Here is a 144,179-nt window from a genome sequence, read left to right as displayed (position 1 = left end):
ACATTCATCTTGTAAGCTTTTGGACTAAACTTTTTTGGCTGTTGAATCATGGGTTCAGCTAGTGGCCACCTGTGACTCTTGAGATCACTGTGATTATTAGCTTAGGCAAATGCACTTGCCTTCCATTCCTCCTTCCTGTCTCCATTTATCCTACCAGGGTATTCACCTGTTGTGTACTGTCTAAATCCTTGATTAGGAGGTCTCCGGGTCAGGGCTTGTCTTTGTGTCCTTTGTTAGATCTCTTCAGTATTAATCCCTTTCACATTGGCAGTATATGAAAGGTGGATTCCTCACAAATTCTTATTAAGTACCCAATTAATAAGAGCAAGAGCGTGTTAAGAGCACAGAAGAGAGACAATGCTCCATTCAGATGCTGCATGAAATCTTGATGCTGATACTCTTATTCATGTGAAGTCTGTCTAGGGCTGGGGAAGAATCTCATGATAGCACTAGGAAAGGATTATTAACAGAACTGATCATTATTTATTTATTTATTTATTTGTAATTCAGTGTATATATAATGGAATAAAAATTACAACTGTTTCACTTGTTTTTCACTATGCACCATTTATATGGATTTTATTTTAGAAATTCAGACACAATTTGATCCTGAGAAAACAAGAAAAATTGGTTTAAACATTAGCCCCTGGACCTGACCATAATCTGAGGCTTCATTCTGCTTTACACCTTCTCTCAAATTATGCCACAACACAGAGACTTTTACGGTCATTTGGAGGAACAGGCATCCTCTCCTGGGATATCTCTGTGTTTCTAAGGGATTCAGCAGTTCCCATGTGCTGAAGGATTAGCAAAGTCCAGGCATTAGACCCAAAACTCGAGTAGGGCAGAATACCTAAGAGCATGTAGGCATACTTGTACCTAAGTGATCTAGTGAATTGCATCAACCTAGTAAATGGCATCCCTGCCCATGGCAGCAGGGTGGGAACTAGATGATCTTTAGGGTGCCTTCCAGTTCAAATCATTCCATGATTCTATGACCATGGAACCTTGTGGCAGACAGGCACTGAATAAAAGTGGGTTGTATTAGTCTGAGAGATGGTCTGGGAGCAAGATGACTCTTTGGGATCAGTGACAACAGGGAATTGGCAAGGGCCAGCTGACCATGAGGGCAAGTAAGATGAAGGAAAAGGTTCTGGCACTACTGGTTGAGAGAAACTCCTGGATTTTACCTGAAATGCCAAATTGAATAAGATGCCAAGCTACAATATTTGCTTTCAGAATAGATGGCTACAAATTTCTGGAGGAAGGGTCATATCTGAGGTGGTTCCATACCAAGATGTGCCAAGCTGTGAAACCTGGCTCTGCTTCCAGGCTGCTTCCCCTTGCAGGGCTCCAGGCTTCCTTCTTCCCTCACTCCACGTCTCCACACACACACAGGCATCAGAAAGCACATGCAGTGCCTTGAGCTTCTGCCTTGAGCAGTGCCTTCAAAAAATATTCCCACGGTGCACCTCCGGCTGTGGATGTGAGGTGATGAAGGCAGGCCTCTGTGTGCTCCCAAAAGAGCTCCCAAAGATACTGGGTGCTCGTTTTGCCATTCATTGCCCTATAGAGCAGCCTTTAGGCTGCTCTGAATGGTAACAGGTGCTTTCTGGCCCCATTGTGCCGTCCCAGCTGTCAGGGATTTCTGGGGACCAGTGAGTGAGATTGTGTAGGAGTTGCTTTAGTGGCTCTTTGCCATTCAGGAATTCTTTTGCGCCAAGGGAATCCTCCAACAGCTGTTTGGGCTGGCTTGGTGACAGCTTTGTGCTGCCGGAGCTGGGCAAAGCAGCCCCAGCTGGGCCAAGTATCTGGCTCCTTGCGTGTAACTTGCTTATTTAGGCCTGTCGCCCTGTTTTGTAGGTAATCTCTGCTACTGTTGGTGAATGCAGCAAGCTGCTGAAGTCAGTGGCCTTTGCCAAAGAGCAAAATACCAACTGATGTAATTGGAATGTGAGATCTGCAACGCTTGAAAATTCTGCCAGAAACTGGCTAAATGGAGATGGCATCTCATTAAAGGGAAGAATGGGGTCTCTGTGCATGTGTTCTGTCCTTAGACAGGGCAATGGATCTCCAGCAAGTTTCCTCTGCAAAAGACAAGCATTTGAAAGAAAAGGATGAGGAAGAGCTGGATCTGTAGGTGCAGTGCACAGATTCAGACCTACTATGTCCCAGGATTTGACATCCAGGTGCAGCAAATGAAGACCTGGCTGAAGGCTCCACATCCCTTATGAACAAAGATATGCTTTGGCCACGCCACACTTTTGGTTGTGCATGTGACCTGAATGTCTGTCCTCATCCCTTTGTGCTATTGCCTATTCAGTGGCCACGAGGAACAAATCATAAGGCCAGCTAGAGACAGTGTCACCATATCTACTGAGTCACGATTGGCAGTGCACGCCTCGAGCATCAGCTGTTTGATTATCCAGAGAGCATGTGGCTTCACTCAGCTGCTCCAAGCAAAAAAAGCCAAGAAGGACAACTGACTGATTGTCAAGAAGTGTGGACAATGAGGCAGGAGCGGGAATCCATGTGACTGGTTTCTGAGTACGGCCCTTCAGTACCCAGTCAAAACAGAATGGGTCTGAGCTAGCTGATGACCTGCATATGTAAAAATATTTGTCCCTATTCAAAAGAGAGTGGGACAACATACACTGTGAATGGAACAATGCATGCAAGCATTTGGAAATCCAAGATGTGCCTTGTAGCTAAATCATATGAAATGACATTATGACATTATCTCCCCCAGTGCGTTGTTGATGGGCAATCAGGTCCCAACAAAGCTGTGAGGAAAATGAAAATAGCACAAAACAAACTCCTTGCTAATGAGCAAGCCCATTATTTGTCTGCCGCTAAATATGTAAATACTGAAGCAGATAAAGTAAGAAGCTTAAAAATAGGTATTTTTCTGTTCATTTATCCGTATTTTGTAGCCTAATGGATTAAAGTGCAAAGCTGACAGGCTGCTTTAAAGAGATGTTCCTTGTGGGACATTAAAAAGTCTTCATGCATGGCACTAGACAAAACAACCACATCACTGTCTTTGCTTCAAGTGAAAAATCAGCTTTTTTGTCTGCTTTTTGTATTCGGCACTATTAAAGGATATGTTCTATTTTGCTAAGTAGACAAAGGAAGGATATGTAATAGAGTTAGACATCACCTAGAAATTACAGTATTTGCCATTAATTGAAATACATCTCCCTCAGGACCATTCACTTCCCTCACCTCTGTTACAAATACAGTTACAGAATTATTTGGCCTAGATTCATCCACAAAAATAATGCCTTGAAGGGACCTTCCCGAGGGAGGAGCAGTGATGCCAGGCTGCCCAACTATTTCCTTCTGGACCTTAGTGAAGACACTGCCTGCAGATGGTGCACCTGCCAGGCTGGATGGGCCAAGGCAGGGCCACCAAGCAGGTTTGTCCCAGGACAGCCTTCCAAAGCTTATCAAGAAAAGACCGGAGCCCCACCACCTCTCCAGGCTGGGGAGCAGGGGGAGGCATGTGGTGCCCGGCCCTTGTGGACGGGCCTGAATTTCCATGGATCCCCTAGGATTTGTAATATCCCTGGAAAGCCCTTGGTTGTGAATGGCCCACGTGTCTTCTTTCAGTTGAGAGACTTCACCACATCAGTTCCATGATGGATGGGAGGGCCCTGGGCTTGGATGATGGGCATGCTCCAGATGCTCCCTCTCCCAGGGCCTTTGGCATTCCCTTTTCCCGCTGCAGGGGAAGCCAGTGCCCGCATCCGGGGAGCCAAGCTGGGGGGCAGTTTCCCACAGGAGGGGAGAGAGGCTGGGTTTGGAGCCAGGGCTTGCAGCCCAGAGCCAGCATGTGGAGGGGTTGGAGGGAGGGATGGACTCTCCCTGAGGTGATACCCTCCCTGCGAGGGACTCTCCAGGGTTTTTAAGCGTAGGCTGCAGAAATCTTTTTGATTAGTAGATACATGTTGCTCTTCTTTGAAAGACAATTGCCTTTTTTTTTTTCCCCTCTCTCTCCCTGGACTACTTTAAAATCTTCTTCTCCCATGAAGATTTCATCCGAAGATAAAAGATTCCTCATTTTATTAAAAAGAGCCCTTCTGGGTATGATCCAATGCACCAAATTCAAAATAAACCTGGAAAATATTGACAAAAATAATAATAATAAAAAAGAGCCTATATGGTGTGAGCAAATTAAAATAGATCAATCCCACTGCCCCCACATGAGGAAATATGACAGCCCTATATGTGAAGGTTGGTGTGGATTTACCCTGCTCCAAAGTCAGAGCACAGCACAGATTAGAAAGAACAGCTCCACACTCCTCTGAGAGTCTGTGTCATCACAACCTGCTACCCCAGGAAGAGGGACAGCTATTTATTATCTTTTTGTGCGGTGCTTTTTGTCAGCTTGAATGTGAGTAATGTCAGCTCACTGATATTTTTCATGCTTTAATAAAATGCAACCAACACTTCAGGAACAGCATGCATCTACAGTTTTTTCCCTCAGTCTCAAGCACCTTAAAAATCAGCAGTACCAAATGTTAGGCAGTTACCACGACTGACTTACAGTCACTGGTGATGATGGACCAGACAGGAGAGAGAGAGAATACTGTTTTCTCAACACCACTTTTATCTCATACTTTAAAACCCTCATCAAAGAATTTCATACATATTTCTCTACATATTGCAACTTGTTGGAGGGGCTGGACTTGGATTGTCTTTTTAGTTAATTGCTACTTTATATTTTATTTAAAATACAGCAGTTCTAAGAAGTTCTACTAGGAGGTCATTCTCTCAGGTACTGCATAAATGTCAGCTACATTTGCATTTACTCCTTTATTTCCTTTTTTTTTTGTTAGGATTTTCCTCCAGGCCATTCCCCCTTTAGGTTCAGAGTTCTTGAACCTGTGTTTCAGCTTCTCTACTTTCCAGCTCGGCATCCTGCTATCATTAATGATGTAGTTCCAAAATCTACACATTCCTTGCAGCTGAGATAAGAATCATTTGGGTTTTCTATGAGTAGTTGTTCTACCTTTATCTTCATATGAAAACATTGCCCTTCATGGGAAATAAATTTGCACCACTTTGATTCACAAATTCATCTCCCCTGTCCTTGTGGACTTAATTCTGTAACTGAATCCAGACACGGAAGCTACGTGTACCCTGGTAAATTAAACATGGCCAGCAGTATTCCCGGGCACTGCGGCCAGTTGGCATGGAAAAGGCATTGTCTGTGCTAGGAAACTGCCTAGTTAAAACTGCTCACATGGTAACCACTTACTGGAAATAGTCCCTGGACTGGCCTAAGTTCTGTGCCTGAGAAGAGAGTTAGAATGGGCAAATGCCCAGAGAAGTCGTGGATGCCCCATCCCTGGAAGTGTTCGAGGCCAGGCTGGATGGGGCTTTGAGCAACCTGATCTAGTGAAAGGTGTCCCTCCCACAGCAAAGGGATGGAAACTAGATGACCCTTATGGGCCCTTCCAACCCAAACCATTCTATGATTCTACAAAATTCATATCGGGGTGCTCTAACAGTACAGGCACAGCTCAGCACCTGGGGATGCTACTGCCACACCTGAATTTCCTGGCATAGCCATCGCTGCCTGAGCCTCTTGCTACAGAGCCAGTGCTGTGGGAGCAGGATGCAGGGACCAGCTCACTACTTTATCTGGGTGAGCTGTAGTACCACAGTGCAAAACACATCTGCTGTGCATGACAGCATGCCTCTGGTGGCTCAATTGCATGTGAAAGTGGATTTGTCTTTTATTACTGCAAGATACACCGTGAAGCTTAAGCCACTGCAAAATGACACATATTATTTGGATGCATAGGTGGGTAAGATAGGTAGGTAGGTAGATAAATAGGTGGATAGATAGATAGATGGATAGATAGATAGATCAGGATTCTTCATCCTTTGGCTCTCCTCCAATGTCTAATTAGAGGAAATGAGGTGGAAGGGACCTCAAAGGGATGTCAGTCCTCACTGCAGAGCACAGACATAAAAATCCTTACACAAGGCCACCCATGAGTCCAGGTGCCCCAGGACCCTCTCTCTGGCAGTGACCTGCAGCAGGTTTGTAGAGAGTCCAAAGCAGGGCACGATGCAATAATCCTCCTGTGGGCATAGCCTTCTCACAGCTTTTGGCAATCAACAATTTCCTCAATTTAGTAGACTCTAAAGGAATTTTTCATCATGAATGTTTCTGTTCCTTTCCTGAAACTAGTTATATTCTTGGCCTTCATAATACCCTGGCAAGGAGTTCCACCAACCCATTAGATGTGGTATGAAGCGGTATTTCTTCTTGTTTGACTTTGCTGCTTGATCATTTCTTTGCATGTGTCTCAGTTCTTCTACTGTAAGAACAGCTGTCTTTATTTACCTTTTCTGTGCCATTTGGGATGTAAAACATTTTTTTCTCAGATGTTGCCTTTCATCATCACTTTTTTCCCTCATAAGGTAGATTCCATTCTACTTGTTCAGTCTTTCCATAGAAGTTATTCCTCCATAAATATCACACCATATTCTGTCACAGTTACAGATCTACTGTAGTTCTGCTATGTGCTTTTGAGATGGGGTGACCAGACCATTTGAATGTACTTGGATTGAAGTAATGGTTTAATAATGTTATCTTTTTTTTTCCCTGTATTGTCTTTCCAATAATTACTAACATCCCATTTGCCTTTTTGATCGCTACTGAGCACTCACTGGTGGTGTGATAGTTTCATAGTACTGTCCCTAGTGACCCCAGTTTTCCTTTCCTGATTGGTAATTGGTATATTAGAAGCCCTCATTACCTATGTAATATTCAGACTGTTTGTCTCCGAAGTGCATTACTTTGCACTTTTCAACACTGAATTCTATTTTCTGCTTTATCATCCAGTCACTCAGTAATGCCAACATCTTCTGCAATTCTTTGCTGCCAGCTGTAGTTTTGACAGGTAGGAAAACATCCAAAGCTGACTCTTTATGGCACCTTTGATTCCTCTCTTTAAAAAAAACCAGTCAATTCCCAGAGGAGCCCACCCATCTCTTTGCAGATTTTCTTCAACCTACACACTATCGCTGCTGTCCAAACAGCAAAGTCTTGTCATAGACCTGCCATTCTGCTCCAATTGAGGTTGAACTAATGAGTTAAATCTCTTATGCAAGTTGTTGGGAATAGACCTGGGCTTCTCCTACTCTACAAGCAACACACTGTGCTCCACTGGCCCCCTGCAGCAGTTTTCATCTCCACACATCAAAGTACTTGCAAAGATGGGGGAGTATCAATGTCTCCAGGTGACAGCCAGGGAAACTGATACCCCTTTTAGCAGTAACAGTATGCACTGTTCTAGAGTGGCCTGAATGCTATTTGTTGAATAAATTAGTTAATGAGTAACAGCAATAGTTGCTAATTAACATACCCAATGAATATTTATGCTGGCATCTCGCCAGTTGTACATCTTATACAATGTGTCTTTCACTCTCACTTTCCCCTATTTATTTCATACCATGAGCTCCCATCGGAAATGACCTATCCTGGCTCTGCCTCCCCAGCATCTGTCACAAGGAAAACTGACTTCTTCTTCCCACCCTGCAATGGCCAATCATAATCAAACGTAAACCTCAAAAACCATCCCCAGCCTCACTGTGTCCCTACTTCCCAACGTAGCAGTCAAACAATAGCTCCTCCAAGCACCCTTACGATTTACAGAGTCAAACTGTATGGGGGAAATAAGACCCCAGCTTATGGGATGAGGAGAATCAACAAGTAACCTGTGGGATTCAAGGTCACACCTCCACATTTTTTGCCACTGCAAAAGACCAGCTTCAGAAGAGTTATGACCTCAAAATGTAACTGTCCTGGGATATTTAAAGCTTCGTAAAGAAAATCAATAGTTTAATTTCAACCTGGAATCCAATCTGCAGCCTGCCTAGCTCCAGGCTCATTGCTGTACCCCACAGCCTGAATTAACTCCAGTGCCTGGAATAGCCCCGAAGCGTGTGCATTACACTCAGCTCACTAATCAGGCATCTCAACTCCGTAGTACGATGAGGCAAGAATTGGTGTTTGTAATTTAAGAAATGAGGGAGTCTGTTGGTGTCATCTCTCCTTTTGAGACGTCCAACACACCTTTGTTCCAGCAAAGAGCATCGTACAGGCACAAAACCTAAAGCTCGATGGCTTGTATCCAATACTACTCTCAGGGGTGAGACTCTAAGCATTAGCCCTGTTTTGATCTTGCCCAGTTGCTAAAAAGTTAAGGCTGACTTAAAACAATGGAACAACTAGTGCTGGTTGTGAAGAGTCACAGGAAATCCCACTCTACCAGTGACTGCAATTTCACATTAGCAAATGATGAAATAGAAAATAAAAATTTCATGATAACAAATGCAAACTCATGCTCACAGAGAAAAATGCTCACCCTAACAATGTCTACACAGTAATGGACATTACATTAGTTATTTCCACTCAGAAAAGACATCCTGCAATCAGTGTGGATAGTGCTGGTAAGTACATAACTCATGGTCCAGCAGCACTCAGAAAGAAAAATGAACATCAGCATTAGGAAAGAAACAGAGAAAAGAAAAAGACACCTGTTCTCATCCCTGTGTTGCTGTGTACATTGATGGTGTGTGCTCCTGCAGGCAGGACTGCTAGCTATGCCTCAGAAAAACAGAGCAGGACCAGAAAGGTTCACAGAAGATCGACAGGGATGACCAAAGCTACAGAAAGCCTCCAAAATAAAGAAGCATCATGTGGGCTGGGACTGCTCAGCTGAAAAAGAGACCACTGGGACAGCAGAGAGAGAGGTATGTGAAATCAGGAATGGCCTGGAGAATGTGATAAAAATGTGTCTCTCATAGTGTGAGGACTGGGGAGACTTTATGTGATTAAGTGTCAGGTTTAAAGCAAACACACCCAATGCATAAGCATTGTGACACCCGCAGGATGTCGTGGAGGCCAAAAGTATAAATGAGTTCAAAAAGCAATTAGAAAATTCTTGAAAGAAAAGTCCATCAAAGGCTCCTAGATTGCAGAGATGAAGATACTGCCCTGGCTCAGGAAGTCCCTAAACTCCAGATTGCCAGAAGCTGGAAGGATGAAGTGGAGGAAATATTGTTGTACTTGCCCTGCTCCTGTCCTCCTGTTGCTGAGCATCCGCTATGGGCTGGTCAGAGACAGGATATGGTCTAGGTGACCCCTCAGCCTGACTCAGCACTGCTGTTCCTGCAGCCTGGCTCCTCTCCAGCTGGGCTAATTCACATGATGGCTGCTCAGAGGCTGTATTTCTTCATGCCCTACTGGCCTGTGTTATTCGGGTTATCCAGAAGATGGAATTGTCTCTGCCAGCGGGGACAGACCCTCACTGGGATCAGAGCAACGGGGCATAAATTTTTGGACACAATGATCAGAGCTGAGAAACTTGGTACTATGAGGTCAAGGGTCCTGGTGGAGCTGAAAAAGAAAAGCAATGACAAGGACAAGAGCTAAAACAGGTCCTGGGCCTGCCATGACCAGACCGGCACTGACTACGTCACTCTGGCAGGACCTCATTGAGGTGTAGGAAACTCATTTCTTTTGAGACAGGCCCAATCTCAAACCAGTGCCATACAGAGTGGTAATATGGACATGTAAGGGATTTTGAGTCCACGCCATGCCCAGCACTTAAACAGTTTCTGACAACTTCATGTTCTACCAGGGCAGAGCAGTTCTGGGTTTTGCGCTGGAGTTCCTCACTAAACAAAAGAGGGGGCAAGTGTTGCTCCAGGCTCCTACCAGGCTCTTCTCCGAGAATCCCCAGCCTTCCCATGGCAGATACACAGAGCTGCAGGAGATTCAGATAAGGCCTCAGTCCAAAATGAAATAAAAAAGAAAGGAAAAAAAAAAAAAAGAAAACCCAGAAAACCAAACCACTTGAGCACCCAGGCAATGAGCAGCACCTGTGCACCTCAAGGCACACAGTGCTTCCCAGCCAAGCCCACAGAGCTGCTCCACGTGCTGGAGATGATGCCTGCACTTCAGCATTTTGCAGTATCAGGGTGTAAAACAGTGCAGAAAAGCTGTCCTTTGCCTCGCTTTGCAAAGCTGCAGCGTTTGTGAACACCGTGCTGCAGATAAGCAGTTTAGCTGCGTTGTAGCAGTGCGGCTCTTTTTGAATTACTAAAAATCTCATCACACAAGCTTTGTCTGTGATAAGCCTAATCTTCCCTTCTCATCATTATCGTGCTAGAAATCATGCTGGAGGCCTCTATAATCTGACTTTATTTTGCATTAACCATAATTGTGAGAACTTGCTTTCTGCATGCGTGTTTGGGCAGAGATTGTTTGCCAGTGACTTTATACAATTATTTTACTCCCAGAAGTATGCCAGAATTAATTTCTTTTCCTTGGTTTGAAAAGTAAAAAATTAATTATCACAGAGAAAAAAGAAAAGGAGAAGAAAAGAAAGTCCCTGTTGTACAGCGTGACTCTGAAGTGTACAGTAATGGCCTTGGTGGCATGAGTTATGAAGTTAGAGATACTGAATAACCAGGCTTCACCAGTCAGCTTGGTCTGCACTGCTTCAGTGCACATTGCTGTGACAGTCCCAACACACCAGCTCTCAGTGGGGGACATATGCAATACTCTCTAATTAATACAGATACAGTGTTGTGTTTGGACATTCTTTTCTTTTTCTTCCACTTCCACCAAAATCCACGCTGCCTGTTCACTCATAACATTTTCCTTTACAGTGTTTCAGGAGTTTTCCTTACCTCTAGGGACTGATCCTTTTAAACCAACATGAGACCTTTGGGGGGGGGGGGGCCCAGGCAGGGGTTGGGGTGGGAGCTGCAGAGGAAGCTCTGCACTGCACAGGGCGTGGAGCCTGAGCACAGGATAACAGCTCTCCAGAGTCAGTCAGGAGCTACAGGGCTCAAAGAGCAGAGCCAATATTTGCAGCTGCAAAGCAGACCTGATGCTGATCCCAACCCATTTAGATCCCAGTCTGATACGAGAAAAGAAATTTTCATAGTCTTCCCATTAAACACCTTATCAGTGATGTTAAGGCACCTGGAGTGACTGAGTGCTAAGGAGGAGACACTCATCATGAGACGTTTATAAAGAGGAACACCTAAGAACATGAAACAAAGATATTATTATGGCTAATGAAACAAAGGCATTTGATTAATTACTGACATTGCAGAAGTACATTTTTAAAAGTGATTACTATAACTAGAGATGTTGAACGTGATAAGATGCACTAAACAACATACAGTAGGGCAGGAGAAGATTTATGGGATTCCCCTGCACCTTGACTGCAACAAAGTTCATCAAATCCCAGGAGTTCACAGGAAGAGACCTGAAGAGCTGTGAGTCTTCTCCAAGCCCCTAGAGAGCCACATTAACTAACCAGGACAGTCAGTGATACAGATAACATGGTGGGAGTCACCCAGGAGGGGGAGAAGGCAGCAAGGCTGCTGGGCTGATAGCCTTTTCCCAGTACAGGGTTACGGGGCTTTGGCCTTGACCAGAATGTCCAAGGAATTGTCTAGAGGGGTTCATGGGGGCAAGAGTGGTGCTCAGGCTCTGATGTGCCACTTTTTTCTGGCAGCCTTCACGGAGCAGTTTGGAAGTGGCAGGACATTGGGCCACCGAGGGGTAAAACTGAGTTTTCCTGAAGGGCTTCACCATGGGAAGAATTCAGCAGACATGAATCAAGCTGTCTGCTGGTGCTTTCCACCATCCTGGCCATGATAGTCCTATGGCCTCCCACTCCTTTTACTTTGCGTTCCAGCAGTTGGCCCTGGACAGTTTCCTTGGGGAATGCAATTATGCAGGAGCCTCGTTCGCTGCAGGGAAGGGAATGTATTCCACCTCCATTTGCTGCTGCAACCACAAGGAAATGGGAACAAACTGGCCTAAGGAGGGGAAGCCCTCTGAAGATGGGCTCTTGTAGCCTCCTGCTTCTAGATCAGGAAGCCTCCAAAAGCTGAGGACTGTTACGTGTAATATAGAAATAAGTGTTGGGAAGTGGGTAATTTTTCATCACCACCTTATACATTACCACTCCTGGGTCAGATTAGTCACTGGTGGTTGGCAGAGCAGGCTGGAGACTATCAGCTATCTGCTGCCCTGCTATTATCCCCTTCCACAGACACCAGTCTCTGGCTGCTGTCAGAGAGCAGCAACATGTAGCCAAAACTCGGGTTACACATTGCATGTTAATTTGTAAGCTAATTTTGCTCTCTTGGCTCTGTTCGTGCTCTGGCTCTGAGTTCCTGCTCACAGTTAGAACTAGCCATGCATATTTAGACAGTGACGGTAAGGAGGGAGAGCTCAGGACAGGCAGGCAGCCGAGTCTTCAACATATCCACCTGCATTCAAGTTGAGGACATTTACCTAGAAACACTGCTCCTCTCTGCATTCTGCATGGAAATATGGCTGTATTGATTACAGGGGTGCAAATAAACCATTTCTGAAATGGCAAACAAATGGTGATCACAGAAAGAAAAACAAGTTACATAAAAATAAAGAATCAGATATAAGAAGGCAAGTTGCAACAGTGAACACTGGGGATTTGTCCAAGGGCCAAGAACGAACCCAGTGTTCGTAGGTGCTCTTGGACAACTGTAGTGTAAAGGTTTGGAGCCAGATTCTCTGTCAGGATAAGTAAGTAGTGCAGTAAATTGCAGTAATCTGATTTACAGCAACAGAGACTCTCTGCCATTAAAAGCATAGGTCCCTCCAGAAGAGCAAGGGGCGTCTTTGATGAGTTGCTGCATGACAGCAACTCCTTACACACTGGAGAAATATCTCAGTGATTTCACTGGCAGACACATGCCCGCAGGGGTGTTTCAAAAGGTGAAAAAAAAATAACAATATCCTTAAGCTACCTATAACAATTGCTAATTTCCAGCTACTTTCTTTTTTAATCATCGAGACTTGCGTATGTTGACACTCCCCTATCATTGCTATTAATCACATTTGGCTATCTCTGTTTAACTACCACCTTCATGTGCCCCGTGGCATTTTTTTGCATTTGTATGACAGCTCCATAACCTTAACTGTGTTGCCCTGCACTGACACCGAGTGTAATGCAACACCTTCAGACAAAGGTGCTAATAAAACCTGCTTGCAGATGCCCCGAACACAGCGGTGTGGGAGGGAGATCACGCGTCCTGCCCTTGCCAGCAGAGGTCACTGCAGAATGGATGTGCGAACACTCACCCGGAAACCATTTTAAGTCAAATATCCAAAAAAGGGTTTCCCTCTTCTCAGATAACTCACAAACGGTAAGTATTAAAAAAAAAAAAATAAAAAAAAAAATTTAGACTTGAGGAGTTCTGAATCCAAACGGAGTCAAAGCCTCCAGGTAGCACAGCAGATCTCCTCAGAGCTCAAGTAACCAGACATGACATTCTTCTAACACTCACCTCTCCCACTAGGCCAGATCGCACTGGTTTTAGATGAGGGCACCCACTATAATCAAAATGATAAATTTTCTGAAAATAGCAATGCATTTTAACATAATTGCTAGCAGATTGGCTACTGTTGATAGCAGATCTATTGTGTGAAAGAAAAAAGGGGCTATTTCTTTTACTTGTTCTTTATCTCAGTTTCAGAGGCACTGATGTTGAATGCTGTAATCTCAGTGAGATTTAATTCTGATTACCTAGTATGGAAACATTTCTCCCATTCATCTCTCTGGGGTATATAAACAGATTGTGAATATGGACTATATGGATTTCCCAGTGCACCAGGGTCACAAAGGTCAGAGTAAGGACTAGAGAGGCTTGGCATGGAAGATCAACTCTGCTGTACATTCAGTTTTGCCATGGGAGCTTTCATGATGGTCATCTGACCTGCTGTGTAACCTTGATATAAAATCCTCTCCCATGAGCTCTTCTCCATCATCAGATGTTGCAGAGATTTCAGGAAGCCATTCACCTTTGATTTGGAGGAGAAACTGAGAATCCAACTTTACTCTAGTAAGTAGTGGTTAATTACCTTCAAATTTTTTTACTTACCTTCTCTTCTGGATGTATCTAGCATCAACAACCAACCACTAGATTTTATTATGGGTTTATTTTCTGCTTGGAACATCTGTTGTATTTTCCCCATGCTCATACTTGTAGACCACAAACAAGTCACCCCTCAGCCTTCCTTCAAATAGACAAATTCCACCGACTTCTCAGTCTCCTACCATAAAGTTTTCCAGATCTCAGACTGCTCATGTACCTTTCCCTGATGCCTTTCCAACCTGTCAACATCTTTTTTTTGAAGTGTGGACTTGAAAACAGGACAGAGCGTTCCTGCGGTTGCCCCGTGCTGTTGTGTATAGAAATAAATCCAGGTCATGGCTCCTCCTGTGCATGTTCAGGACATTCTGCACTGCAGCATCACACGAGGAGATGACATTCATCTGGTTACTTCCCATCACCCCTACATCCTTACAGATACCCTACAGCACATGGAATGGAGTCCTCTTCTTTTCCAAGGGATTTTTGACCCCCCCAGCTCCATACGCTGACGGTAATGAAAGGCCAGCCCCGAGCTCGGGGAAGAAAATGGCTCCCCCCTGATCCTTGGACCATTTGGCTTAGCACCAACCCCAGGTTTAAGTTAGAGCCTCGAGGGAGACTCCCCAGCTGCAGCAGCACAAAAAGGATGGAGCTGGGAGCAAGGGTGGAGCCTGCATTCCTCAAACTAAAAGGAGACTTTTAGTCTATTCCTCACCAGTTCTTTGAAATGTCTCTCAAGAGATGGTTAGAGAACAAAGCGAGGAATGAATAAAACACACATTATCAGTACTTTGCATGAGTCCTGCAGGGAAAGGTGGCAAGCTCCCTCTGTTTCTCCTCCCTTTCTTGTTCCTTCCTTGCCACAGTGACTCTCCCAGCCCCAGCTGGCTTGGCATCCTCCCTGCAATTCTTTGCAGATCTCCCCTTGGAGTCACCGGAGATCCTGACTCCCTTCTCAGATCTCTTTGCTGCTGCTAATTGGCATCCCAGCTAAAAATGCCTTGATTGGAATGACACAAATGGCAGGAGAGGAGGAAAACACACAAGAATGGGGACAAAAGGCTGCACAATGATAAATGAAAAGCCAAAAATGTTGGGGGTGGTGCACACCACTGATTCACTGGGGAGCAAAACAGAGCCCTATCACTCATTGCCACCAGGAAAACCTGGAAGGACTAAAGTTACATCCTAGAACAATGATATTTTTAAAATTAATGTATTCTGTCTTTTCTGTCTCTAGAAGCATACTTTTGAAAACTACATTGTCCAGTGCTGGATCACACACCTTTTTTTTCCCATGGGATTTTAATCGAAATTGCTTCCTTCCCAACCCATAGTGATTTACACACAGTTTCTCCAAGTGTTGCACCATTACTGCCATACAATGGAAAACCAGGCCCTACGGCTTGGACATATTGGTCAGAGTCATTTGTATAGGTCAGAAAATCTTTTGAATACATTCTTTTATTAGCTATTGGGGGGGTTGTGGGTCATCTACCGGCACCACCTGCGTCTCCTAGAACGCTTCCATCAACGCTGTCTCCATACAATCCTAAACATTCACTGGTCAGATTATGTGACCAATACATCTGTTCTAGAACAAGCAGCAGTCACAAGTATTGAGGCCATGTTGCTGAGAACACAGCTGCATTGGGCAGGGCACGTCTCAAGGATGAAGGACCACCGCCTCCCTAAGGTCCTGCTTTATGGTGAACTTGCCACTGGCTGCCGCAAGAGAGGAGCCCCGAAGAGGAGATACAAGGACTCCCTGAAGCAACATCTCAGCCTTGGCCATACTGATCACCATAACTGGTCTACTCTGGCCTCCAATTGGGAGATCTGGAGACACATCATCTATAACGTTGCTGTTTTCTTTGAGAACTCACACAGGATCACTCTTGAGGAGAAAAGACAACGCAGAAAGAATCATGTCTTGCCGAATATACCACCTAAGGAGTCTTTTTGCTGTGCCTTTTGCAACCGGACTTGTCTATCTCATATTGGCCTTTTTAGCCACCAGTATGCCTGTAGCAAATGTGGGTAGAGCCCTTCCGAAATCTTCGTTTGCGAAGCCTAACCATGATGAGGGGGGCTGTGCCTTTTCCAAGAAAGTTATGCAGAAGATGAGCATTTGCCAGTCTGGAATATGTCAGCATAGCTCCATGAATGATGTAAAGCCAAATTTGAATAATGCCATTGGTGTTAATTTGCATCATTGCTTAATATCATCCCAGAAAAGTTGGATAAGGATGGATTGTCGATTGTCTTTTGCTGTACATGAACTGGGTTCAAAACAAGAAGTGGTAGTTTTGCATGTAATAGATAGTAGATCTATGGAATTGTTTGCCAAAGGATATTGTGGATGATACAAGTTTATAAGGGTTCAACCAGTGACTGGACAAGTTCACAGTATAGAAATGCACTGAGGTTACCAAACAGACAAACCACACCTTGCTCAGGGAGTCCCTGACCTGAGAACAGCTGGATGCTGGAAGGGGAATGTACCTTAGAGGTTTGCTTGTTCCTTACTCTTCTCAAGACATCTGCTTATGATTACAGTCCAAAACTAGATGCCAGGCTAGATGGACCTTGATGTGACCTGGTACAGCTGCTGTTCTGGTTTTATGTTTGTGGTACAGATAGTCGGGATAAGGATTCTATGAATCTGTAGAATGGTTTGGGTTGGCAAAGACCTTAAGGATCATCTAGTTCCAGCTCCTCTGCCATGGGCAGGGACACATTCCACTAGAGCAGGTTGCTCAAACCCATTTCCTGAAGTGTTTAGTTAAGAGAAAAATGACCTAGATATTTGTATTTATTTCTGCCATTACAGTATGCTTTGGGTTATGCATGGCTTTCAAGAAGCAGCACTACTTAATGGCATTATTCCTTATATTTTCTGTGGATAAGTTGTGTCTTCTTTATTCACATTCTCACAAGAAAATCAAGACAGTAAAAAAAAAAAAAAAGGAAAATAAAAAAACAAAGAAATCAAGTACACATGTTATTTTGACCTAAAACAAGTCCATGACAGCTTAGTACACACAGACATTTCAACAGGCATGTTGGCTTTATAATCCCTTTTTTGGCGTCAGCATAAGTGATGAAAGGTAGCCATGTGTCCAGATAACTCCAAATGAGTGATTAGAAAACCTGGTCATTTTTCCCATGGCACAAGCCCCTACCTGCCTTTTTAAAGACAGCCTTCATCCCAGATGCCTGGTGAGTGCCAGCTTGTTGCAGTGTCATATACCTGTGAACATGCAGCCCAGCCCTGCAAGAAGCAAGTGCCAGGGAAGAGGATGAAAAGCAGACCCTACAATACTCCAGATGGGCAGGCTGTCCCCAGGGAATAGCTCTCCTCTTGTTTCTATCAGCAAGCAGAGGGAAATATTTAAAAGAAACAGGCCTTGTTTGTATTAATATTTAGAGTGTTTTGCCCCAAATGTAGCTAAATAATAAATCTGAAGGTACTAAACACTGTTGTGTGAAGCTGGAGATCAGACCAAACAGAGGAAGAGAGGTGGCAGGAAGGCATCTTAGGGAAGCAGAGACTCTGCTTGGCCCTGTGTGCCATCAAGGTCTTTCTGGAGGACTCCACAGAGATCAGATTGTGAGACCATGATGAACCTGACAGTGACTTCCAGAGGAAATGGTGGTGCCATATTAATGGCCACTGGAGAACTTCAGTGAAGCAGCTAAGGACTGCAGCTTAGCTGAGAAAATCCAGTGAGGGTTTGTCTATCCAGCAATCCAGAATCACCTTGGTTGAATTAGCCAGTGAAAGCAGGAAAAGCGTCGCTTCCCTGAAGGGATGGAGTCCATTTGGACTTCCCTAATGCCGGTCAACAGGGCAGTGAGGGAGGGACAGGCACCAAATGAACACTTCTATATGGGATGTTCCAACTACAGGTGGAGAACTGAGCTCAAAAACTACTGCCAAGATGCTGCTGGGGGTGGGAAACAGTGAATCTCACTTAGCAGCCATAGATTAGATCTAGATGCAGACACAGATATTGTTGGTTTATTAATGCCCCTGTTCTCGAGCTGGGTGGCAAGTCCCCCGGGGGGCTGGAGTGCACAGGGTTGAATAGTTTATTTCTGCGAGGGAGAAAGCAAGTCTGAAGAAAATCCCCCGCACTGCTTCCCTCTGTGCTCCTGCTGGGATCAACCAGAGTTGCTCCTCCAGGACGCCAAGACCCACAGGCCACATCCGGCATCCACGTGGATCCCCCGCCTCTGCATCGCCTGTCCTTCCCTGGTCAGGGACGTGCCCAACTGCTCTCACCACGGCCTTGGCTTTGGCCTGGCTGTGCTCCCAACCCTGCACCAAACAATCCCTGCTCACTCAAATTAAGATATTTTCCCTGGGGACTGCTGTCTGACTGTCAGTTTTTCCAAGCTGGGTCTATGCCAGCTTTGTATTTCCTTTTTCTTTCCTGATACGCTAACTCCAGCTTTGTCTGTGGGAAGCTTTCTCTCACAAAAGTACTCGGTGAAGATCCTAGTTTTCCTAGGCTTCCAGGCTAGGGCTTGGGCTGGTAGCCATTGCATCTGGTGGAATCACTGGGCTTTTAAACCTACCTCTGCTGCTGCCAGGGGCAGCTGACAGAGGGGTTGCAATATCAGGGTATATGATAGCAATTTATAACAAATGAATAATGTATTAAAACTGACCAAAGACTGAGCTTCCACATCTGATGCACTGCCAAGAAAGCTGGTCCACACTGATCAGCAATTCTGACCTTCTCCATTCACTGCCACCTATTTTATTTCTGTTCGCGCAACTATTTGAGTTCATTCTTCTGCTGCAAGAGGTCAGTCCCGGCTCTTGCTCAGGAGGGTGGTGCTGCCACAGTGATCTGTGCCCAGGGGAGAGGCAGAGAGCTTGTCCTCACCAGCTGGGCACCTCAGCCCTGTATGAGGAGTACAGACATCCATCTGCCTGTGCTGCTTTAGTCATTGGTGTTCAAATTCTCCATCAGTTCCTGGGTGATTTGGGTGCACTGTCAGTGCAGAAAAGGTGTGAGAGTGGGTCAGAAGAAAGTTTTTTGGTATCTAGTGTCTGGGTGCCAGCTGAGGTCCTTTCAGAGCCCAGGGGTCTTCTAATCACAGCCAAATGGTTGGGCAGGAGGTGCCACTGGGATTATCTGATGGGAAACTGAGGCCAGAGGTGGATTTAGTGACCAATGAACAGATCAGTTCACCAGGGACACATTACTGGAAGTGCATGTCATATAATAAGAAAGACCACCCAATGATGGGTGAAAGGGAGGAAGATATTCTGCCTCAGCCTCTCCTGAGGATCACCACAGATTTGACTCATGAGTGTAGGCTGGAAGAAGGCTCTTAATTTTGTGATGAGAAATGCAGAGATTGGATTTAATGCTGGAGAACTCACCACTGGAGAGCTGGTGACTTTCCATAAACAACCCCTGTAGGCAGAGCCTGACGCGGCTTCACAAAGAGCTGAATTTCATTCTAACAGATATATTTGTTTTGGAAAGGTGTCTGTAAAGCTGAATGTGGTGCAAGTATGCTGCTGGCAGTGAATTTTCTGGCAAAGTCCCTCTTGGCATGCAGCAAAGTTACCAGTCCAGCCCCGTCATTCACGCCGGGCCTGAATCACCAGCGTGTTGCTGCAGCTTTGTGCTGGTACCATTCCAGAAAAATGGGTGAGAGGCTCCAGAGAGTTCCTGAGCCATGCCATGTCCTGCCTGTATGGCAAGGTCAGTGACAAAGGTGCCTGCCAGAGGCTGACTCTGTGCAGGAATGTCACTCCAGGCATGTCAGGACACTCGTGGCGTCAGTTGCTGTCTACCTGCCTGGGCCTTGTTTTCTCTCCTGGTCCTACACCAGGCTGAATGGGCAGGGAACAGCCAGTGAAAGGGATAAGTGGCTGCTGTCCCAGCTCTGCTGGGATCTGTGTCCCAGCTCTGCTGCAGTGGCGATGACAGGGAGACTACGGTGGAAATTGAGGAGAGGCACAGAACCCTGATGAGGTTTGCATGGGACCTGTGCTCAAGGTGAGTAGAGCCCTGCCTTACTGGAGGAAAGAGTCAAGTGGCTTAGAGACGTGCCTTGAACATACACAGAAAAAATCATTTTGAAGCTAAGACGCTCAACAAAGGCTTGAAATAATGTGATTTCGTTCTCACCACTGTCACAATCTCGTGTGTCACCAAACAATGTTATTTCTCTGTGTTTCAGTTCCTTCCCTCTGGAATGAGGAAATCTTCCTTCTCCTGTCCTTTGCTGCTTCTGCCTACTAAAACTGCAAGTTGTTTAGGCCAAGTGTAGTTTCCTACAAGGTGTACATACAGCACATATTCCATACATGCAGAAATAAAAATGAAAACTTAGGACTCCTCTAAAACTGACAGGTCCTGATAAGGGACGTGCTCACCCTGCAGGCTGTGTCTACCAAGTGGTTGCATATGTGGTCAGCACTTTGAGAGGCTTTAATCTGATGTCTCCTCGTGCCCTCAGTCTCTTTGACTCCATGTGCTGCCAGACATCCATGGCTACAGCAAGTCTCCCTAATCACTGGCTGGCAAATACACAATCAGTCACCAGCCACTTTTGAAGTGTGCCAGACACATAGTGGAATATGTGCTCTTCTCAACCCATCTGCACAACAGGCTACAGATGCCAGCTGCTTTTCTTGGAGTGACATGGACGAGACAGAAAGAAGGGAAAAGGAGAAAACAGGGTAACTGAAAATCACATCTCCCATGCTTCTTTCAACCCATTTGCCCCTTGCTTACATATTGCTGTCTTGCTGTTGCCCCAGTTTTTCTGTCTTTTTCATTTTTCCACTGACTAATTAGGCTATCATAGGGTTAATGAGGGTTTAATCTCATGACAATAAAATATGAGACGTTCCTAAAGTGTCTCCATACTGGTCTTTCAAAATAGAGGACTTTGAATCAACATGTCTTCTACTTGATGGTTTAGATCACTTGAAAAGACTGACAAGAGCAGCCAGTTCTGAGAACCCCTCAGTGCAACTCACTCATCCTTCTCAGAGAAAATTGACATTGCAGTTTTCTTTGGGAATATCCCCAATTTAAACAAGGTTAAGATAGAAAAGACCACTGGGGATAATAAGCTTAACCTTGTTCTCCCTTATACTTTCCTGCCACTGCTCTGACTTCACTTACCATGGTGAGAGTACTCCTGGTTGACACTGGCCAGCAGCAATTCAGATGGAATTTGGGTAGGCTGGGATGAAATTTAGCTGGTCTACAGCTGGTCCATGTGACAATGCAAATCTGCAAGTCCTGAGGCATGTTGGTATGGCAAACTGTTGGGAACAAGGTAAGTAGCCACTAGGTAAGCAGCTGATCACTATGTTGCAACACTATTCATCAGGTGATCATTTCTCCAGGATTCTTGTGCAGGATCATACATATTTTGTGCCAATATTTTAGGAAGAAAATATACTTAAAACTCTTATCCTGCTAGTGCAAATCTACATGCAAATCCTCTTTCAAAAATAAACTTGGGTATGATTTTGCACATGAAGGCACATGAGCCTGGATGAATCACCTGAATGAATTCCAGTTCAATGGGATTAAACTAGTAATACAAAACAAAGTGCTTTGGAACACTTGGGAAAAAAAGGAAAGAGACTTTCACTGTGTGCAACTTTTCCTTTTTGAAAACAAAATAAATGAAAGCACTCATTCCATGTGCCTTCAGATGAAAGGTGCTTGATGAAGTCCATTCTGGGAGTTTGTGTTGTTTTAGAGCATAACTTTTTGTGAAATTCTCAATTCCATCAGCATCTTCCACATCAAGCTCCCCAGCTTATCTAGGAGCCCTGCAGACCCTTCCCCCATGTGTAATGAGTAAATAAAGATTGTGAACAGCAGAAGCCACGTTTCTTCTGAGTAAAGTCTGTCTGCACAGACACACCATATGAATGAAACCATTTTCAATTCACAACTCTTATTAATTTGGTGACAGAGGGGGAGAACTCAAGACTGGTGAGTACAATGAGCTAATTGGATAAAAGGCATGTGAAAACACCATACCTATAACGTACCTTGTTAGCATATGCAAATTAGATAATTATACAGGCTGATAGCAGGTTAGGCACAGTAATACATAGTCCATGTGAACTGTCCACAAATACTTTTGAGATCAAGAAATGAAAGTAAATTCTTTAAACATCCTAATTGGTTGCCAAAAGGAAATTCATTCCAGCTAGAACTTAATTCAGTGTAAAGTAACATAACTCATTTGATCTCAATGAAGATCAAAAAAACACAACCATATCCAGACAATCTTGGATTAGAATGCATTGTTTGTATATATTTACTACATAAAGTTATTATGCAAAAAAAATCTAAACTAGATGAAAGGTCTGTGAAATCATTCATTACTATTTCTCATGTTATTAGTGAGTTGAACGCTGTCCTGTTCGTGCAAGGAGACAACAGGTCTTCCTAAAATCTGGGTTTGCATGCAGGATTTCTACAAGCCAAATGGATAGTCAGATGTTTCTCATTCCCTCAATTGCACTCAGCAATTTTGCACTTCAAATCCAGGCCAGCCTCTCACCTTTCAAACTATTAAGGTACCTCAGAGACATTTTCTAGGGAATTATTCAGGTAGACAACATTTTTTCTACTTGATTTGCTATGAAATGACAAGCACTGTTAAACCAAAGGTTAATCATTGATTAAGTTTAATGACACTAAAAGAAACAGGTCATGTGAGAAAGCAATTGCACTTTCATTTTTGCTGTCACAGGTCATTTATAGCTTTTGATTCAAATTCCACCCCACGCAAAGAGTTGCTAACAACATCCTACTTCAAATTCTAATGTACTACAACTGCAGAGCAAGCATGTGAGCTGGCAGTAATCAGGTCATTTGTAAAGCATACACAGATTCTTTCATTCATGGTGGCCATTAAACTGTTTGAAAAGATTATTTTATTGTTCCGCATTAAGAGGCAGTGCTTTTGACAACTTGTTTTACAGAGAAGTGCCCCATTTTATTTGTATGCAAGACTTCTGCCATTTTCGTGCACCTTATACTCATTATCACGTGCAGTTTTTCCCAGTTTGGTACGGACTCAAAACAAAAACCACCAACAAAAAAGGAAATGAGCTTGAAAATAGATAATTTTTTTTTCTCTGTGACCAATAGCTCTTGTGCCCAAAAGTATATGAGGAGCTGAAAAGTCAACTGTAAGACTCTACAGTTCTTTCAAGGGTGGCTACATCAGCAAGGAGGTGCTCAGAGCAGTTACAGAGATTGTTTCTGATCTCATCCTCCTTTGTACCCTGTCATATCCATTTGGTCCCACGACATGACTCTTCCTTTACTCCAGCACCAAGCAGATCGGAATCAAATTTTCCACCTGCTGAGGGAGAGTTAATGGGCATTGTTAATCCAATGTGCATCTATGCTTTGACCTACTAGCCAAAATAATTAGCCCTCTAACAAAGAAAGGACCTTTTAAAAACTTAGACATGGGCAGGAAATAAGCAATAGAAGTAGACCATGAGGCTTATAAAGCTATATAAAGCCTCTATAAGCTTTCTTTTCTTCCTTTTCATCCATGTATAATATAAAAAAGAAGGGCCTACTGCTTTAAGCTTTTGGGCACTCACATCAGGACCCACGTATTTTATGCAAAAATGTCAAAGAATTTTCAAAACTGACCTTGCTAAAGAAAAAACAATATAAAGTCAGCGCTATTGGCTTGACCTAAAAAGGCAGAGTTACTGTTACCAAGAGCACTTACAGGCAAAGGAGACCCATGTTTCAAAGAGACTAATGGTGGGGGAAGAGATTGTCTTTATTTGTACGTTTGTACATGAATTCAGGGGTGAGTCTGGCTCTTGGGAACCAGACTGCTGCCAGATGCAAAGCTGCAGAGAACAGTTTGTCTCTGAAGCGTAGCACTGAAGAATCTTCATGCAACGGGCAAACCACTCCAGGTGTGATTTGATGAAAACGGGCTGTTGCTATAGACCAGCTCCAGAGTATCACCAGAGCTCGTATCAAAAATTGGCTTTAAAATGGTAGTAGAACCGATGCAACAAAAGGAATGCCTTGAAGCGTTAAAATATTTCTCTTTTCAAGGAATGCAGCGAGCATTGTTCAAATCTATAAAACATGAGAAGACTGCTCATTCTGCAATATCTACATGATTTTTTTTCACTTTAAATCCAATTCAGGAATGGTCATAAAAAGTCAGCATTAGAAATTCTCATTTTCAGCAGAGTTGGACCATTGCCATCGGAGGCTTCTTGAAGAGTCAGTCGACGTCCACATCTATTTTCACCCTTTCAACCCAATTCTACATTGTTACTGCTGAGTGGTGGAGCTGCCTTTGAAAACACACAAAGCAGGTGATTTTCAATTGTGTAAAGCCGTGTTTGACTTCAGGCATTTGAGTTCATGGGAATAGCCTTTCAAAGTGCCTGGTCCAAGGCATAGTGGAGTCAACGGAAAATCTCCAGGTGACTTCACTGGGCCTTGGATCTGGTCCAAACTGTGGAGCCTCGAAGTCTGGAAGTCTCAGCTGGGCTTGAAGTTAGATTGTTCAAAAACAGAATAAGAATTTTGCAAGGTCAACCTCCACACATGCTGTGCCCTATTTTGCAATGACGTGAGAGTCTCCTCCAGGGCTGCAGGTATTCAGCACCTAGCAAAATGACCTCCCATCTTAGGATAAACCTTCTCACAAAAGGCACTGCAGTAGATATCCAGTGGATTCATTACATTGTCTCAATATGTCTCTGTCAAAATTTGTCCAGCTGTACAATCTAGTCATTGTTAGCCACAAGTTGTGGTTGCAGCTCATCTGCTGAACTTAAAAAGCCACATGGAAATTCACTTCTAGGAGACTATTCCCTCCAGGGGTTGGCTAGGAAAAATAAATAAATAACCCCCCCCCCAAAAAAAAAATATGAAAATTTAAATTAGAAGTGTGATCTGATCTCCAAAACAATTCTTTATCCATAAAGTTCCCACCCAAGGAACCAGTTACATGCATGTTTCAAGGAACTATATTGTTTAAAGAAACTGTAAATGTCACACAGTTAAAAGAGAGAGATGCAGCTAGATTTAGTTAAACAATTGACTAATAACTCAGTCAACATTATTCTTACCCTAGGTAGTAGTTATCAGCTTAGACAGCTGTTACAGTCTTTCACTGCAATACTTAAAAGGCAAACCACCAAATTCAATACCATATTGTTTGCGTAGTAGTGTTTGTTTAAAGGTAAATCACTCATAAAAGTGTAATTTCCTGCTGATACATAATGGCGGATAGCGGCAGGAAGCCGGGCCGAGCAGACAGACCCTGAGATATGCACCGCTAAACCACCAGCAGTAGCTACCCCAGCTCTAAAATGATTGTGTTTTTACACCCAGTAACACCTAAATTAGCACCACCATATTAGTCCTTCTTGCAGACGCCTCTTGTCTCTTTGTGCAACAGCACAAGATAAGAAAAACTGCTACAATCGACACAATGAAGTCATTTTTCTCCAAATAAAGATTCCTTTCCTGCTGGGGAGACCCTGCTGGGCAAAATTCCCTCCCCAGTCTGTTTCTCTTACTGATTTGTTACAGAATCATGCTCATATTTTGGGATTCCTTCTGCCTGCTTTCAGCTGACACACTACCTCATAGGATTTCATCATTTTTGGAACAGCTAATCGGAGCTCCCAAATTCACAGCGTTTTGTTGTCTGGTTTCTGAGTGTCAGTGGCACAGAGAACAACTGCTGTTGGCTTTGGGAGACCTGCTCCAGATTCATGTCATTATAACCAAAACCCCAATTAACTTGCCAGCATGTACTAACCCCTCACCCAATGGCCCCTCAACCTGGCAGCACAGGGGGATGCTCCTGGGGATTAAGCCTTAGGCATGGACAGGGATAAAACCTGCCCCAAGAGGAATCACCTGTTGTTTCCATCTTGGTCTTTGGAGCTGAATGTTTTTTGCCCAGGTTCACCTGCCTAAATGTCAGATTGCTGAGTCCAAGCCACATCACTACACAATTAAACTATAATCAATGAGAAGAGAGGCAGAAGGCAATTCATGCTGTGCACTCCGTGTACCTTTCTTGGGCAGAATGAATCAGCACCCATCTCTCAGATAGTCCCTGCTGCCCAGGGCGGGTGGATATGTATTTTACTTTCCTGCATTCTCTAAAGAGATTTCCTAGGATGCCATCACTATGCCTTGATGGCCTGATGCCAGAGCACTCCCCATGTGCCATAAGAATGCACTGGATAAAATCTCACAGCCTGTAGCTCAAGCCCACGCAGAGTGGAGAGGAAAGGACTCTCACTGCATCTCTCGCCCTTTCTCTGCCAAAGCCTAATTGCTCAGCCAGATTAGGAGAGGAAGAACAACTTGTGTCCTCTGCTCTCTCTTACCCGTCTGTACCTGAAAAGCTGGACCCAGACAGACCTGGATCTCAGCCACAGCGTTCAGAGGAAGTTTTGACAGAGTGAGGATGTTGAGCCTCATTTGGTAGGAAGGGCAGTTGCTGTGGAATTTGAACTGGGACTCTCTCATTCCTTTGGACAGGAGAGACTTTTGATATGTGTATATACAGATATTTTTACAGAATTCCATTTAGCAGTCCATAGAAAGGAAATAGGAGTCCTGCACAGATTACAGAAAAGTGAATTACTATGCTAAATTTAAATTCATAAAACATTAATAGAAGGCTAAATTGGAAATCAGTTCCATCTTCCTCCATCTGCCAAGCTCTACTTTCTCAGCAGCAAAGCATGTAGCTCAGGGAAATTCTCCCATCTCCCTCCATAAGGGTTTGATGTAATCAGCTTTTTCCTGTCACATACAAAAAAATTACCTTTAATTAGCTCAGTTTACATCTATGCTACCCAGACTTGGAAACTTGTTTTGGGATATGAGGAACCAGTTGTCTTCTCAAGTGTCTTATGAATCATCATGAGCAATAAATACATCAAAGTCCTGTAGTTCAGGAGTATTGTCTGGCACAACTGAGGCCAGTGCTTATCCATGGAGATGGAGCTCCATTGCACATGCCATTCCTTTTGCACAGTCCCTCATCCAGTCCAGTTCTGCCATCCCTGCCCCTGGGCTATCTTAGCACTGAGAGGAACAAGAGCAAAAAGCTACCTTGCCTTCCTATGTCAGCAAGTGTATCCCAAATGATGACCTAGATAGAAGAATTGCTTGCCTAAAAATGCTTTATCTTTGGCCTAGTTTTGGTTGGTTTGGAGGTTTGTTTGTTTGGGGTTTTTTGGGTGGGGGTTTTCTTGTTTGGTTTTTTTTCCTTAAACACAAATGCATTTAAGAACAAAAGTTTCCAGTGCCACGTGAGCTGCTCACATTCCCTGAAGTTCAAGTTGTTAGAAATGAAGGGGGATTCATTTCCTAATAAGTTGAATAAAATCCTTTTGCAGGTTGCATAGTTCACAACTAAATATAGTACTTGTCAATGCTTTCCTCACCCGGAGGAAGAGAAGATTGTCTATTGGTTTCCTCTTCATTAAGCAGTTGCTAAAATAAAATGTCTTTGTTTAATTGAATGCCTCTGCAGACCTAGTCAGGTGCAACTCCTATTTCTTCAAACAAAAAGATAACAAAGGAAACATGGAACTGCCATATAACCTTGTCATTTGTTTTGAGGGGAGGAAGAGTTACATGCCAGTCATACACTTCCCTCAGTGCTTCAAGGACAGAAGGAACAGTTGTCAGTCTGGGGGCAGCAGGATGAAGGAGGATCACACACTATATAAAAGCAGAATAGGATTTGGAGAGAAATTGTAATCAGCAGGGGAATGGTTTGGAAAAGGCTATGAGGGGCTCGGTTTTGTCATGGCAATTCTCTCTGCTAGATCATCAGGTTTCTGCTGTGGTAGTTGGTTCCTCACTCAAAAAAATATCTTGAAGCCAAGAGAGATTTTACAATGACCCTGGTGTTTGTGAAGATGCCATAATCTGGCATCACTTGTGCAAAAAGTACCTTTTTGGTATAAGGATTGAGCTACTGACCTGAGTCACGGATTGGGTAAATGTCTGTCCTTTAAAAAATAAATATGGTTCCTTATTATTGCTTGTACTGCAACCAGGAGTGAGAACAAGACCTCTTCATGCTTACAGAGGCAGATGCTGTCCCTTGCATTTGAAATCAGTGAGAGCTATGGTATGCCAAAGATAACAGAAATGGAAAGGAAAGGATTAGATTGTCAGAAATCACGCAAGAGGTTAGTGGCTGTGCCTGAATGCTGATTTTAGGATGCTAATGATAGCAGTAGGAATATGGGGAAATAATTAAGGAAATCTCCCAGATGTTCATTCCATAGTTGATGATGAAATTTAGGGTTTCTGAATAACACTCCTTGTTATTCATAATAACAGGATTCAGAATAACACACTCTGTCAATAACATACACAGAGTCATGTTTCTGCAGTCTGTAGTCCAAAAAAGCATAGGAATCTCAGACTTTTATTTTCTTAATTGATCATGAATTTGGTCTCCTTTCTGTTACAGCAGGGTCAACTTTGTGGGAAACTACTGAGTTATTCCAGACTGGAATGGTCACCTGCCACGCAGTTGCAGCAAGCCTGCCTGCATTGCTTCTGTGAGACACGTTTGCCAGCCTGTAAACTACTTCCACATGAGCCTGAATGTATCCTCTTGTCCCTTTCTCCCCATCTTAAATGGTACAGCACAAGCAAAGCCCCACACGGATTTCTGGCTCTGGCAGCCCATGCACTCACAGCTCCCCAGGCCTAAACACCTTCCCCAGCAATAGAAGCATCAATCTGGACAATGATGGCAGTTCATGGATTTGTCATCACACAGATTTTAAGACCAGAGAGGCTGTCGTGATCTCGTGATCTGATAGTCTGACCTTTGGATTAACCCAAGGTGGAGAAATTCATGAAGAAGCTCCTGCTTAACCCTGTGATGTCAATTTGAGGTTGCTGGTGGTTTAAAAACCATGCCTTGCTCCAGTCTCCTGATGATGGAGAACCACCACATCCCTGGTCAGGTATTGCTGTGGTTTGCTACACTCGGTGAGTGGCTTCCACGTAAATCCTCTTAAACCTCACAGGCCTCCTATACGGATGCAAATCTGGAAACCAAGACATTTTGTAGATTCTGTTCCAGTACAATACAAATAAAAATCTCCTGTTGGGTCTATTAGTCAGCCTAAAGCATCCACTAGAAATCACAATATATGGATCTTCTCTATAAAGTGCCACCTACTTTCTACCTCCATCACAAATTTATAAGTTGGTGTATTAGCCAACACAGACGTTGTTGTTTAAGACACTTTGGTCTTAGAGAGAAGGTCTAACTTTGCCAAGAGGCTCCTAAGGACATGGAAACTGAATTTCTTTTCCTATTTGAAAACATCTCTCACTGAAACACTCTTTGAGGGAAATCACAAATGCAGGAAACAGCAGCTACAGTGCTGCATGTTTGTCTGTATAGAAGGAATGTGATGATATCATTTTGGAATGTGCTTTCTTTCTCAGGTTTTTGTTTTGGTGGTAGGAATGTCACTTTCTTAAAAAGTAAAGCACATTCTTGGCCGTTGTCTCCCTCCCCCTCCTTCCAAATTTTGCCTACAAATCAATATTCCCATCTCCTGCCATGTGTTTTTCCCAACCTGTCAGATACCGTTCTCATGTTACTAGTACAACCATCTGATGTCAGGCATCCCAACAGGCAATTATAAATAGTCATTTACTATTAGCTTAGAAGGTTTATTTCTATAGATATAAGCTTCAAGATGTTCTTTGCTATTTTAACATGAAAGCGTTGTTTATTTGCATTTGGCACAAAGGAACTGACCACTTAAAATATGTCCTTTTCCACCATGCTGTAGTAAAACCACAAGCCAAACCCTAGTCCTCTGAAATGAACTGCAAACACCTCATTCTATCAATTTTCAGAGGAACTCAAGGGCATATGTTGTCCTGTTCTCCACAAGTCCAACTGGGTACCTCTTTTTTATAGCTCTGCCTGAGAGTGCCCATTTCCCAGTGGACATACCCTTAGAGCCAAAGTCAGTGCAGATGAAGCTGGCCAAACATGGAGATCTCCTTTGCTACACTTTTCTGTGGAACTGTCACTTTTTTCCCTGTTTATACCTAATCCATGTGCTGTGCACAACTACTACATCCCCTATTACCTCATGCTTTTACACTTCTACTTCCAGTTGTTGTTAAGAATGACTTAAGGATAAGCAAGATTCTAAACCTCAATGCCCCCAAGGGACTGAGATGCTGGAGAACACACCTGCACTTCCAAGAGGCCAACTCTGCCTCATCATGCCAAGTTGTTGTCTCTGGGAGCACCTTCCATCCCATGGAACAAAGAAAATTCAAAATTATCCAGGAAACAGACCTTCAGACAGAAGAATCTGAGAGCTTAACACTATTTTTGTCTTCTGAATTTGTCTGTTCCTGGGGATCTCAGAGTGCTTTGCAGATGATCAGGAAAGGAATTCTTCCTTCAAAGAACATGGGGGAAACTCTCCATGGTTGGAAGGTTCCCTTGTCCACATGGGCATGATGAGCATAGCTTTCCCAAAAGCCTGGTGCCTCAAGAGTTTGTCCTGCAGCAGTTTGAGACCTCTTCAAATGGCAAGTGGATCTTTGATGGTTGGAAGGACAAAATGAGTTTCTTGTCCACTCCAGCAGGCGACACTGTGTTTGAACTTTGATATTGAGAAGGGCAATGCACATTGAAACAGTGAGTTTCAAGAATCCTACTGATCCTTAAAAACAACATGTTTTCAGCAATGAACATCTGGTAAAGAATACCGTGGAAGAAGAGCAGGGCACGGCCAACATGGGAGGCAATTCAAATGCTAAAATGCTAAACCCTGTATAAATTAAGCTGACTCCTGAAAGATGTGTTGGAATCTCCTTGTCCTAGTATATCTCATGTCCCAGAGATGACACGGTGTGTTTTCTGGGTCTTTATTCTCAGAGAACAGCAGCATTAACATCAGTCAAACTGCAATTTCTGACCAGGATCATAACGTTGATAGAAATGAAACAGCACTAGTGAAACCCAGTTCACTGATCTAATGTTCTGTCTGATCTCCAGGGTCATTTGCAATGAATTCTACTGTGGTTTTTTATCATAGAAGTCCTCTTACTGAAGAATGTTTGACAAAATGCTAAGGGTCTGTAATTGGCCAGAGAATCAAAATTATCTATACAATCAAGGCCACTGCAAGATCAAATATTGACTTTGCATTAGCAAAGCCGTCATTACAAGAGAATTAAGAAGCCTGGCTGGGCAGATGCAATCATGCAAGCATCAGCCAATACATTTTTTTAAGTCTCTATACTGGCTACAAAATGCTTATGCAAAACCAGAGGTTTCCTACTGACTTAAATCAGGATTGTGTGTGGGTGTAAGGGTGTGCCTTCACTGGAGCAGTTTACATGTCAGGGGCCAGAAACCCAACTCAACAAGTCTCTGTATTCTTTAACAATTAGATAAAGCAGTAATAAGTTCATAATTGCAACTCCACAAGGTAATTTCATGTGCTTGGGAGATGACAATATGCATACAATTAAAAGAAGAAAGCTTTTCATCCCTGCAAACTGTATTACTGAATTCTACAGCCTTTTCTATTTGCAGCACTCGGGAGTCACCTTGCTCAGCGTGGAGGTAGCAGGAGGGGAAGAGGGAATCCTCAAGGCTGTAAATGCACTGAGTCAGTTCAACAGACAATATGGAAACACAGATCTCTCCTATGCTACCTCTTCTTAGCAATTTTCAGCTTTTTGGTTGCACGCAAGAGGAAATGTCCTGGGATAAGGTTCTTAGATCTAGTATAACAAAAAGAGTATGAAATATCCCTTTTACTCCGGCCATATTTGAAATAACAAAGCAGCTCAATTTCTGAATTATTATATTTAAGCTGTCTTTAAAATTTCCTTTTTCCCCCGACAGCTTTAAATCTCTCTGTGGGTGGAGGTCTAATGTCAGCACACGCAATTCTATACTTTAATCATTTTTTAACTACAAGATCAAAGCAAGTAGGTTTTTATTACTCCAGCGTCCGATACTTCATAATTTAACTATTGAATGTCGGGCAACAGCTCTTTTCAATGAATGGCATTTAAATGAATCTTTCCAGCTACACTCCCCTGTGTATTACGGAATATGTATTAAAGGAAAAAAAAAAGAATATTTTATTAATCATATGAAAATCAGGAGTAGTACAGATGAAACATAACAAACTTGTTTCTACATTTACTCTGGGGCTGTGCAAGCAGCATGCTGCCTAAGAAGAAACCCTGCAGCGGACAACATTAACGTCTTCATCTTATTTTAATTTCTAACACTTTTCTTCACTTTCTCTGCTCCCGCACAGGAACCCAGAGAAACTGATACCCAGAGAAATTAATACCTGGCCTGTGGCCAGACTGTCTGGGTGAGCAGTCCACTGGGATATTATTCCTCCAGCCATGGCAGCACAGAGCCATCGCACCAGAAGAATGTAGGAATCTTTTATCCCCCAGTGTCATTCTCTCCCTGACTGTGCCTAAATCCTGTCTACAGTCTCTCTCTCCACTGCCCTGTTTATGGGAATTCCTCCCATCCATTTGCTAGTGTCTTCTTCTCAAGGCTGGGTATCATAGGAATAAAGTTTTCCGAACTGGCTGCAGACTTGCTCGTTCTTTTGCTGACATCACCGCCTTTGAGTTTGGGACAATAACTTCAAAAAACACGATCAGTCCTTTATACTTCTGGAGAAAAGGTGTCACTTACAGTTATATATGGCTTATTAACGTTCTTCCTGCTGTTCACAGGGAAGTGACATACTCTCGTTTAGTCCAGAGGAATCTTAACAGCGTCTTACTGTGATTACAGCATAAGCCCTGCACATGAATCTTTCTGCACATGAATCACTTTGGGCACCTGGGCAGTCCCACTGACCCTCACCATTCAGCTGCTCTGCGTGGACACGGATTTACCAGGCAGCATTTCCAACAGAGCCGAGCACACACAATGCTTGCACTTTGCTTTCCTCCCAAATACTTCTCTGTCACAAGCCATTCCAATTAAGAAGGCATGCAATAATACCCCTAATTACATTTTACTTTGATGAGAGATCTAGGCATTTTTTAAAAAATGCCTGTTGTATAGGGTTAGGAGAATCTTCATTTCAATTCTTTGCATATTTTGGCACAAGCTGTGTCTCCGCCCTTCGTCGGGCTCCAGGCCCTGCGGGGCACGTGCATCTCTTCTACTGCAGCTCAGGCCCTGGGTGCCAGACATCAGCAGAGCAACATGGGGCTAGTTTTTGCTGATTAACCCCAGTGCTAAATCTGTGAGCTCTGATAACTCCAACACAAGAAGACAAAAAGACTCTGAGCAGCCCAGGGGTCTGGATGGAGGGAGTCCTGCTGTAAAAATGCTCCCTCGGAGCCGTCAGGTACAAGCAAGCGCCTAGAATGAGATTTATATTTTGTTGATTACAACGGTAATAAGCCACAAACACAAATTCAAAGAGTAAGAGTGAACCAAACCCATGTTCTCTTTGAGTGAGATAGAATCTCTACCTTTTACACGCCTATCTATTGATGTGTTCCTGGATAAAATGTGTGATTTTAATTAACTGAAAGTACCTGCCTTTTACATTGGACTTGGTGCTAAAAACAAAGAAAAACAGACAGCAAAAATGCCATGTTGGCTGACTGCATATTTCTTTTGTGCTGAGAAATTGGGATGTGCACTGCTTCCCTCTCAATCAATACACATTAGTGTGTAATTGGGGACTATAAAAATATCTGCATCACTTCGCTAATTCTCTTGCCAATTAGGCATAAGCATTTATGTGTTAAGCTTCTCTGCTGCAGGTTCCACAGATAAATTTCTTTCTATTAGTGAAGCAGCTAAGGGGAATGTAATTATCCCTAAAATAGGGAAGAAAAGAAAAAATCTAAAAACAAATGTGTTAATACAGAACCAAAGCATAAGGAAATTAAATTCTTCACTGTAATTGTAAAATACTATACTAGTATGAAATATTTGTCTCTGTTATTTAGACTATCATGTCAAAAGCATCTCCATTTAACACACATATTTATAAGTATGGAGGTATACAGATTTGCCTTTTTATAACTCAACAGTGCTGTGTTTTTGTTGGATCTCAGAATTAATTGGTCAGTTCAGATCCCTTGACCATACTAAAGATGAATTTTAGATCAAGAATTTATATTTACAGTGAACCAAATATCTGAGCAAATGGGTATTTCATCAGAGCTAACTTTTAATCTCCGTCCAGGCCCAAATCTCAAACATTCCTCCTGGATATCCTCTCTCTGCCCAAGGGTTTTGCCATCGCACTCTCTCTTTCAACACCACCCTGTTGTTTGGCTAGCAAGACACGTTGTTTCTCTATCTCAACCAAGGATTTTGCCAAGTCCTGTTGCTTCCACTTCTGTAGCATATTTAGAATTCCTCCAGCCCTCTCTATCTTGAAATTCTTGGCCCTGCACAACTGTTTTATTTTGGCTGCTAGAAGCCCACACTAACCTAACCAGATTTGGGCTGGCAACACAGATCTTTTTAACCATGTCTGTTTTTCCCTGGGCACATCCTTGTTTACTGAGTCTGGTGGTGGTGGAACCAATACAGCAATACTCAGCACATAACGACACCAAGGAAAATCCATGCTGAGTCTTTCAAACAAATAGAAGTGCCACAAAACAGAGTCGAGGACGTGGCTTGGCCTAAGACTCAGGTTTTCTTTGTAGGGTTTTTTTTTTTTTTTTGAGGATACCTGTGTCTGTCTACTGAATACAGCTTCTTTTTACTGTTTCCAAAATGCAAGCATATGATGTACAGTTTTAATTTTTCCTGCCCAGTTTGCACACAGGTGAATGCCCACAAGCAACTCTCTCTGGGTAATGGCAAACATGATGTAGAGACTCTGTGATTCTCCCATTAAATCTGACTGAACTGGGCTATTACAGCTAATAATGTCTGTTAATATATTAGTAGACTGCTGGTTAATGTACATGGGTAGATAAATGTAGATGTTGGTATTGGTGATGGCAGTGATAAAAATATAACAGTACAAACAGAGTCTTCTGCTGCAAATCACTTTTTCCTTTATTACCTTCCCCAAGTAAAATTCAGCTTTGATTCTAGTAGCAAGCCTTTAAGGAAGGCTCAGACAACACTTATCCCAAACCTTTTTTACCAGTATTATCTTCCTTCTCTGGTAGGTTAGATAGAGCACTAACTTCAAGAGTTCTCCTATATACAAGGTGTACAAGATTGTTTTTGTTGAAGAGTTGCTTCAGTGGTTTACTAAAAGACAGAGTTCATTTTTTTCTTTTTTCTTTTTTTTTTTTTATTTTTTAGGGCTTTTTATAAAACCCATTTTTACTGCACTTGGAAAATGTGACTATACAATGGGAAAGGGCAGGCCCTCCTTTTTTTTTTTCTTGTCTGAACACAATGGCAGGATAAGGGAGGCACCGCTCATTACAAGGAATACACTTTAATCAAGTTGCCCAGCACCAAGTGTTTGTCTTCCACCACTCTAGATGCCAATGTTTGTTTTCTCTCTGAGAGAAGAAACAGAAAACATTTTTTCATTTTAATAAAAATCTTTCAGAATGAAGCAAACAGATGACCTAATTTGGAGGATCCACTTTACTTGGTAAAGATGATTGGAGGTCTCCCGTACAGCATTGCTGGAGGAGATTTAACACTTTCCTGCTCAGTTTGCTAGCTGGGAACTGTGAGATTGATTGCAATGGTGTTTGATTCGACTCTCCCTGCTTCAGCAACATTGCCATTACTATCACATAAAGCTCGGCTTGAGTGGGAACTACAAAATATGCTGCTGTGACTAAAGCTGCAGTTGGAAAGGTGGAAATCTGGCTTTATTAAACACATGTGGGCGCCTGTTAAAATTACTTCTGCAGCTAAACCCAGGATTCACAGCAGCCTCATTCTCTGGTACGACAGCATCCAACTTTAAAAAAACAAGCTGTTTCCAGATTCAAGGATATCAAAGTAAGTCTTCTGATATGTTTCTTTATCCTACAGGAGTGGGTGTCTAAGTATACAAAGACAAGAAATCATAATCATAAGAAAGACTCATCTTTCACCTAAATAATTCATTTCAAGCCTCCAAGTTTGCACAGAAAAGCCCAAAATCCTTAAAAACTCATAGTGCAGGGAAACTGAAATGCTTATTTATTGTGAAATCTCATTAAATCAAGGCCAATTTCCAGGACTTGGAGCTCGAGTGCTACATTTTTTATGCTGTTGGCTGACAGGAGACACTAACAACCCTCAAGGGCTTCAAACATCTTGTCCTGTCTGGATGTAGCATCTGGTGACAGCAGAGACTGACTGTATTCCCTGTGACCAGGCAGAAAGAACAGCCTGAAGGCTCCTGTTCTGTTCTAGGATTCATCTCCTCCAAAGCCAGATCTCCCATCCTTGTCTCCAAGAAGCACGGAACTCCCAAAATAAAGGGACGTGAGGGTAAAAGGAAGGGTGAAGAGGCAGAAACATGAAACCTAAGTCCTCTTTCCCCTACATCACCTTGAATACCAAGGGAGCAGCCCTGTTATCACTGAGCTGCAGGCACAAAAGGTGCCTGAAGTTTGTCTTCCCGAGACTCCCTGCTGGGAACACAGGAGGGGCACCAGGGAAGAGGAGACAGGAGATAGTGGAGGACTGGAACCAATGTGTTTTCTGCCATGCACTTCTCCCCAGATAAACCCCTACTTGCCTTGCATCACACAGTACATAACAGCTGAGACTTGGTAGAATCTATCAACTTGTCTATGAACTTCCAAAAAATACCAAATTAACTATCAGCCACCATGAGATGGTTTACCTTGGAAGTTGTACTCCAATGGTGAAAGAATTTCTCTTTTAAAGCTGCCTTTCTGTAGCTTCCTACTGCTAACTCTGCCTATTGCAATGCCATATGGCATCTCCCTCCAAGGGTGAATCAAGCAAAAATGAGGGACAAAATGATTTTTTGTGAGAACATTCTGGGACCTGCTCTTCTGCCTGCCTGCACTAGAACATACAGAAGGTATTACTGACAGCCCAGGCTACCTGTGCAACGCAGCTAATGTGCAAAAATAAATGGTTTGTTGTAAGGATCTCATAACAATATCTGGCAAAACATACATTGGACACTGAACACCTTGAGGAGTGCATTGACTGACGACAAGCATGGCATTCAATCTTTGTCTCGGATCCACCTGTGAATGGATCAGTCCTCATTTTCATAAAATCACTGTTTATTGTACTGGCCCACTAATTGCTACTATTAAAGCAAATGGTCTTGCAGAGTATCAACAACCTAGAGCTGTGAGGCACCTACCTAGGTGTGCTGGAAGGTGCTGCATGCAAATATCTACACTCATCAGATGGGCATTTCTTTGATTATTACTGTTTTACCTTTGCCATCTCTTAGGGCAGTTCCCCTCCATGGTATTCGTGGATACCAGCTGCCTACCTGTTTTAGCCAGCAGCTGCTATCAGCTCTGTGCTATTCATTTGGCAGAGCTCTCACTCCTTAGCAGGTTGTTATGGTTATGGGTATTTTCCTGTGTTGGAAGGAACAGGAATGAACATGCTTTCATGTGCTTTTGGCCCACATCACCTCTGTGGCACATGGAATATCCAGCTCCCTGAAACCACATCCCCTGTTCATTGCTGACATTGCAGAATCATCTGGATTCAAGATGATTCAAGATGGGATCTCTTCAAGATTTTTCCTCCTAAACACTGTAAATCACCTTGGGATTTATTTTACCATTTATTTTGCTATGACCAGGAGGATGTTGGATTAATATTTCCTCTACCAAAAGCAGCAACACTGTCAGCAGAGAGTTTGTCCCATAAACTGGATTGGAGCTGGACAAGCAGGACTCCCGGTGACATGAACAATGGATTGTTCTGGAGAATTATCTGCAGAAATCCTGCTATATCTCATCTACAGAGAAGTGTCAGAGATCCCAAACTGGGGCTAAGGAGTAACCACTGGCACCCAGAACAGACTCCTGAAGACTTCACTACACATAAAGCAGGCACCAGGCTTATCCACTCCAACATAAGGGTTTCAGACATGTCAAAACAGCTCAAATCAAACATCTCGCCATTCATTAATCATGTCCTTTGCTCTCTTTTTTTTTTTTCTTGTTGTAAAAAAATGTGCATAAAACAAGGGCAGAAGTATAAATTTATTGTCTATAGACTGGAAATCTTTTTTTTCCGGTCAGCTCTGTTCCTGAGTCAGCTATCGTGTGCACTGCCAAAGGAAGTAATGGAAGTTGTCTATACAAAAGAAAGGGAGCACAAATCAACAGGAGAGAAAATTGGGTTTATCTTGAGCCACTGGCAAAAACAAAGCTGTCAACGATGTGAAATGAGACAGAGCTCACTGCAGACTTGCATATTCTGTATCGACGATATCTAAGTTGCATGACTGCTTTGCAGCTCTTTTTCCTTCAATCCAAATAATATCAGACTTCAGATTTCTTCTCAGCCTATCTGTCTGCTTGTAAGACACTACTGCATTGATTTCCATCTGGTGCACGTTTTAAAAGTTTTCCTCACAACCCCAAGGATTAACTGCCCTTTTTTTTTTACAGAACTTCGGATTCTGAAGCATGCTGAAGAAAACAATCACAGCAAAGAAGCACCAAATCTCTTGCAAACTCTCCCCTCATCACTGGGCATTCAAAGACGCACCAGCAGCTGTTAATGTAACGTTATGGATGATTAGTAGGACTTCCTGTATCTAATGAACATAGCTCTTTCAGAGAGGAGACACAGTGCAATGCTGTCCCAGGAAAATAAAAACGATGTAACGTTCAGTCAGGAATGCATTTACTACATGGCCTGGAACGGTGAATTGATCTCATGCTTCTGTAACAAAGATCTCATCTGTAGTCCCCATGCACTGCCGGCACTGGCACGGCTTCAGAACGAGCCCGACGATCCTGCTCCCAAAAGGAACTGATTAGGAGGGATGTTCCAGGAGCTATTTGATACAGGCAGCACAGTTCAGAATGCCATTTATAGAGTAAAAAAAAAAAACACCCAAAACCCAGCATACAGCAATCTTAAGTATTTTCATGTCTAGGAATATCAACGGCATCCTCTGACAGTAAAAATACAGGCTTTTTAAGCACTCCTATAACCACGGTGTTCCTGGACTTGAAGGAAGTAGAGCTGATGGACAGATGTTTTGGTGTGAGCATGGCACAGAAGAGAAAAAGGTTCTGTTTGCTTTCCACTCCTTTCCTCTTGATTTTAACTGGAATTATAAACGTAGATCCATTTAAAATCCCACTGCTCATATCTCCATGTCTTGTTGCACACAACAAGGGTATCCAGGGATATGTGGAACAAAACGTAGAGTCGTCAGACAACCTATCGGTGATGGGAACAAGGATAATGTAAGTAACACAGGCAACTTGTATGAAAGGCTTTCAGCATCTTTTGCTGAATACCCAACTTATGGCAACAGTGCAAAAGTAAGGGAGTGAAAATGTACTTGGGAGTTCAGCTTCGTCAATACTATAAAATAAACCCAAAATGGGTGTTGCCTAACCCAGTTGTCAAACATCACTGCTGCAACACAAAGACAAATGTTTGTTGGCTTAACTTTGAAACTGCAGTAAATGCTCTTCTATTCAATTAGATAAACAAATACAGGACTGAGTATATAATAGGGTCCTTTCAAGTAAATTATGCTTCCTAACACGTGTAAAAGAAAAATTACTTTAATGTTTATATTTCTGTAAAATAAAAAGCCATCAAGGCTCTCCTTCTGTTATATTTCAAATATAAAAAATAATGAATGTTTAAATGATGTCCATTTTATGACAGTGTCAGCAAAGAAAAGCAAAGAAGTATAGTCAGGCTGACAATCCAGCTTTTCTTCTCACTATTAGGAGAGAGAGGGAGAAAAAAATTTACCATTCTGTTCTCATTTACAGTAGCACAAATCCCCAGGAACTGCACTGACTTCGGTTAGTTATTTTGGATTTATGGCACACTGAAAGAGATTAGAGTTTAGACACACATGAATGAAGAACAGAACATCCACGTTCACTCTAAACGCGTTTCCCTTTCCTATGTACACAGAACAGCAATGCTGTCCTTAGCAGTGACAGATTATGTGCTGTTGGTTTACCTGCTTGCCTGGAGATATTTATACAGGTACCAAGTGGGAAGCTTCAGTGAAGGAAGTGCTTAGTTACCCTCTCCAGCAAATACATCCCAATCTATGTCCAGGGAAAAATTGCCTTCTCTACAGCATCAGGGCGCTAGGCAAGGGCTAACATGCATACACACAGCATTATGCACCCAGTGATGAGAACCACCTGTTTGTGAGTCTGTTCTATTGTCTCTGCCAAAAATTGGCTCTAAGTCAGGACAATCTCTCATGCAGATATGTTAGCTTGCATGGATTTCATATCTTTAAAACACCAAGTAGAAAACTGCAGTCGTGATTATAGAACACTATGGTTAAAACAATATATAATTCCTGACCTTGATGGAGGAGGGCATTTTGTTCATACAGTCTGCTTAGCTATGAGAATCTAGGATTTAGTCTAGGCAGAAAGGCAATGCACTAAGTAGCTCCCTATCGATTTGAAAGCAATGATATGCCCTGCACAGCACAAACCAACTTCATGCACCTAACACCCCATGCCTTGTCCGCCTTGCTCAGCTGGGGTACAACATCCTCACGCAAGAGCAGGTGGCCAAACAAACAGTGTCTTTTCCTTTGGTTTTGATTCCTGTCAACATTAAACACATCCACCTCTTACACTCTGCAGGCTTTCAAATGAAGTGGCTGCAGGCAAGGAAGAGGCATTAAGAGAGGGAGCATTGCAAAAATAAAGTGAGAATAGGCTGCTCCAGGAGATCGACAGAGATTAAGGTTGGATATCCCTGGTCTTGGTTTTACTGTGAGCATACTAATGCCCACATCTGCAATTGAAATGCTCTGGAAACCTTCACTGCAGCCTCCAAGAACACAGTGCAAAATAATAAATCCAGTAAGATGGTTCACAAATAGGAAAGAGGAGGAAGGGTTGATTTTTGTAGTTATTATTTTTTTCTGAACTATAACCAAAGAACCAAAAATGTCTAAATATGCAGAACATTTATTAAAAAAAAATTGTCAAGGTTTCAAAGTCGAGCACTCACAAGTTAGGAAAATGTCAATGGCAACAGTTTTGAGAGTCCAGTATAAAATGCCTAGGATTTTGTTTTTCAGAACTTTGATTTTTATGGAATCCAAATCTCTTGGAGACCCAATCTTTTAAAGACCCAAACACTAACATTCCAGTGAGCTCTCAACAACAGATCAGCTCAACTTCTTGCAGGTTACTTGCTCAATCACCTCAACTCAATCAGTCCAACCCTTATATTGCTTCCTGACTTCAAGTCACTGATAATGAAATCCTCCTGCTCTGTATCTCCAGCCCATATCCCTCACTGCCATAGCCAAATCATTGTCCGTGCTGTCCTTCAATCACATGCTTTTTGATGAAAAGTTACAACCCTCTGAAGTAACTTGTGGAGCACTTACCCTGTCCTTCCTCTGAGCTCTCCTCCAACTCAGTTCTAACGAATCTCACTAAAGCATTTAGGCTGTTTTGTTCTGTGATTTGATACCAATGATGAGCACAATAAAGTTCTGGATTCCTCAGTATTGTTACAACAGAAATAAATATGAAAATAATATAGTATGCCTAATGAAGAGGAGGCAGAAAAATGGCCAGTTGTGTCTCTTTACCTTTCTATCACATAAATCACACATACATATATTTATATTTAAATATATCAAAATAGAAGCCAGATATCTGCTCCCTACATCTGGTGGAATAAAACCCCTCTGATTATACTTTTCCTTTGGAATGTCTCAATTTACCAAACAGAAAGATTTCATCCAGACAAGTATTCAATTAAATTCCTTTGGAAAACAGGCAAGCTTCCACTGGAGCTACGCCAGCCCCAGCTTCTGAGCAGCCCAGCTGGTACTCTCCTGAGGACCAGGGTTTCCAGTTCCCACAGCTTCAACAAAACTGCCTGAAGATTAAGGACACTTGGACTTATAATGCCTACAGTCCAGGGCAGGCTACCAGGCACAGCACAGTGTCGTGGTCACTGGGGAGCTCAGAGATACCAGGGTCATGGCTAGAGCCATGGCCAACGTTCAAGTATCCCACAGCTCGGGCTCCAGTCCCTTTTACAGGCAATTTCAAACTACTGGAACATCAAGGTTCCCTGAGAAATCAAAATACTTTTCTCCTTCCAGCTCTATTGCATACATATGTGGCAAACAAAAGAAGATTCTTCTTGATCTTTTCCTCTCTTCAGCTGTTCCTTATTACTGTATGTTCATCTTGTTTGTTCTTTTGTATGAATTAGTTTGCTGGGTTTTTTTGGTGAAAGACACCATTTTTCTACCTGTATTTGAACAGTTTCCAGCATAATGAGATCCAGATATTAGTTGTACGTGGTTTTGTAATGCAAGCAACTCAGTGTTATCATTTTCTTTTTTCCTTCATTAGAGAGAAGTGAAAAATCAAAGCCTTCCCTCTAATCACTTTCACTCTGCTAGCTGTAGGCAACATTTGTTGGATAGTAATTAAAATAATATAAAAGTATCTAAATTTTGCATGCATATTGTTTCTTATTTTTTTCACAGGCTGTGTGTTTGTTCTTCCCCCAGCTGAAAAGCTAGAAATGAGAATTGACTTCCCAAGTTCTCACCCACCTCCCTCTATTTTATACCATATTGCAACTTGTCATATTACATTGTGAATATCTTAAGGACTATTTGACATATTAGTTGCATATTTATGTTGAAGAGCTTTTTCCCTCCACTATTTTTAGATAGATCAATTTTACATGTCATGATATACATATCTATATTTATACTCAATATGTTTAATTTTTTTTTTCTTACCATATTTAGTTCAAGGCTTTTAATGATGATATGCACTAAAAAAAGAGCTTTTTATCAGACCTTTCTTTCACAAGGCAGATGGATAGATGTCAGTTCTTCTGGGAAATCACACTACTCTACTAGGCACAGGTGAGTTTCCTACTACAGCCAGGAGACAGTACTTAACTTCACAAAGTAAAGACCAAGATGGTTGCTCTCATTAAGAGAGACACACTTTGTGTTTCTCAAAACAAGGAGGAGATAATGAAAACATCTAAGGCAAACAAACTATTTCTTTAACTCACTGTGGTGCACATCAGTGATAGATACCACGCCTGTCTTTCTCCTGCTGTCAGTCCTCACAAACCCAGTTCTGCAAATCCATACATGAATAATTGCTCCAGCTTCTTCAGATTGAGGCAATTCATGGGATTAAAGCAGCTCTGGACCAACTGATGGTGAACAAAATTGCTGCAACATAATGTTATGTACTGCAGCGCAGACCTCTAACTTTATATTTGGTAATTGAAATGTAAATAATTTATTAAAAAAAAAAAAAGACGTCGCTCAGAAAAGTTACTACTAAAATCAAAACAAATTTCTCTAGGGCTCTATTTACAAAGCCAAGAGAATTGCATAAGCACGATTCCTGACTTTCATGAATGTAACCAGGGTGGTTATGCCCCAGAACTGAATAATAATTAAAAGTTAGATATTGGCAGCTTCAGGCTTGCTTTTCCACAGGAGCCTAAGGGGTAAACCTTAGAAGGCAAACTTCACAACAGCCACTTCATTATGGAAAGAACAAGCATCTGATACCAAGAAAGGCACTCAAAACTAACATCTCTGTGGCAATGCAAGGATGACCCACATGAAGAGGATAAGATTTCATGCTGTCAACCATAAGGATTTCCAACATAAGTTTACAAAATATGCTGAATTTTGGACACTTTCACCCACCTTTCTCTCTAAGCATGTACAGTAAAGGTGTCCAACCTTCCTGATACCTTATGTGATCTTAACAAAAACTGCCCATGGGAGCTGACGAGGAAGTTCTGGAAGTAGCTTCCAGGCACAGGAAAATGGCTCTGCTGGCATCCCAAGTCATCTGCAGCTGGATGGGCTGAACTGGGCACACAGCCGGATCCTGGGTCAGCCAGTGCCCCTTGGCTTCAGCAGCCTCTGCTGCCCAGAGCTGGGGATTCAGGTTATCTGTCACCCCAACAACAAAGCCTTTCTACCAAATATGTGGCATCACCTTGGCACAGGACCTGTGCTTAACAGCTCGCAAACAACAGGTTTGTCATTGTTTCATTTCCTGGCCTTTTTTTTTTTTTCTGCAGCCATGAAGGTTAGAAATTGTCTTTTAAAAATGAAAGCTGAAAATTGCAAGTCAGTGTGCCTCTAGTTCCTGAGGCTTCCATATTTGTAGTATCTTAGTAACTACTACCGTAACAACTCACAACTGTCCAAAGGCATAAGAAAGTAATGATACTCTGCAATATCTTGAGGAGTCCTCTGGAGATAAGAAATGCTCAGGACCTGATGATTTCTTGTTCATGAGCCATGGCATGTCAAAGAGCAAAGTGATCCTGGCAGGGACTGATGGAGATTAAAAGCACATGCAGATGCTCAGACACACTCAGAAATCGCTATGGAAAACGGGCTGCCTAACTGTGCATGAATGAACCCAACAGCTCAGGCACCTCACTAAGCTCCAGCAGGAAGAGGGAAGTACTGCAAGGGACATTCCTGGCTGTCCACCCACGGTAAACCTGCATGCAGGTGGAGGTGGGAGGGTGTGCTTGGCTCCCGGAGCCACCGCGAGCAGAAGGGCAGTAGCACCAGGCTCTGGACGGGAACGTTCCCGGTTGTGTCCCAAAGCAAACAGCAATAAAACAAACTGCTAATGAGGATGCAACCTGACCCTCTGCAGAGCGTGTGCCCAAGGACTGTGTGACTGCAAGGGGAAGGGAAGGACTGTGTCGGCAGAAATTTCAAGCTAAAGGGGATTTTTTTTTAAAGAGCAATGCAAAAAAAAAATGTTTGGGTACTTTGCTGGTAATAGAAGTTACTCGCAAAGTAACACAGGGCAAACACTGCCTTGGAGAGAAGTCTGTTAAACAAAGAACCTTACCCTGCAGAAAGAACTCCTTTTTAACACTGATGTTAACATTTCATTTCTTGTAAGAAATCCCTGTGAATCTTCCCTTGAGACTCTTCAGCTCCAGAGAGGACACTTCTCCTTTTTCTCTCTCTGCCTGCTGACGTACTCTGCTGATCTTCCTTTCCAGGAAAGGAACAAAAGTTCTACTCAGCTTTTTGCTTTCTTTATTAGGTTGTTTATCAGACTGTTACACAAACCATTCTCACAGCCTTCAGAGCCTGTGTGGTGAAACATCTAGATTTTAGGATTTTACAACAGGAGACCAGCAGCTTCAGGAAATAAAGAACTCATGAGGAAATCACTCAGGGCAGCATTCACATCCTTACATCTGTTATTTTAAAATGCAAGAAAACAACATACAGTACAGAAGCCACTGTTAAGGGGGAAAAAGGAATGTGTTTAATGTAATGAAATGCAACCTGTCATTCCGACACATTCCTGGTTTCTGTGAGTCAAATTAACAGTATCACTTAACAAGGAAGATGTGATGGCATGAGGCAGTTGGTTTGTGGAAGGATATCAGCGGTAGCTATTTCAATTAGGAGTGCAATGGTAAACCTGGATAGCGCTCTGCAAAGAAGCTGTGACAGCCAAGAGTAACCCAGGCTATAAGAAGTTTGGGAACTGATGATTTAGGGACAGTATCACAGAAATGTAAATGATATCTAATGGAGTGGTGCTAATCAAACCCTAGAGATTTTGCAGGCAGTTAAATGTGAGCTTAAACTTAAGTATCATAATCTTCTCATTGAAGGTAATAGACATGAACAGAGTCATTGGACACTCTGGAATTATAGATGCCTGTTTTCCCAAGTTTCTGGAGGAACACCATCATTAGTAATGCTGCTTTAAAAAGGAGCAGACACACAGGGATGTCAAGTAACACCCAACAGAGAAGCTGGGGCAGCGCTCGGACTGAGCAAACATGCCTGGTCTCTCCATTTCCTTTGGAATCAAGTTACTCCAGAAAAAGTGTGCTTGGTGGGCACATCCCCTGGTGGGACTTTATGTGGAAACAGAGCTCTCCCAACCCCTGAGCTGAGCTGCTGAGCAGCATCTCTGCATTGTATCATCTCATAATTATTGCTGTGAAGCCAGTGCACTTAGAGCTAGGCTGGAATCACTATTCCAGTCAGCAGAGGCAAGCCATGAAAGCAGTGAAAGGGAACAGGAAAGCAGGAGTGCATTTCACCCATCCAGCAGTTTTTCCCCCTTCGCTACTATCCATCTGAATAAGTGGGAATTTAGGGGAATTTCTTTCTTGGGATTGTTCTTGGACTAGCAAATGTAAAGCCACTTGCTACACAGGTTAGCTAGGCCTTAATGAAGAACAGTAATGAAATTCAGGTCCAGGTGGTGAATGGTAGTCCCACTATGCAGGACATATTTTTCCTATTTATTTTCTCACTCAGATTTCACCTGTAAAATGGGAACACTAAAGCAGCTCCTCAGTCTCAGCCTGTTAAACCCTTAGTTCAGCTGGCATACTCACGAAGAAGATTTTCCAACAAAAAAATCGACAAGTCTAAGTTGCAACACCAGAGCACCCCAAAATGTGTTTGCCCGTGACAATGCACTCGACTGTTCCAGGTACATTAACGAGATCAGGTCTGTGACACATCACAATCCCAAAAGCTTCCCACCTAAGGCTAGGAATGGAATAAGCAATCCATCACACAGTATGACACGTTCCTCAAAACACACACACACTCAAAACCTGAAAGTGGTGTCAGAATGTTTATTGAAGAGGGCAATCTGAGCGGCTGAACCGACCTGGGTAGCCGGTAACTTTTAACATAAGCAAACAGAGATACTGTAAACCTGCTGTGCATGGAAACTATGTTTATACTTAAATTGGACTTAGAAGACTGAAATAACTTACTAGAAAAATATAGCTTAAGTTCCCAGGAGCTCTGAATGACCTCAAGATCGTTCTGAAAAAAGCAGAAATATATGGACATATACAGTGATGCAAACAGAGTTATACAAATATTTTCAAAGTCAGCTAATAAAATACATTTCCTTGCCTACTTTTTGTGATAGCTTTGCAAACATACTTTTAAAACCACACTTTTCAGCCCCACCAAACATTTTTTTGCCACTTGCGTTATCAGAACTGATGGTAAGCATTCTGCAATGTAAGTGCTGCCTCATTTACTTCTTAGTGAGTTTTGTAATTGCTCGGTCTGTTCCTTTTAGCCAGACTGCTGGGATTCTTCTTACCACAGGACAAGATAATAAACCTTCTTAGTGATGACGTGGAAGTACATTAGAAAACAAAAAAAGAAACATATGCAAGAAATTTCAGATTAGTCTCAGTGCAGTCGATACATTGACAAAATAATTTGATTTATACAGCAACCAAAATAGCTGTACACAGGAACATCTGCACGGAAAGTGACCACAAATCAGAGAGATAATGACCACTACAAATAGTGAGCTCTGTTGCTCATGAACCCAGAAAATCATTATTAGAAGCATTAAAACAACAGGGATAATCTAACCTGATGTTGCATAACAATGATCAAACTCCTATGAAAATCAGAAAACTGCTAAATCTAATAGTGATTTATTTAAGACAAAAGTGAAGTAAAGGGAGAGAGGGTAATTATTTTGTAACTTGGTTGAAAAAAGACAAAAGAATTTAATTGAGCTGCATTTATTCTTCTGCCATGGGTTGGGTGTGTGGCCACAACTGGAATCTGACGCTGAAAGTTGGAGAAGCACCAAGTGATGCACTGCAGGCTACCAATGAATCTGTATTCACCCCTGCATTTTCCACACCATTCATACAACCCCCATTCTGACACGAAAGCACCACGCAGGCCGGCATCAGTGACTGTCCTTTTAACAGCAAGGTGCTCCTCCTGCAAAGCCTGATGTATAATCAGGATCGGGATAACTTGTGGCAAAAAGGTAGCACATAGGTGGCATCCAGTTCAGTTCAGTGCAGGAACACCCCACCAGTTTTGGTGTAAGGTGTGGACATAACTGACCCCGAGAGCATGTGCCAACCTCCTGAGCAAACAGCATCGCAAATCGGTGTTTCTGCAGAACAATGCAACTACCTGAAGGCAGGTGGTGGCCGGTCCCTTCTGCCGTGCTTGCAGTAAAGGACGAGAGGAAATGGGCTTAGGCTGACACAGGGGACATTCAGATTACATACCAGAAAAAAAATTTTCATTGTTCGGGTGGTCAGGCACTGGAATAGGTTGCCCAGGGAGGTAGTGGGCTCACCACCCATGGAGGTGTTTAAGAGGCGTCTGGACCTGGCGCTGGGCGATGTGGTTTGGTGCTTTAGGGGTTACAGCGGCAGGGCTCGGTTGACGCCTAGGACTTCATCTTAAAGGTGTCTTCCAACCTTGACGATTCTACGGCTCTCTGAATAAAGGCGACGGGGCCCGTGTCCCCGTTTTGGGGGCGAAACGCAGCACTCCCTGATCCCGGCTCTGCCCGAGGGCAGGACAGCGCTGCACCCGCGCCCCGTCAGCGCCCCGGGGCCGCTCCCGGCCCTGCCCGGCCCGGCCGCCGGCGGCTGCGCGCGCCTCCCCCCTTCCTCCCCTTCCTCCTCCTCCTCCTCCCCCTTCTCCCCCTCCTCCCCCGGCAGGGATGGAGGCCATCGAGGAGCTGGCGCTCCAGCCCTGCACCTCCTCTCTGTACCTGCGGCCTTTCCGCCTCTCTTACCGGCAGGTGAGTGGCGCCGCCGGTTCCCCCCGCCCCCTCCCGCCGGTGCCCTTCACCCCCCGCCTGCGCCATTTTGGGGCGGTGGCGGTGTCGCCTCATGGCGCCGCCCGCCCCTCTCCGCCCGCAGCGCCCCTGGGGCGGCTGCGCTGCCCCCGGCACCCCCTCGGCCCGCCCTGAGGTGGGGCTGGAGGTGGGCAGCCCGACAGAGCGCGGGGGCACTGCCGTGCGGTGCCCCCTGTGCCCACTGCCCACCCGGGGCTGGCACTGTCGTCTTCACCCCGTGCTGGTTTTGTGGTTCACCTCACGCCTTGGGCCTTGCCTTGGTGCGGATATTTCACATCCTGATCCCGTTGCTGGCCAGCTCGTTGCTGACATCCACAGATGTTTAAGGGTCTGGAGCATCTCTCATAGGGAGAGACTGGGGGAGCTGGGCCTGTTTGGCCTAGAGAAGACCGAGAGGGGATCTCATTCATTCATATAAATATCTCAAAGGCAGGTGCTGAAATGATGCTGCCAGACTCTTGTTGGTGCTGCCTAGCAACAGGACCAGGAGCAATGGCCATAAACTTAAAAACCAAAACGTTCCATCTCAACATGAGGAAGAACTTTACGTTGAGGGTGACAGAGCAGTGGAACAGCCTGCCCAGGGAGGTCATGGAGTCTCCCTCTCTGGAGACATTCCAAACCCACCTGGATGTGTTCCTGTGTTTCTGCCTTGGACTAGATGGTCTCCGGAGGTCCTTTCCAGTGCTAACAATTCTGTGATTCTGTGAATTACTCCACTGCTCTACCAGCCCAGCCGCAGCACCTGCAGCTGGGAAGCGGGAGAGGAACTCCTGTCCTTTATCATGTTTATATCAGTGTGAGTCACACAGGATCACAGAGAACTGGTACCTCCAACAGCGCCGGAAATGCAAGGTGTGAAAGGAAGGTTGCTTCTCGGAGTGCAAAGCGCTACATGCTCCTTGGACGCTTTCCTTGGACCTGCACAAAACCAGTTGTTTCTCCGGCCGACTGGTCCAGGATGAGCTTTTACCCAGGCAGAGGGGTGGAAGGGGAAATGGATAAAAATTTGGACAGCCCTAGAAATAGATGCTGCAAAACACATCTCTTATTCTTTCTTTGCTTCGCTTCTGGACGCCTCAGTTGGAAAGGCAGAACAGGAATGTATATGGAGGAAGTGTGTTTAAGTCCAACAGTGAGATACAGTACAGAAAAGGAAAAGCAAGGGTTCAAATAGATTGCACCAAAGGAGATGAGCTGGTTTTTTACCTTTTAAAAATACTTTTTGTATATTATTTTAATAAAAAAAGTTCTTCTTAGTTGGAATAACTAAAGTAATTTGTGAACAGCTGAGAGCTTTACACAGAATTAATTATTTCTTTTTAGGTATCAGAAGTAAACCTAAGAACATTTTTCATGTTCTGAATTTTTACTGTCTTAGTTTACAAGTGACAGGCTTTACTGCTTAATTTCATTTTCGTTTCTGAGTCATACTCGATTTACATGAAAAATGGTATTTAATTAAAATGTACTAAACAGAATTACAAAATTACATTTAATTGAATAGATGTACCTTAAACGTGATGAGTATTGTAAAGAAGGAATAAGGATGTGTTCGGTCATGTGCTTTGACAGAGACCAGCATTGCCACCCAATGAAGTAGACTTGCCCTTCTTGCTGCTTCCTCTCCTTGCACAAGTGTTTGTGCAGCAACAGAGTGAGCTGGACCAGGATCAAACCTAATCTGGCCAAAAAAAAGGAAGTTAGTTTTAACCTAAACAAGATCAGTGATTCAGTTCATTATGCTGACAGAGGGGAGGTGGTAATGTAGTGGTTAGGGATGAGTGTTTGGGGCCTGTTGAGGGCAGAGATTGTTTCTTTTGGCCACAGCACTGTCTTAAAATGAACTTGACAATGTAGTTTCTATGGCATCTGTACAGAGTCTGGCTTGTGTCCAGCCTACTGAGAGCATAAGCTCAATGTGAGCACGACTGTCTGCACCTGAGCTGAGAGACAGGCCCTATGTTTATTAAAAAACACATTTTGCATTTAAAAACTGACTTGCTAACCAGAGGAAATACAAAATATTTTCAATTATTTAACTAATTGTTTTAAAAGCATTTAGGTCTGCTGAAAACCTCATTAAACAGTCAAGTGTCTAAAATCTAAGAGAGTTAGATACCTGATCTGCTTTTTTCAAAATTCCACCACTCCTCTAAAACTGACAATTATTTCCAAAATCTAGCCCTTGATCTTAATGGTTTTATGCTGAGTAGGGCTTCTACTTGTCCAACACTTTTTAATTCACTAGCTGGAAAAAGAAAAGAAACTTTCCTTCTTCCCACTTCCTAATTGGTACTTTATCTTATAGTAACATTAGTTTTGCCCTTCCATGAGTTCCCTGAACTTGCTCGCTGAACTTAACCCAAATCTAATAAAAAAAGTCTTTCTAAGTAACTAAATGCGGAAAACATAAATAATTTGTTTATTATTGCAAAACATTTGTTGCACTGTGAAAACTGAACTAGTTTGGACACTTACATTATGCAATCTGGGGCATCATGCTGTAATTGGAAGGCTTGCAGTGGTCTTACAGGTACTTTTTGTGAAGTTGTAGCATGTCCCCCACATCCCTACATGCACTGTACTCCAGGGGAGATTCCTTGATGCATTTTTTTGTGTTCATGTAATATTAATGAAGGATAATCTGGACCTTGAAGACTGAGAATTTGAAATCTATTTTCAAACAGGTATGCTCCTAAAATAAGCATTGTTATTTTAACATAAATCCTATGTCCAAGGATGAACATATAGTAAGAGGGTTTTTTATGCATTTGGTTTTTCATAACTACTGATTTTCTGTACGAATAGGAAATTGAAAGAATTTTTTGACACAACATATGATTAAGTATTCATGAATGCTTAAGTTACAGCATAGATTTATAGGCATTTCATGTCAAAACTATGCTACTTATGTGGAGGTAATTTGGATCCCATTGCTAGAGCTAAGACAGTTAAGTCTTCAGCAGTTAGACATAAATTTAGATAAATTTAGATAGATGATTTATATCACAGTTTATCCTGCTGATCTGATTTTATCAATTCAACCTGCACCCCACTGAGTCGTAAACCACTGTTCTAGCAGGTTTACAAACCACTCGAAATCTGGAAGACGTCAGAAAGGGATTCATTTGGGGGCTGAAATCTAAACAAAATGCTCAGTAAATATTGTAAACCAACACAGGTTACACCTCTGAAGAAGATGGTCACAGAAGAAGGGAGGAGCCACAGACTCCAATGGTCATCTACCTCAGAGGCACTTTACACATTTACAGTTGCAGGCCCCAGGATTGGATTAGTGTTTTGGCCAGCTGAGCGTTTTCCTTGGGCACATGATTGTTCAAACACACACAGGAAGGGGGTTGTATGTACACAGAATCAAGTCAAGCAGTTACTATCACGTTACAGAAAACTCCAGCAGTGTCCTTGTAGGTTTGTGCTTGAGTCCAAAGTTCCCCTGTGTTGTAGCAGATTGTGGCTATATAGCAGTAGTGAGGATTGTTGTAAGTCATGGCAGTTCCTGAAGTTACAGCAATTTATGCCCACAGTGGATCAGCCTGTCCCATAGAGGGTCATGAGATTTTTTCATAGGAGGTCTTTCATCGTCCTCTTCCTCTGCCCACTGGTATTTTAAATGAAAGTGATGAGCTCTGAATTTTTCCTATGGAGCATAGAAGTGGGTGTACACCCTTCTGAAGGAATTCTAGGTTTTGAACCATACAGATGGAGGCACTGTACAGTTTGGTGTTGGGTATCCAAGCTATGGGGAATAGCCTTGTTGGACACATCAGTGCACTAGTCACTTACTGAAATTATTTGTTCTGCTTTTGTAAAGTGTAAAGCTAGAAATGGAAGTGCAGCCAAGGAGCTGTGGAATTCAGCAAACTGTTGTCAGATTTGGTTAGGGCCAATGTAGAGGGCCCTATGTTCTTCAAGCTATGTTCTTCAAAATAGGCATTTGAGAGTACCTCAATAGGGAATTCACTTTCTAGTTGGGATTTTCAGCTGTCAGCCCTGCTCCAGGTGAGGCCCTTGGTCAAATAAGCCATGTTCTTTAAGGTGAGGTAGCCTGGGGTTGAGACATGGATGAGGTACCTCAGCCTGAGGAATATCCCCTGTTCTGTCAGGAGGAACTCTTTGTATGTATTTTTGTTCTGCTTGGTACTGAGAAAAGAGAATTCATTTTTCCTCCATATAGGGCAGCATCTGGCTAGTTTTAATGTGTACTTGCCTCCAAAGTGCAAATTGATTTGTTATCTAAATTGGCTTTTTTTTTTTTTTTTTTTTAAAACATGCATCGCCTTCTGAAGAATTGGCTTTTTTACCAGGAACTCCATGGTAAATCTCTTTTCACTTTTTCCTATTGAAGTTTTTCTGCTTTTCATAAATAATTTATTCAAGAGACCAGAGGGATGGCTAATGAGAGATTAACTCAATGCCCAAGGGCTAGGGCATTTCCCTGGGATGTGGTAGAGTCAGCCTGCAAGATCTCACTTCAATTAATATTGCTTCCCACATCACAGGAGAGTGTGCTCACTGCTGGGAAACACATTTGTGTGTAAATCTTCAGCTCTCTTTTGTGTATGCTGGCCAGGCACTGGCCTATATATTAGGAAAAAAAAAATACCAAGTGTAAGAATTCTGCGGAGACTCCAAGTCATAAAGTAGACACACAGTTAAGGAGAGCTGTTAGGATTTTGGGTGGCATTAAGTATCCAAATGGGAAATTGGATTCAATGTATTCTTCTTAATCTGCACCTGAGCAGGGATTTCAGTGGTTCTGCATATTGTATTTGGACCCTTGCAGGGGGTTTTGACGGAGCTGTGGTGGATCTTCTTGTAGTAATTTAAGAAGTTACTGCATGCAATTTTCCCCCATGCTAGTGGTTCTTACCCCTTGAGAATCAGCAGAGAATAGGTTTGCTCCAGCTCTTACTCTGCTGTTGCAGTTCAAACCCCCCTCCATCAGCCCTCTAAGCCAAACCACTGAGCTTTACACAGAACAAAGTGAATTGCCTTTGCATATTCTTTTTGGTGATCTCTGTGCTAGGGACAGTACCCTTCAAAGGGGAGGCAGAGCATGAGCTGGGAGGAAGCATCTCTCTGGGGGAATAATACCTTGAGCTGCTACAGAACCTTTTGTGCAAAGCTCACATATCAAAGCCTTTGTGGATCTCACCCAGACTCCTATTCCTTTGTTTTTGAGGGTGGTTCTGGCAAGGGAGCTCTTGCCACTGTTTCCTTGCGTTGTATAAACATATATGTGCATTCTGCCCAGGAACTTTTAGAAGTTTGCCACCAGACTAGAATCAATTGTCAGTGATTCTCCCAATGTGTATGTATGTGAGTGAGTTTGTGTTTTGAACCTGTGGAATGGTGGCTGAGCATGTGTTTCAGTGATGTGGGATAACCCTCAAAAACTCCGTTGCATATCGACTGAACCATGCAGTCAGTAGTGGTAAATTGGAACTATTTGCTCTTTTCTGAGCTTCACATTCCTTCCACACTTCAGAGTAGGCCAGTGCCTGAGCATCACCTTACTTCTGTTGATTTAAGGTTTAGAATAATTCATTTTGAAGTTAAACATGAAAAATGTTCCCTTCAAGTTCATACTAATGCATGATGTTTTCATTCACTGTTAAGGGAATTAAATTATTATATCGTTGAGTTTTCTCAGTCATTCTGTAGATTTTAACTTATCATGACCTTTGTAATGGGTGCAAAATTTACTTCATGATCAGGGTTCAAACCATCAGTGAAGAAGGAATTTCCTATTTCAAATCAGAAATTTGCTACTGCTTTCTTTTATGACCATGAGGAACCACTGTTTCTGTGCCTTACAATTCAGCTGTCTTGGAGATGTCATGAAGATGAAAATATGTGTAGAAACGAGTGAGGCCAATATCATTGATGTCATGGAAACTTTGAAGATGAATAAAGCAAAGCAGGGCAGTGCTACAATAATATTAACATCTTATTTTGCATTCAGATTTTTTTATATAAGTTAATAGCAACATGAATGTGCCCAGCTGCCTGAAATATTCTCTGGAACTTCCGTCTGCTTTTTTATAAACATAAAACATTCTTTTCTATTTTGACAGTTAAAAATTATGCTGTTTAGGGAGTAAACAGATTTTTGAGTTACCTGTTCAAACAAGTAAGTCTTCTGTTGAATCTTCAAAAGGTTCCAGTAGTAGGAAATATGTTACCAAGTAATACATTTGTTTGCAGTTCATTTTTTTCAAAGCAGTAGTGCACAGAAAGGAGATGCCATTTTTTGCTGCAAAGTTTGTCTCATTTCCTTCGGCTTGTCAAGTCTGATATGTCATTATATAGTATTAATCTTAAATGGAAACATACTGCTGCTAGCTCAGGGACTCCCTGAGCTGCAAATTGCAGGAATCTGAGAGTGTTTTAACAATATATTCTTCCTTGGGCATCTTGTCAGAGGTAGGATCCTGGATAAGACTAATTTTTGATCTGACTGATCTGATTGCTGCTGTGTTAACTGGGAATTACGGTTGAAGTGCAGTATAATTCTTTTATATGGGTGAAAGGAAAGAAACATGAAGTTTTTGAAAAGACAGCATTAGGGAGTTAAACACAGAGGGAACATAATTTCCTTTGAGAGAAATGGTGTTCTCTGCAATTAGAGCACAGATTTAAGAAAAGGAATTAAGGAATCTAGGCGTATCTGCTTCTGGCTCTGCCATATGCTTTGAATCCAACTCTGGAAAATTGCACAAGTTATTTTTGTATGAGACATCTATGAATTACTAAAGGGGGAAATGAGAAACATTAGTTAATGAGAGTAGTAGTTGAAAAGAACACTGGTACTTGTTTTTGTTTCAGTGAGTATTATGTCGTGTTAGTCTTAATTTCTTTATCCAGCGTGCTTTGACAAGTGGATGTTACCTTCTTTGAAGTAAGTGCATGAAAACTAGTTGGCAGTGACAAAACTTCATATTTTTAGGTCAATCATATTATAATTTAACACACATGACAGCAAATGCCACTAATTGGAAAGAATAAGGCTTTGTTGAGCATCTTTTGTAGCATCCTTGCAGAGGGGTGAAATGTGTCTGCACTTGCATAAACGAACAGTAAGATCTCATTTAGTGCCATCAGTAGCCAGACTACTTGGGTTACTGCACAAGTATGAAATTAAGACCAAGTGTCAGGGGGAGGTCCGTCAGCTGTAGTTAGTTTAAACCAGTACTTCTCGAGTTCTGATGTGTAGCTCACTAGTGAACCATTGGAATACTTGTAGATCATCCATGTGAGCCAACTAAGGAAAGCGGATCAATGATCAGCAGATTTTCACGTGCTACCAAGGTCTGCAGCTTCGCTGTAAGATGTTTCCAGGTCTGCAGATGAAGAGGTTGAAAACCATCAGCTCTGACAATACCTCTCCAGTAGCCTCAACTGCAAGGGCTTGTCTACACAGGACTTTCCTGATTAACTCCGTGTCTCATTCTACAACAAAGAGTCTGGTTCTGTTTACGTTAAACCATTTTCAAAGTACGATTGCACTTTGAATTCGTACCCTACCTTAATCCATGTTAACTTTCCAGTGCGTGCCCTAAGGGAGCAGTAAACTAAACTGGATGACTGTGTCCACACTGGGGTTTAATGGAGTTTAAGTAGCAGAATTGAAGTTCATGAAGGTACTTATTTCAGATTCATTTTCTTGATGTCCTGGTATAGACAAGCCCTAAGAATAAAAGTGGTTTAGTTCTAAGCAAATGAACCATGTTATAAAATCCATCACTGAGGTTTTATTATACTTTTGTGTGCGAAATACAACTACTGTAGGGTATAAAGTGGGCTCTTTTGTCCTGTTTGGTGCCATATTTTTTGCAGTAATTGCAGTTAGATCTAAGAAATAAAATAGTGTTCAGGTTCTTCAACAACTAAGCACTTTATTTGTTTTTCAGTTTGGATCAAAATGCATGTGTTTGCTTAAACAGCAGAAACTTCTTTTTCCTTACAAAAAATCTGTCATCTGAATCACAGTCTCAGCTATGACATTATGTGTATTTGATGTGTTTTAAAGTAGATGAACACTGTAAAATTTTAAGTTTATAGCAAATCTGAATATTATGGAAATTAGACATTTTCTGTAAATGGTGGTATTCTTAAAATGCCTGATTTTCGTGGTCTATATGGGATGAAACTATCCTGTTGTATTCCTGAAAATATAAGTGTGTTCTAAATAGCAGTTTTACCTCAACTACTGCCATATTTAAAATACATTTGTATTTTCATGTGTAACTCATAAAAGGTCAGCTCCCGTGCTTTGAAAACTCTGCACAAGTTTATACTGCATAAATAAGCATGTTTTACACAGCAGGCATGTAATGTTATCTTCCCCTCTGACTTGCACTCAGATTAATTATTCTTCATAATTTTTAACTAAAGCAAGTTAAAGGACTTTGCTTTTTGGTCCTGTCCTTCAGACGTTGATCAAAATCTTCTTAATAGAGTAACACTAAAGTTTGCCGAAGTTTAAACAAAGTGAAGCTCAGTTTTTCTTAGTGGTCGGCTCATGTCACACTAAAGCCCTGATCACTGATCAAAACAGCATTAATTATTTGTTTCACATTGCGGTTGCTGTGTCAAAATCCTTTAAATACCTCTTGGAGCAGAGAGGGAATCTTACGGCCTGTGACAGAGCAGCTGGTCTGGACATGGGCTGATGCCCCAGTTGACAGGTTGTTGGATTAGAAAGAATATCAAAGGCAGTGAGTAAGATTAGGGATAAGTGAACATCTGACAGCAGTTTGCAGCAGGGGAGAACAGATGATAAACAATGGGAGCGGGGTGCGTGGGGGGGGCGAGAGGTGAGAAGGCCATGGGAAAAGTGTGGCGGCAATCACTAAAGCTCCAGGTTGCTGAGCCTCATGAATAGAACAGGAAATGGGATTTGCTGGGACAGATGTGCTGAGCGGTGATGAATACATTATAGGGAAATGAGGCTAAACTCCTGAAGGTGAGAGATGTTCTTTCTCTGCAAGTAGAAAATATGGGAAAATAAAAGTTTACCCCCCCTGGAGAAGTAAGCATTAATAATTGAAAAATAATATAGAAAAAAAATGGTGATTTTAATAAATTATTATTCCACAGTAGCATTCACGATGAACTCTAGGTCATGTGCAGTCTTACAGTGCTATTGCATAGATAGGATTGAAACTATTTATTTTAGTCATGAGATTGCACAAATGCTGGAATAGTTTGAATGATGGAACAACCTGGGATGGAGGCTCTGACTGGATAATGCTTAGACACATATTCTGTATCTGGCATGTATTATATAGCACTCACATAACATATGTTTGATCCTGCCACCCTTAAGAGACTTGTACTGAGTGATCTTGTGAGGTCCTTCCAGCCTTAACATTTTTTCAATTCTGTAAAGTGATTGAATGCTTGCAGAAAATCATGCATAACTCTTCCTGTTCCTTAGGGTATTGTTTCTGTACGTCGTTGACTTCCTTAGTTTATATTCTTGAGGGATCCTTTTGCAGTATTTATGATACATTTACCTCAGAAAGCCAACAGAAACATTTTGTATGTTTACTGATAGGACTGTATGTCAGTTCTCTGACTTAGAATTTCTTCTGTGGTTTGTTTTTTTTTTTTTTTTTTACAATTTTTTAAAAGAAAAACTCCTTAAAAAACTTCTTGCACTACCATTTTAATAGTGTACTACTTTAGCTGAAGGGGGGAGGTGCAGAAAGGATGATTGTTGGTGTTGTTCTGAGAAGGTATCGATAAGGTTTGTTCACAAAACATATAGAAATTTATTCCACAATGTATTCTCCCAGTTTGAGTTACAAACACGAGCTTGCTAAAAGAATGTAAAAACACAAACTGTGAGAGTCACCAACTGGAAAACATAAAGCTCAGCGGTGTAAGGACAAGAGGTGACCATCTGTCCTCCCTGACCCCAAATCCCTCGTATGTGCTGCCTCTGTCCTCCAGATAAGGGGACGTGTAGCTGGCCTCCTTTAGTCCCTCTGTGCTCCTAGCCATGTGTACTGTAACTGTAGCTCTAGTTTTTAAAAGTACAAGGGATTGTAACCAGAATTTGGGATTAATATGTCCTATAGCCCCCTGCTTCATGGAATTAGCTGTTCATGTTCCAGAAATCCTCTGTGCGGTATTTTGACCACAGCGGCATCACTTGAATACAGCAGAGCTCAGGAGTTTCTGGAAGTTCCCCGGAATTATTGATCTACAAATGTTGTCCTTCAACTGGCTGTAATCAAAGAAACAAAATGGGAGTGAGCACAGCAATTCTAGATTAAAAAATATGCTTTACTGATTCTGATCAGCATAAGTACTGCCCTAATAGTTCTGTTTTCCATAAAACTTTGATTTCTGCATTGGCATTAGACTATAACCAAAGAATTTACTATTTGTTACAGCAGTTCCCGTTTTAAAAAAATTGTTAAAAATTATTTGCAGTTGGCTTGAATAGTTCTTTATATCTCAATATTGAAACTGCTGCAGGGTCACCGTCATCATAACATTTCAGAAATACTGCAGTAACATATGGAACTGTATATAAAAAACCTAATCAGTTAATCACCAATTAGTTCAGTTTATTGAATGCCAGTTGTACATGACTTTCAAGTAACAGGTACATTTCTGTGTAGTAGTGCTCTCTTCAGAATGGGTGAGAAGTTAGAAGATGTTCACAAGTTCCCACAAATTACTTGAATCTTTCTGTGTATTATTTTTTTCCCAATGGGAAGATGAGATGACCACCTCTATGGGAATCAGATTTCAGTTGAGTCTATCAAAATTGAGAGGTAAAAGTGAAATTAAGAAAATAACAGAACCTGGAGCTAGTTGCATCTGTCACTTTGAACTGATTTTTGGGGGGGATGGGGAGAAAGGAGAGGATGAAAAGCCCTGAGGATCTTTGTGAGGAGGGTCTGTGAGAAAGTCTTAGGAGAAAAATCTAAAGATTGTTCCTAAGCTTTGGCTTCTGTTAGCCCCCTGCTGCTGTTCTTCATCAAGTTGTTTTAATGGCTTTCAAAGCAAGTGAGTGGAAAATGGTTTCTCTGGAACTTTAAGGAGCATGAACTGAAAACTGTCATTGCTTTATAAGTGAAACACATCAAAGATTGATGGAAGAATTGCTTGTTAAACACATTGTAGATTTAATTAAAAAAAAATAGGATATATCATGAAAGAGACATCATATCATCATAACTACCTAAAGGTGAAAGTTTAATGGCTTGTCATCTGCTCAGGAACCTATGTTAAGTATCTCTTTCATAGCTTTTTTGACCCTCTTTATGTCTGCAAGATTTTTTTTTTTTTCTGAGAGTGTTTTTTTTTCCAAAAGTACAGAGGGAAAAGTACTCAAACGTAAAAATGTACCTAGTTGTTACTGTGCTTTTTAATTTTCTTTCTGTGTTTAGGGATGCCTTCTTCTGGTAGTCTTAATTATCTAGTGCTTCAAATTCTTATCTATTTCTGAAATAGTTGGTTTTCTTTGTGTTGCAGTGCATAATATTTGTTCTGCGTGTTCAGTGTGTGCAAAGTGCATTTGTGTGTCATCTAGTGATTGTGTGTTTCTTCTGGAACTTGGTCCTCTCACTTTCCTGTCCTCTTCCCACTGTCTTTTCCCTCCACAATCCTCCCAGACAGTAAATAGTATGTTCTTAACAGCTATGTAGTAATTATTCAAAAAAAAAAAAAAAAGTGTGCCTAGAAAACAGTGTTTCCACTGAAACTCTGAGCTTCATTCTGTTAAGCTGAATGCTTGTTCTGATGTCATGCTGCATATGATCAAGGTGCACATTTTGGAAGCAAATGCAAACAATTGTTTTAAAAGGCTAGAAGAATTCCTCAGCAAGCTGATAAAACACACTGTGCACAATTCACTGTCCATCTTCACATTTCAAAGATATTAAATGTTTGTCTAGTTTTAATTCGCAAGTTTTTTTCTGGAGCTAAACAGCTGCATCTATGCATGATTCTGACTCTAGATCTGATTCTTAATGTAAAAAAATTGTTTTTCCCAAGAGCATAATACGTGATGACTCCCATTACTAGATTTTGTGCACGTGACAGGCTTAAAAATCGTATTTATCATCAAAAATAATGGCATTATTTGGGTGATTCCATAAGATTTTCGTGATGTATGAGACAATTTAAATAGGAAGTAAGAATATTGACTATGCAATCAACTACATAGGAATTGGTAATTTGGTGTTATTGTTTTAAGGATTCTTTTCAATTATATTTGTCATTTTAGGTGATGTTTTAATTAGCTGTAATGGTTGTTTGTGAATTCAGAATGAAGGTAGCATTTTGATTTGCTGCATAAGAAGATTCAAGACTATAAATGGGCCTGGCCAGACATTAAGATCCTTAGCATGTATTTTTATAACCTCCTGAAACTCCAACCTTGCTGAATAAATTGACAGTTTTGCTCCTTTTGTTGATGAGGCCAGGTTTTCCCTTGCAGTGTTTCTACTCAGTCCTAGTTTAGACAAATTCTAAAGTAATCTAACTTTTTCTTTTTTTTTTTTTTTTTTTTTTTTTAACTTAATAAGGAAGATGATTGGAGTAGCAGCAGTGCAATGCTTTTTGACCAGAAATTATATGTTCTGACAAACTGAGCTGGAAGTCAAGATGTGGAAAAAATAGGGGAAACTAGTGAATTTGTATATTGACTGTAACATAGTAAATAATTAAAGAAAGTATTTAGGATATGAACCTACACAGCTCTTGTATATATTCTTACCCAGAACTGCTGAAATAAACTATTACTGTTGACTTTGTCCAGTTTCATTTTGGCTTTAAGACCTACCTTTGTTATCATTTGGCTACTTAACTTTGTTGAGCTTTTGAAGCAGCAGGCTTAGAAGAAAAATTTACCATCAAATCTTTTGGCAAATCTGTCTTAGAATTTCATGTGTATGTCTGCACTTAGCAGCTTTCAGCATTGCAGTATTTCTGACACTTGAAAATATTTGACTTAGGCAATTTCAATTTCTGGCTTACTTTGTCTGCAAGGCTTGTGTTGCTCTTCAGAGTGACATTTCCATAGCGCTGCAGTTTGCACAGTGTAAAATTTGATTTGTAACTCATCTGACTTGCACTGCTCATGTAAGTTAAAAAATAATGTGAGATAATTTCATGTAGTGATAAGACTACAAGGGAGAATGGCCTTAAACTGGAAGAAGATAGATTTAGATTAGATATTAGGAGGAAACTCTTTACTGTGAGGGTGGCAAGGCATTGGCACAGGGTGCCCAGAGAAGTTGTGGGTGGATGCCCCATCCCTGGAAGTGTTCAAGGCTAGGTTGGATGGTGCTTTGAGCAACCTGGTCTAGTGTAAGGTGTCCCATGGCAGAGGGTTTGAAACTCAATGATCTTGAAGGTCCCTTCCAGCCCAAATCATTCTGTGATTACTGGCCTTCTATTCAGTGGAACCAGTCACTAACCCTTAGTACAGAAATTACTACTGTAATACTTTATGCGATAGTTCTGCCAAATTTGAAACCTCAGTGTCTCCCTGATTGCTTCCGTAAACCATCCTTTTTTCTTGTCAAGGAGAGATGGTTGACCTGTCAGTCTGAAGAACCCTGTTTCTTTTTGTCTCATTACTTTCTCTTTGATCTGTCTAGGAGTTAAAACGTCTCGGCAGAACTCTCACAAGGCTCATGGGAACGTACAAGCCTCCCTAGAGCATTATGGTACACTCCATAGAGAAAGATTAATTTGTAAAAGGAATAATATAAATGTCAAGATTTAAGTGTAAGAATTATGTTGGGAGGTGGGAGAGTAGAGATTTAATCACACCCAGGGGCTGAAAAAAGTTAGTCAGGGAAACTATTTCACTAAACGGAAAAACTGTTGAAATATTTGCTTTTGAAGTGTTTCTCAAAAAAACTAGATGAATGCCAGTTGGCATTGTGTCTTCCCTCCCCTCTGTCTGTACATTCCCCTAGGATAGAGCAGTGTCATGCCTTCCAGTCCTGCATTAAGTGAGATGACAAACCACACCTAACAGTTGTGCCTTGGGGAGATGATGAAAGGGAAAAGAAGCAACTTTTGGCCATTCTATGTTTTGTATACTTTTTTGTCAGAAAAGTGTGTCTTGCTCTTGCGAGGGAAGGTGTGTAATTGTCTGTAACACTTGTGCACGTTAAATTTTCATTCTCAGACCAGCCCTGCTGACCCTGTGGAGTGAACTTGTGACCTTCATTCTTTGTCTAAGATTCTGGTCTCTTCTGTACATGCTGGGTTCGTGCCATTGCATGCTCAGGATAAAGTCTTAAACTGTTGTGGTATTCTGTTGAAGGAGCCAACAGCAATGGCCAATAAATAGTTTAAACATGCTCACAGTATTCAGTACTGCTGAGGAGACGTGCTCAGAATCCTGGGACCTTGTCTATGAACGTCCTTGCAGGAAGCAGTAACCTGGAGTTCCTGTGATCCATGGTGTGTAGGAGGTGTCCTTCCCTGCTCTTCCTTCACCATGGAGACACAGCAGTGCTGCACCTGGCTTTGTTCCCAAGTTGGATGAAACTTGGGGTCTCCCAAGTGCTGCCTACTAACCTTGGTCAGTCTTGTTAATGCTGGTTCTTTGTTGGCATGTACCAGCCTGGTGTGCTGGTTATTGAGCCAGTTACTGAACTCTAGTGTTCCTGCACTGGTTTTAATTCTGCATCAGAAATATTTTGTCCTTTGTAAGTTATATATAAGTGAATAGATTTATTAACTATTTTAAAATCATACTTATGTGACCCACACTACTGCTTTTCGGGTGCATTTGGAAAACCAAGTAACTTTGGAGTTATGCATGATGGATTGCTTTCTGTGGTTTTGGGTTTTTTTAATTAATCCAATTTTAATGATACAACAGTCAATGCACAGGCTTTTTCTTATCAATATTCTGCTTTAGGTGATGTGGTCGGTAGTTTTTGTTTCTGAAATTAGAACAACGTTCATCAACTGCATAGTTTTGGAATGCAGATTTATTATCTCTCTAAAAATGGAGTGGTCCAGTATTGTGGTAGAAGAGGGATAATTTTTTTTCCCTACTGGCTCTTTGTCAGCCAGAGAAGATTTTAATCAGATCCTATATAAGTTGCACTGGATTGTTAGAATGACTAAAGAGCTAATGAGAAATATTAGACAATTGATGGTGGTGATTAGCTTTTGGCTGAAATACCAGTGGCAACTTAAACTGTGGTTTTATGGTGTTGTCAGTGTTGTTTTCCTGAATGGCATAGCAAAATTAGTGATGAAAGGACAGTTTCTTTCCTTCCTCTTTGGGATGAGGGTCATGACCTAGGGTAGCAAAGAAGAAGAAATTATGCTTGTAGGCGTAGTGGTTGCCTTGGGACTGATGATTTTAAGATTCATTTACTTCTCTACTTATTATAGTTGTGTTTGTTTCTCTTCCTGCTGTGCCTGCAGATATGAGGTGAGAGCCCTAAATTCCAGCAAAGTCAGTGGGGTGAAAGTGTCTCGGAGTCAGAGATCCTACATGAGGCAGCAGTCCCAGGTGCCTGGGAGTGCTATACCAGTCAGAGGAATCACAAGTTGTGGGAATGTGATGTGGACCAAAGCAGTGTTTGCCCAGTGTGTAGCATTTGGAGAGTCCTCTTCCTAAGGGGTTGAAAGGTTATTTTGACTAATGAGTGAACAGGATCTGTACAGGAAGGAACTCAAGAATATTGAGTGAGAATTCTCATCAACTGTGAGGTCTCGGACTTGCAGTGGGTACTTTATATTGAATTTCACTCTGTCTTGAGACAGCTACTACAGACAGACATGATTGATTTAGGTATGTTATGATGAGTGCAGAATTATTTTCCTTGCCTGTCATTAAATATCACTAGTCTGAAATTTCAGTCAGGCCCTTTATCTTGGTAACTTTGTGGTCAAAAGAATCAGCAGTTATCTATGTCTCAGCAAAATTTAGCAGTTTGGAAAATGTTGTCTTCAGTAACTTAGGAGTTTAAGTGCTGTTTTCCGAAGGAATTTTCAGGAATCAGTCTCACTGAATTTCACTAAAGCCCCATCAGATAGAAATAGTTCTGTAATCTTAATCAAATATTGCAGTTTATATCCCACCACAGAATATGACATTATTCAATAAAGGTGTTTAGATGCTGTTTGGGGGCTGTGGCGTTTGGTTGAAATTACCGTGGTCCAGGGTAAAATCTAAATGAAATTCTTCCACCTTTCCAGTGAGGGCCTTATAAGTGGAGGTTTTTGAATGCTAAAAAGTGCTTTCTTAAATCTTATCTTTCATGAGTTGTTCATGAATTATTATAAATTGAAGTAGGGATACAAACCCATGTCTGTGTTTTCCAGATTCATTTATTACTAAACTACAAAGGCCATGCTGTTTGTTTGTTTGTTTCTAACATTTCATAAATGAACATGCAACAATTTATACAATTGGGGAAAACTCCAGAAAAAGAAACGAAGCAGGGAACACCCAGGAGCTCTCAGCAGCCTCTGGTTGAGGTAGTTACCTGGCTTTTATTCTCTGAGCTGGAGCCTCCTGGATCTGTGTTTCTCAGCCTCTTATTATAGTTATTGCATATTGTGGGAGATTTTTTCTTTAACCTTATTAGAAAAATATCCGTAAAAGATTAGAGAACTGGCCTTTGCTGTGGAGGTTTTCAGCCAGTATAGATAGAAGTGGCTGTGTGAGATGTGCAATACTTCTGTTTGAAAGTACAGCACTTATTTACAGTAAAGTATTTTACTGTCACATCAGCTGAATGCACAGATTTTGGAAATTATATTATCTCTGTTAAAACATCTTTCGTTACTAGGAATATATTCCTTAACTATGTCCAGTCAAAGCTTCAGGGTTTATATTTTACTGTAATGTTGTGGGAAAAGTAGTGTTAGTAATTTTGTAACTATGGAAAGCGTGTGTTCTTTTTATCCCTGCAAAATAAGCAAGTGTGTCACAGACTTCAAAGGGAAAACAGTTTAGTGAAAATGGGAAAATACACACAGCAGAATTCAATAACATGACATGAATTTAAGTAAAAGAGTAGTTGAATACTAACTTTGAATTTTGTCATTTGTATACAATGACACTGGAGTCTGAAAGCTCCACCCATTAGCAATTGGTTCCTTTGTATAGAATTGAATTTAACTCAGTACTAGGAAGTCCCCATCTGTATCTCAACTTATAACCTTAAATTATATGCTGGCTTGGCAGTAAAATGATGTGAGAAAAGTCATAAATTTGACCTTTGTGCATATCATGTTTCTTAACACACGCACTGTGTCCTTACTCTTTGCAGTATAGATTTCAGTGTGCTACTGCAGATTTGCCTTGGAATACAGTGTCTTTGATCTGTATATGCAATTCTTGTTGATAATGGTGGATATCAAAAACAGAAAAACAAGGTTAGAAAGGAGATTTGACTTAATTTAGTGTACTTATATGTGCTTAATTCTCATGTTTTCTAAATTTCATTCAAAGGTAAGCGATCTCACTGATAGCTGAATGCCAAGCTAAACTGCAACAACTCCATTGTTGAAAAGTACACACAAAAAACAAACTGTGACCTGAAAAGTAAACTTCCAGAGGATTATAGGAGAAAGTTTACTTACACATCAAGTATCTCAGTTGTAATTGTTCTGGCAGTTGATGTACATAAAATGAACAAAGTGGCTTGGCCCAGTACTGCATTAACAGTTGAATAAATTAATGCATTCTCCATTGTTTATCTTACCTCCCAAAGTGTGAAAAAATTGCACCTTTGAACAGTAAACTCTATTGCTATAACCATCTGTTTGCAGTTTCATTACAAACTCCTACCAGAATAATCCTCACTTTGAAGAGAAAATTGATATGGGTTGTAAAAATTACAGTCTATGACCTTAGGTTTTATGTCTCCTGAGGTATCCCTGGTGTGGTCTCCACTGGAATACGTTATGGTTTCTTCAAGAAGTGCCTTTATGTCTTCCAGCTAATTTCAGATAAGAAGCCCATGCATCAAAGAGTTGGCTGTCACACAGAGCTGAGCACTCCTGCCTCTTGTTCAAGGCCTAAAATGAGCATTGTGAGACTGCAGCAACTTTGTCCTGCCCTGCCCAGAACTGCTGTGTCAGCTGGGGCTGGCATGCCCTTCTTTAGTGTGCAGGATGATTTGTCCCCATGAGCTTTGCTAGCTCAGTTTTACCTCTGGAATTGTTATTATTGCCAATTAAAGCCAATTAGCAGAAGTAGTGTCTGTGCTTCAGGTAGAATGTTCACTTTTAATGTTGTTAAAAAGTCATCCGTTTGTGTATTTTTGGGTGCATTAAACCCAGTCCTTTCTCACTGAAATATTTGAATAGGGAAGTTAAAAACTGCAAAATGCCATTATTTGTAATCATGATGCTTTTAAAATAAACACTCTGGATAGTTTAGTAATGAAATCTTGCAAGCTTTGTTTAAAAAGCAAACACTCCCCCCCTTCCTCTTGAGCTTAAACAGTGGCTTGTTTAAAAAAACAGTAAAATTCCATAACACTTAAACTCTTTTGAAGTAGTTTTTCAACATCAGCAAGTAATTCTGCAAATTGCTTTTGAAGATGAGGCTTCATTTACTCCAGCGTGTGCAGTCTGATGGAGTGGATTAGTGGGTGTGGAGTGAAATTGTAATTTAGGCTTTTTTGTGTGCATGTGTCTCTCTGTAGAACACTCCCTATTAGATACATCTCTGTCCTCTTGCAGTAGTTGTGGATAGACCAAGGCTGCTCTGTTTAATAGTCAGTGGTAAAACCTTGCAATATATATATAATGGCATTACTTTCATGCTACTAAATACCATTTTTTAATTCAGGGTTTTTTTGGTTTGGTTTGGTTTGGTTTTTTTAATTAGCTCCTGTGTAGTTACACAAATGTCAGTGATGGGGTAGAGCAGAGATGTGCAGCTGGGGTAGCAAAAGGAGCAGCCTTGATTTCCATTGACTTGCACTGTTTTGGGACTGCACCCCAGGACTGAGTGGGTTCAAGGCCAACACTTTGCATTTGAATTAGTAGTTATGTCATATGATAGCCCAGCATAAGACAGTACTGATGTATACATTCAAAAGGAAAAAAAAAAAGCCACTCAACTAATGCAAATTAAAATGATTTTATTGATTTTATTGTGTTTTTTTTTAACTGTGTTACATGGTTTCATGCCAGCTGAAAGTGCTTCCTTTCATTTTGAAAGATATGTAGTACTTTCTATGAAGTCTGTAATTATATAAAAAGAAGACAGCTTTCTTCCTGCTTGCCACAAATCAAACCTTTAAAGTAGACAAAAGAATTATGATATTTCAAACAGATTTCAGATAAAAAATAGTCTGTTCAGGACAGAGTTTTTCCTTGAGAAGAAAAAGTTGAATATTAATTGTTGTATTTTTGACTGTTCATTTGCACTCTTTTTTTTTTGTGGATGAAGGTCTTTCGGTACAGCATGGCAGTTCTCTGGCTTCTGTAAACAAAAAACCACCCCACTAATTCATTAATCCAAAAAAAAATATTCAACAGGAAGCAATGGAACTTTTAAAGTGTATGGAACAGGTATTTTATTTTATTCTTATCTGGAAAACTTTAAAAGTCCAAACTTGTTTTAGCTATCTGTTTGATTTCTGTTCTTCATACGGGTTTCACAGCATCATGATGACTACTAATGCTTTATTTCTTTAAAAAAATCCCAAACTCTGGATTTTTGGGGGTCGAAGACGATGGTTTATTTATTTATTTATTCACACAGTTTTGGTATATGGCATGTGCTGAAAATACTGTGAAAAATGTTGAGGCAGTGCAAGGTAATTTGGTGAGTAATTGTCTGATAGGGAAGTGAAAAGCTTAAAGTCCTGATTTTGTCCTGGAAGTGCAGCTTCTGTGGGCACTGGAAACATTATGTATTGATTCTGTGTAACAGAGAGTTATGGCATTAATAATTCAACTGGCAAGAAATGGTTTATATTGGGTTGTAAATCCTCATATGTTTCTACTGAAAACCGCTACAGATGTGACATCAGGTTCCATTAAGCTGAAAAAAGAAATGTAACAAGGAAATCTCAACTGATAGCAGCATTTCTGTAGTGAGTGGAGAAAGGAAGGGGAAGGTTCATTTACAGAGGGGTGAGGGCTTGGCTTTTTTGGGTTTATCATAGGGGAAGTCCACTCTGTTTAGCCCATGAACTGTGACTTGAGAAGCAGCAGCTGATACACATCTTTCCCATTGTAGAACCATATATTTTATAAACCAAAAAGTACTGAATTACTGAGTTGCTTTTTTGCACATTTATCTCTTGGCAGCTTTTACTGATCATAAAAAAGGGGGATATGGGTGAAAAGCATTAAGCTAAGACCACTTAAGGAAATAAAGGTGGTAGGAGGCAGCAGGAGCTGGCTGCGTTGGTGCAGATTTTTATCTGTCTCCAAGAGTCAGTTACTTGATTCCCCAGGCACACTGATCATCTGGATTAACCTGATGAAAACCCATCTAATAAAGTGACAAGTTTGGTGTTCTCTCACCATGCAGTTCTGGGCAGCAGGTAAACACCTCAGCAGGAGAACATGTGGGGAGTTTCCAGATAGAGGCGTTGCTGTGCACACTGATACTAAACTGTGCAGATACACTTGTAGAAGATTGGTTGAATGTGAAAATAAGTGCAATAGAAAATCAAGTTTTACACAAGTTTTTCAAGAAAAACATAACCCTCCTGCCTTTAAAATTTTTTTCTGAGAACAGAAAAAAAGCCAAACCTCGTTATTCCTCTGGGGAATTTTACTGCCTTATTCCATGTAAATCATTAAACGAACTGCACACTTGCTTGGCTCTGCTGACTCTGGTTTAAGACCGTTATTTACCAATTAATTCTCTTATCTTTTTTTCTGTACCTATAGTGTAATTATTTTATTACATGAAGAATGCTCATTATCCTTTTGCATTAAGGACATTAACTGCTTTTGTGTCTTAGGACTGTGGAAACAGAGTAAATGGAGTAATAAGGACAGAGTTATTTTTATGTTATAATTGCTTCAACTTCTCAAATTGGATTTTTTCACAAATATGGAACATTTACTTCTTGGGTAACTGCTTTAAACCCAGTCCAACTGGTAGAGACTAGGGGATCATGACTGTTGTTTGCCATTTTAACCCTCATAACTTCTGCATGCAGCTTATCTATACCATAACGTATTTGTCATTTTTCTTAACTGCCTCTGTTTGTTTACACCAACTTTTGTCCGGGCTCTAACTGAATTGTAAGATCATTGAACAGGAACTGTTCCCACTACATATGTTTAGTGCCTTTCACAATGGGTAGCCAAACCTCATGTTGTCTGTCCTGTAATGTAAACAGTCAGGAGTTAATCATTGTCACGGGCAGATTTTTTTCTTTCTCTTTTAGTGGCATATGTGAAGTTAGTTTGCTTCTTTTGGACATATGTCTCCTGCATTTTAAGTGATCTGCCTGCGTGGCCTGTCACCATTCTCCTAAAAAATATGTAATACAAGGTATGAAGCCGTTTTGCTGAGATGGTTTTGGTGTAACTTTACAGTTCCTGGCCACTTATGTCTGTCCAAACAGAAGTTTTCTGTGGATAAACATGGGAGATGACATAAGGCAGTGCCTTTAATTTGGTCACTTTCAAAATTGTTAAGTAGTTCAATAAGACAAATAAGACAGGAGAAGCTTTAGGTAAATTTTGAGTAAAGATTGTTTCTGCTTCAATTATGCATTGTCTGTCCAGAGCTCATTGCAAGAAGTCATTAAATCAGTGCCAATCCAACATAAATTTTGGGTTTTTTGAATGGTCTGAACTCCCAACAGAGTAACAACAGGAAATCTGTGACTGTAAATCTGCATGCGGAGGATTTATTTTATGCACCCTTCTGTAGTGTTGTCAAACTACCATGAGGTAGAGTTAAAGGAAACATTTAAAGAGGTTTTGTGAGTGTTCTTTCACCTGTTACACTAACACATTTCCAGTTTACTCTCCCAGGAGAGCTGTACACCTCAGCCAGACTGAGGGGGGTTGGTTTGTTTGAGCTGGGGGTTTTTTCTGAAGGCTCAGGATGGTATCAGTGTAACGCTGAGTATTGGTACCTGTGCAGACACATCACCCCATGTATGAGCTGGTTCAAGAGCTTCTTGGGTGGCAGACTGTGCATGGGCCCTGCCCTCAGAGAAAAGGAGGAGGAAGGCATTCAAGCTGCCCCAAAATGAAGAGTAGAAATTCGCAGTAACTTGTGTCAGACCATGTCCAGGGTCTGTCACATGCGGAGCACACCCAGTATCAACATACACTCAATGCCAGGGGATGTTACTTCCTACATCATTAGCACAGCATGTCCTTTTTCTCTTCTTTATGGGCCAGCCTGGATTAAATCTTAGATGAGTTTCTCTAGCAAGCAAAAGTTATCCTTTGCAAAGGCATCCTGACAGCAATTTGACCTTGTTGTTCAGACATTATATTGCCTCAGGCGGTGGAGGAAAGCAAAGGACAGTGATATCCCTGGCACAGTGATTCTTAAGGCATTTTAGCCAGAGACAGACAGAGTGTAGGTGGGAAAAAGAATGGTGTTTTGATAGGCTGCAGACAAGTCTGACTTATCCATAACAGACGGTGTGAAGAGGCTCCTGCTTGTAATTATGGCACTGAGCAGATGCAGGAAGAGTCTTAAGAAAATGATTTAGAGGATGGAAGCAGGACAGACAATATGAAGATCAAGTGTGAGTGACATAAACAGCTCTGTGCAGGTAGGAGTCACATCTGCTGAACTTGCATCCACTGTCAACACATGTATAGCAGAGAGCTCTTTGCAGTCCATGGTTGCCCTGGAATCACTTGATCCAAAAGGGGTCGATTCTCCTTGTGCAGATTGTCAAGCTTGAGAGTGTGCTGCTCTAATTCTAAGTTATCAATGCCATTGCCATGTCAGTCTTACAGAACACATGAGCAGGACTTGTGACACAGATGCAAGTAGTATAGAAATGGCCATTTCTGCTCCCTTTTTTGGGGTCAGTGGAGGACTGTTTAATTTGGATGCGTTTTGGAGGACTGTCTTTTGCCAGTGTTCAGCTGCCTTTTGTCAAAGTCTTGGAAGAGTGTTCTGGGGAAGCATTGCTCTATGCTTTCCCTATTCTTAAATTTTAGAGCCAGGATGCCAGGCAGGATGGACATCTCATCTGACCTGATATGGCTTTCTTATGCAATTAGTACTTATGTAAGTGATCTGTCTTCTGTGTAACCGGAAACTAAGTTGTCTCACATGCTGCCTCTCCTGGAATACAGCTTTATTAATTTACACATACTATATGCCCTAGTTCAGCATTGCAACATCACAGAACCTGATCACTGAGCACAGAAGTAGAGTGTGATTACTTTGTGATTAAAGATTTACTAAATCGATTATGTGTTACACAAAGTTGTTGCAGTACCAGAACTGCTATCCTGAACAGATAAAAACAAGTATAAAATAATTTTGATGTATTTGTCTTTATAAAACATCACAGGGCACGTTTCTCATTTGAAGAATAATTTTTAAGATCTTTCTCAAATGTAATTATATACTCCTTTCTCCTTTCTGTCATCAGTGTTTAGATCTCCCAGCAATCAGTTATATTTATTTCTCTCACTGCATTGAAAGACACTGTGATTGTTCCCTTTAGACATTGGAGAATGGACTACTTTGTAATAATGCAATTATATATGTTTATTAAGATGAAGAGCTTTACAAGTTTGAGACAGCTTTTGTCTTTCACAAGGATACTTCTGTTTTTCGGAAGTGATGTTGACCATCAATCCTTTAATCTTCCAGCTGTCTGTAACTGCAATAATAGCAGAGCCTTGTCAAAGGCCAGGATATATGGAATGGAACAGTTTAACAAGTAGTCATAGTTACTTGGCTTTTAAAAGCATGAATCTTGGTCAGTCCAGCAATTAGTACTTTTGTCTTAAAGATAAGATAGAGATACTACACAGAGCTTGACATAGTTGGTTAGAAACTGGCTGGAATTAATGTTCTGTGAAGTATGTAAAGCACCATAAGAACCATTGGTAACTGTTTGCATGCTATTAATAATTAGCAACCTTCCTACTAGTCTGTTAGGAAAGAACCATGCTTTGGGCACAATAGAAACTCAACTCCATACGGTTGGGTTCAAATTACATTTGACTTGGACAATAGGACATGAATGGGGCTCATTTGAGTTTCTGCCACTGTAAACAAAGAGATGTTGGAGTGTTTCATTTGTTTATTGATTTATTTATTTGGACAGGTGCAGGTTGATCATATGAAGTAGTTTTTTTTATTCAGATACAGGCAGAAAATAGCTTTGTGCAGTAAGAGTGTATGATGCTAACCAACGACTTGACTGGACAGACTCAAAATAATTTACCTTGAGGCTGGTTTTGAATTTGGGTCTTAAACTAATCAAATCATGTTCTAGAGAAAGCGCGTTACGTGGGCTTAGAAAACAGAAAATACAGATTTTATTTTCTTACTAGTTTCCTTTTAGGTACTAAGTTCTTTCTTTTACTTTCTGCTAAAAATTATGTGCATGTCTGTGAGGTAGATTCTGTTAATGGTAATGGAGCTCATCCTTGAGAATAGGTCATTCAAATCTGATGGATCCCATCTGGATGAGGATGAATCTCTAGGGTGTAATTTTCCTCAGCTATTTGACTCTCGTAAGTGCTCCAAAGCAATCAGGGTCTATAATTTGCAAAATGATGGCAGGAGCAAAGAGCCAGGAAGATTGTTGCTGGGATCGTATGTTTGAAAGTAGTACCACAGGACTAACAGCCTAAATTAATGTAATGAAGGACTTGATTCAGGCTTTTTTTGTCTTCTCCATCAGCTGGGCACACACATTTCTCCCAAGTGGACACTACAAAGGTAGAATGGATGATGGTAGCACATTTTGGACAGGGTAAGGTTGAAACTGGAGAAGCAATATGAAGTTACATGCAGAAGACATTATTCTTGGTCCACAGTTCTCCAACTCAAGTTAAATGGAAAATTGCCCAGCAATCTGCAAACAAGAGAAAATCCTGCCATACAGTTAGAAATAAACCTACAGAAGGATTGAGCTGACCTTACACATTTAATACCTTAAATTGTCTTACCATACAACACAGCCTATATGCTATTACGTTCAAGTGTTGCAGCTACGTGTTGTGTCATAGTCCTATCAAAGCTGTTCCTCCACCTCTCCCCAGGTGGAATGGATTGGATTAGCACTCAGCTTTAATATTTCAGTTCACACTGAAAATTTGCTGTCTTTATTTCTCTTTCAACATTATATTGCATTTAAACCATGAGAGGGCTTCTCCCGTAATGGAGACGTTTGGTTGCTGTCAGTGCTCACAGAAGGTATGTGCAGGCACCAGTGGAAGCGAAGACTAGAGTTTCTCTTGAGGTGAACAACTGTTTATAATTAGAGTTGTGGGAATGAAGAAAAACCCAGCTAGCAAGCAAACAGTCACTCTTCCAAAAAGCTTGGTAAACTCATAAAGCTCGGGAGCTTAATCTCTGAACCAGAGTGCTTGTTATCTAATCCCCACCAGCTGTTGTGTACTTGGTAGCCATGACATCTGTAATAGAGCTGAAGGACCTGTCTATATTGGTTGGCACCTTTACCACCAACTGAATTTGATTCTTCTTTCACTGCTCAACATTTACCTGCTTTAAATCATTAACCAGTTGCTCAGGGTTTGATCATCCGTTTAACCATACTTTATAATAGAAACCTCGTGCTGCTTTTCACATTAAGCATATTTTGGGTACGTAGGTTTTCAGCAGGTCTAGTTTTTGCGTTGCTAATAAGAAAAAGGTATCAACCACAAGAATTTCCTCTGGTTGCATTCTGATTCCTTATATAAACTTAAAACTGACCTGGGAGTGAAATCTCTTGACTTGTATTTCAGCTGAAATACATCACACTTCTAATAAGCAGGGTGAGGAATTATATACATGTCTCCAGCTGGTGTGTATGAATTGCTATAGGTGACTGTAGAAGCTATAAATGTAAGCAAGTGTATACCTGTTCATTATAACTGTCGAATAATACCTTTTTTCAGGGATGAGTTTCAGCTGTGCTGCAGTGGATATTGTTCTTGTTAAGCCCATCTTGGGAAAATAATCCATTTTATGTCTCCTAGTTCTTGGGTGAGTGCTGTGACTTCAAACCTGCTGTTAGACAGTGCTCTCAGCACCACCAGCAGTGCAGAGGAACAGCTGCTGTGTAGAATGGAGTATGTTAGGTGTGGACAAAACTGCTATTTTAGGCCTTGTAAGGGGTGAGAGCGAAGGATGTCTTGTTCCTGGATCCCAAAAGAGTTTAGTTAGGAGGTAAATGCTGAGCTGTCCACACCAGACCATTTCTGGACATGGAAAAACATAGATCTATGGGTTATTTTACAGTTTAAAACATGGCTGTTTATAGCTTCCTGACACCTTGAATGATTAGCTTAGGCATCTGAAGTTGATGCTGTGGCCAAAATTGGGCCTGAAGACTGCAGTAGTCTTGCATTAGCTGTCATCATGATATTGTGGATCTAAGATTTTGAACTGTCCTAAGACAGTTCTCAGCATCTGTAATACTTACTGTCAAAACACAGAAGGATGGTCTCATAAATAAAACCAGCTATACTAAGTTTTTAAAGAAATGCCTGATAAGTTTTATTAAATTCCATTATAGTAATTTTTTCACTTGGAATTGATTTGACTGATGGATTTTTAATTTTTTTTTTTTCTCCCCAGAATGGTACAAAGAAGTTCTGGGATTTTATGAGAACACATGACAGGTAACGATGGAATCACGTTATTTCCCATTGTCTTTATGTTGTATTTCATGCTGTAGTCTCTTCCATTGATCAACTGTTGATGTTTTTTCCCCTCCAAATTTCTCTTCAGTTCTCACTTCTTTGTTATACTTGCAGGTAGTTCTTCACTGTTTTAGATGGAATTAGCAGAAGTTTTAAAATCTCATGGTTTATTATGTTTTCAGTAAGTTTTGTCTGTGCTTGATTTTTTAAATATTAGAGTTTTAGCACATGATGTACTGTACATTTTAGTGATTACAGAGAAGATACAAATGAAAATTTGGATTGTATGAAATTTTCTTTTTTGAGTGGGAATATATCACCTGAAGGAAGGACTTTCTTCTGTCTTTCTAATTGTATTTCTGCTATTGAGGAAGAAAAGCAACTAACTCCTGACTTCAAAGATCAATTCATACAAGATTATAACAAATAAGGTATATATGAAACAGTCTCAGAGTTATTAAAAACTAAAGTATTTATGTGTCTTTTAGAAAAAGACATATAAATAGTTTAGTTAATCTGCTCATGGAAGATAAAAATAAAAAACATAGGTAACAAATTTTTCCTAGAAAAAGCTTTTCTAAATTTATTACATGTAAAAAGTGGTGCAAAACACTAATGGCAAAAAAACACTTGTCACATAACCAGAACCATGTCAAGAGATGTGTTTTTCTTGTGCATGAAGTAAGTAAAATCAGTTACATTTTTGGACGTTGTGCTCTATTGGAACGTTCTAAATCCTTACGTGAGTCTTTTTGTGTGTAGGTGCCTGTGAGGGACATAAAATGCTAACAACACTTTTTATCAATATAAAGATTATGAAAGTAAAATTTCCAGGAAGACTGGGAAAGCATTAGCTAGGCTAAAAATGCCTGTACTGCTTGAAACTAGGACAGAGTAGGGAGTGATATTTCATTACTGAACTTCACACTTGCTTTTGGAATTTTTCTGGAAGACAGTTCTGTCTTTGCACTTTGTCTGTCCATATGGGCATGTGCCTGAATTTATGATCGCAGATACAAAGGCTGAAATGATAATTGATTGCTGGAAATTTAATATATGCCCATTGTAGCAAATGAATCCAGCCTCAAGTCACAGTGTTGGGAACACGACTTAAGGATGAATTTGTATTACTGTTTTTGTTTAAACTTTAGTTTATCACTGTGTGATAACGTGTGAATATATGCAAGTAACGGAGTGGGGTAAGTATTAAAGGATCAGTTTTCCATGAACTTCTTGGGAACAGTATTTCTGAAGGACTTTTGTGGGCATTTTTAAAATAGTTGAGAACATAACTTTATAAAAAGGCTACGGCCACATGTCATGCCAGTCATCTCTGGTCACATAACATTTGTTAGCTTCAGATGTACAACAGCTGCCACCCAAACTTATTAGTGACTACTGTTGAACTGCAGAATGTCTAACACTCTTTCATGAGGAAATTCATTGCAGCTTCTGACACCAGAGGTAATAATGTGAACTTTCTGTGTAGGAAATCCGTGGTTTCACATAAATTCTACTTGTGACTAGGAAGCCAATTATTATGAGATACATTAGTCAGGTTCAAAATCCCTTATAATGCATCAAAGCCCTACATTTTACTGTATCTTAGTAGGGCAGCTGTGGTGCTTGTTATATGGAAAAGTCACATTAACTAGTTGCTGAGGATTATAGAGGACTTCATACTTAGAGAGCTCTTAAGCGTTCTTTACCCTTGATGAAGAATAAATCTTGAAGAAGAGGAGAGCTTTCCAGGACACATGTCTTGTTGGTCAGGGTTTCCTAGTGCTTATGTCTGCTTGAGGAAGATTGTAGATGTTTTCCATAGATAAAATCCCTTTTTCTTAATATTTTTTCAGAAGTATTCAGAAGTTGTGCTACCTCTGAAAGTGCTGTAATACTGTTAAATGCCCAAAGAAAAACAGCCTTTTTTAATAAAGCTGTTTACCTAAATTGAACATATGCATTGGAATGTCAGATCTGTAAAGTGCACATATGTATATATTATGCATTTGCATATAATTAATATGTATAATGGATTTATTGATGCTGAAGAAAAAAACCTACAACTGTGCTAATAATATAAAACCAGATATTGTGTCTAACTCATGTCTTTGTCTGTCATCCTCTTTCAGCAGCACAAGTAAATGTACTTAAGACTGACTTCCTTGCTGTATGACAGTGTGTTGGGTTCCTTTGGGACTCCAGTGTTCTTTCTCATTTCAAATTAGGTCAAGATAAGCCAATATTCAATAGATTTGTATCAGAAGATAGGCTTGATACAGGAAAATATTTACCACGAGAGATTAAGTTATTGTCGTATAAACGTATCCTTTCCAACTGTTCAGATGAACAGCTGATTAAATTATATAAAGACAAAAACATGAGGACTGCAGTAGTCACTTCATTTGCCTAAAGTGTGAGTCACCTTTTAAAATGTGACTATATATTGCAGTACAGAGAGATCATTTAACCATATGCAGGCTGGAGTACCACAAGCACAAGCTAAAATAGAAGAGTTGTTGTTAGGTATTACAGGGGGAGGCTTTTTTCTTTTTTTTTTTTCTTTTTATTTATTGCAGATCTGGGCATGAGTCTACAGTGTGTGGTTCCAAAGCTTTTGTAAGACCAACACCATTCAGAACTAGAGTATCAGTCCTGGAGTCACCTCTGTAATTTATGTTGAAGAAATAATTGCTTATTCTTAATTCCTCCATGCCGCTTAAAAAAAGGTCTTCTGCAGTTTGTTACTGGTCACACAGCAAACTGTTGCCAAGGCAAACTTTCAAAACCTCTGCTGTCAGAAGTCAACTGAGTCCATAGACAAAAGAAGCAGCATTTCTTACCGTATTTAGGTTTAAATTGTGACAGAAGGAAGACCTGGGACACGAGAACATACCCATGGACAGTAGTTTAGTCCTGGAATGTTTTGCCCAGAGAGACTGAGGAACCCCCATCCTTGGAGAAATTCAAGCCTTGATTGGACAAGGCTCTGAGAAGTCAGACCTAACTTAGAATTTAGCCTGATTTTGAGCAGGAGATTGGATCAGATGGTCTCCAAAAGTCTCTTCCCACCTGAAGGTTTCTACGATTTAAGTAGATTAATTACTTAATGAATGTTACAGTTCCCATCTGACAACTGTCAAAAATTTGCAAACTTGTCAAGAAATCTGTCAACTTCTAAGCCATTTTTCTTTTGGAAAATAAGGAGTTTACTGCTGTCCTGTGGAGTTACATTTTAGTTAATCTTTCTTTGAAACATGCAGATGAACATTACCAGAGCTCATTATAAGGTTTTATTACATCGTTAGAAGCAACAGTGAAGTTTACTAAAAATGAATGAAGAAAAACAAAAATCCTTGATTACCTCTTTTCCAGTGTAATTATTGAACAAGTTTATTGAGGTGGTGCTTGTAAGCATTACATAATTCTGGCCTGTTGTGTTAGGCAGAGACACACAGCAAAAGATGTTTTCTGCAGTTATTTAACGCACTGCTTACTTTTCCAATTAAGTGTAATTTTTCCTTTAATACTCAGCTGATGTGTTTGCTAATTATTAAACATATCCTTATGAAAATCAAGCAGAATGCAAGCAATAAAAATTTAGATGCAAGGTGTATTTCAAGATTCTTTTAAAACCTGGTTCTGTCAGAACTGGTTATCAGTTTGTGGGGGTGTGATTTGCGGGATGAGGAGTTGGTCATTTTTTTAAGGATTCTGCTTTTAAAAATAAAAATCTTGATCAGGAGAACATTTGTGGTGATTTTCTGTTAGAAATAGAAACATACCAAATATTACAGAGTAACCATCGATACCTGTAACAAAAAATTATTCTCTAAAACCAGACTCAGGTTACAGTTATATTCTCCCTCATCCTAATTTTGCTATATTTAGTACAGTAAGAGCCTGAAATGTAATACTTAAGTTTTACATTCATCTACTTTATAAAGCAATAGACCAAGTTCGTTTCAGGTTTCAACAGCTCCTCTTAAACAGATTCAAGGCTTTTAAAAGACACAATTTGGGAACAGATGAAGGTCACTGTACAGTCATGTGCTCCCTTCTGTGCTTTGAGTAATAACTCTTGAAAACAGGGACACAAATGTACCTTTTGCTAGTTGACAACTACAAGGACAGTTTTCCAGTTGCATTGGGAATGGATATAAAGTAAAATTATTGCTACTTCTCCACTTAGAAGTATGAAAAATTCACTGTAAAGTTCATTACATTTACAAGAAACAAGTTCTAGGAGACTGGATTGTGTGCAAGATTATTATGTGAGTTCCTCTCAACTCTGAAAATATCATGTGACAAGGAAAAGGCATTTGGACTAAAAAACTTAAAACTCTGCACGTGCATTGAACCCTATTTATGCTGGACTTTTACCTTCAAAAATGTGTCACAGTGGCTCAGTAATAGTTCCTGACTTAAAAATTCTTAATGGAAAAAACTGAAAGCCTTTTCTTATCTCTCAAAAAAGAGAACGGAAATAACATTCCTGCCTTATAAGATTGGCTTCTTTTAAGTAAAGAAATTAATTAATTTCATATTTTAAGCAAACTAATTCCTAATTTAATTTGTTTGCTCAGAAAAAAAGGCTTAATACTATAGCAGTTGCAAAGACAACTGCAAAGTGTAGTTTTCCATCAGGAGGGAGTTTGCAGGGAGAAGGAAACCAAGGAAATCAGCACCTCTATGTGTTTTGTCCTGCAGGTACCAGCCCTGGGGGGCAAACAGAAAGTGGTTCTCGAGGCAAGTTAAAAATGAACATAACTCAGAACGAGAGGATGAATTTATTCATCCATTCCCTCTGTGCTCTGGAGTTACCTGGCCGAGGTCTGGCTGCTGCTGAGGTCGGAGAGTGTGGCTGTACAGGGGGAGTGTGGAATGTGGCCACCCAACAGCTGCACCAGGAGCCTCCTGCATCCCAGCCCTGGCCACGGGGACGGGTCACCAGAGCTGGGAGAGTGACCTGGAGGAGCCAGGGTTGCTATTCTGGCTCGGTGGCTGTAGCAGGCAGCTATGGAGACAGGATGGAAGTCATGTGCCCTGACCACATTATAGGAGTGGATTAAATTCCTTCTCCTATTTCATATGCCAGATCATTTGGGCTTTATGGAAACTTAATCCTCTATGTATTTTTTTGGTTTATGTCCTAGTGTATTATAAGACACCATGAAATTTAACTCAGATGCTTCCTTTGTGCAAGAATTATCACAGCAGCTTTAAAATGGGTAAAATACAGCTTTTCAACATCTTTATAGGTAAAAAAAAAAAGTCTTTCTTGGGTGGCATGTGCCTTTTACATGCACTGATGTGCTGTTATGCTGTAAACCTTGTCTGTCTTTGTGATGTCTCCTCCAGAGTGTCAAAGATGTGGAATTTTCTTGATTATCTTCAAAGATAGTGCAGAAGATAATGCACTGTTTAAAATCAACTGGATGTAGTTCAACAAGCAAAAAAAAATCATGAAAAGTTTAGGGAAATAATAGCTGGGAGAAGGTAATGAGGGCCGGGCATGTTCGTGCAAAGGATAAAACAACTGAGGAGAGAAATTACTTCTTATCACAAAAATGTAAAGGAATGTTATAGAGCAGGCTGGAATCATTTAATGTCATCAGTGATCAATGACAGAACAAGAAATGTGGATCATGTGGAAAGTATTTCTTAAATTAAACACTAAGAAGATGTTTTTACCAATAAACAATAAGACAATCTGGGAAGGCATGTTTTGTAATCACTGTCCTTGAAAACGCTCAGGTCTAGGCTTGATATCAGTCTATCAAGGATGCTATCAAGATAATGATAATTTTCCTGGTATTAGCAGGAAAAAATGTAGTAGCCTATTAATTTCCTTCAACTCAAGTAATTACACACTATTTGTTTGCATATGATATTTGCAAATAAAATGCACTTAATGCTGTATTTTTTGTTGTTCATTTTTGGGTTTTTTTAAAGCAAAGACTTGACAGATCCTCTGCCTGTGTGCCAGGAATTCTGCAGGCATATTTACTGTCTTTTAAAATGTCTTATTATGTTGTTACCTTAGGATCCAATCTAAATAGAAGCATAGCAATGAGGCAAACATAACTGTATTTGATGCTGTAAAGTTATAAGAGAGAAAAACAAGATTGAAAGCCAAATTTTCAGATTCTCATTTCTCCTTTTAAAGTATTTGATAAAAAAGTATCATATAGCATATAAACTCTTCTCTGCTGTGCCACTGAAACAGGGTAGAAGGACAGTAACATCTCTATTGGGGGCACTGCTTCACTGGGAATTTAAATGTTTGCCTAATTTTAAGGCTGGAATCCATGGAAATTCTTATAACTAGGCAGGTACACAAGAGTTTTGACTGATTAGTCATAAATTTCTAAATACATGTTTCTAGTATCCAGATTACAAGCATCTTGGGTTTTTAGAATTTTAGGGATTTAATCTATTAGTGTTTGCAGTAGTACGCAAAAGAAATGGATGTGTTTATTCTCTTAGAGTCACTGGAATCAAGGAGAGTCTTCCCTCTGCTTTGAGGTGATTTTGAAATAAACCAGTTCTTTCTGAAGAGTGCCAAAAGTTTTTGCATGGCCTAGAGACAGTAGCGTGGTCATGACCTGCATTTGGGATTGGTAAAAATAATCTTAGGAAAGCTAGGAAATGTTCTGTGATTGGAGTACCTGTAGGTTTAGAATGTCAGCTGAAAATATCTCTTGGAAAAGGGGAAACTATTGAAACCATTATTCTAGAAATGGGAAAATGGGGGAAAATGTGAACAACTGCCAGTTTCTCAGTCTGTGTTTCTCACTGATGGTACTGAGACTGTGCAGTTATACCTGGCCAGAGGTTGTGTTAGTCACCTCATATTTGGGTTTTGATACGTGAGAAACGAAGTTGCTGGCTTCCCTTACCTTAGTTAGGGCAGGACACTTGAACTTTTTATTTTGCAAACTGTCCTTGAAACCTGGTATTGTTTTAAAACTTTAATTTTTGCCATTTCAGAATGGAGTCATACTCAGGCCTTTTAGGTGGATTATTTATTGGTCTCACTATGTGATAGCAGTTATAAATGGCGGTTTCACAAATAATTAGGAACTGGAACAAAAGCCCATCAGGCTCTGACATCTGTTGCACATAATGCCCACAAAGCTTTATTTAATCAAATAAGTTAGCATAAAACCTGAATTTATTTATTAAAATATTTTGTTGAAAGAAACCCATTGAGATGCAATGTGTCATTTCCAAGGGTATCCTGGGATACTGGCCAAGATATGACACTTAAGGAATGTTATTGAGAGCAGCGTGCTTTGATGTCTCATTTATTTTGCAGTTGAATTTGCTTTCTCCTTTTTCTTTGTTAAATAAAACAGGGTGCTGGGAGGATTGTTTATTCTAAAGAAGTTGTCCTGATCGTATTCTCTGGTTGAGTACAAATTGCTACTTTAAAAGTAGACCTAAATTATGTTTTAAAAGTGCACATATATGGGTTTGTTACCACTTCTTAATTCATTCTTGTACTGGTCTGATGATCATGTGCTTCCTGCTTTATGGTGTCATGAAAAACTTCCTGCTGCAGTTCAGTTTACTGAAACCAATCTTCCTTCTGATTTTTTCCAATGTAACATTTATTTTCTTAAGCATACCTCGCTCACCACTTTATTCTAGTTTTACTTAGTATTAAATATTTACGTTGTATCCGAGAAAGCATTCAAGCTTCATCAGAATACAGAAGTCTTCTAGATGTCTCTAATTATCTTTTGCCAAATCCACTTTATTTGTGATTAGTATGAAAGGGTGAATGTTTTTGTCAGGAGCTTATAGCTTTGCTTTTGTAATAGGCTGCATTTTAAGCAGCCGATTGGATTGGTGTCGGCCTTTGAAAAATGTAAAACGCTTTGAAGGAAGACTTAAATGAACCAGTAAAGATTGTGCAAGCACACACATTTAATCTCAGAACTATCTACATTATAGTTAAAGCTCTGGGATACTAAAGGAATTGCACTGGAGAGTAATCAAAGGGTACATCTTTATTACATGTCTGTTCTGAAAGTGAAGGGACTGTTTTCTCTGGCTTAAGGTACTGGGTGCTGTGCTGATAAAAGGAAGAAGAGAGTGCTTCAGAGACCACATTAGAAGTTTCCAGGGACATGTCCAGCTGTGAAATGGATGGTTAATTTGAATATAGAAGTGACACGGGGGCTACATTCAATTCTTTCTTGTGGACATCAAAAATAATTTTGAAATAAGATGAAGTAGGCCCTCCTGAAGGATGACTACTCCCAAAGAATTACTTTGGAATGTTGGCTCTCAAACAAGTTTTGGGGCTTTTTTGATTATCGCTTTAAAATTGAAAGCACAGTCATTTTAGATTTGAACAAGAAAAAGACCTGTGTTCACTAAGGTACTTTAATCCTTATCTGGGGTGTTTTTAAAAAGACTAGATGGAATTGTAGTCTTGACGTGGAAAACAGTATGAAAAATCATTTTGTCAACAGTCTATGAACAAAGAAAGCCAAATTCATAGAAGTTGAAGAAGAAAAATTTATACTTTAAAGCTAAAAAACAATTAGGAGACATCTAAATTATTTATTTACTTTCTTGCTTTCATTCTAATATGATTTTTAGGTCTTGACAATTTCTCCTTTATGAGCCATATAGGCAAAAATATTGTATGTATACTCTCCAGCTGAAATGAGTACATCTCTAAATATTTCTGTGGTTGCTTAGTACATGTGATTATTTTCTTCTGATTGTATCAAAGGGATTTTTAAAACCAAATATCTGTTGAGAGTCAAGGGAACTGATTAAATCACTTTCTTGCTTTATTCCTTTTTTGTGCCATTTTTTGGTCTCTTTTTTTGGAATCTACCATTCTTTTGTCATTGTTTTCTTTGAGAATGGTAACTGAACTATTGCAGGCTCTGACAGCATTGCATGGGTTTGGGTAGTTTGGTTTGGTTTGGTTGTTGTGTTTTTTTAAAAGTCATATATCATTAGTTCCTAAAGTATCCCCTATAAAGCTGAGATTATTGTTTGTAAGCAGCACTTAACAGCATTACATGCTTTAAACTACTTTTGAGATACTTTTTAACCTTTAAAAGTAGGTTAAAGTGGCTGAGGTTAATAGCTGAGAAGTCTTTGATTTCATTGTGTTAATGTCAGATCACAGTTTGTGTGTGACACACACATACACAAGATTCAAGAAAAATCGGTTTCTTTGCCTGTGTTACCTCAACAATTATTTAGGTGTATTAGTATTTTAGTTATTAGTACAAGTTTGTCATTAAAAATCATCACCTCCAGCCTTGAGAATCTTACTTCATCGACAAACACAAGAGAGTCTTGTCCTTGTCTTTGCTATTACTATACTGTGGGAGGGGGGTTAAATTATCTTTTAGTTTTACAAATTCACTTTTTTAAAGTCTTTTTTAAAGGACCACATTTAAGAATAACAAAAGGCTGAATGAATCTTCATTTATTAAAGGATTTTGAAAGTTTGTCTCATGAAAAGCAATTAGTGTCAGCATTTGCTTGTGGATTAACTGTAGCTCAACAACTGACAAATCATGCAGACAGATTACCAAACTGATGACTACAAGGTGAAATTACATGTCTACCTGAAAAAAACCTCCAGCAACAAAGAGCAAAAAAACCCCTCAGACAAAAAAAACCCCAAAAACCCCCAAAACACAAAAAGAGACCCCAAACAAACCCCCTTATTCCCCACTCCCAAAACCTTCCTTCAAGTATTGGAGCTCTACAAGTACGTGTTCATGAAGCTGTGGCAGAGTTTACTTGCTGATCTTAATTGCTAGGATGTATTTCTAAATAATTGACTTTGCATGTGTCCATATGTGTGTGTGCACATTTTAGCAGGATGTCAGTTTTCATCTGTCCCCTGCCTTGTAACTGCCGCGGTCAAATGTTTTACGTTGCTCCATGAAACACCACCTTCCTTTCTCAGGTTTGAGAGTGTGAAGTTGTAGTATTTCTGTGTAAATATCTGCTGGGCTGGAATGTCATAAAGCATCAGTTACCATGAGTTCAATAAATACAGAGCTGTGCTGTGTTGTGGGAAGGAACAAATGTGGAAATCATGTTCTGTAGCACACAATGGAGTCATTTTCTAAACTCTTCCAAGAGGTGTTTTCAACTGTAAAGGTTGTATTCAGGTGCATGTCTTGTCCTTCAGTAAGAGTCTTTACAGGAGGAGGAGGAATTAAACTTCTGGACTCCTGGGTTGCAGATGTCCCTGGGTCAGTATATGTAATTTCTGCACTTTGATTTAGACATTTTAGGGAAGACAAATAACCATCAGAGAATGATAATACTTCTCTATTTCAGTAAGATTTTTCTTTGAAATTTAAATGGTTAAATGCTATGTGAGAGCCTTGGCTGAATTACTGGAATCCCTCTCAGAACACATTGTGTTAGGTAACAAGACCAGGCACACTTTAACTGCAAACTTGAGTATAATAAAAGCTCAAGTACAGGTTGGTTGCTCTTAGTAGGGATGTCTTGCTGACGTTTTAGGTACATCTCTTTCTTAAAATATTTTAAGGCTACCCTAATTGTTCCTATATTTATAGAAAGAACAGCATCCTACATTATTGCACAGTATGCTGTTTACCTTCATACCTCCTTTGGGAAAAACTGTGCTGTAATTGGAGTAGTGATTTATTGTATGTATAAAGTGAGCAGGAATTACTGCAAGGAAAGCTGAGGAGGGGTTTGGCTGAAGGCTGAGCAGGCCTGTGGTCTTCACCAGCCCTGGAAGACTCTGCACAAACCCATGTCATCTCTTACTATGTTCTTTCTCTGTTCATGGTCCCTAATGCAGGCACTGACAGATGTGGTGTGGGGAAGCCAACTCTCCTTCACTGGTCAGGGTGCTCCGTGTCTTACAGAAGCAAATTACAGCTCCAGAATGAAACCTAGAGCACATTTTTAAGGGATTCCTTCTCAGCCACCTCTTGCCTGCAGAGGTGTCAAGGCCCTGGCAGTGGCAGGTACCCATTGTGACACTGGGGTGCAGCAATTGTGCTGGGTGTGCTCTCTGAGTGCAGCTGCAAGTCTGTGGCTCATGGCATTCCCTTTGCATTAATGGCCTCCCCTTTTACACCAGCGATTTCCCTGAATGTCAGCTGCTGGGGGAATAGTCAGCAAAGATGCACACCTGTGGAGTATGGTAAAAATTAGTGATCTGCCACACAAAATGAAAAGCTTAGCAGGTCTAAGCTGATAAAGTGTTTCCTTAGTGCAGAGGTGTCATAGCTTGTTTTAAGGAATGGTGGAAAGTTTAGGATTCATCGTGATCCTTTTATATCTGGGTATTCTTTTCCTTTGTAAAATCTAACAAAAAAGTGGTCTTGTGCTCCTGTTTGAGACAGAAGCAGGTGAAACCTGTTGCTACATTAGGACCTTTGATATCCATTTTAGATTAAATCCTCATCTAGGATTCCTGCCTTTATTTAGGAAATGTGGCTGGGCTTTTCTTTTCTTTCTTTTCTAGCTCTTCTGTGTGTTTTTTCTCTAACATACGGCTTGGGCTTTGTTTCTGTTCTGTATCTTTTATATGTGGAGATGCTAACAAAAGTCCTTGTGAACGTTTTAATTTTTTATTTTATATGTTTATTCTTCACTTTAAAGCTTATAGATGCATATCTAATACCCTAAATTAGGTTTGGTTGTAATAGTTTAAAGGGAATTGCCTTGAAACATCAAATACTTTTGTAGTGCCCTGTGGTATGATACGACTGAAAGATGTATTTGGACCTACTAATGGATTTGTAGCAGTTCTTTTCTGTACCTGTATAATCTGTAAAAATAGTAATCTGAAACTAATTTTGTAGTAGATTCTTGGTATGATGGTTTAGAACTCTAGAAGATAAATACTTGCTTTTTCTTACAAACCAGACCAAACAGCTGAACACACATGTTTGGGTCATTGCAGCAATAAGGAAACCCATTGAAAGCAGTGGCTCAGAGGATCCTCCACTTAGATCTATTGAAATGTCTTGCTCTAAGTTTGTGTAATACTCAAATAACTGTCCTAAGGGCAGCCTTAAATGGGTTTTCAGAAGTTACAGACCTGGTGACCTGTGGAAATATTTCATGTCATTTTGTTTCTTGTGGACTAAGAAACACCAAACGACATTCCCAGTGTCACGCTCCTCCTCAGAAGGTGCAGTTCTTAACTTTTTCCTCTATGGCTCTCCAACTCTGACAGGAAATACTAGAACTTGTGTGTTGTGGTTTGTTAAAAAATGTAAATTTCTGTTCAAAATTGGTTGTCAGTCTCTCAGAAAATTAGAAGTAATTAAATAGAAAGTTCTACAGATTTGTGCCATTTCTGTACCCTCTCATCTCAAGATGGTGTGAGAAGCAGACAATTGAAATAACTTGCTGCTATTCCTTTCCAGCTAATTTGATCTTGTTCCTTAATTCTGACAGATTGTTTTTAATTTTCCCATCTGTTCCATAAAAATCTCAAGTGATTGACTCCTAGGAAAAAATAATGTCTAATAGCTGAGCCATTTTTAATGAGTTGGTATGAGTTGTTTAATGAGACATGCCGAAGAAGACAAGCCAAGGGGAAGATTGGGCCTGAGGTGGTGGATGTAAAGAAAGGTAAAGGGCAGCCCTATGTTTCAGGAAGCTTTCACTCCTCATCCACAGCTTTAGGCTGCTGCTGTCTCCAGTTTCAGGCAGTGCACATCCTTAGGCTTGTGGACAAAACAACAGAGGTTCACTAGCAGTAATTCCTTTTCCCCTTTTATTTAGTGCAGTGTCTGCCCTCAGACAGTACCTACTGGGAAAGGAACAGCCAAGCAGAGGAAAAGAAAATACCAAAGAATAAAAGAATAATATTTAAGTAAGCTTAAAAATATTACGGTCCGTGGTTTAACTTCATTTCTTCTGGCAATCTACACTGTAACTCCCAGATATTCTAGTCTAGGCCAGAAAGAACCCCTGTGCCAGTAAACAGAGCAAATGTTCTCCTCCAGCCTCTCTGAAGGCTAAAACATTTGCTTTAAAATTCCCTGCAAATGGCATCTCCTGGGGCAGGAAGGCATCAATATGCAGTACAGGTCTTTGAGAAGAGCAACCATGAATATAAATGTTAACATCTGGACTTGTCCCTTCTGTTTTGGTTTGTATATATTATTATAATAAACATTAACATTATTTTTAATAATCATCAAATAGCAGTTTCTCTGGCAGCTGGTGACTTCATTATTAAATCAAATAGTGAAAATAAATATAAAGGTCTTTTACAAGGAAAGTTGAAAGTTTGACTCAACCCTGCAAATATGCCATTGTTAGACTAAGCCATTGTAGAATTAATAGAATAATGAATTAACTTTCCAGTTGCATAGAGTGAGGCATAACAAATGAGATAATGCTGCCATGGTAATGAGTAAAATATACACTGGTTTTTGCAGGTGGCAGTGGGCTACCAACTAAGGAGAGAGACTTTTGTCTGCATTTTCTTAAACGAGTAAAATATGAGAGTGTGCAGGGAATATCAGCACTCCACATTTTTAGAGCATCTCCAAATACTCAACCCGTCAGGTTTCTCCATGGCAGGTATTTCAAGCAACCAAAGAACCATTAACGTGGTAGCACTTGAAACTACTTCTAGTTCAAATCTGTTCAGAATTGAACTTGGATGGTGTCTGGTTTAAGGCCTTAGCTCAGCAAGCAGCTACAGAGACATGCTCTGTGCTTGTACAGAAGTCTCTGGTCTAAATGACACTAGACTGTGCCTAAGATTTTGACTATCCTAATTTGGGATTGATATAAGAGTAGAAAATGCTTTTAATTTTGAGGATTTTTTTCTATGTAATACCAATGTTCTTAGACTGAAAGTTTTGGGGTTTTTTTCCTGTTGGGAAGAAGGAATTGATTGGTTCTTATTTTGCATGGCAGGAGACAAAAGAGACTTAATTTTTGGTAAATTCTCGTGGGCTTTGGGAACCTGACCCATTATCTATCCCTCTAGACAGATTTTGGACAAGCACCTTGTTGCATTGCACCTTTAGTAACAAATCTATGTATTTATGTAGTTAAATTCACAAGATGTAAGTTTAATAGTTCTGCATTAATCCTTCATAAAGCATTGATCTTTTGTTTTTTTGTCTTCCTCCTCAGTGTGTCAATCCTGATCTTTAATACTTCCCGGCAGTGCTTTGTTGTGGTGAAGCAGTTCCGCCCAGGTAATCCTCTTTTTTAGATTTACTTTTGCTCTGTAGTGAAGCAAGCTTTTAAGAGTTTAGCAGCTAAAAGTTGGTGCATCTGTGGTGATAAAATCTTTGTTCTATATTCTGTTTCTTTGTGTGATAGCCCACCCTTTTCAGTTGGTCAGAATTTCTAACCAGGGAAATTTCCATTACAGATGAAACAAGTGATCAGGGTAGCCTTACATTCTGCTTTTGGGCTGGTTATTGAACTCTTTTGGATGAAATAACAAACAGCTCTACAATGACGATGCAAGAAATTGCTTTAATTTGAAGTTCCTTCTTGACCTATCTAGTATTTAGTAGGCAGATTCTCTGCAGAAGCTGGTGTGTTGGGGTTTTTTTAAAATTTTGTCTTAAATATTCCTTTTTTTTACTGTCTTACTGTGCAGTAAGAATACTCAGGAATTTAAAATGAGAGAAATTCAGGACTGTATGATTTTTCATCAGTATGTGTACAGCTTCATTTTACCAGTTGTTATTATGAATTTAGGTTAATGTACTTTTTTTTTCTGAGTCTTTATATCAGTTATTTGAATTCAAAGTAATATTTACTTTCAGGAATTTAAAGGAAATGCATATTCTCTGCATGTTAATTAAAAGAAATCACAAGATATTTCACTGACTGTTGCTAAGAGACAGTTTCAAGACTGTTCATGGTAGACTTTATAGGAAACTTTTGAGGGTAGTGTCACGCTGCCCTTTCTTACTGTCAGCAATGGACAGCCTCTCCAGTGCTGTGCAGCACTGTTGCACTGGCAGTGCATGTGTCTCAGGAAGTGCTAATTGACTGTCAGAAAGTGTTTGTTTATTTGTTTATCAATAATCCAATGTCATTTATTTGCCAGCCAAATAAAATATCTCCTGTAGCTGTTGCTCTCTTCGAGGCAATCTTACGCAGAAACCTTTGTGCATGTGCATATATATATATATACATATACAAGTGTACTAAGCAGCTAAACTTCAGCAGAAAAAATTTGTTACATTATCTGTATGGAAGTGTCAACTTGGGCTCAAAAAACTGGACTGTTCCTGGAGTTGAACCATTCCAGAGGCTGGAGCTGCTCAGAAACATGCCCTTAGGGACAGTGGCCAGTCAGACGCCCTATAGCAGTTCAGTGATCACAGCCATGCCCTGACATTACTCACATCCCTGTAATTATCATTATATTTCCATTCCATGGTTATTGTCTGCCTTGGTGCCTGTTCCAAAAAGCAAAAACAAAGGCTGGGGCTTTTCTCATTGCTGGATCCTACCAGGGTCCCACCAGGAAGGCAACAGCTCCTTGCTTGTGAGCGAACAGCTGCCGCTCGCTCACCAGGCACGTCCCCTGCACGTGTGCTGGGTGACATATGTGCTGGCCTTTCCTCAGGCTGTGGTGTTGTGGTCAAGTTTTCCAACTGATGTCTGTGCTGCTTGTAAAGGCAGTCATCCCTCCTTGCCTGTACATTCCCACCCCATTCCCTTATGCAGTGACACCACAGGCCCTGTATGGCTGCAAACAGAAAGTTTTGAGGACTAGGCTGCTCACCTGACTGGCCTGAAGGAGTTCAGTCATGCTGACTTGAGGGGTGGCAGGAGCACACAGTGAGGCTGGACCATATTTTTCAGTGTGCTCTGGGCTTAGATCATCTTGAGTGATCATGAAATCACACATTTGGGTGGAGCAGAGAGAAGAAAGTTACATGCATATCACAGTAGTTTCCATATCAGTTCCTTACTTGTGACTGATTGGCAAAGGTCTTGGGCAATGCTTATTTGGGTAGTCAATTGACCACACATTTTCCAGTATAATAAAATTATATGTACCAGAGAAGGGGGGGGGGTAGCACCTATGATCACGCACCCTGGGTTTTTTCACTGTAAGTATAGTGCCCTTTCAGTGGGTTGTGATGTTTGTTTTTCTATTGACTTTAAATAAACAGTATCAAAGATTTGAATAATAAGCCATGTTCCATTTCAGGAGGTGCAAACCACCGGTGCTATCAAAGAGAAATCAAAAATTTGGAGAGGAGCTAGCATACATTCCCCAGTCAGCCAAACTCCACTAAGTCCTCAGTCTGTTCTTCCTCTTGGATAGCAAACAAGTCCTTGTATAAGTCACCTAACAAAGCTGCTTTGAATAACAGTTGTGATCTTATTTGCTGAGTTTGGTTGAGACATCTATCCTTTGTCCCAGCTTGCAGAAAGGAAGGCAAGTGCATCAGTTCTACTGAAGTTCTCACTCTGAGACTTTTTACAGCTGAGTAGCTCCAGGGTAATTAGTCAATATGTTTAACAAGGGCCAGACAGTTGTTTGAGTTGTAGAATCATGGAGTCAGTAAGGTTGGAAAAGACCTCCAAGATCATCAAGTCTAACCTTTGAGTGAACACCACCTAGTCAACTAAACCATAGCACTAAATAATGTAATGAAGTAATTCTCCCTGATGTCCAACTTGAACCTCTCCTGGCACAGCTTGGGAGTTCATGCTGCTGCTGCTCATGGCATGTGTCCATCTGACCGTGGAGGAGACTGCCTGGGGATGACAAAGTGGCAGTTGCTACCAGAGAAGCACAAGCCATTGGAAGACAAGAGAGCAATCTGGCACAGGACTGGTGGATGGGTAACTGTGCTGGGAGCTGAGCTCTTTTGTGATTTCTGCTCTCCAAACTCATCACCCAGTGCATCACTTGTGCAGTCCATTTTACACGTTCAGGAGAGGTATGGGAAACTCTCTGTTCTCAAGCAGGGAGATTGGTTTTCTAGGCTTTGCTTATCTATGAGAGACAAACTGAGTTTGAATCCTTGTGAGCCAGGTGATATTAAATTCATAATCAACTTCCTTGGTGAATGCTCTAATATTTGGACTCTCACAGAAGTGGCTGGTATTGCTTCTTTTCTTCCTTATCTACAGAGAAAAGCTGTTACTGGGCTTTAAGTGTCGCCATATCTCAGGAGTTTGCTCTGAAGAGGACTGCTGGATTAGGTCCTTCTGGGAATGTAGGTTTTGATCTACGTGGAGCCCAGTTGTGCTGAGGGAGAAGGGGAATGGCAGGTGCCTTATGGAATGACAGGATGGGTTTCAGGGATACAACAGACTTATAATAGAGGGTTAGTCAGTCACAGTTTCATATTTCTGTACCCTACACTCTTACCTGCATCCTGTTTTGATGCCCAGGGCTTTTAATGGGATGCATGTGTTGTTCCTTTTTTTATTTTCTTGTATGGATACATCAATACTAAAATAGAAATAAAACTTTGAGAGGATTTGGCTCATCTCAGAGAAATCTTGGATGTGGTTGTCATTTATGGTAATTGTCATAGCTTTTAGAAATTTTTGGAGTAATGATAATAGACACCCTTCAGGGATCTGTCCCTTAGAGCTGGAAGGGAATATTTTTTCTTTTCTGGCTTCATGCTGCATTTTAAAAAGAAAACTGAGCTCTAGTCATGTCTTTCAAGTGGAAATGGAGGCTCCTGTCCTTACCTGTTTGATTGAAAGGCCTGGATGTCCCTAAGACAAGCAGCTTTCAAAGTTCTAACTTCTGGAGAAAGATCAGGTTTTGGGCAATGGACTTATCCAGACATCTCCCTTTCAAGTGCTGATCTTGGTATTCTTCATTTCTGAGGTGTCAAAATGAGCACTGCAGAAGGAGCCCAGGCACTGATTCCTGGAGTATAGACTCTGCCTCAGAGACCAGGGGCTTAGAAGTTACTGTGGTACTTTACTGTTAAGCAACTTCATTTGTCTATAGACCTTGTTTTAAGAAATAACAAGCCAAATCCAGTACCCGGAAGGACAAAAAGCTGTCAGTTAAACTTGAGTTCTTACATACCAGTTCTGTGAGATTTAGAATGGGAAATAAAAGGTAAACTCTTTTGAAAACCCTGTTATGCGTATGTGAAATATGCATGTAAAATATTTTCATGGAATAAAAATAGTCTCAAACTTTAAAATAATTTTATTCAGGGTGGTTTGTAACAGTTTTGTGGTAACTTTTCATGAAAAGCAAGGGGATAGACTTAAGGAAATTTCAAAGAAGAAACAAGTGGGTTTATACCTGTAAGTTAAAGTTACAATGATTGTCAGTGTTAACATCCAACCCTGCAGTTCTCACTCAGGCAAAATTTCTGTTGACATCAGTGAGAGTTTTGCTTAAATAAGAACTAAAATCTGGCATTTGCACTTTCTTTAGGAGTGCATTACAGTGGCAGCTGTTTGTAGATAAATTCAAGAAGTCTTTTTTAGACTCCACACAGGAATCTGTGCAAGGAACTGTATGTTCAAAAGAGAATTTTTTTTTTTTCAAACAAACATAAATGCTTTTCATATCCTTTCTAAATAACAGCTGAGTTGACAGGCTGAAAGACTTATCATTGTGCACATGGTACTTAATGTGCAACCCAACTTTTCTGCGAAATAACTGCATAGTTTAAATTAAATCCTGATATCCACATTGCCCAACAAATGGAAGCTGTATGGCACTTCTGGCACTTGAATTTCTTGGATGAACTAGCTTCCTTTTTCAATTTTTATTTATTTTAAGGTGTTCATGAATCCGTTCCAGATGATGTAAGCACAGATACAGTTTAAAGAAGAATTTTACAAGCATGGCAAGAGAACCTTTGTTCTTTAAAATTCCAGTTTCAGTGTGTCATTATTTTAATAGATAACACAGCTGAATTCCTTGTTACTCTCAAGTGCTCTTATGGTTATAAATTTCCAGGCAAAATTTGTGTAACACCCTTTTTTCTATTTAATATGAATAAACTAATATACCCCCCCCTTTGTTTCTTTTTCTTTTGTGTTTTGGGGGTTTTTTAAAGCTGTTTATATGTGTGAAGTAGAAAGGCATCGTCCTCAAGTCTTTCAGAATCAGGACAAGGAGAAGTTCTCTTGCCTGGAGGATCCTTTACCTGCTGTGGTTGGAGTGACCTATGAACTCTGTGCTGGCATTGTGGACAAACCAGACCTTTCTTTAGAAGAAATTGCATGTGAGGAAGTCCTGGAAGAGTGTGGCTATCACATTTCTGCTGCAGACCTGAGGAGGATCACTTCTTACAGGTAAACAGCAGTAAAAAGTTAAAACCCTCTGCATTTCATTGTTTCACAGATTGCTGCAGTGTCCTGAATGTTCCCTCTTCCCTTATTTAAGCAGTGTGTTGGAGGAACGTGGACATCTGAAAGTACATAAAAGGTGTAATTTTCAGCAAGTGAGAGGAGTATTCACAGAGACTTAAGGAATTATAAACTCATAATTATGGGATTGAATTCACAGGAAGAATCATACTATTGTGACTTATTCCAAAGACTGTTAGAACTGGGAAAAGTTGCATTTGGCTCTTCAAATCAGTTTGTTACAGCACTAGAAAACAATTCTTCTTTACTATATCTGGTGTTTTCCATCTCTGATTCTTATTATTCTGATTAACAGTAGAAACTGCCCAAGATGGTCTCTGATTAACCTTTAACATGACTTTGCAGAAGAATGAGAACTGTGCCATTAGATCTCTTCATAATATTTGGTTTGCAATTAAACCTTCTTTTAATTGGACAGTAATTACTGTTATATATGAAGATTTTGCTGATTTGACTGTGAAAATTTTACATTCTATTTTTGCAGGGTTTCAAATAGTTATTGAAATAGTTTTTAAACATGTTTTAAAACATTTATTAGGAGTAAGAGGAAATTTTAATATGTAAGTGGAAAAATACAAAATGTGAGTTGGGGGGGGGGCAAAACCCCTCAAGAGAAACTTTGCACACGGCTTTAATCCTATTATATCTCATTCCCAGCTTTTAGTATTGTTATCCAAAATGTATGTATGTTTGTATTTTACAGAGAAAGCAGCAGGTTTTTTACTTTCTTTATTTTGCTTGACATCTCCATTGAACTAGGCCCTGTCATTGGTTTTTAATTTGGGAATTGAATACAAATCCACAGCTGTCAATCCTGGCAAATGTTATTTCCTGCTGGATTAACAAGCAGTGCTTCTGTTGAGGGGAGGGGGTGAATCACAGGAGCTGTCTTTTACAACTCATTGAAACCAGATTAAGGATTTGTTCTACTGAAAGAAAAAGTGTCTTCTAGATTTATGAGCAAAAGCTGTCTATAGAATTTCATAGCTTGGGTGACACTGACAGGCTGTAGCATGCAGATATATACATATGTATATGTATGTATATATGTGTATACAAATGCAAAACAGGAAAAGTAGAGTATCATTTCTGTAGCTGTAGGAGGTTGTCTCTTGAGTTTACAAGTTTGACTCAATATTAATGATTTATATGTATCTAAAACTCTGTATGTTTTGGTGTTGATAAATGTCTTTGTATGTTACAGGTGGTTGTTCTTTCAGTTGCCTTTTTTTTTTTTTTAATTGCACTGACTTGTGAAGAGTGTATACAATTGGAGTTTTCTTTGTTGAGACCCATGCAAGGGGCTCTTAATCCTCTATTGTCGATGTGGACACAGCTTTCTGCCCATGGAGATCCATGCTGAAGTCAGAAGGGCCTGTAGAGTATTTACTTTTTTAGGTTAATGTGAAAGGTTGAAGCCTCAAAGATGGTATTTTACCATTTCTTTTGTCTGACTTCCTATGCTCTGTATTAGAATTTTGTTCTAAATGTCTTCCTGTTAGGAGTGTCCTGTTCTTCTTCCTTCAGTCAAGGATTGGAGAATTTTTCTGATCCTTGATGCAAAGACAGGAAGTAATTGGTTCACTTATGGTCTGCTAAGGACATTTTTTCTGTAATGGCTCTGTTACATATAAGAATTCCTGGGCCATTTCCAAGTGTAGCAGGTTTTTCCAAATGGTTTATGCTGCTGTTTCATGCTGTGACTGTCAATACAAAGCACTGGCATAAAGCATTACAGTAATGCATATGCATGCCACTAGAATTACAGTGCATCATGTCCTTCTGCTCTTATCTGCCATTCCAGCGATCCGTGTAATAGGTGCTCTGCCTTATTTATTGATCCAGTGCATTGGGTCAGAGAAAAGCCTTAGAAAACAGAATTGGAAGGAATTTTGGGGGGACTCTCATCTAGACTGCTTCTCTTCCAAAACTCAGGCTCAGCTGGATTGACATCCGTTGTGACAAATGTGCATCTGTGCTTCTTTTAAAAATCTAATCATTCCATGGCCTCTCTTGGAAACTTTTGGCATTCTGTCTGAAGTGTCTTATCTGTCTGTACTATGACAAATTTTTTCCTCATGTCTTGCCTAAATTTTGCTTTCTTTGCTTAAAGTGCAAGACTTACTACCCTGTTTCCAGTGGACATTAAGTACTTCTGCACCTTTCACCGATTTGTTAGAATGTATCTCTTCTTTATTTCATTTTTGCCTGTGCAAAGCTGTCTTAGTTGATTTAAGCTTTCTGTCTAGATCATGTTTTCTAGATATCTGATCGTTCCTTCTGCTGTCCTCTGCCTTCTCTCCATCTGATCCACGTATTTCTTAAGAGCTTAGTGCCCAAAGTGGAGCACAGGACTTTCGTGGGGGCTTTCCTGGATAGAGTGGAAGCATTATCTCCCTGGTCTTACGGATAATTTTCTTTATACACTGTGGTATGTTGTTTGCCTTTTTTGCAGAGGCATTACATTGTTGACATATTCATCATCCACAATGCCTCCCCTCTCTCAAAACTAAGAGTTGTACTCAATAATCAGTGTGGGTCCCTTCCAGCTCAGAATATTCTGTGATCCTGTGGTACTGCATTGTCATTCATCTCCTGTCCATAGTTGTGCCATTCCTTGTTGCTGCCTGAACACACAGCCCTGAACTTGCCTTTACTGAGTTGCTTACAGTTTTTTTCAGACCATTTCTCCAAGTTGTTGGGAGAATTTTGAATTCTAATATTCATCTCTAGCTTCTTCTACATAATCTGTCTCAGCTTTGCTATCTCAAGTTTGTGTTTCAAAGGTAAAATATTGAATTATGTTGCATAAAGGATGGTCCTCAGTGGAATTCTGTTTAGTTTTATTTCCAATCTGACAGTGATATCCATTCTATGAGTACCATTTTCCTACTAGCTTTGCACATATTTCACAGTTTCTTCAATTTCTAAGTATATCATTATCTCCTAACTTCTTAATGAACCTGTCACATTAGACAGGGTTCAAAGCCCCAGTAAACTGAAGTTGCGTTGTTTCTGTTGCTGCCCCATCAACAAGACCTGTTGCCCAGTTATAGCTGATGTTTGACTGCAGTTGATCCATTCCTGATAAATCTCTTAACTGTTGGTCCTTTCCTGACAGAAATAAAACCGCATTAAAATATTTAGATAACTGTGATTAATAATTGCTGAGTAAAGTCTATTAAATTTTTGTAGATAAAAACTCCTAATTGTGTGCACAGTGAAAAGGCTTCGTACAAACAAGAGTTTCTGTGTCATCACAGCGTTTGGGCTGAAAGCAAGGAGCTGTCTGCTATTCCTGATGACAACCCCTTCTGCAGTCATGGTTATGAGAAGGAAGTTGCCTGCCTAGAATAAAAGCAGGAGTTGATCTAGACCTGACAGAAGGACATGGAAAGCAGAAGACACATCAAATATAAAGGGAGAAATGGTTTTGGCTGGGGAAGTCAATACAGTTCTGTGGCTGATGAACTAAGAAGGGGAGGGCACAGACAATGCAGAGGGAGAACTTAGACTATGGGTAAAAATGGAATAGAAAATCCTAGAGTGGAAAAAGAGGAAGAAAAGATGAAGGAACAATGCAGAGAAAAACCATGGGCTGAGAACTAAATGGACCTGGGGAAAGTACTTTGTGTTGGAGAAGAATTCTCTGTAAGGAAACGAGGAAAGTACTTGGACTGTATTCAACAGAACTTTGCCCTGTTCTCAAGCAGTAGGAGCAGTACAGATTGGAGTCATCTGAAGATAACAGGGGTTTTCCTCATGTATTATCAGAGCCTGTAGCAGTGGTTTTGGGGAAATTTTTTTTTTAATGTTTCTCAGCTAACAGGAAAATTTGGCCACAATACTGGCACAGGTAATTAATACACACATGCAAGTGACCCACTGGACCCCATTATTAAGCCCTGTCAAAGCCCCTATGACATAATGCTCATCAGATGGAAGTCAGGCACTGAATTAAGCAGATCTCAGTACCTTGAATGATCCACGGTGTAGCTGTGGAATCAATGAGGAATCAGGAAAGAAGCCAGGAGTTGGGGAATTGGCGCCAGTTGAGTAAGAGTCTTTGGAACAAGTTGTTCCAGCAGCAGGAGGACAGTATGGTGTGGGTGAATGAAGGAGGCTGGACTGGGGGAGGTAACAAGAAAGACAAACATATTAAGAGGGACTTGACTGGAGGAGGACAGAGGAATCACACTTTGAAAATCAGAAATATCTGCTCCTCTTATAGAAAAATGCCAGACAGAAGATGAATTTAAATGCAGGGGGTTCATGTTGCTGTGTAGACAGAGGCAGAGATGATTCTGAAAAAAACTGTATTGTTTGCAGCCTGTTTGGTGAGTTTCCTCTTTCATCACTGCTACACAAATTGCTACTTTTGTGCTTGGTATTCAGTAAGTAACCTTATTTTGATATTTCACAAAGTTTGTTTTCTATGCTGGCAGCAGCTAATCCACTTTTGGAGGCTTCCTGAAAGTTCCGGTGGCTACTGACGTCCTGAGTTCTTGTCAGCTGTAGGTATGGCATCAGTCAAAAACAGCATAGATGGCAGTGGGGAGCGGTGTAAAAAAACCACTTAGCTCAATAATAAAATGATGCCAATTCTGTGGTATTGTAATTATAAACTGAGGCTTCATGAAAGTTGACAGTTAAACTGTCCATTTTTAAAAGCTCTGAAAGAAATCTGTGAAGTTCCCTCAAGGTTTTGGGTTTTTTTTCCCAAGTGCAAAATTTTGTAAGTGAATTACTTACTTTGGACTTACTCGTATATGATATATAACAAATTTTCTATCTGTCATGGGATCCCAGCAGCTTTCATATTGAATCCACGTGAAATTCAACTGTGGGTTAGTTTCTTAGGTTGAAGTACTTCCAGCTATCTTCTTTGAGACTTGTTTCCTTACAAGACAGGGGCAGGGAAATATTTTGGGGGGTTTTGTTGTTATTAAAGATGTTATTATTGCCATTGCAGAGTATTTTCTTTTAGTTGTTGAAAATGTTGGTTTTCTTGAAGAGGAGTTATAAAATGGACATAAATAGCACCTCAGATCATCAGGATGAAGTTGAGCCAGAGCTTCTTGTTCAACTTCCTTTTCTCTTCATTCTTTATGTTCTCCCAGAGGTTGTAAAAAACTCTTGGCTATGAACCGGATACAACAGGAGCTGCAGGTTATCAGCCCTGCTGCAAAGAAATCAGATGGATTAGTTTAAAGGCCTAACTATATTAACATAGGGACTTACTTTAGTCTTCCCACATTTGATTTTTTTCCAAAAGTGTACAACAAAGAAGAGCATTCAGAGAAGTAATATTGGATGTTCCAATTACTGTGCCATGGCTATTACCCTCTGTGCAATGAGGTAAAAATGGTTTGTATTCACAGGTTTTTATGTAGAAGGAATAATAGCCCTGAAAATGTTGGAGTGCATTATAATTAGAAAGATCACCTGCTAGTACACCTGTTGGGTGATGGCATAATGTAATATAATTTTATGTTAATTACCTCTATGCTTTTTTCCCTGCACCTGCTGTTTATAATGTCAGAACTGTACAAAGGTCCTAAGAAGTGACAATAGGAGCTGCGTGTCACTGATCATCAGTTTACATATTGCATGCCTAAATGGATCTTGATTTCAGCATGAATAACAGAGATTTGTGTCACATTTATTTGTAAACATGAATTATGTATTCACTATATACCCAAATTTTGCATTCAGATGGCTTAAATCTTGTAAAAGCATATATTGCATTCAGGAGTCTGCACTTTAACTATGTCAGATTAAAACAAAAAAAAATTTATTTCTCGGCTGATAGAAGTGTTGATTGTTTATAGAATTTGTATTTGTTAAATATTAAGAAATTATGAGACATTTAGCTTTTAATTACTGTCTGTCAGAAATCTGAGTTAAGCTAATAAGTCTTCACAAGGATAAGTCAATCATTTGTTCCCCATGTTGCAGCAGAGGAGTAGAGTATAAAATATTGTTTCTTTTCTCATACACGCTTCTTCCTTCAAATTAAAAATGTAATATTTATGAATGTGTTAATTACGAATGCAATAGGTGGTTGGCATAGGTGTGAGCATCCAGACATGAAAAAAAGGCAGAGCTAATCTAAAATACTTGCTTTGAATTTTGACCCTGCTGACAAATGTGCACGTGTGTGCACACACTGGGTTTGAAGAAGAAACTCACTGTTACTGAGTGTTGACAAACACATGACATGGACTCAGTCTCACTTGTGGCTTTTAGGCACTGCTGAGCCTTTTTTTTAAAGCAATAAGAAACTGTTACCCACTTGGGATAAAAAATGTGTGTACTGTATCTTTATGCTTATGAACTCAGATATGATAAGTGAAAAGCCCCATTTTGTGAGCTCAATTTAATGTGCTGTGTATTTCCTCATGCATTTGATAAAAGGGAAGAGCTAAACAAAGGCTTTGTGGTAGCTGCTACTGCCGTGTTTCAAAAACAGATTGGAGTGACAATCTGTCTCTTGTGTTTTCCCTGGTCTAAGAAGGAAGTAGATAGAAATACTCTAATTCCAGCCTCGTGCTGCCAGCCAGTCCCACCCCTGGGCAGGAGGTGAGGAGAAGCACTTCACAGCCATCCTGCAGAAACTCCTTCTGTGGTGTGGTGTTGCCTTCAAGTGTGTTGCCCAGGGTTTTGAAAGCCATCTCATGATTTAATCTCAGTGTTTGAGTGTTTTAGTTAAAATGAAACATGGGAAGGCAGCATACAATCTTGTTTTGATGTGCTAAACTTATATTTAAGTTACTGTTGTGATGAAAACCATACCACTTTGGTATCCTTACTTTGACATGCTTACATTCCTAGACTTGCTGTTGTCAAAGGTAATGAAGGTTTCAAACTGTCTGAAGCAGTGCTGGAAGTGCTAATAGACTTTTGGTTTTAAAAAATATCTCTGTTGAAGTTACAGGGCTTGTGAGCTTAAGTCCTAATGATTTGACAAAGATATTTGTCAGCCATGTGGCTGTTAATTGGAACTATAAACTTCTCAGAGGAAACTGATCCTGACGATAAAGAGAGGAGGAAAACAGAGCTGTGTTTTGTATAGACCATTTGCATTTGTCCCACAGTGGTAAATTGGAGCCAAGCACTGTACAGACACATCAGAATACATCTGGAACAATCAGCTAGGTCAAGCCAGGCTTAGTAGGTCTGGGTCAGTATGAGCCACGACATGCTGGGTTTGGGCAGTGCAGTGCTAAACTTCAGACTGACACTGAAGCCCAAACTCTCACCACGGGCTGGTGCTGTGAGTTCAGACCCTGCTCACCCTCCCCCAAGCCAAGCCTCTCTTGTCCTGGGAAGGCACCTTTATCAGGAGGGTGGTTTTCCCAGGGTGAAACTCATCCCTTGCAGTTGGGGTGTGCTGACCCCTGTGATTTCCACAGATGCAGAGCTAATGAATGCAGCTGTAATCTGTTAATAGGTGACTCATTTCAGACCACGGCAAAAGCATTTTATTTGTAGTGTGAAATACTGGGGTAAGGAAAAGCATATATCACAGACTTGTGACAGGGAAGATGGTGTCAGAAAAAGGAATATAACCATGATTAAAGGCACAACAAAATTCCTTAAACATCATATTCAAAGAGTGCAAGTAGTTGTACAAAAGCATAGGAAGTTCATAGTGGCAGATAAACCTGAAAGCACAGCACAAACATCATAGTGCCTGTGGCCTATTTACCAGTCAGACCCACCTTCTCCCTCTCTGCTCTCTTCCACCTCTGCCCCAGTATCCAAAATCACCTGAAATGTATGATGTTTTCCAAGAGTGTGTGTTAAAATACTTTATTGCTCCAACCAGGAGAGCTTCAAAACAACAAACCTAACTTTTGATTTCTGTAAAAACCAAAGGTACTAATACAGATGAAATGTGAATAGCATTGATTTTTGGGCAATTTTCTAAGGACAAGCAGGATACATTAAGAGTCTGGAAATGTCATCAAAGACAGCAGTAAGGAATATTGGAGAACATTTAATTTAGTAAAGGGCATTCCATGTGGATCTATGCAAAAATGATCAACTGGCAGTGTACGACAGAGCATCCATAGAAAAATACCAAGTAAAAAGCAGTAAGAAATATGCCTCCTTTACGGATTCAAGTATATTTCTGCATCTTTCAACTTCTTTCTGAAACCATTGAAATGGACTTTTAGAATCATAGAATCATTGAATACACTGGATTGGAAGGGACCCACAAGAATCATCGAGTCCAGCTCCTGGCCCTGCACAGGACATCCCAAGAGTCACACCATGTGCCTGAGAGTGTTGTCCAAACATTTCTTGAACTCTGTCAGGCTTGGTGCTGTGACCACTGCCCTGGGGAGCCTGTTCCAGTGCCCAACCACTCTTGGGGTGAATAATCTTTTTCTGATATCCAGCTTATATCTCCCCTGATTCAGTTTCATGCTGTTTCCTTGGGTCTTGTCACTGGTCGCCAAAGAGAAGGAATCAGTGTCTGCTCCTCCACTTCCCCTCATGAGGATGTGGAAGACCCCAATGAGGCCTCCCCTCAGTCTCCTCCAGGCTGAACAAACCAATTGACCTCAGCTGCTCCTCACACAGCTTCCCCTCCAGACCCTTCACCGTCTTTGTTGCCCTCCTTTGGACACTCTTTAATAGCTTTGTATCTTTTTTATATTGTGGTGCCCAAACCTGCACACAATATTCAAGGTGAGGCTGCACCAGTGCAGAGCAGAGTGGGACAATCCCTTCCCCTGACTGGCTGGCAATGCTTTTCCTGATGCCCTCAGGACATGGTTGGCCCTCCTGGCTGCCAGGGCACTGCTGACTCATAATCAGGTTGTCACTGACCAGGACCCCCCACGTCCCTTTCCTCAGGGTTTCTCTCCAGCCTCTCGTTCCTCAGTCTGTACACACAGCCAGGGTTGCCCCATCCCAGGTGCAGAATCCAGCACTTGCCCTTGTTAAACTTCATACAGGTGGTGACAGCCCATCCCTCTGATTTGTTGAGGTCTCTCTGCCCTCAAGGGAGTCGACAGCTCCTCTCAATTTAGTGTCATCAAATTAGGAGGAGCTGTCGACTCCCTTGAGGGAGTTTAGTTAGACAACAAATAAAAGCAGTGAATATGTTTATAAATAATATCATGCAACAATTTGCAAAGTCACCATCTAAATAGTGAAGGGATTCTAAGTAGTCTTAGAAATGTTAGATTTGCTGGTTTTAGGAGGAAAGAGTAGGATAGAATGACGTGAGTATAAATACCAGCATTGATTTTATTTATAGCTCATTTGGAAGTTTTTATTAGTTTTTAATTAATACCTTATGGCAGAGTTGCACCAGAGGAAGATAAGTTAGATAATCAAGTAAGAAAAAATGGTCATGTGGCTATGTCATCCTTTGAATGTATATTGTTACAATTCTGTTGATTTCTGTTGCAAATTATGTGCAACATATATACATGAAGAAATGCTGTAACTTTGGACATCATAACAAAGGAAAGACATTGATGTCCAGGGCTTTCATCTTTTAAAGTGTAGTAGCCACTCTTGATGTATTTAGTTCATAAAAAGAGAAACACTGATTTAATACAAGTGTCATGTGAATAAATACAATGAAATAACAGCATATGGAAATCACTCCCTGCTATTTGAGCTGTTGTGGCAAGAACTGAATCTTACAGTGTAGCACCTTGGGAAGCAGTTTCCATTTACTTTAAAGAAAAAATGTATAGAAGGTGAACTCCTGTGATTTCCACAGCTGCAGCTATTTCATAAGTAAATGGTCACAGGTGGTATGGAAGGAGATTATGCTGTAAATAATCAAGCCAGAACATTCTCATAGAAGGGCTTCTTAAAAAAAGTCTCTATGTTTTTGTAATATAACCTTTATTTAATATCAAGTGGACATAGAAGTACTCAATTTAGGATCATTTTCATTCTCCAGATGGGACACCCTAGATGAAGCTCAGACTTGACACTCATCAGAAATAACAGAACATTAAATATATTATGCTCAGCCCTGTGTGTTTTATGGTACCTGTGGAGACCACCAAGCTGCATTCTTTGTCTTTAAAGTTTTACAGTATATATTAACATGTGGTTTTTATTCTTACTATCAAGTACCAAAAATCAGTCTCTGATTGATCTGAAACTCCAGGTTTCCTATGTTTATTTAATTACTAAAAATGCAATTATTGTAGAGAAAAAAAGAACAATGAGTAATCACTGTACATAGAGAAAAACAGATCTGGATCTCTAATTGATCATAAAAATAAAAAGCCTCTCTACCTTCTCACACAAGAAAAGAAGGAGGAAAAGAGGCAACAAAAAATGAACAATCACAAATTCCATCACAAATACATTCTCTCAGGGAGGCTCCTTCCAGAGGTCGTAGCTGTGATAGTGAGGAGCAGGCAGCACATGGGTCAGTGGTCAGCCCTGGATGGATCTTTCGTTGGCAAACCATCTCTGATGGTTGTCAGAACAGTGCACAAATACCAAGGACAGTGGCTGCAGGAGAGAGGTCCTTAGGAAAAGTAAATATGGAATCAGATTGACTGAGGAAGGAGATGATGTGGTTTGGTGAAGCGGCAGAGACATCTCACCTGCTGCTGTATCCTAGGAGGTCACATTTCATTGTTTAAAACATGTATCAAAAATCCCACCACTGACATTGGAATAAAATTATGAGCCCAAAATGAAAGAAATCCCATAGCAGCCTTCAGAGTTCCTGGAAGTGCCAAGGATGGTTAAGTTTCACTTCTCAGATGTTCGGGATGTTCCTGAAGGGCTAAAAGCTCTTGTCCAATGTTACAGAATGTATCAGAAGGGATTTATTTTAGGAAATAAATTCACTGGTATGCTCCCTACTCAGTATTAAAAAAAACCAAAATGAGTGTATATTGATGCAATAAACCAACTTCAATAGTCACTATTAATCCTCCAAAAAAAATAATTGCCAGTGTTCTTAGAAAATTGAGAGACAAATGATTAATTCCTGCTGTGGGGTGTGATGTGTGCTGGATTAACTGAAAGATTTAGTTGACTAATGGTTGGGTAAGTCTGGATATATGCTCTTAAGATCATAACACTGCTACAGATCATAGAATCCTCTGTATGTGTAATAATATGGAAGCTAATTTTTCAGCTTGTCCTAACACCTCATTCATAGTTTCAGTGAAGTTTGGATCCAGATTTAATGTGAAAAGTCACTGGTAATCATGTGAAATGAAGAAGTTGTGATTATAATGTGAATATTTTCTTGGAAGGACTAAATGAGTGGATTATGTTCTTATCCCTTATTTAATAATACCTAAATTAAATAGTCCTAAGGAAATGGAGGATTAACAAGTAAGAAGTATAATACACAGCAAGCAGTCTAGCTGAAGAAAGACTACATAATCTAAAATATCCTCAACTAAATCCACTGAAGCAAATTTAGCAGGGAGACTGAATTACTTGGGATATGTGCGTGCTTACAGTGGTCCATTTGGGTCAAGGTTAAAGTTCAGAAAGGATAGAGTCTCAGACTGCCTTTCTGCCTTTGTACCTATGCAGTCCATGAGCGGAGGACTCCAGCTGTGAATGGCCATAATCTTCTTAAGAGTAAAAAATCTAAATATTTGTGTAAAAACAGGCAAACAAATGTAGCACGATAGCACACAGACACTCTGGGGGAGCTTCGTCGTGTTGTTTGTGCATCTCTGTGAGTCATCCTGCAGTTCTGCTCTCCCTGAGGTCAGCTGAAAAAACTTCTCTTGACTTCAGTATATGCAGAACAACAGTTCACCAATACAAAATTGCTGTTTTTTTTATTTTCTCCCAGACTCCCATTTTTCCAAAGTTGTAGAACACATTTGAAGACAGATCCATTTCATATCCAACTGTATTCAGAAGAGTTGGAATTTCTGCATGAAAGCTGCAATCAATTCCTGTCTTAACAGAATTGCAACTAGAGGTTCTAACTGACATTAGCAGAGAGTAAGGACATGCATTTTGATGTCGATTAGTGACACATGTTAAGGACCCAGGTTTCCATCCTTGCTGCCTTCTTTTTATCTAAAACAGAGTTTCCTCTCCTCTTTTTTCCAGGTCTGGCGTTGGTGTGACGGGTTCTAGGCAGACACTGTTTTATGCAGAAGTAACAGACCAGATGAGAACCAGTGGAGGAGGTGGCCAGCCCGAGGAAGGAGAGCTGATTGAAGTTGTGGAAATACCTTTGGAAGAATCCATGAAGTTTGCTTATGATGAGACTTTCCCAAAGACGATGGGTGTCATCTTCAGCTTCACGTGGTTCCAAAACAACATAGCACCCAAACTACCAAAAAAGTAAAGCACTGTGATCTTAAGAAAAGCTTTCCTGCTGGTTATGTGGATACAGAAAGCTGCAAATCTTCCTGCCTCCATCAACTCAACAGAGCAAATATTTCTTGAAATAAATTTGGAAGTAAAATCTGAATTAAAATCCTGACCCAATCTCCATTATTAGCAAAACACTTACTGGCATCGGTGGGGCCAGGATTTGCCTTTGAGAGGCAAATGCTGATTCTTTTGCAAAGGTTAAGTAAATGTGTCCAGTTCTCCTTTTTCACAGCACTGTTCTGGAGAGCTGCTCAGGCCCTCACTGTGGCTGCCACACAAGCCTGTCACCGTGGTCTGTACATACTGGCAGCTCTGTATTCACTGCAGTTTTTGATATTTTTTGGAGGGAAGCAGCAAACCTGAATAGTGACAGATACCCTGACTGTGTTCCTGAGTTCTGCACAGCTTTCAGGGAGCAGCTTTCTCTGCAGAGTGTAGCTCCTGTGCAGAGGAGACGTTTGCATTTCTGAACATGCAAACCTTTATCATAAGCAAACATGTCTGTAAATCCTTCTGCTATCGTGTCATTTTGACAATAGAGCAGCTGTAAGATTATGTGCTTCTGTTTGTTCCCACTACAATGCTGAGCAGCAGTGATGGTGATAGAGGGGTGAAGGATGGGGGCTTCTGCTGGAACACATGCTCCTTTGTTTGCTTTATGGGTAATACTTGATTAATTAGATCAAACTTTGTCCTCTAGAATGGGACCAGAGAGGCCAAATTCTTTTAATTTGACTCAGAGGTGAGTACTACAAGTGATTTCTCTGAGGTCTCAGTTTCCTTTATCACCCAAATGGAAGAATGGGGCTTACCTTTCAGATAACACTTCTTGGAATCTAATGATTGGAAATGCTTTATTGTGATTTTATCATGATTTGTGCAGTTTACATGGAAGCCTGTGCGACCTGCACAGACGTACTGAGCAACACAATTTGATTTAATGAAGTGGCCTAATTAGAATGTATATTAGGTCTTCTATCAGCGTAGTTTAGATGTGAACTATTTATCATGTGAAACTGTTATGAGCATGAATGAAAGACAATCGAGTCTGTCAATTTAATTATGCACTGGTTTATGTTATTCACTGATTTAATCAACATGCCTACATTGTATGTGCCTCCAGGAGTACTGAGGTGCTAAGTGTGTTTAGAAGATGAGGACTGCAAATATGCAAACTTGAACTTAGCACCTGGAATAAATGCAGCACATCAGGTGCCTGATGGTGTCCAGTGGCTGATTTTAAATCACTGCATGTCTAAATAGGTGTATAAATAAATAATGTGGGTTTTTTAAAAAAAGCTTTTAGAACTGCTAACTTGCTGGTTCTTCTGCTGACTTGGGGGGAAAGGTCCTTGGAAAGCCACTGAAGAAGGAGCAGCCTTCGTCTGTGAAGTCAGACACTTTTTATGGAAGTTCAGGCACAGCTGTGTTGAGCTGGACTGGGTCTGTGGTGAGTCAAGGGCTGAGTTATTGTGAGAGGCAAATAAATTCTGTCTGTCTGATGTATTTACATTGGAAGGTGTTTTAAGGTGGGGTCTCCACTGCTCTGTCTAGTACAATATGTCCTGATTGCTGCTGAGCCCTTTATGAACTACTACAGTCTGTAGAATAAATAATGCCCGTGTCTGTGATGGGCATTCAGAGTGTGACTCATCAGACTAAATACACAGTTCATGGATTACCCTCTCTGGAAGTGCCTTCAAATCCCAACACCTGCATTCGGTTTGGGGTCGTCAGAGCACCCTGGGGAGGCAGGTCAGCCACTGCTGGGTCTCTTGTGCCACCACACAATGTGCACATCATGGGCTGCCGAGTGCCAGGGACAGCACATGGACAAACCCAGCGAGGAGGGTGGGCGAAGGTCCTAAAATCTCTGTGAGCATCACACAGTTGGTGCCAACCAGTCATGCCGTGGCTGCACATCTTTGAGCTGGGCTGTTTTAAACACACACATATTTTGCCCCCCCCAAGGCACTGTGGCTGTCCCTGTTATGTACCAAACTTCCCCAAGGGCAGTGCCAGACTTACCAAAATCTGTCGCAGACTCCTGTTGCTGGTCAGCAGAAGGCTGTCCCCCATCACTCGGCTGGGTGGAGGGCTTGCAAGCTGTGCATGCCCAAGAGGTGCTGCCTTACAGCCCGGAGCTGGGGCCGTGCAGGGCGATGGAGAGGAGCCACCACCTCCAGAGCAGCAGCAGAGGCTTCCCAGGTAGGAGAGTGGGAGGTCACAGTGTGGGAGGAGAGTGGCACGTGACGCAGCAGCCTGGAGGGGTGTGTGGGCAGGGAATCCACAGCCCTTGTGAGGGCACAGGGATGGCACTCCGCTTGCTCTGAGGCAACCTCACCCATACAGGCTACGGCCTTGAGACTGCCTTTATGCAATGGATACTTGTGGATAACGGTGATGGAGGGCAGTTGCATGAGCTGAGTAGTCCTTCAGCACTTCTCCAGAAGACCAGACAAGAAGTATTGGCCCCACCCCGCAGTCCACTCCTCCCCAGGGGTCTGCTGGGCACACACCTATAGAACCCTGGGGGACTGAAGTGTCTCTGAAGCCTTTACACCCCAAGGGATGCTGCACCCCAAGGGATGCTACACCCCATCCCTGTGCTCTGCCTGGCTGTCCACACAATATGCAATTCTCAAATAGAAACAAAAGTCACATGATTACTTTCATTTTCTTCCCCCAGTTTGGGAATTTTCCACAGAAACAGCAGTGATGCAATATAGTGAAAGCTGTACACAAAGCAATGGAGTATCTGGTGTTTGGATTTGCACTATTAAATATAAACCTATCTTCAACCTTTACTTTTTCCATGTTAATTTTGGTGGGGATTTTTGTCAGTAATTAGGAATTTGAGAATGTGGGAGAAAGGGCTTGAACTTTTTTTTTTTCCAAAACAGTAGATGATTCATATTTATAAAAATAAACCCAGAACAATTCAGATGTCACTTCTCTCGTCAGGGCTCATTTCAAAGATCATAATTAGAGCAAATCCAATATACATTGGCCAAGCCTGGGCAGGAAAAAAGTTCTTCTAATGAAATCTTGAAATTGCGTCTGCATTTTAGATTCATCCTTCGGACGTGCCACCACACATACATCCATGGGGAGTGAACAGTTCAGCATCAAGCAGGGTCCCCATTTGTTGCTAATGAATACTGGCTCCAGCCTGCAGAACTCTGATCTGATCTCATCCCACCGTCCCCATGAGATCAGTGTCTTTCACTGAGTACAGCCGAGTGGTCTGCATTTATGATACAGATCTGAGCATCTCTGTCACCTCCGTGATGTGACTTGGAGATATAAAAATAATCTAATGAACCCGAAGTTATGACTAAGGCTTCTAATGCATTAAGCATGAAATGATGAAATCTGGAATGCAGTGTCACTGTGGGGCTCACTATTAGGTGGCAGAAGAGACGTCACCAGCACCTTGCAAGCACATGGGCTTCATTTGTTACTGCTCTTTACGACCCTATTTGTAAAGCGGCTGCAAGGCCTGAGCTACTCTCAGGTTGTTAAGCACTCAACAGTGATGTGATTAAAACGTCTTCTCTAAAAGCCTGACACTGTAAGTAAACGACCTGAATTACACCGTGAGGTCGGTGGGGGCAGACACAGGGATGGGGCGCGGGGGCCCGGCTGCCCTCCTCCCCTGGGCACGCAGGGATGCTCCCTGTGCTGCTGGAAGTGCTGCCCTCGCAGGCGGCCGCTTGCCTTTTCCCGCTCCCTCATTACCATCCCTCCCCGCCGACCATAAAAGCCACGTTCCCGACTCCCCACAGGGCTGCGGCCGGGGCCAGGCCAAGGGCAACCGAGATAATTGCTCCTGAAATACACGTGCCGACCGAGCAGGGCGACCCGCTGGACAAATAGGATTTTTGCTAAATTAGGACAATTGCCGAGCGCGCTCCATCCCCTCTCCGGGGCTCTATACATAGACGGAAGGCACGCCCAGTTGTGCAATCTGTTGCAGCGGCACACCTGGCGCTGTCTGCAAGTCTATTCACAACCGTCAGCAGGTGCGAGGTGGCCTTTGTGGCCATAAAAGTCCGGCTGGGCGGCCCCCGCTGCGCGCCCTGTGCCGCGGCGGGGCAGGGGAGGCTCTCGCAGATTAATGCGGTTGTTTGAAGCTGCTGGGAGCCACCGCCCGAAGGCTTGTAGAGGCTTCAGGGGGATCAGAGTAAGGCCTGTTGCACACAGAGATGGATTTGCAGCTCCCGTCTCGGTGTCAGCGCCGAGGTGGAGGTAACAGGCAGGGCAGTGCTGCTGCCTGAGCAGGGACATGGTACAAGAGCGACCTGAGCAGATGGAACGTGTCCCTGTCCATGTCAGGGGAGTTGTAATTAGATGAATTTAAGGTCCCTTCCAACACAAACCATTCTGTGATTCAGTGATACAGCAGGTCCCCGTTTCTGCAGCCCCAGGGGTACCCTGCCAGCAGGTACCAGTGATTTGCAATCGAGCCCCTGTTTGGGCTCAGCCTCTCCAAAAAAAGGATTTTGCTTGCTCTACTTCGGGATGCTACATCTCACACAGCACAGCACTGAGGTGGAGCTCCAAACACCCCATCCCCAGTCCATGCTTGAATTTAATTTAAGGAAGGACATGATGGACTTTGGAGCAGGTTTTCACCAGGAGTTTTCACTCCCACTGGTTCACACAGGATTTTGCTTGATAGGAATGAAAAAAAGGGATGCTCATACAAATCCTGCGCTGCTGCAAAGGTACTCCTCAATTAGTCTAGTCCTTCAGAGCCAGTCTCACTCTTTAATTGCGAAGGCATTTTTACAAGGACTTTAAATGCTCTCGAGATGAATCATGAGGGAAGAGAGGAAGAATTCATAACAGCTAAATGGCCCAGATTTGTGGTTCTTGGGGCTCTCTGGCCTCAGGACTGGCTTCAGTGCAGTTCTCATAATTGGAAATACGATCAGATACATATTAAACCCCAACAACCATGCACTGTATTGCTCTGCTGCTGAAGTGCTCAATATCCTGTGCTGGCTTTGGTCTCTAATAAAACATTCAAAAGCAGTGGTGCTTTTGGAAACCCCTTTTGGACACTTGGTTATGATGAAAATGGGCTGGAAATAGGCAGTGGGGGAATGGCTGTCACCTGCCACTATTAAGGGCTGCCCTCATGCCCCAGAATCATTAACAAAAAGATCCCTGGGCTCCTCTTGTGCCCACCTGTGGGCCAGTTCTCAGGGTATGGGTGTGATGGGTAGAGCATTCAACAGTGAGATAAATATGATTTGATAATTTTGCAAGACCAGATGTTGCTGTGGTGGCACAAACATGCCTGTGGCAGCCAGGAGCCAGCCTGGGCTCGGCCACATCTGACCAGCTGGGCATGGACCAGGTGCTGTGTGAGCCCTGAGCAGTGTGTGTGTGTGGGTATGTGTGGGGAGGGATCAAAGCCAGCTGTGTGGAGAGCCTGACCCCTCCAAACAATGCCATCCAAGGGCATGTCCACCCCACTGTAAGCCCAGCCTAGTTTTAACCCTGTTCCTTTGGATTTGTGGAGAAGTGCTTAGAAAGGAAAAAAAAAAAAGAGCAATTCATCAATACCCCTGACAAATAAGCATAGGAGTACAACATCCCACCTGGCTCTAGGTGCAATGGAAACGTTTCTGATGAGCCTTGACCCAGTGCTTTAGGGTGTCTGGCATAGAACTGGCCCCATACCCAGCCCTTTCCAAAGTCCTCAACAGGTGATGGTGGGCACAGATGGGTTCTGTGCCCTATGAATGGCACAACTCAGCCACCACCTCCAAAGCCTCCCGTGGAGCTGCAAGGCAGGGGCTGGGACCATGAGAATTGCTGTGCCCCAGCCTGTTGGTCCCCTCCAGAGCTGCAGCTGCTCCAGCTGCTCCTGTGAGCCTGGGGATGGGGATGGGTTTGGGGACCAGAGTCACTAATGGGGCTTCCAGTGCGCCTGGCCAATGGAGGTGGTGTTGGATAAATGTGCCTCTGACTCCTGCCCATCGTGTGGGTCCCTCCAGCGGCCCTGCCCTGGCTTCTGGGGAGGGGGTGTTTGGGTAACACTTGCTCGTGCAGCAATCGCTAAAATAACTGGACAAGGCACAGTCACGCACTTGAGAGTGCGAGAAACAATTTAAGAAATGTTCTTGGGACCGACGGCGGGCGCTGTGCAAACAGCTCCCCGGGCTTTGTGGAAGGGGCCCCGGCTGCCGGCCCACCTGGCCCCGCAGGAATGCACTCACACTGATAACCCAATCCACTCCTCCTGTAACCTCCTTCGTTTGGCCCTTCAGGCTCCCCCCGCTCCCACACTGGGCTTTTGGGGTCCTCCTTTAGCAATTAAATCAGGAAAACAAACCCAGAGGTATTGCAAGCCCATGCCATGCTATCATTAGTGCCTCTTTTCTATTCACTGTGAAAGCGAGGGGCTTTGTAAGGACTTCAGCACCCCCCATGGGTCTCCCCAGAGACAGAACTTGGGGTTGGCTGCTCCACAGATCCCCAGCTTCAGCAGACTTTCAACAGAAGCTCGCTGGCCTGGCTGGGTTTGTACTGCAGCCCAAGTGCTGCTGACCCTGGTGCAGCAGGGATGTGAAGGCTTGAGTTACAGCAATCCATCAGCTGCTAATCCACTCTGCCAGCCCCTACACTCTGTCCTGCTGTCAATCATGTGCAGAGCACCAGGGCAGGTTTGCAGCCCAGTTGTTCCTGCTATGGCAGGTTGGCAGGGTGTCGGTGGCACAGGGGAGCCCCAGGCCTGGGGGGGGACTAAATGCAGCCACCGGAGCTGGGACCTTCCAGAGGTGACAGAAGAGGGAGGGGGACATCAACAACACGTCTCCTTCATCTTTGAGACTGGTATCAGGATCTTTCCCATCTCTTCCTATTGTGGTCAGGATTACTGGGAGACAAGCATCAGGGCAAAGCAGCTGAAATCACATTCAAGGTTTTTGCTTAGTCATGGAAGTGCTTCAGAAAACCCCATTTGCTGGAGTGAACAACCTCTGCCTCCAATACTTTTGTCTGACATTTATGAAATATCTGTAAAGAGCAGGGAGGGGTGTTTGCAACAGGCTCCCAGGACAAAAAAAGGAACAGGGCTAGACTGGTGCAGGGTGTGTATGAAAGTTGCACAGCCTCACACTGGCCCTCCAAAGCAGCCTTGACCCTTTGCATCCCCAAACAGCTGATTTTGGAAGGGTGGAGACTGTCCCAGCTGCAGCAGCATCATCATGCTGAGCAGCTTTTGGGCTGCCCAGAGCCAGAGCAATGTGCAGGAGACAGCAAAGACAGGTACCAGCTTTGAACCCAATGTTCTCATCTGCTGCATCTTCCTGGTCGTGCTGCCAGCTTCATTTTTCCAAATGGCTTTCTTTTACCTCTAATGTCTTTGTTCAGGGTATTTTTTTACTTCTATTTTTTTCTTTCTCTTAGTGCTCTTCCATGCAATCTGATCCCAGCCTCTCAGATGAGCACAGGCAAAATCACACCAATACATCACAATAATCAGATCTGATTCCAGGAGCTCTCTCTGAGCCAAGGCACTGAGTGAAGGCCAACGGGCTTATTGATCCCAGCAGAGCGACAGCTCTCTCTAGCACAGGATTTAGCTCCTAGATGGACTCTAATATGTAGATTTGTCTTTTCTCACTGGCAAAAGCATTGTGTAAATATTCTGCCATTAACGGTATAGGTCTGTTCCTAGTTTTGACAAACTGGGAAATGAAAAGATTGAAGTGGAGGTCTTGCCTTCTAAAGCTGCATGACTGATCCTAATGCCCTGTCCTTTTTCTATCAGTCAAGGCTGATTGGTAAAGCTTTTTAATTCAAGTCTCTAAGCAGGATGATCAGCATTTACTTAGCTAGTGTTGATTTCCACTTGACCAGGCTGCTCTGGAGTAAGGTATCGTCTTATAGTGCAAACCTTCTTACAGGGGATAAAGAAAGTGAGACCACCTTGATCCTCCTCATTACCTCCTCAGTCCTAACAATTGTCCCGAGCGGCTCTTGGATTGGGTCAGGGGGTTCCACAGGAGCTGGGCTGGCACCCAGTGAGGAGTGTGGCTCTGAGGGAAGGGGGGCAGAGCACAGGGCATTGCATGTGGCCCCAGCCCAGCTGCACTGTTTGGCTCGTGGCTGCTCAGCCCCGTGCCCCCCCATCCCCATCCCTGGTTCCCAGGCACTGTGCGTGTCCTGGGATCGAGTCCCAGCGCTGCTGCAATATAAAACAAACCTGGCACTGGGAGCGTGCAGCCTGTGGCATATTCCTCCCCCCCCCCCCCCCGGCTATTTTTAGCTTCTTTTCCAGAGAAACAAGGCTTATGCAGCCTGCCTCCAAGTGCAGAGACTCCAGCTAGTGCCCACCCCGACAACTCCACCTCTTGGATGGGTTAGTTGCTGCAGGATTGGTTTAATAATGCTATTGGAGAGGGCAAGCCCACAGATTTGCAACATTAGCATCCCACAGAGCCAGACCAGGAGCTCTGCTTCTTGCAGGGTGATGCATTTCTCCCAGCGTTTCTTCTGCCGTCTGCACCTAAGCACCCACCCTGGGCTGCAAGCAAGGAGAGACAGGAGAGGGAAACATGAAATGCAACCAGGTTAACATTAAACAAAATGACTCATTTTTATGTAGTGAATTTGTTTGCTCACAAAGCATGTTGCTCTGTAAGGTCCTGTTCCTGGACAAGATGAGAGAGGGTCTGGGGGGTCAGAGCTGAGTGTGGTTTGTCATTGCAGCCCTGGTGCTCCCACGGCTGGTTTTGCCTCACTGGCTTCATAAAGCTCATCCAGAATATGCATACAGCAGTGTAGAATTAACCCTGAGCATTTAATCTTGATACAAAAAGGAGGAACTTTTTTTTCTTCAGGTACTATATTTAGATCTTTTACGTGGAATAAGAAATTTTTTTTTTTTTTCAAGAAAAGTAGAGATTGCTGGAAGCAGGTGTGTCTGGGAGGGGAGTCTGGAGCCAGGCAAGACAACTCTAAATGTTTTAGGGGGCTCAGGACCTGCCTCCAGCCGAGATTGCCACAGCGTGAGGAAGCCTTCAGTGCTTGGGAAGAGTCCATGAGGCTGTCAGGGCAGTAGTCTGGTGCTTCATGCAAGGTGCTTGACCACTACAGCCATCCTCCAGCTGCAAATATCCATCCTATTCATTCTTCAAACAAAAGCTAAGCACTTGTCTACAGGACAGCAATCAAAGGCAACTTGGGCCATTTTGCAGCCCCTCTCGTTTTTCCAGCAAAGCAGCACAAGCTCTGCAGTGTAACACCAGGCTGAGCCATAGGGATGAGACAGGAGAGTTAACAGGAGCCATCTGTGCAGGTTAGGAACGATTTCCTTCCCTTTAACCTGTATTGGGCCAGCTGGGTCACTCTGAGGCACGAGGAAGCGTGCCTGCCCCTTTGTGCTGCCCGGAGATGATAGATCCCATGATACAGCATCAGATACAGAGCAGCTCCACAGTATTCCAGGTCATTAAACTGAGGCAGTGCTCAGCCCGCCCAGCAGCCATTCGTGTACAGATCACAGATGCTGTAGATCAAATAAATTCCTCTAAAATTTCTGTAATTTTCAGCATTTGTGTACATAAGTCCAACAAGTGAAAAACAGTCAGCAAAAAAACCAGGATTTCAGGAACTGTGTTGCAGCAGGAAGGCTGGGATCGAATTTTCCTCTCTACTCATTTCTTTGATCCATCCATGTACACTCTGCCATGGGATCAAGCACTGACTTATTGGATGTGCCTCCAAAGAGGATGTGTCCTCTTTTCCAAATGACAGCATTCAGCTGTTGCTGTTTAGTGTATTCACATACTCACAAACAAAGATTTTGTGTCTCAGCTTGTAACAGTCTTAGCTTACATTTAAAGCTTACCATTTAAAGAAATGTAAATACCTAACAATAACAATATTAGACAATTCTTCTAAGCCTGTGTGTACGCTGATATTCCTGTTAGGCTACAAAACATATTATTAAGCACAGAAAGACTATTGCACTAATACCCCTTATAAAACCAGCCTGAGTTTGAGTACCCAGAAAGCTGCTTATCCTTTCCTCTGGACTAAGAAGACTCAATGCCTTTCAATTATTAAGAGGGATGAATTATGTCTTGGTCTAAACTTGGAAGTCAGAGAAGCCACAGACCTCTTCAAGACCTCTGAAAGAAGTAAAGTCCTTTAAACTAAAGCTTTTCAGAAAGAGCATTTGACTTCAGGAGGGATCCCTCATTTGTTTCCTTGGTTGTTTTTTAATGTGTTTCCAACCAAGCTTATTTTCAAGTGCTTTGCATTAAACACCCTTTATGGGCTTGAGCTTTTCAGAGCTTCAAGAAAAGTCCCAGCCCAAAGCACTGTGCAATCCCAGGCAATAACAGATGGATGTGCAGGGAGGAACTCAGCTCACAAGATCTAACACCCTCCCAACATCAAGCCACCAAACAGCCTTTTACGAGGGACACTGTTTTCTCTTGAAAACCTGGAGACTGGGAGGCTCATTACGCTTAATTAGCCCACCCTAATGCAGCCTTGTACTCTTAGAGGTCTCTACATCAAAGGCAATCATTTCATTGTCAAGCTCCAAAATCTTAGTAAATCAAATATGTGCATGTGGAGCACCAGCCCTGGGTTACAGCCAAGGTCCTGAAGGTTAAGGGACGATAGGGAAAGACAGCAGACCTCAAGGATACTGGATATATTTTCTATTTGCAGATTGATGTGTCTATCCTGGCATGTGGTTTTTGTTATGCATATAGCATGAATGCTGTATTTGACACTTTAAATCGAGGAACAAAGGACTATAACAGTAGAGGGGGCTAAATTGAATTGAATTAATTTGTTTATCCTGCAAATCAACATCTGCTCAGACCTATTTCTTTCAGCTCTGAAGTTGTCATAACGGAGTATTTTGCCTTCTGCTCAGTCTAATTATAGATGCACGAGCCAAGAACTCTTAGTTTTGTTCACAGCCATCAGCAGGAGCTCTGCTGCCACACAGTTAAACCAAGGCTCTTTCTTAGGAAGGTGTTTTCCCCAGTAAGCTGTGTGTTGGTACCCATCTAAGGGGATGTTTTTACACTGAATTAATTGAAAACCTGCTTTTCAGCACCGATGAAAATCATTACAAAAGAAGACACAGAATCCCAAAGGATCAGGTCTGCTCAAACAGGGATGGGAGGAAAGCTCTTGGACACACACAGCTCTCTGCCATTGTCACCCTGCAGTGCTCAAGGGGACATGGACTTGTGCCACAGTACAAAGCACCCCCCACCACTGAGGGCCCCAGAAAGGATCATTATTCCATAAATATCAACCATGAAAACCTTTCCACCATCCTCACATCTTCATAGAATCCTAAAATGATATGTGTCAGAAAGGACCTTTGAGATCAGCTAGTTCCAACCTCCCTGCCATGGGCAAGGATGCCTTCCAGTAGACCAGGTTGCTCCAAATTCTATCCAACCCGGCCTTGAACATTTCCAGGAATGGGACATCCACCTACAACTTCTCTGGGCAACCTGTTCCGGAGCCTTTCCACTCTCCCAGTGTCACAGTGAAGAATATTTCAGGGTGGCTCCTGCAGGATGGAGGTGCCCAGGCTGGGGCAACCATGGGGCCTGTGGCTCCCCCGAGCCCAGCACAGACATGGCCATGGGTTCAGTGGCATCAGCCTGAGGAGCCTGAGCCTGGTGCAGGCTTGTCCCTACAGCTTCAACTGCAGCAAGTATGACCTTAGCAACCATGGTCATGTTTGTGATCATCTCAAACTGTCACCTTTTTCTGCCACACCGTAAAGAAGTCCAGGTGTCCCACACTGTAATGATAAAGGAATGTGGTTTAATCCTTTAAGGTTTCATCAATTTTCTGGGAAATATGAGGCATCTCTACTTCAAGAAGTCTCTGAAAGCAGAGGGTAATTTTTACCTGCTTGCTGACAGAAATTACATAGTTTTATTTGCCACCTCGGGGCCAAATCAGGGTGGATGTAAATAAATATACCTCTGTTGTTGCCAGAGAAGAGTCTCTGTTGACTTACACTGCACAGGAAGATAGAATGACTTTTCTTTGCCTTGGTTGTTTTGGCACAGCTCTGAAAGCAACGTGTCCAGCTTACTAGGAACTGTCAACACCAAAATCCAGATCTGCTGTTGAGGAAAAGGAGCACTCACAGGGTTTCCCAGACTTCTGACCACAGAGCCTACCAGAAAAAGGACATAGGGATGGATATGTGCAGAGAAATTACTCTTCCCTCTCTCCAGAGCCATACCTGTGTCTGAGCTCCCTGCAGCACCTTTTTGCAGTCAGGAAAAGTGTCTCCAGCATCTGCCAGTGGCTGCTCCCCATAAGGTCCTGCCCTGAGGCTCCTCAAGATGTTGTCTGCCTGCCTACTGCTGCTGCTGCTTATCAGCAGCCCTGGCTTGAGGCTACCCCAGCAGTGCATGGTCATTATTTGCGAGCTGGGTAAAACAAGAAGCTTTTCCCAGCATTTGATATTCGCAGCTGTGGGTTGCAAACCAATTAGCTCCCCTATCTAAAGTCATCTTCAGCACAGCGACTGGGGCTTCTTTAAGGAAGACTCATTTAAAAAGACCATCATTACCAGCGTTGGGCCTCACACATCTAGAGTTTTTTAAAAGAGGCTTGAGGAGATGAGGAGTTTTTGCCCTTAAGTCACAGTCTTCAGATTTGAGTGCTTTTCTCTCCTTTAGAAATATGGCCTGGAAAACACAGCTGCTGAATGCAATCCCTATTCAGGGGTCTGTATTGGTGTACATATAGGAAGAGTCAGGATGGATGTTTAACTTCTCTCCAGGTACCTGCAGCACCTTCCTTACCTGCTCTCTCTGGACCCTCCAGCAGAGTGGTTGCCTCAAAGATCTCACCCTTATATATGACATATCTCACCCCTACATATGACATTTTGGACCAGAACTTATGGCAAAAGTTTGATATTGGCATTTAAATATAAAGACGATATTAAAATAATTAAAAAAAAAAAAAAGCAAGCTCCCCTGAACACCAACCCACCCACTCACAGCAGGTAGCTCAGTTGCAGCCTCATCCTCCAGGACTCTGGAAAGGCACAAGACCCCAGATGAGAGTAAACGCAGGCATGGTCCAGATGTTCCCTGTAAAATGCAGAATAGACAGCTGGAGGGTAGTTAGTGCTGTAGTTAACTATAGAGATTCTTCCTGGTAAATGGGCACAAGAGACCCAGGACAAAGGGACATGGAAAACATCCTTGTTCCTCCAGACACTGGTAAACGCATTTCTCTGGGCGGTGCCTGGCTGGTCTGTTCAGTTGGATTTTAGGTTCTACTGAACAATGAAAAAGGTGGGAAGTTGAGCAGGAATGTGCCTGGCAAAACCCTGGTCTATGCAAGTAAATCCACAAGTTTTTGTAGGGTCAGGATTTGACACTCTGCCAGCTGGCCTGTATCTGTAAAGCTGTGTAAAGAGGGTGGCAGTGGCTGGATGTAGCTGCTGTGCCCCAGATATCTGCAGGACCTCCACTGCAAGTGGCACAGGCTTTCTCCAAGATGAAAGGCTTGGAAAACTAAGTATCCTCTCCCAGAGACTGAGTAGGAATCTGGAGCACTTGAACAGTCCCTAAAGAATCTTTTCCAGATCTGACTCTGATCCTGGTACATGCTGAGACAGGACTATGCGAATTCACAATCAGTGCTGTAGACATGATTTAAGACCCTATAATATGTATCTCACTATCACATCACAGTGCTTTGAATTGAGGAGCTCCAAGTATTGTATTTTCATGCATATAGCCTGCATCTCAGATAACTCACACCACTGTGAAAGACCTGTCCTTTCAAACAAGGATTTAGCTAATCTGCATCCTCAGATAACCCAGGGGTCACCTCAGAGTATCAGTTTTGTGTATGGAACCACAGGTATAGGGGGGCAAGCAGCCATCCTCTCCTTCCTCTAAGCCTCCACCATCCCTTCCTGCTCCCACCTCCTTCCCGCAAAACAACAGGTTTTCTGCAGTCCTTGTCTCCTTCCCCACGTGCAGCAGATGTGAGACAGGACAACAGAGCCAACATTGAGCTGCTCACAGGTACTTTCTGGTCCAGTTTTATTTCTACATGTAACTGGTGCTGAGCAAGGACCACTCCAGGGGCTCCAGGGGACAGTCAGTGTGGTGGTGCCAGCAACTGATATGAGGAGGGTGGAAAGATGGGAAAAGTCACAAGGTTGGCCCTAAAACTGCAGTGAAAAACAAAACAACTAGTTCTTTCTCCATTGCCTGTGTTGCCCTCTCAGAGGGAGCTCCATCCAGATGATCTTCCTGCATCTTTTTTCTTATTCCCACTCGGAGAGCTGACAGTAAAACCTCCCTGGTGCAAATTTCCACTCCAGCCTGCAGAAGCTTGGCAGAGAAACTGAGCATTTACAGGGATGCTTGCTGCAGCCAAGAGCCTAAAATTAGACTTTTAATGCCACCGCCAGCACCCAAGATGTGACCTGGTTTTCAGAAGTGGGGGGAAATATCAAAGCCTGGCCCATGTATGGTTCGATGCTCCATGGAAGCAGCTGAGCCTGCAGCTGCTCTGGTTCAGCTGCTTAAACCCTGATATGCACCAGTTGGGCAGGTCTGCAGCACGAGAGGACTCCATGCATGGAAAACTTAACTGCCCTCTCTTTAGGGGACCTACGTGCAGAGGTGTGTCATCTGTGGCAAATCCGTTCACCCACCTTGCATCCTCCAAACCCTTTTCACTCACAGAAATGTCTGATCATCCCGTTAAAGTTCTGCTGTTGAACAGTGTTGCACATGTGTTTATTTGGCTGATGAAGTAACAGCATCATGCATTTACAAACATCAGCTCACAGGCACAGAAATTGGCCAGGCCATGGGGTTTATTTAAAACCATACATTGTGTTTCAGGATTTCCAAATGAGCCAAAGGAACAGCTCCCTGGCCATCAGCAGTGCTGCTGCTTGGTGTACCCAAGGCCAGCCAGCTTGGCAAGACAGTGACACATAAAACCTCTTTTATAACAAAACCTGTGAGTGTATCAACCCCCTTGCACATGCTGCACCTTGGGGCCTGTGTTTGTTTTTGACCAAGGTCATCAAATGAATTATATCCTCATTGCAGGGTTTGTTAGAAAGGTCTTTGAAAGCAGATGGGATTGTGAAACACTCTTTTACTACACCTAATGCATTGCAAATAGCAGTGAAAAAACTGACAGCAGGCTGGAATGCCGAGAAAATTGCTTTGATAAACTAAAGTGTTTAAAATAAACTTTAATGTTATTGATTTTAACCCATGTCGGGAAGCTGAAGCAAGAAACATTCTTTCTAGTGTAAATGAGTTCAGCTTGAAGTCTCTGTAAAATTGAAGAAAAAATAAAAAGCAAAACCACAATACAGGGAGCAAGAATTAATTTGTGAAAAATTAGAGATGTGTGGGCCATGGCAGAAGTAAATAAACACAGGCTGGGCATCCCTTAACATTTGTTCTGGTTTTATTATTTTCTTTCACAGAGGAATATGAGCATCCTAGCTAATGTTGTGTGCCCCAGCTTGAGAAAGTGCTGGATGAGGGATACGGATCTGATATCCTTTGGGCAGGGAGAGCTCATGTAAAGCCTGTGCCAGGCAGCACTGAAGGGCCATTGCCTGTCCTGGGGCTGAGCCAGGACCTTTCCAGACAATGTGTTTTAGAAGACATCTCATTTGGTTCCCATTACAAAGCCACCTCCGTGTCTTTGGTAGCTCCTATAATTGCCACGGGGGGGTGGCAGTTCAGTCTCTGAAACTGGGCTGACACAAGCACCTTCACCACCAGGCAAAGGCAGTGGGGAAGGGGGGATGCTGTGATCACATCAAATTGTCCATTCAAGCTCCGAGATGAGAAATCAGCACTTTCTGGAGCAAGGCCTGCAGACAGTTGCTAAGTCTCTGGCCTTCATCTCATCCCACCTCACCCCCATCCCATTGGAGGTGTGGGAGTTGATTTCGTACCATGACAGACCTGGAGGAGCAACAGTGACAATCTCAGTCGGCGAGGTGGGGGTGGGATCGAGCTGTACAGGGGCGTTCCCAAACTCGAGGACACCTGAGCAGCAGCTCCGAGCCTCGTCAGGACTCAGCAGCTCTTGGCAGCCAAAAAAGGTGAGGAGAGGGCGGTGCAGGGAGCATCCGAGGGAGATTTAAACAGCTCCAGGGAGTGCAGGCGAACAGGAGGGTGGCAGGGCAGGGCAAGGCAAAGTGGTTGTTGCCTGGCAGTTTGCAGGGCAATTTGTGCAGGTGGGCTGAGCAAGAAGGGTTCCTTTCTGACCATCCAGGAGCAGCCAATAGAGGTGGCAAACAGACTCAGTAGCTGGTAAGAAAGAGCATGAAGAGATCCCCTCAGCCCCAGTCTTACCTTCATACTGGTGTGAGTGTGGCTGCCCCATGGATACATGGCTGGTGGCTGTGCCTCACTGGCAAGGACCAGTGTGCCTGGTGGGTCAGGACCACTGCACACCAGTCCTGCCAAACAGACTGGAGGGGCAGCCCAACACTGGGATACCCCCTGTGCTGGCTCACTGTGTCCTCTGGATCATCCCTCCTGCCCCAGAGGCCGGCACTGATGGAAGCTGCCAGGGCTTCTCTGGGCATGGCTGTTTCTTATGTAAGCAGCTGGTTACTTGCCTTCAGAGGTGAGAGCAGAACCTATTATTCTCTCCCAGGAGTTTTTCTGCTTCTTGACCTTCCTTTTATCCCATCCCCCCTTTCTGGCTGTGCAAGTTCCATTTCTGCTCAGGGATTGTGTTTTGTCCATCCATCTCCATTTGATGGTGGTCCAAACTGAAGACACAGCTTTTAAACAGCCAAAGAAACTCTATCAACAGCACAGGAAAGCTGGGAAATTCTGCCTCCTGCCCAGGCCATGTCACAGAGCTGAGCTGGGACTGGGGTCTTTGAACTGACCTTGGATTTGGGGCTTTAATGCCCCATCCCGCCCATTATTCCAATCTCCTTGCAGGGGCCCTGAACTGAATAGAGGGTCAGATTCAAAAAGGCAGCTTGCTTGCTTGCTTCTTTTTCCTGGAAATCTCCCAGCCAGCTGCTGCTGTGGCCTTGTCTTGTTTGGCTCACGAGGTCTGATAGGATCAGAGCCCGAGATAGTACAACCGCAGGCCAGAATTACTGGTGTCATCTGCTCCTCACTTGTAGGAACAAGCTCCCAAGGACCTGACGGTGGCAGGTCTGTGGGGTCCCTCTTTGGGGTCCTCCTGCTCACACCCTTCTCTGCAGGGAGGATGTTGCTGACACACCTTCTAGGTCCATCCTTTCAAAAGAGCACAAAATAACCCTGCATTTATCTCCAGGCTTTGATAGATACTGTAATGTAAAGCAGCTGCTTAGCCCCTGAGGGTTCTGTTCTCTCCTTTTGGCTCAGATCAGGATATGGAAGCAAGATAAAAGCAAAATCTCCTGATGAAACATCTCTTCTGGACTGAGAGACTGGGGACCCAAGATAGGAGTGCAGAACATCCAGCCCCAGCCCCATCTTGCCTTGGGCATCACAGTGGTGTCATCCCCTGTTGTGACTTGATCTGTCTCTGCCAAAGCCCCACTCTACTTTCCTGCAACAGCTGAGGGTTGGATTCTTTGCTTTTTTGTGCATACCAACACAACCCCACTAGGTATTAAATCCTACCTAAGGTCTGAGTTTTTAAAAATATGTATCAGTATGGACCATTTCTGAGAGTCTGTTTGCATCAGCAAAGCCCCTGGTGTTGGACTACAGGGGTATTTGAGGGGTAAATAATAACAATAATGCTAAATCTCCAGTGAACCTGTTTAGGATAATGACTATTCTGTGGGTGGTCACTGCAGGCAGGGCCCCATAGGACAACATCCCCTCATCCCAGCGTGTCCTGGTGGGCAGTGGGACTACCTACATTTGGAACCAAAGTGCCAATTGTGGGCCAAAAATGGCAGAGCGCGGCATAAAAATGAGGGTGTGATTTGGCCCTGGAGATGTATTTTTAGACTTTCTATTTCAGACTACTCATCTCCAGCATAACATCTGTTGGATCATTTTATAGCTGTGATTGTTTACTGGTGACCGGCTGACACTGACACTGCAGGGATTTGATAATAGTAGTTTTTCTGTGTAGCTGTGGATACACGTTACTGGAAGGCAGCAGGGATGGGTAAAAGAGCTGTGTTTAAACTCCACAGTAAAGGGAATAAATTTTTTAAATCAATCACTTTCTTGCTAATTGTGGGATTGCCTTGTCTGTAAAAGACAAAGGAAGTGATCTCTAGGCTTATGTTTGCTGTTCAGAGATTACCTTGAATTTGACCCTTCTGCTCAATTTACTCTGTTGAAGCTGCTGAAATTGTCATGTCCAAAAGCCACAGAGTCAATTAATCCCGACTTTGCAGTTGCAACTCTGCCCAGGGACTCCATGGTTTCTGCACTGTCAGTTCCTGTGAAAGCCTTATCTGTAGGGCTCATCAGACAAAGGAGAGTGAGGGGTTTTTAAATGATAAAACTGTGGTTTATTCCACCAAAAAAGGAGGGAGAGAGAGGCAGAGAGGACGGGCAGTTTACATGACAAGAGAATCCATCCGGGCAGAATTTCCAGCAGGGCACATTTAGAGGTGGCATGTAATGGAGATTACATTGATTTTCCTCCATTTACTGTAAGGTAACTGCGAGTGAAACTGTAACGGGAAACTTAGAAATGCTCTTCACAGAAGCTATATTTAGGCAGACACACTGACATGATACCACTGAATAAAATAAACATGCAGGAGACAACCAGTCCTGAGAGACTTTGAGCTCCATCCGCCTGACATGAGCAAGGGGAATGCATTATTCCCAAGCCATCTATGCGACCTTTACTGTAGGATCCTATAGAAGCCAGCAGGCTACTGGGCAACAACCTGGGTAAACTGAGAGGCATCTCCCTTAAATGCAAAGGTTTTGCCCCTCCCTGCTAAAACCAAACGCCTGCTAGCTGGCCGGAGCACAGTTCCTCTGGCTGCCGTTCCCTTTTATAATGGGATAATTTGTAGCTTGTTGTCAATAGAAAGAGCAACGATTCTGCTTGCCGTGCAGGCTGGAAGAGATGAGCTTTCTCAGAAGTCTGGGTGATTTTTGCAATCAGGAGGCAACTGCTTCTTTAAAGTCTCTGGCATCGTCTCCTGCATGAAATTAAGTCGTGCATGAGATCCGGCTGCCTGGGCTCGGTGATGCCATCACAGTGCATGCAAGGGCCTGACTTTTTCATGGGGCACCCAAAGCTTTATCCAATTGCCTGCGCTGAACTCCCTATTGCTCCTTTCCCCCTGCCAAGGGACAGCTTTCCCCAAAAGGGTGGCTCCCAAAGCCCCAGCGAAAGAGAGCAGCCCTGTGCCCCAGGGGCCCTGGCGGATTTTAGGTCCTGCTAGGGTCTTTCCAGAGCAGTCATGGAAAAGTCACTTAACTCTCCTGTAACTGGGAGTGATGATGCTTTCCCTCCTCACAGTCTGCACGTGACACACGCTATGTAAATATTTAGTATTTGAGCCAACTAATGCTTGCCGGAGTGGCACAAGTGAAAATCAGATCTGCAAACATTACATCCAGGAATGCAGCTGAGAACACTGTTTATTTTTATGAGCTAAGTGCACACCTTCTCTCCTTGGCTGCAAAGTCTGCATGTGAAGGGAAGTGAAACCATAAAATATCTGAACACCATTCCAAATTTCAACTTATTTCTCCTTGCACAGCGTCCACGTTCAAGTCATCCTCCATGACCTCCTCAGCTGCATCAGGTCTGCCTGCCCAGAGTCTGCTTTTGCAGTGGAGGAAAGGTGCAGCAGCAAATCCCACTGCTGATACAGCAGCCCCTTCTCTGTATCCAACATGCCCACTCAGGTAGCGCCAGATCCCTTGGGAGGGTATAGGGTGTCTGGTGCATTAAAGATATTTAGCATAAACCTCCTTGAATTCCAGCTCTGAGATAAGACTCTCTGGGTGCAAATAGGCTTAATTTCTGATTAGAGCCAATTCAGTAGTATAGGTACAACAAGAACTTGCACAATCCAGATTATGGAACAGTACATTTTATTGAAACAACAGGGAAACAGGTTCAGGATTACTGGGGATAAATGCACTACCTACCTATTTCCTACTTATAGATTAACTACTGTTAAAATCTGCATGTCTGTCCTCAGATGTGAGCCCCACAAGCACAGCTCTGTGTGTGAGGACTTCGTTCAACGGCAGCGAGCAGGAGTCCTTTGAGCCAATGTTGCAGGCCAGTGTACTCCTGCACGGCCCCTGTGAGGGCTTCTGGATCTTCTTTTCTGTAGTGTCCAGCTCCAGGTGGAAGGCATGCCCTGGGGGGATTCAGGGATACAAGCACACAGAACACAACGTCCTCCACATGACGACTCCAACCTTCAAATGCCCTTCCACCCTGATGGTTTGTTGTGGCACCGGGTAGAAACAATTTGACAGGTAGCGTCCAAAAGTACTTGTGAAGTTGTCCATCGGGTCAGTGATCATCACACAACCTCTGTCCAGGTCCAGAACAGGCCACTGTATGTGCTCCTCTAAGAGCCTTCCAAACTTACTTTCAACACCATGGTCTTTGTCTTCATTTGCATCACATTTCCCTTCTTGGTTTCCGACAGCATTGTCTTCCTGCACATTTGCATTGTCACTTACTTCTTCCTTTGCTTCCTCATTGCCTTCTTTTCCTCCTTTTCCAACATGGTCTCCTTCGTTTGTGACAACATTGATGCCTTCTTCTCCATTTCCACCACCATTGTTGTCTTCCTTCACATTCACATCATTTGCTTCTGCATCATTTGCATCCTCATTGCCTTCTTTTCCTTCCTTTTCATAATCATCTTCTTGATTTGTGTCAGTATTGACACCTTCTTCACTTTCACCCTTGCCTGTTTCAGCCCGGGCAACCAAAGCCCTGACACCCACAAAATGCAAACCCACCACTCTGGAATGGTCCCCCAGGGGCCTCCTTTACAAAGCAGGCAGAAGTCCCCCAAACCCCCCGTCAAATATAAAATTGAGTGACCTGACCCACAGCTGCTTTGCTCCTTGTGATCCCCTCCAGTGAGATGGGATCTGTTCCCTTGGTGCTGACCTCTCCGCTTTCGGGGGTGCTCTTCTTGGGGCGTTTGATACAAGGCCTCAAGTTTGATGCAATTCACAGGGAGGCCACTGGTGAAGGCAAAGAGACATCTCTGCCCTCTCTCTGGGGAACGTGTCTCCACAGCATCAGTAGCTTGATCCATGTGGTACCCACTCCTTAGGAGCCCACATCCACTGGTGGTACTTGAGTATCTTTAAATAGGAGGAAGAACATGGTCCAGTGGTTGCACCCCCAAGAGATGATGTGATGGGGCACGATGTTGGGGGAGGGAACTGGAGCCCGGAGAAGGGTGAAACGTGCATAAGGAGTTGCGGACACAACACAAGCAGTTGAGTGCCATCTGCTGCTATCTGGAGATCATGTTAGCTCTGGGAAGGGCACGACACTTAGGGGTCTGCCTAATATGGAAGAAAAAGCAGGAATGAGCTCAGTGGTGCTGCATCTGCTCTCCCAGGCTACGGACGAGCAAGGAAGGGGTCTGGAAATTGTATAGATCCACCGGCTGGCTCAGCACAGCCCCGACGCAGAGCCCAGCCCTGCCCCTGCACTGCAGAGGAGAGTGTTTCCCGGTGATGTTTTTCTCGCCACCAGACGTTAATAACATGGTGTGAGGTCCTTACAGACAAGTGACTGCTGCCCTTTCTCTCCTCACTGCAGAGCTCTGAGGTGATGTTTTTTGCTGCTGCAGGGATGGCTGGTTTTCCTGGCCCTTGCTGAAACCACACTGGGTCTTCAGCAGCAGAGAGGGAAGAGCAAGGCTGACAAATGGCTTGCAGGAGAAAAGCAGCAGCTGTAGCTCCCAAAAAAGTTGGGTTCTGCCATTTTGGTCCCAGTGGGTCAAACCCAGCATTCATGCAGAGCTGCTGGAAAGGTGTTGGGGTAGTGTTCACTGCTTGCACAACTCTTCCTGGCCTTTTCCAGATGGATTGAGCTGCTGCACCAGGATGTGACCTTTGGGCCACCAAGAGAACTTCGATGCAAGAGGGCGTTTGACACACAAGTGCCTTCTCTCCTCTACCACAGCCCACAGCAACCCAAATCATGCCTTAGTCATGACAGGACTTTGCCAGAAGACAGAGGACACAACCTGTAGTAACACCACAGCCTAAATCACTTTCCCCATGCCTGACTTAAAGAAATGCAACTCATTCCCTTGACTTCCTTCCTTCTTGACCTTTCGGTAAACACAAAGCAAGGTCTGGCTCTGGTGTCCGTGCCTTGTCTTGAGGCATGGTGAGCTGTATCCATAGGGCTGAAGCTGCTGGATTACTTTACTCTCAGGCAATGCTGGATCTGCAATTTTTGAGCAAGTGCTCTGGTGATTATTTCACTACAGCATCGCGTGAGTTTGGCCCCTCCCATCATTCCCCTAAGAAAGACTGACTTGGTGCGGAGGGCAGGTTCATTTGTCAGTGGTGTAACAGCTGCAGTTAAACCCAGTTCTCATCCCAACTGTGCAGCTGACCAGCTTGTTCACAGGCCTGCCCTGGTCGCATCACCTGCTCCACACAGTGCTCAGCACTGAAAATGGTGATTTCTGAAATATAGATGCATTGCAGAAATGATGAGACAGTTTCTGAACGGAAAATGCTTCCATTTCTTATGCCAGAACCCCCCTTTGTGCACTGCAAACCCTTTTCTTCCTCATCAAGAAGTAAAGCAAACAGCAAAATTGCTTTTTTTCCACCCAGATGGATGTTTGAATATCGTGAGCTACTTCACGGCATCATTTCCCTGAACCCACCAGCAGCAGGACAGGTCTGGGCAAAATCCATCCCCAGTGCTGGGAATGGGGGATACCAGAGGCACAGCACTGGGGCTTGGTATGGAGGCAGGGGTGGAGGGGCTGGCATGTGCTGGCTCTGCCAGCAGCACCTGCTCGTGTGTGAGTCAACTGCAGGGCGGGAGGCTCTTGAGAGAACATAAGAAGGAAAGCAGATATCTAAGAAATTAGTCACAAACATAATGGCTTAATCAAGAACCTGTTGGAGGCATTTGGGCTCCGTTTCACCGGAGGCTGCTCCAGCCACCTGGGACAAGATGTGGGGGTGAGGGGTCTTGGTTGGTTCTTGGTGTCCCTGAATCTCTCCACACCTCATCCCATGCCAGCACTAGGGAAAACCCTCCTGTCACATACCTAACCCTGTGGGGTCTTTGAGCCAGCCTAGGAAACTTATCCAGTTGGAAAATAACACAGGGAAGGAGAAAAGAAAAATTGCATTTTGCTCACAACCAACTCCAGTCTCTGATGTTGTCCTCACCAGACCCCAGTACCCTTCCAGAAGCATGGCCAAGAGGACGGGGCAAGTAGCTGGGAGGGAGGAGTGGGAAGGGTTGGTTTGGCTGAAACTCAGTGTGTCTGAAGCTAAGGAGCCCAGAGATGCGTTGCTGGCCTGGGCCGGTGCATCCGGGCAGGTTGTCACACCACCCTGTGCCACACTGGTACCTGAGTCACCAAACTCATCCATGTAGGCATCACCTTCAGGCCTCCAAAGACTCCAAAAGAGACAACACAGCAGTGGCCTCCCCTCCCTCACACTCCCTGATGCTCCTTTACCTGTTGCTGTTTATCAAAATATCAGGTCATATTTGTGTTTATAACAACAACCTGGGTACCACTCCAGCACAAACCAAGGGAAGAGAGGGATAAGAGGCTGAAAAGCATTTGCGTGTTTATGCCGTTCACATTTGGCAACTTCAGTGCAAAATGAACACTGAAGGCAAACCAAGTGCATGTCCTGAACAGGGAAATAAGGATTACTGCACGAACAAAGAAAATTCAGGTGGAATCATCTGAACATAAAAATTCAAAAGCTGAAACTATTTTGCATTAATAGCTGTCTACTTCATTTCAAATTCTGTCTGGAATACATCCTACTAATAGATAGGATCAGAGGCACACTGCTATTAGTCAATTTAGTGAAACATTTCTGCTGAGACATTTTTGCTCGCAGAAACTGTAAATTTTACAATAAAAAAAAGCATTTCTCTATTCCTATTCTCTATAAAAGAAACACAGGTTTTCCTGAGGAAAGCCAAAATGCTTCACTGCAGCTAAAACTTTACATCTCAGTTGGAAAAGGGCAGGAAGAGATAAGGAGAGGAATTTCTAAGTCTACTCTAGCCATTAGCCACTTTGTGGCTTGATATCTTGATTTCATGACATCTAATAAAAAGTTAAGCCATAGGACAAGGAAGAGTCCCTGCATGATGAAATAATTTTTTCTGTCTCTACAAAATGCTTCAATAAATGTTTGGCACAGTGCAAGAAGTCCTGATAAGAGATATTTTCAATAAATTCCCACCTGCATTAGGATGTAAACATAAAAAACAAGCATTACCAAAAAAAAAAAGGAAAAGGAAAAAGATCAAGAGTAACAATTTATGTTAAGACCATTCAGGATGGAAAAAAAGTGGTTGCTGTAAACAAAGCTAGAGGTTTGAATTATATCTGTAGTTTTGTTAGTCCACCTACTTCAATCTGGCTCAGGAACTAAAGGCAGAATCTGGCTTTTCCAGTGTACACCTACCATTTGATTATCAGGTCTATGAAAATGTGCTATCAAACTTAAATTGTTACTTCTCATCTGTTGCCTGAACCCAAACCCTTTGCACAAAGCAAGACTATATGGCTACGTTTTCCTTACAGGAAAACAAATGGGAACAAGGAGGGAATAAAAGCCACCAGCAAAACCCACTCCTTCTGTTTAAAATTATAGATGTAAGCAAAGAGCCCAGGGAGCAGCCCATATTAGGCAAAGTGCACTCTTTTCTTGTAAAAAGTTTGAAGAATTGAAGGTCTGCTCTCCCCACTTACGATCCTCAGCGGGCTTGTGTACTGGGAATGAAAACAAGAGGAGATGTGAGGATACGGGAGCAAAGGGAGGGGCTTTCAGACTGAGGGGAGGATGGGGAGATGAGACCTGCACAGAGGAAAATCAAAGGGCCACCTCGGCTTCAGCGTGGTACCCATGGTATCACTGCTGTACCCACCCTGCAACCAAGGGGGCACCTTTTGGCCAGGCTTCCCTGGAGAAGGGGTGGCTGCAGGGAGAGCCCCATCCCAGGGGCTTGTCCAGGTTGCCCAGCTCTATGCTGCAGGTAGCACTGATGGGCCATGCTCAGCCCCACGCCCGATGGGGCTCTGCTTGGTATCCCAGCAAAGAGCACCCTGAGCTCCCAAAGCACCATCACACAGACTGTGCACACCCAAGACACATCACCCTGCCTGTAATGACAAAATCAAAGCTTATTCTAGCTCTGAGAGCCTCACCATGTGTGACAGCAGTGGATAACCCAGTGAGGACATGGTGAGTAGTCAAACGTGTTCAAAGCACCGTGTAATGTTACACCTGGGTCAGGATCCCAGGTATGATTTCTGCCAGGTCTGCAGCTGAAAATGTGCTTTCTGGTATCTGGTCTCTATCAAGCTTCAGGGATCAGATTGGTTTATGAGCCTGCTTATATTAAGAGCAAACAATTTATCACTGTGGATTTTCCGTGGAGTTGCCTCGCTGTTGTTCCTCTGGTTCCACAACTACCTGCACCCAAGAGCTCAAACCTCGACCCACAGGAGCTGTGCAGCCTGGGGTGACTCCATGGCTACCTCTCCCTCCTTCTACCCCCAAAGCACATCTCAGACTGGCATTTTTAATCTTTCTTTTTAATTTTCCTGTCATGTAAGGTGTTTTCAGTCACAAACATCGCATAAAGGGTTCTGGTGTGTAACATGAGTGAGAATGGGGCACTCTCTACCCTTTACACACAGTTTCCTTCTTCACATGCCATGGCTTTTGGGTTGGTTACATCATGATCAATAAGATGTGGGGTTTTTTTCCAGATAGATTCCACATACCATACAGTATGTTTAAAATTGCTGCATCAACAAATCAAAGTAAACAACCTTCTCTCCTCTCTGAGATGATGAAAAACATAAATTATGTAGTCTTTAAACAAATGGTAAAGAATTTCCTTATTAGGCTTCAGGGTCCTGTGTGTGTATATGCCCACTGCAAAATCCTTGTCATTCCTGGGTCTGTAGGTCTGTATAATGTTCCTCACAGGTTCAATTGAGTGGTCAGCATACCAGGCTTGGGCTGAGGGATTTGACATAGACACACACACATATCCATGGAGATATATATATATATATGTATGTATATGTTCATAAACTGCAGTGAAAAAGTTAAAATCTCTGCTGATTCTTTTGTAACAATTTTCTTGAGAGTGAAAGCTTGCCTTGATTTCAAGAGATTTTCTCTTCCATTCCCCTTCTGTAGTATTTTATCTATGTCTTGTCTTGCATAGAGTTACCTCCTATGTTCAATCTTTTGTTTTACCAGGTAAGATAAACACATCATTCCTGGCTGGGAAAACAACCTTGTCCTTCTCATCCACATGAGCTCTACTCCACATCAGTGTCCCTCAGATGATGGACCCAGTCACACCCTCACCCACCACCTTCTCCTGGCCACAGCCACCAAGGCACCTGGAAAACAGGGGAGACCTTGGTTGAAAACTTAAAAAAAGGCACAGAAAACACTGACTAAAATTGTAACAACACCTTTACTCAGTCTCTCTGTGGCAAGCTGGGCTGTGGCAGACATCTGGGTGAGCTTCTCAGGGGCAGCAGGCAGGAAGAGCCACAAGGCGCTGTGGTCACTGCTCCAGCCTGTCCAAGAGTGCCTGCGACTGTGAGAGTCATGGCACCAGCCATTCCCTTCATAAATAATTTTGCTTGAATAAATAGCACCTAGTTCGTTGTACTTGTTATGGGAATTATCTTGAATAAGGCAAATACTGAGGTTATCAGAGAGATATGTCTTATCTAAGGCAAGTGGCGATTTTTAGGGGGGTCATCACTGTTGGCTGATTAAACACGATCCTGATGGGATGTCTGGCATGTACTTATCCATAGAAATGCCTCACTTTTTCTGGATAGCCTTTGAGAACTAAAGCCCAACCTGGTCTCTTGCCCAGCTTCTGTTTCCTATGCAATTACCTGTTATCTCAAAGCAAATGTACAAAAGAGAAGGAGAACCAACAAGAACTCTGCAAAAGGGGGTGCTGGACCACAGCTAGGCCTCCAAGTATTACAGCAACACAAGTAAGAAGTGTACGTAGCCAAATGGACTCAATATCTCACCATCCTGGCCATTCTCCACCTCCTTTCTACAGAAACTTTAACCCCACAATGTTGTTATGTCTCCTCTGAGATGTAACTCACATTAAAGATAGAAAATCCTTCAAGTTACTTTAACTGAGTCAATGAACAACCATTTCAGGATGAAGCCATGAAACTGCAGCCTGAGGATGCTTTTTCCCCCCCCCCTTACTTCTCATGGGCTGGTAAGTTGCTGTTTATACATTTAAAACTATAAATAGGACCAAGAAAACCAAGTACTGCACAGGTAAATCAGCAGCATTAAGGATGTCTTTAACTACATCATTACCTCAATTTTCATGCCTCATTCATAACAATTGCTCTTTGCAGTAGCTGAGCGGGCTGCCAGCATTGAGGAGTCAACCAGCATGACTCCCTGAGAGACCTGGTGGCATTACCTCATTTGGAAACCTGGAAAAAGGGGAAATTAGGACATTAAGATCAAAATTGCTACTTTCCCTATTACTGAGAGTGCTCAGCTTGAGTTTTTTTCTGAATGCTCCATGTTTTATAGCACCAAGCAGACTTTGTGGTTTGAACATAAAGACTTTGCACTGCCTGTGATCACTCAGCCATCTGGAAACCTTAAGTATTGATGCAGTGCTTGTGCCCTTACATCCCTACTGAAACACAGCCAAGTCAATGGATATCTCCCACTTCTTCCCTCTCTTCCCTCCCCAGGTGCATGTGTACATGCCTGTTCAGCGGACTCACAAAGGGACAGGAGAGACATGAGAGAAAAAACACCATGATCAGTGATGTCCAGGGACTTCACCTTGGCTCTCCATGTGGCACTCAGGTGCTATAAAGTGTGGTGGCAACGTATCACAGTGAAATAAATGAGCGTCCCATGCTGGGCACAGAGAAAATGAGGAATACACTGAGAAAATTGCATGCGAGTAATTTGCCATGGTTTTTTGTACAACTTGGGAGGTGCAGGGAAGAACCAATTTCTCCAGCCTGGTTTTCAAACACCCTCCTCAGACCATCTGTTCTCCCTCATCTAACCCACCATCTGCTTTCTTCAGCAGTCAGTGGAAGAGCCCCCCAGATCCCTGTGTGCTCCCAGTGAGCCCCTCCTGGAGCAGAAAGACCAAGAGGCTGGTGGGAAGCAGCACAGAGCTCAGGAAGTGAGTCTCCCACCTTCTCTTACAACCTCCAGCCAGCTGGATGCACCTCATATCCAGGAGTAAAGCAGAAGGAAATCACTTCTGCCACTGCCACAGAGCAGGGTTTGCCCCTTGCGCCCCGTTTGGCTGCCTATCCACAGGTTGTGGGAGAAACCAGGGAACACATGTCACATGGACACCAAGTAGTTCACGGTGTCATGGGTATACTGGCCATGGGGGAGACATCCCAGCTGCGTGCTGAGTATAGTTTTGGCCAGATGGCACAAGGTCTCGGTGGAAACCAGTCTATGAGTTTAGTTAAGGAGACAGTTTTCGACTAAATGGGCATTTTCTAAGGTGATGAGTAATTTGAAGGTGATTTTTGGGTTTGATTTCTTAGACATACTGCAGTTGGCTTCTTGAAATCACTGCTCTTTAAACACACCAAGGTAAGAATATACATAGTTTCTTCACTGCTTTTGGCACTATCAGTCTTTCATGGTGCCACATTATTTTTATCTGATTACTTCTAATCACATGTCCCTGCCCATGGCAGGGAGGTTGGAACTAGATGATCTTAAAGGTTCCTTCCAACCCAAACCATTCTGTGATTCTATGATTCTAATTTTACTTGTCCCCCTTCGTGAGAATCCCTTGGAGTATGAGCCCTCCCATCCACACCCTTGGCTCTGAAACAGAAAGGTTAATTATCCGGAAAAGTGAGCAAAAATTTATTTACTGGAAGAAAAAAAAACAACCAAACAAAACAGCTCATGCAAGGAAAGTTAGAGATTAGCACTGAAAAATCTTAAATACCTGACATTTTACCTGAGTTGAAATTTTTCTGCCATGGCTGATTCAATGCAGTTTAACATAACATTAGGGACCTGACTCCTGTTCCATTTATCTCACTGAAAAAAAAACCAGAATAAATCCATTCTATTCTGAGGAACTAAACCATTTTGAAAGGGACTGGAGGTCAGCAGTAGGCGTATGAAATCTAGGCAAATTTACATGATGTAGGAGTCCCCAGCTTTTCAGCCACAGTGTAGCTATTAAGTGCAGGATCAGAGGTTCATTATATTAATGTTGGCACATGGCACAAGGTAGCAGATGACTGGGTAACACACTTTAAGCAATCCCTGTGAGTCAGATTTAGCTTTCATTGAGGGCTGCTCACCATTATCTCCTGCAGAGACCTTTTCAGGCACCAGCATCAGGGGGAGCATGCACAGCAATGCTCTCTCCTCTTAGATGGAGAGATGGGGAGAGAGAGATGGAGCAGGAGACTGATCCCTGCACACCCACACCCAGTGGGACCAGGCTGAGCTCTGCAGGATACAGCCCCTCCATGGACCAGCAGGGCTTCAAAGCCCCATTGAAGCATCTCCTACTCAGGGTGGAAAGTGCTGCCCATCCCTGCCCTCCCAGGAGAGCCTCAAGAGCAGGACCAATAAATAAATGATGTTCACATCTCCATTTCCTCAGTCTAAATCTCTGGAGGGTTATGGGGTGTATTTTGCTTTCATGTGAAGTGTTCTTGAGATGCATCCCACATTTCCTGCTCTCAGTTTTGCCCATGCATGCACTGATTGTGTGGATACTGCCTTATCTTTATCCCAGCTAAGCTTTTTTATCTGGGCTCTGCCGTTTATTGCTTAATACATCCCCATATAGTCACTTGGAGGCTGAACACATGCCTTGTGAAAGGAAGAAAAGAAGTGGAAGGGCACTTAAAGCAGATTTAAAGACTTATTACAGTAACCAGCAGTTCGTGCCAGACACTGTATAGCTGCAACATTTAATACGATTTCAAAACCTACCAAAACCTAGAGATTTTTAGGCTGATTTTTCTGTTATTTCTCTATGCCCCATTACTGGCTCAAAATAGTGCTCTTCAGTGTATAGACCTGTACCAGTGCTACTTCTGCACGTGGGTTAAAAGAAAGACCCCAAGCACAAGCACACAGGTCTCCAGTGGAATTAAGAATTCGCAGTCTGTGCTTCCAAGCAGGTCCCCGGCAGTGCTGGTGGCTGGATGAAATGCTCTCCTGAGCGCTCAGGGAGGAGGAGCAGCACCCATGACCCAGCAATCTGCCACGGAGAAGAGTTGCTAATGGCATTTCTTATCTCCTGGCAAAAGCTGCTGATGATTGTAATTTCCATTTCCACCCGTTCCCACCTCCTATTAGGCCATTTTGTCTCCTGCAGCAAAGCAGAATAAAATATTTGATGTGCTGGTACACAGTCACCTCAGTGGCTGCTAAACCCAGCCCTGCAATGCAGTTTATTTAGAAAGTCATTGCCGTGTTTTAGAGATATTCTGGTGTTTTCTTTGCTTCTCCCTCACTCCTCCTTTACCCCTCTGTTTTTTGCCACCAAGTCTGCTGTCTTAGTTTCTGGCTTCCACCACAGGCAGAAACACCTGCAGTAAACCAGCTCTGCCTGGTGTCTGGCTCAGCCTGAGCCAATACCTACCCAGTTCCTGGAGAAACAACCTGCTCCATCAGGTCCCAGTGTTTCCTGCACAGTCATGGGAGGACTTGAAAATAGCATAAATGTTGCTGTGTTCAGTATTCAGATCCAGGAACAGGGCTTTCAATCCCAAAGCAGGCACCTGACCTCTTCAAAGTGCTTTCTGAGCCATTCCAGTTTGCAGATCCTCCCTTCCCAAGTTGATCCCTGGAGGGAAGCCAAGGGTTTGCACTGCTTATGCTACAGATTCATGTCCATGTTGTTTGGTGGTGAAGTCAGTTGTGTCAGCTCAGTGGATGAATGGGATGGTGAGAGCATTAGGGAAGCCTCTGGGGTCATGATGACTCATTATGGTCAACCCTTTATGTTGTCATATCTCCTGCACTGAGTGAGTCCCAGATGTGAATCTGGCCATGCACCATGTCTTCTTTATCTTCCAAAAGGTGGATGCAAAGGACAGCTCTCCTGATGCAGCAGCACTGCTCCTTGCTTTTGTTTCCCTGGGCAGAGGGCAGGCAGCCAGGGATCAGGCACCCCGAGGTGAGTCCTGCTGCAGAGCCAGGGCTTGGAGCCCCTCAGAGGGGAGCAGTGTTTGGATGTGGGAGCTTCATTCACTCTGCAGAGAAGACAGAGCCTGTTTGCAAATCTGGATTTCACCAGGGCTCAAAAATCCCAAAGTAAAGACATACTATAATTTAAATAGGGCATATCTGACTTAAACGTTCACTAGGGAAAGAGTTTAGCTTTTAATCCTTCCTCCTCGAGCCAGAAGGCAAGGATCAGTCCCCTCCATTTTCCTCCTATTGTGTAGCACTCTCTGAAAGATCATTAGACTCTTAGTGATGTTTAGATACACTGGTGACAGGCACATCATGAACTCCTTAGAAAAATAAATTTGCTCTGACTGTTTCAAGGTAATTGGGGATTTATTTTCTTTAAAGCCCAAAGCCCCACCTCTTCAGTGTCTGGGTTGGTTTGAATAGGACTGGGAGGCCCAGTATTCAACCTGGGCTTTGAACAGGTTCCCACAAAGCATTTGCTTCGATCAGACCCTGAACATGATGGCAAGTGCCCAACAAGTGAGTCAGTGAGGTTCTGTGAATCTGTTTATCAGACAGCAACAATCATTTGTGGAAATGTCTTTTGTAGCAACAGAAGAGTCTATTTGATGGTAGCACTGACTAATGTAAATGAGGATTAATTAATGTTTTCCTGCAGTGATGTTGGCACTGATAGTGCCTTATTCATGTAATTTAATTTCTATTGACAGGCTGCTAATGGAAATGGATAGCAATGGGTGTCTCTTCCATCAGGCATGCTCTGCCACAAAAATAATTCTCCAAACTGGCAGTTGGGCTCATTCTTCACTGGAAACGTGAGGCAGTAAAAGAGGATGAGTCAGAAATGGGAAACAAAGGGACTTATTGTCTAATTCACATCAGTTGTCTCCCAGGTATTTGAACCAGGATAAATTTGGGGGGTTCAGGTCTGGTTTGGGCTTAGTTGCCCTTGAAGACCAGCCTCAATTCAGCCCCAAAGCATGGATGTGCAGCTTCATAGTGGGAAGGGGCATAGTTAAAGTGGGTGGATGTGCAGGCAGTCCCAGGCCTTGGGAGAGCAGAGGCTCAGCTCCCGACCTCTGTCTCCCTGGCAGCCCAGCCCAGCACAGGGAGGAAGGGTCCAGCAGGGTTAATGTGCACCAAGTCATGTCCTTCCCTCCCCACAGAGAAATCCAAAGTAGCCTGTGCTTTGAACAGGGCCCCAGGAAAGCCAGTGGTGTTATTCTAAAGCAGCAACCAGAAACAACTGCTAGTGTGCAAGGACAGTTTGAGTCCAGCAAAAGACTCAGGTTGGGACCCCGCTATGAACTGAGAAAAACCGGCCAGTTTTCTTCTGGTGTTCAGCTGCACATTGTTCACAATTGCTCTCCTTAATGTTTTGAAGTGAAGCTGGGGAATTGCAGCTCATTAGAAATCATGGAAGTGGATAGCAGAAAGAAATACTCTGGAGAAAAAAGGTATATTCCCCCTCACCTAACTAATTCATGTACAAAATCCATATTATCCTGGGTTAAACTGCAACACACATGCAAACATTTTTTCCTGTTTTATGTAATTCATTTTGCACATTGTTTACTTCTTGGGCAAAGATACACTTTCTAAGTCTCCTTTTGTCCATGGAAACTCATGATGAATTTCTAAGGGACCACAATTTTATCCTGTTTGAGGAAGCTCCACACAAGGATGACTGAAAGGTCCCCCATGAGATGGTGGAATTGCCACCCCATCAGTGCCTGGCACATGCCAGCACCCCTCTCCTTGCAGAATGGAAAGGCAGACAACCACCTTTCAACATCTCTGTACCTTCAAGCTCCAGTAAATATCTGACACCGAAGAAATTTTAGCTGTTGAAGGTCTTCCTCTGATCACTGTGAAATATTCAAGGCTGCATTTTGGGTCATACTGTTGCTTATAGGACAGTCAGTAGAAAAATACCTTGAATTGTGGAATGTGCCTGGTCATAATAAGTGGTAAGGCTGGAACAAGAGCAACATACCAACCTGCCACAAGCAGCCTGGAAACAAGGCACAGCAGCACCTCTCTGAGAGCAGCTACAAGAAGAGCCCTGTGGCCCATAGCTGCCCCACAGTTCTGCTTGTCCCCACATGTAAGGGCCTGCAGTTCTCCCTCTAATCTGATCACCCATTTACCTGCTCAGCATTAGCATTTGCTTAATCCTCATACCTTCACTGAACTCCATCCCTGTCCTTTCAAAGGACAGCAATAACCTCTCCCCTCCAGGCATGCTGCTGCTGACCCCATTCTCTGTCCAAACTGGAGGCTCAGTTTGATGCTTCTGCTGTGCTCTGATTGCAGCAGGAATGAGGAGAGCCTGACATCTCAAAAAATTAAACCTATGCCATCTAAAGTCGAGCATCCAGAAGCAGAGGATACTGAAGTTGTGAGGGACTGTGATGTCCAAGTGAACCTCAAGATCTGGGTCTGGGTGAGATCAGCTGGGCTCAGAGCTGTGCCCTGGCTGGTGGCAGCAAAGCTGTGGTGGCCCAGCCTGCACAAAGCCTTACCAAGCCCCTGGTAGCTGAAATCAATGCTGCAGTAACAATTTACTCCCCGCTGCCCTCTGGGGTCTCTCCTTGCTGGGAGCAGGGAGGATCCAGCTGTGGGAACCAGGCTCCCTGGTTCCCACCACGGGCACACTCAGATGAGGAGCCAAACCCACTGAAAGTCCCCAGGAGGGCATCCACACCTGGCTGGGATGCACAGGGTTCTCCATCCCTCCTCCCATCAATGGTTAAACAAAGATAATTGTACCAGGAGTTGGGGAGTGGAAACAGCTCCCCAACCACATGCTCAAGGCGTCCCTAAGGAAAGCCCTGTGCTTTTAAAATTGAACAGATGCTGAAAGAATTGGGGAAATGGGTACAAGAGAACAGGGCTTTCCCCTCCCTTCCATTAAGCAAGACCAGGGTTGTATGGAGGTATAGTGACCCTCATCAGACAAGCTCACATGGTTAGAGAAAACAGGTAGGTTTAAAGGTCTAAAATCCCATCTTTGGGTTTGAAAGAGAAGAAGCAGTTCCAGTCTGGGGATATCTGAGCACAAGTCACTGAGTTTAATTTTGTTAATTACTCTAGGCAAGTGAAAAGAAGGGTTAGCACCTGCAAAGAAGGGAGGACTATTAACAAGGTGATAAGGTTAGGGAAAAAACGGCAAAAATTACTGCCTAGGGAAGGGAGAAAGGTTAATTTAAGGTAAGACCTGAGGAAAAGTGTTAATAAAAGCCTGCAGAATTCTTGGGCTTTTGCAGTCAGCAGAGCTATGGAGGCTGGTTTCCAGGCTCACCCTTGTCACAGAGGTATTTATCCCCTTTGCCCTCCCTTCTTGCAAGCCCCTGCCTGCACGGAGTCCTAAGCATGCCACCTGTGACTGAACACCTATTGTGCTCCCCAAAAGGCAAAGGGGATGCTGCTTGGACCTGTCCTTCTTACTGAAATGCAAATTAAGTGATGGTATGGAAAGTGACTTCAGTCCACCTCCGTCCCCTCCCTGCCTGGGGCAGCAGCCCTGCCCCCTTTTAATGGGAATGCCAGCTGGATGCACTGTGACTTCTCTTTCCTCTTTCAGTGTTTTACAGCCGCCGACTGAGGCTGCTGTCTGGATCGGGCTCCTCACTGCCGACAACCTCCTAAACCTCAGTGGTGCTGAGGCAGCAGACAGGAAGGGGCAAGAAGGAATTCCCACCCAGATCGGAGACTTGTAGGGGAGGTGTGGAGCAGTGGTCAGTGTAATTCAGGTGCTGGACAGAAACTGCAGCTGTGTGCCACGGGATGCTTGATGTTCAGTGCTCAGCACTCCCAGTCTGTGCTCTGGTCATGCCCACACGTGCTCCTTCTCCGTGGATTTGGCTGTGCAGGGGACTCACTGGCTGATTTTACAGGGCTGCCTCAAGGCTTTGCACCCTCAAGGGTGCAGCAGGGGCAGTTGCACCCGCTGCAGAGCACCCGTGGGACAGACAGCACAGCTCAGAGGTCTTATGCCAAGGCTGATCATCGACCTGCTCCCATCCATTCAGTGGTGGGTGCCCCGCAGCACCCCTGTGCAGTCTTTGAAAGACATTGCCCTGACAGAGGCACTGCTAAGGAGGTTGGGCAGCTCTGGGGTGTGCAGAAGAGATTCAACTGTGGTGCTGCCTCTTATTTTCAGCACCTGTATCCTCTGCTGGACAGAGCTGACAGCAGACCCGCTCCAGGTTATGTGCCACTGGAAGAACAGGGTTGCTCAGAGGCTGGCTGATGCCACATTGTTGGTTGTCGTAATGGATGATGGGAGAAGTTTTCTGTAAATCACTTTTGCACAGTTAGGCGATTCTGCATTTTGGGCACAGACAACCATCTCAAAAACCACTCCCGTACATTTGACCCCTGAGAGGCTGAGCACTGAGTTTCTGTCCGCAAGCTTCAGTATTTTCTGCTGGGGTACCGATAATTTATTCCTCCCTCTTCTTCCCACCCCGTGCGTTTGCTGCTTGCTAGTTGACCTCCGTGAATGCATCCATTTAGATCAAGGGGATGTGACCAGAAGGACTCGCTTTCTGCTGGATCCATCGAGAGCACCTCGCAGCATCTGACGAAGGTGCTCGCTGATCTTCTGATAATAATACCATGTCACCCTACATCTTCAACACTCCCACCCCACGCAGGCTTTCTGTATCTGTTTCACTTACAGAACACAGTAATTATCTGTTTCACACGTGAAGTTTCTAGTGGCAGCCCAGCATTGTTCAGCTGGCGGTGTTTCAGCGCAGGTTGTAGTCTGCTCTCGCAGCCCGAGAGGTAAACAAACAGCCTATTTAATGAGTACCAAATTCTGTCAATGCCGGTAGTTGCTATGGTGAGAATTCCCGGCGCGACGCCGCAGCCCTTGGTCACTCCGGGCAGACAAACGTGGGCGTTTCGGATCACAACACTCTGTTTACCAAGGTGGGTCCGAAATGCATCGGAGGGCAGGGGCGGAGGTTGCTGGGACGGGGAGCCTGCTAAGGAAACTGCCAGAAACAAACACGGATGGGAAGATTTCGGAATAATCAGAAAACCAGCTCAGGTCAGCAGCGCCGGATCCAGCGCTGGCTGAGAGCTGTTCTGTTGCTGTTGCATTGGTATTTTTCAGGGCAACCGGGAGCGTGCAGGGATCCAGAGCAAAAAAATCCCTGGGCGCTGCAGCCAGCGAAGGCACCAACCTGCAGCTGCAGATGGAGAAATATCTGCGCTTTCAGCCCTCGGGGAAGGCTGTGCAGAAGAGATGAGAGAGCTGATAGCACGTTGCTTGATCTGCCTGCTGCATCCTCGCTGCTCGAGGAAGATTGCAGGCTCCAGGGCTGTCAAACCGTCAACTTTCACTTGGTTT

General features: G+C 42.4%; 1 protein-coding gene and 1 long non-coding RNA gene across 6 annotated transcripts; one reads left to right on the top strand and one right to left on the bottom strand.

Annotated features, from left to right (window-relative positions):
* Positions 1 to 38,166: 38,166 nt before the first annotated feature.
* LOC116788181 lies at positions 38,167 to 49,406 on the bottom strand. Of its 4 annotated transcripts, none has more exons than XR_004357567.1 (6): positions 49,041 to 49,406; positions 48,101 to 48,207; positions 46,987 to 47,038; positions 45,075 to 45,322; positions 39,952 to 40,030; positions 38,167 to 39,402 (listed from the first exon to the last, which is right to left on the bottom strand). It is a non-coding gene; the product is annotated as an uncharacterized LOC116788181 (long non-coding RNA). The 4 variants fall into 4 exon arrangements; XR_004357565.1 differs by having other exon boundaries at positions 46,987 to 47,812; positions 48,173 to 48,207; XR_004357564.1 differs by lacking the exons at positions 48,101 to 48,207; positions 49,041 to 49,406 and having other exon boundaries at positions 46,987 to 48,076.
* On the top strand, positions 48,631 to 108,604 carry NUDT14 (nudix hydrolase 14). 2 transcript variants are annotated; one of them, XM_032690708.1, is made up of 5 exons: positions 48,631 to 48,794; positions 75,616 to 75,659; positions 89,826 to 89,890; positions 94,721 to 94,958; positions 107,115 to 108,604. In XM_032690708.1, exons 1-5 carry the CDS (start codon positions 48,714 to 48,716, stop codon positions 107,353 to 107,355), a joined length of 669 nt encoding a protein of 222 aa, XP_032546599.1. In that variant the 5' UTR covers positions 48,631 to 48,713; the 3' UTR covers positions 107,356 to 108,604. The 2 variants fall into 2 exon arrangements, with proteins under 2 accessions (XP_032546599.1, XP_032546600.1); XM_032690709.1 differs by lacking the exon at positions 48,631 to 48,794 and adding an exon at positions 71,421 to 71,608.
* Positions 108,605 to 144,179: the final 35,575 nt, after the last annotated feature.

The sequence above is a fragment of the Chiroxiphia lanceolata genome, chromosome 6 (assembly GCF_009829145.1).
Source record: "Chiroxiphia lanceolata isolate bChiLan1 chromosome 6, bChiLan1.pri, whole genome shotgun sequence".
NCBI lineage: Eukaryota > Metazoa > Chordata > Aves > Passeriformes > Pipridae > Chiroxiphia > Chiroxiphia lanceolata.
This window is presented reverse-complemented; position numbering and strand designations above follow the sequence as displayed.

Coding starts and splice junctions, on each gene's coding strand:
- NUDT14 (XM_032690708.1), top strand. CDS start 48,714: ATGGAGGCCATCGAGGAGCTGGCGCTCCAGCCCTGCACCTCCTCTCTG. Junction 75,660..89,825: donor TTTATGAGAACACATGACAG/GTAACGATGGAA, acceptor CTTCCTCCTCAG/TGTGTCAATCCTGATCTTTA. Junction 89,891..94,720: donor GGTGAAGCAGTTCCGCCCAG/GTAATCCTCTTT, acceptor GGTTTTTTAAAG/CTGTTTATATGTGTGAAGTA.